The sequence below is a fragment of the Plectropomus leopardus genome, chromosome 2, assembly GCF_008729295.1.
Source record: "Plectropomus leopardus isolate mb chromosome 2, YSFRI_Pleo_2.0, whole genome shotgun sequence".
Lineage (NCBI taxonomy): Eukaryota > Metazoa > Chordata > Actinopteri > Perciformes > Serranidae > Plectropomus > Plectropomus leopardus.
The window spans coordinates 1,651,446-1,779,147 of record NC_056464.1 but is presented as its reverse complement, the minus strand read 5'-3'; the positions used below and the strand labels follow the sequence as shown (position 1 = coordinate 1,779,147).

General features: G+C 40.0%; 1 protein-coding gene across 2 annotated transcripts; it reads left to right on the top strand.

Moving 5' to 3' along the window:
• The first annotated feature begins 23,730 nt into the window (after window positions 1–23,730).
• epha8 (eph receptor A8) lies at window positions 23,731–109,402 on the top strand. 2 transcript variants are annotated; one of them, XM_042498269.1, is made up of 18 exons: window positions 23,731–23,781; window positions 26,143–26,286; window positions 27,897–28,046; window positions 35,727–36,042; window positions 75,233–75,388; window positions 75,601–76,014; window positions 79,273–79,397; window positions 82,817–82,979; window positions 90,246–90,342; window positions 92,661–92,728; window positions 93,023–93,148; window positions 94,908–95,093; window positions 95,555–95,616; window positions 96,382–96,591; window positions 102,814–102,963; window positions 103,052–103,242; window positions 104,148–104,306; window positions 108,582–109,402. In XM_042498269.1, the coding sequence occupies exons 1-18, from the start codon at window positions 23,746–23,748 to the stop codon at window positions 108,694–108,696; spliced, it is 2,868 nt and encodes a 955-aa protein (XP_042354203.1). In that variant the 5' UTR covers window positions 23,731–23,745; the 3' UTR covers window positions 108,697–109,402. The 2 variants fall into 2 exon arrangements, with proteins under 2 accessions (XP_042354203.1, XP_042354193.1); XM_042498259.1 differs by lacking the exon at window positions 104,148–104,306 and having other exon boundaries at window positions 23,742–23,781; window positions 90,246–90,378.
• The last annotated feature ends 18,300 nt before the right edge of the window (window positions 109,403–127,702 follow it).

Genomic DNA, 127,702 nt, shown 5'->3' with positions numbered 1-127,702 from the left:
TATGTGTGTGTGTGTATATATGTATATATATAATAATTGTGTAAGCTATTTTAATTATTTTGATTTGTTAAATTTATACCTTTTTGCATGTGTACTTTTACTTCCATTACATAAATTTCCCTGATATCANAGCACACATGCAACAAGGTGTATATATGTATATATATAATAATTGTGTAAGCTATTTTAATTATTTTGATTTGTTAAATTTATACCTTTTTGCATGTGTACTTTTACTTCCATTACATAAATTTCCCTGATATCACATTTACTTTGTTGAAGTTTATTTAACAGCAGGCCTGCATCACTTTCACTGTTGCAGAAATTCTTCTTTTTTCAGCCTTTTCTTGGTGCCATCTCCTCAGTTTTGGCCATGTGCCAGAGTCTTTGCACATGGCACAAAACCTGCCCTTATATAGAGTTTAGGAGGCATTACCTGTGCTAGCAGGTGACTTATGATCAGTGGGATTGGTCATTGAGCACACCTGATCAGAAGAGATTTGGATGGTTATGAACGTTTGGTACATCTGGAGATGACTTCTCTTATATTTTCTCTTAACAAAAAAATAAAGACCAACGTTCAAGAGAATGTTGGTGCATGAGGCCCAGTGTTCAATAAAAATATTGATAAGTGCAGCATTAATTTTGGCTGTACAAGAACAGGATCTCCTCATGGACTGTGTGCAGAGGAGGAATGACTGTAGCAGCCAAAAGCCTTATAACATTCCTATGGCATGTGAGTACTGACTTAAAAACCTTGACTTAACTTAAACACTATTTCCAGTGTGGCTGATAAACACAGTGCCTCACACTGTGGATTTGTGTGTGTGTGTGTGTGTGTGTGAGAACGAGTGAGAAAAACATTGCTGAGACCTCATGGGCTCTTTGATAAATGGATGTTTTGTCAGTTTCTAACTCTCTCACACTACCACGCTTACACGCTTATACACACACACATTCACACATACAGAACACATATAAGGTCATTTTTTTGCCACCCTGACACTTTACAGTATTATGAATGTGCCATGCTAGCAGCATCAGTTTTTCAGCTGCCCTCTTCTCCAGGGTGAGCCGCTCTTTGATGGTCTTAGGTCGAGAAAATGCAGCTGCAGTGAAAGGAAAAGATTTCTGTCGCCTGACGATCATGTCACATAGGGCTGTTATCGCCTGGTGCTCAGAGTGACTTGTGTATGTGTGGTCACACCACGTTTGATCCAAAGAGCAGCAAAGAAGTTTGGATTCTGCAATATCATGCCAAATCTATTGTTACATAAATACAGAAACCTGGCTCTGCTGTTATCCTGCGGGTTCAGTAATGTTATTTTTACATTGAGATGTTGCTCAGGAGGGGACACACATGTCATTGATTGCGAGCGAGGAAGGCAAAGGTGAGAGGGAGAATTAGATAGAGAGGTAGCCCACAGGGAATACAAGAGGAATAAGTGTCAAGTCCTCGCTGGAGGAAGATGGATTAAAATTGTCAGTGTATAGTTTCCTGAATGTAAAGTCATTTTCAGACAGAGGGACAGGGGTCGGTGACAGACATGTCCCCTGGCTCAGACAGCTGTTTTTTTTTTGTTTGTTTTTTCACTGTACTTCTTGCCACATGAATTATCTTTGCATTCAGGCATACTGTATAATGTCTTAAAATGTGTGTCTCTATATTGGCAATTTGATGCCAAGAACTGGTCTGTGTAATATGAAAGGAGTCAGTTTTTACATATTAATATACAAAGAGGGCGGCACGGTGGTGTCTTGGTTAACACTGTTGCCTCACAGCAAGAGGGTCCCTGTTTCGCACCCGGGTTGGAATGGGGTTCAGTCCATGGGCAGGGGCCCTTCTGTGCAGAGTTTGCATGTTCTCCCCGAGTCTGCGTGGGTTCTCTCCAGGGCTCTAAATTGCCTGTGAGCGTGTATGGTTGTCTGTCTATATGTTTCGGCCCTGCGATAGTCTGGCGACCTGTCCAGGGTGTACCCCGCCTTCCGCCCAATGACAGCTGGGATTGGCTCCAGCCCCCTGCGACCCTTACGAGGACAAGCAGTTACAGAAAATGACTGACTGACTGACTAATATACAAAGAATTATCATCAATAACTGCAGCTCTCTGGAGTGTTTAGCATCTTTCAGCTTTGGTTGTTTGAAGCAAAAATAAATTGGATTAGGGCTTGTCTTTCAGAATATGAAATTTTATCACCAAATTCAGATGACAAATACATTTTTCAGTGGTTCCCAACTGCTGGGCTATGGTCTAAAAGTGGGTCATGGGTCCGTTCTGACTGGACCCCAAGTGATGTGTCACATTTATAAAAAACACACTTTATTTTGAAGTACAATGAATTTCCAGCACAGAGCCTTTATTTCGAAGTGTTGTTTCTGTTTATTCTTCTCTAGTCTTATATTCAATATGTTTTATTTCTAAACTAATGACTAAGTAGAAATCTGGACCCTATGACTGGACCTGTTGGGAACCACTGCAAATTGAAGTCCATAAAGGCATGATGACAAACTGTGGACAGTTGTCTGCTACTACTCTCCCTCAATGTGTCCCCTGAAATAATGAATGAAAAACGTATCTTTATAGTAATCTAGACAGTAGGGTTTTTTCTGATATCAAATAAAATTTTGGATTTCAGAATATCAAAACTTCTAACAACCCACTGGCTTGCTGGGTGCAACAAATTTGTTCCAAGCATTGCACATCAAAATATAATGTTAAATGTCTAAACTTGTGTCAATAAGGACGTGCTACACATTATTAGCTCAGTAAGATTGTCTACAATTCAGGCATTTAGTTAAATTTACTGAAGGCATGAGCACCATCAGATTTACCAGCATGGTAAACAAGAGAGACAAGAGCAAAGTGATGACTCCCTTCCTCTGAAGTGGTCATAAAGTCAGAATGTATCCATTCCTCAATTATTTATATTCCTATAGTCCAAAAGGGTGCACTGATCAAAAGAATCACAATGAATTTTCATCAGATTAATCCAGTTTGTGAATTTTGCTGTGTGAAGTCCATTGCTAACTGTATGCAAACTTTGTTTATCAAACAGACTGCATTTCTTCCGACAGAAACAAAATAGCCCCTGGAGTACAGCATTCACTACCAGTTTAGGAGTCAAATGGGCTCTGTTTTTTGGCCACTGTGCTACAAAATTTATTTTAGGCATTGTGTGATGTGACATATTTTGTCTAATATTTTGAGTACAAAACAATACTGATATAATAGTAGACAGCTTAAAAACTCCTCTGTCCAGCAGTGTGTAAAACTCAAAGTGTGTTTCAGGGTCAATGTGACCAAAAATGAAGCTCTGGTGCAGTGTCAGCTGCTATCAACCTCAATTCCCGGCAGCTGTTTTTTGCATTGGTAGCATTGTATCATTCCAAGAGTATTTTTAGAACCAAAAAGTGCTAGCTGGGTGTGCAGTGGACTTCTGCATCTACATATTACACTCGAGGTACTGTCCTGTGTCGGCTGTCTAAAATTCTGTGATGCTGCTACCGTGATGTCAGCTCATCATGGTGGGATTATGCCGCATGTGGTTATGTTTAGACAACAAAAGCACATGGCAACCAACGCTGAGATGTCAACAAACGCACATGCTGGCACGGATTAGGGGGAAGGAGGCACATAGTAAGGTGTAGAAAAAAACATCACATTCAGATGGAAAGTGAACACTGTACTTCCATACAGTCCATGGTTTGTTGGACCCATCTATCACCCCTGTCCACCATATAGGGAACCTCACACTCCTTACATTACATCATTAAGGGTAGCGTGTCAACCTGGCGCTGTCCTGCTGCATATCATGCTACCGTGGCAGGTTTTGACCGGCCTTGCACCAGCGTATAATAACACCTGGACCACTTCTGTCCATTCTCGGTCTCAACTTACACCATCCAGCGGCACATCTTGCAGTCACGAAAGGTGGCTTTTTGGCGTCAGGATCTTATGCCGAAAGTACTGTCAAAGCGACAGTATTTGACGACTTTGTAATGAGAACTGGTTGTGTTAGGCGGACAGGAACATGAATGATTGCTAATGTTGCTTTGTGTCAGCAAAGTGTAAATGCTCCTAATATGTTTGCCATAACAGCTTTATATATCAAACCTGTGTACAGCTGCTGCAAATACAGTCAGAACACTAAATCTGTATGAGTCTGTGGCTTAAAATTGTTTTAAAGAAAAGTACTGTTTCATCCTGTCTGAGTGATATTTGCTGAAAACTACAGTGCCCAGCTGTTTTAGAAAACAGGAAGGTTAGCCTTCTCTAACAAGGATATGTGTTTAAAAATTTACAAATGGGCGTAGCAGCTGAGAGCCACGGGCAGGATAGAAGTGTCAGAAATGGACCAACACACTGTTGCTTTTAGTCTTTTCATTGGATTTGTTGACAATATGGAAAATAAGGGGGGGGCGGGGGGCAGAATGGAAGGAAGGGGATGGAGTGACAGAGAAAAAGGGGAGCAGAATTTTTATTTTTTTAGTAATGTAACAGAGGGATTAATATGTTTCCAGGAAAATGGCTGAAGCTTGTCAGCTTGTACTCAGTGGTGTGTGTACATGTGAGATTGTGTGTATGCGTATGTGTGTGGGTTAGGTCTTTATTAGCAACCTGACCTCCCCCTTCAAGCAAGTCTCGTTTAGATGACATCATGACAGGTCACGTCTTCAACTCAAGGGGCTTCTTTCCATCCAATTTATTCAGGCGATGGTTAGGACGCCCGTGGGCTGTCCCAGGAGCATCTTTCTCTGGTTTTCACTCTTACTCTCTTTTTTTTTCTCTCCCTCACACACACACACACACACACACACACTGTCTCTCACTTTCTCTCAGAGCTTGTCAGATAGAGCAGGAAGACTTCATTATCCTCCAGTCCGATCTATGTTGGCCATGACAGGTTCATCCACCGGCCACCCCACAATCGATACAGCTGACAGTACAGTGTGTGTGCGTATGTGTGTGTGTGTGTGTGTGTGTGTGTGTGTGTGTGTGTGTTTGATGATTAACGTGGGCCATGGCAGCCATGATGTGGATGAGCAAGTGATGAGCTAAAGTGTCAAAAGCCCACAGTGTGCTGCTATTACTAACTCTTTCTCCAACTCCCTGTTACTTTCTCTTCCTCTGTCACTAACACAAACCCAGATGCACACACACACACACACACACACACACACCTTATTTTGTATATTACTAGCTGTATCCTCTGACAGTGCTTTCCTAAAGATGAGTTTCACCTGATGGCTGAACAGAGCCAACCAGGGCCTGCAGGTGACATGCGGGTGAGCTACAGTGTAGAACAGCTGGGTGTCATTATAGTTTAAGTTTGAGGTTTTTCATTACATATCAGTTTATATTTAAAGAACTCTTAATCCCTGTTATACTATCTGATATTGAAATAGCAGATCTTTGTAGAATGTATTAACAATCACAACCTGAAGTGGATTAACACTCAAGATTACTGTTACTATTTCAAACGCACAATGAAATACATCATCAAACACCATTACTTTTACAGTTCTTTCAGCATATGATCCCAATGCCAAGAGCCATCTTTCATGTCTGCATGATACGCCCCTTGATGGCCTCAGCTGTGGCGTCTGCATGAAACACCAGAAAACGGCGTTAGGTTGAAACACTGCCGATAACAATTTAACATAGAGCGCACAAGGGCACCTATAGGCAAGCAGAAGGGGCAGCAGATGGGTCCAACAAATCCAGTTTTCATGGGGAAGTCTGGTTTTCGCTTCCCGTCTGCTAAACATTTTTTGAATCAAAGAATTCTTTGGATCAGGTGGAGAGCAAATTAGACAAAAAAGGAGGTATGACTTAAAATCAGTTTTAAAGGCCACAATAATGTATTGCTAAAATTGAAAAACAAGCAAAAGCAATTAAAACTTAAAGTACTTTAAAAACAGCCTTAAAATCTTTACAATTAAAAGGGAATTAAAATGCCAGAGAAAAGACAGGTTAAAAACTAACCTTTAATAATTTTACTATAAAATGTAATTTAAGTTTTTTTTTTTAAATTTTGAGCAGATTAAACTGTCACAGGTGAACATTGGACTTGTTACAGGGCCTCGCCAAGTGTCACTTCTCTCTACCGCTGTCCCCGAGGTTCTCCTTTAAACAGGAGGGGAGCAGCAGTAACATGTTCCAACACACAGGGCCTACTTTGTTCCTCCTTTACAGAAACTTTCAAGATTGGGCAGTTTGGGTACTCGCGTGCAAGGACAGGGCAGTTCTTTAGCCGGCTCATTCCTTCATGATGCTGGAGTACCGCTCCATTCTGCCGAGGCCTGCCCGTTACTCCTCATTGCTGCTCTTCACCATTCTGTGTCCTCTTTTTTCTGTCCTCACTTCTCCATCCTCGGTGCTGTGTATAATGTCTCTTCTCTCCTTGTCCCCTTACGCACCATTCATTGCTGTTGCTGCATCCTCACACTTCATCGGTTCAAAGAAAAGAGTCTTAACAAAAAGGCTAAAAGCTTCCTGGTGCAGATGTGTTGTTAATCAGTTCATGTCGGGCAACAGGAAGTAACACATTAAACAAGCATATGCCATTTCAAAGTTACAGCATGCAAATAAAACCAAATGCAGATTCAACACTATCTGTAAATCCATGCAATATAACATAACCATCCATCCATCCATCAGCAGTACACTTCTCCAGGTTTGATTACACACTTCCTTAACAAACCTTCATCTAGTCCCTTTTCTGTTGCTCTCCCAATGACCGCTGTGATGTAACTGGCCGTATGGGCTGCCATGAGACAGCGGCATGGCTGATATGGTGCAGCAACCTCTGCAGCTGCTCTGTGGAGCTCTCTCACTTTATAAACATGGCAGGTGAAGGCAAAGATGTGCTGCAGGTGCTGGATGGCTGGAGGGGCTTGATGTGGCATCTGTAGCAGAGAAGTGTGTGTGTGTGTGTGTGTATGCAGGCAGAGTGGTCGATGGAGATGGGCTGTCTTGAAAGGAAGCTGAAGCCAGCATGATCCAGGTTTGGATTTCCTGATGAGCGCCTCAGTCCTCAGAGGAGAAAGTGCCCAGGTGTCTGAATAAGAGATTTGAGGCAGACAGACCACCTCAGCCTGGACAGGGTTTGACAGACAGCTCTATTCTGCTGTCGGCTTTAACAGGCCCAGCGGGGATGATCTGCCTGGAATGAAATGATCAGAAATGGGCCTCAAGTGTGGAGTCATCTCCCTCCCCCCTGCAGCTCTTTGCAGACATGTAGTCCTGTGGGCTCTTGCTCCAGTTACAGTACCTGTAGGTTCCTAGCGACAACCTCTGAGGTTCAAAAATGAAGTCAATGCAGAAGCGCCAAAAAACGTCATTTCCTCTGATGACTCCAAAACAGAGTGAGTCCAGTTTGCTTTTATTTTGAACTTGTCAAAGAGCGCTGCTCTGTCAGTGCTTGTGGCATAAGAGCATAACGCCAAAAGCCACCTTCCGTGTCTGACTGGAACACAGCTGGACTGCATCAGATGACAACACACTCAGACAGAACCAGTGGTGTTGTTATCATATGCTGGTGGCCAGCCTGATGGCACTGGGCGCGTCCACATACAATACACATGGGCTCTCGTGTGCACATCAAACGCTAAAAGACAGCGTCAGGTAATAACACTGTCAGTAACAAAATGATATAAGGTGTGCAAGTGTGCTTATAAGGTGGACAGGCGGGGAGGTGGATGGATCCCACAAACAACTGACTTTCGTACGAGAGTTCAGAGTTGGGTTCCCATGTGGACAGTTCTTTTTCCTCCACCTTACCATGTGCCTCTTTTGCATTAAGTTAACCATCTGTGACTTTGAGGACGTGTAAGTACATTTCTTGCGACAACCTCTGAGGCTGAAAAATGAAGCCGATGCGGAATATATTGGCCACTTGAGGCTGGCTCCAAAACAGAGTTATTCCTCATAGACCCCCATGTTAAAATGTCCAACTTGACAGCAGAAATAAACAAGTTATACTGCAACATTTATGACAGTTTAATGGGGGTAAAGTTAAAAAAAAAAACAAAAAACAGTGCCTTGAGTGACAGGCAGTGAGTCAGATCCAGCGCTGGCTTCCTTATAGTTCTTACATTGTGTTTTAATATGGTCACTTCTGGCTCATAAGAACAAAATAGCAACAGCCAAAATGCCGAACTCAAGGCTTCAGAATTGCAGTCAGTGAAGGTGACGTTACCATAGCTACTCTCTTTATTTATACAGTCTATGGTAGGTTCCCATGTAGCTTCATTAGATTGAGGGTTATACTATAATAGCAGTGCAGAACCCGGACAGTTTATAATGTGGGACGATAGGGTCAGTCTATCTTGAATTCATCTTTACAAAAGGCAGCAGTTGCAAGCTTGTTTTATTTCTTTTAATTATTACATTTGGGAGACAAACTTGACAAATGTTGTGAATACTGTCTATGTCATTAATGGTGCAGCATATATAACAGTAATAACAACACAGTGGTGCCACACACATACTACACTTTTTATTTATTTTATTTTATACTTTTTTTAAATGCCTGGAAAAAAACAACTTTTATTCCTTTTTTTAACTTTTTGAACACAATTACACACACGCGCGCACACACACACACACACACACATGCGCACACACACACTCTCACTGTCCTGTAAAAATTGCATCTCTGAATAGATAGCAATTACAAGATCTCCCCCACTGATCCCAGACCAGTGCAATTAACACTCCTATTCCAGAAAGGTTATTGCTGTCAAAGAGCTCACCGACACACACACACGTACACACACGTACACACGCATGCATGCACACACACACACACACACACAAACGCACACACACACACACACACACACACACACAACCAGAAGCAAAGTTATTAAGTCAGTTGTGGTTGTGTGGCTGATAGTATGAGAGGCAGAAAGGTGTTGGGCAGAGCCTGATATTTTCGCTGAGTTAATATGCAGACCTGTTACTTCACATAGAGCCCAGCATTAAGCCTGGAAATGCCACCTCCAAACACACACACATCCACACACACACACATCATGTGTTACACAGCCATCACACCCCACCGACTCTCTCTATCTTCATCATCCTTTCTATTCCTCCATTTCTCACATTCTCTCTCTGTCTGTGAGTTCTAGAGTAACCTCCATTAAACATACTAATCTGAAATTAGATCTTTCAAAAAAGACACCAGTCCTCTGCTTTGTCTTTCTTTTAATGCCTCTCTTTGTAAAACATACGTGGTGACTGCAGCGTCTGCACCCTTCAATACATGAGAGAGGCAGCCAAAAAAAGTGGTAGTAATGGATTATGAGAAATTGGATTGTCCCATAATCGGATCATTACATGCTGAAGTCTTATTGGAGTGATTTCTTGTTAGATTAAACAGACATGTATGAGGAGAAGGGACATTTATTATTCCTTTAACATGAATGAATGAATATAAATCCTTTTCTCTGAGACTTTTATAAAAAGTGGTAACGCTATCAAATAATAATAAATCCCAAATATCGTCGGTAATCCTTAAACAGTGACAAGTCAAGTCAAGTCAAGTCAATTTTATTTATAGAGCCCATTATCACAAAACATGGTTTGCCTCAGTGGGCTGTACAGTTTACGACATCCCTCTGCCCTTAGACCCTCACATCACCCAAGGAAAAACTCCTGAAAAAGAACCCCTGTAACGGAGAAAAAAAGGAAGAAACCTCAGGAAGAGCGGTAGAGGATAATGAGGGATCCCTCTTCCTGGACGGACAGACGTGCAATAGATGTTGTTAATAACAAATGAAATACAATCATGGCAAAAAGGAAAGAGAAAGAGAGAGAGGAGGAGAGGAGGAGAGAGGGGGAGAGAGGCACAGCAATAATAGAAACAGATGCATGTCATATTACAATAACGATAGGTGTGAAATTATTAATTGCACTCTATGATGATGTTGAGTGGGTGATGATAAGAGTCTCATGCATATGTTGATAGGGAGTTGTCCAAAGGCAAGATCACAGCAACCAGGACCAGACCACAATCAGGGCGAGCGGGGGGCACAGTATCAGTATAGCCACAGCACGAGCACAACCAAAGGCAAGGTCACAGCATCAGCACAGCTATCACCACAGTCAGGCACAGTCAAGGTTACGGCCAGGATCCGGGAAAACTAGGAAACAAGGGAGCAGGAATGCTCCCGAGAGGCAACAAAAAATCACAACTCCACCTTTTGTTGTTACTGAACCTTTCAGCTGTATCACACTGTAATTATCAGAGGAGGGAGTTTGCTCTGTTGCCATGGAGATTCATCCATTGATTTAGAAGCTCAGTAGCTGTGATTATGTAACCCATGGCACTTCGCATGAAGTTTAGCATTAGAGTTCATTCTTTACCATAAAAATAGGGTTCAAGGCCTACTAAAATGTTCTCATGTAGACTTCCTCGTCTACATATTATGCTCCAGGTATCCTTCTTTATGTTCTTGGATGCTGCTACTGCAATGTCAACACACGCACCTAGTGGGGTGACGCCACACAGGGTTATGCTTAGGCAACAACAGCACATGGCAACCAACACCAGGACGTCAACAAAATGCTCATGCTGGTACCATGGTCAGGATTAGGGAAAGGAGAATCATGGTGAAGAGTATAAAAAAACATCACATTCAGACAGGAAGCAAACACAGGTCTCCTGCATGAAATTTCGGTGTCTGTGGGACCCATTCACCGGTCCTCCCCGCCCAAGAGGTGCTCTCAGGCTCCTTGTATTATGTTGTTACTGGCAGCATTTCAACATGTTGCATTTTATGCTGATGGGCCATGATGTTGTGCCTGCCATGTTGTCAAGTGACGTGTCTCCTGGAGCTTTGGAGGTGTAGGTGCAGGAAATGAAGACAATCACATGTTGCTTTCCAACTTGAACTCAGTGTATTCAGTCATCTTTAAAAGGTCAACTTATTTCTTTTAGACAGAAGTTTAACAAAACAAAAACAGGTATGTAAATCAAAAGTCCAGCTCACTGTCATCTCTGTAACAGAACTGAAAACCTCTGTTCTTCTCTTTCTGTCTCAGTCATTGTTTCTCCTCCACCTGTACTGTTTCCCCCTCCTCTTCAGCTCCCTCATTAGAGCAATCAGCTGATTTGTTAGAGCTGGGAAGCAATCAGTGTCCTGGCTGCCCTGCTGACTTACTGTGGATCTTGTAGCCTTTACTGGATGCCATGATGGTTTGTAGTCTTATAGTTTGCCACAACCACCAGAAGGGAATGTATCTTCCCTCAATGACTCTACCTCTCATGACGTCACAGCATATGATAACACAGCAACTGGCTCTGACAGCGTTCTCAGCTGATCCTGTCCTCCTGCATTTTATCAAAAGGCGGCTTTTGGGGTTGCAATCTTACGCCAAAAGCCCTGTCAAAGCAGCACTATTTTACAGGTTTAAAATGAGAACAGACTGTCCTAAGAACAGCATGTGAGAACAGCCTGATTACAAACTATTTAAAAAGGAACTTATACTAGTTTGCAAATACATTGTGAGAGAAAGGAGACGCCATTCGGATTCTGTTTTTGTCAACGTAATCAAAAAACATTAATAATTACACTATCAACAAATTCTGAAAATACTCACAGTTAATGTATCTCCAGGACATTCGTTATTGTCTACCATGGCAACCAAAGCAAGATTGACATTATTATGGCTCTGTTTAGGGAATTCACAGCACTTGAATATGGTTATTATAGTTATCTTTTATGTTTGTATATAATTCTGTACCTTTGCAGTTGTGTTCCTTGGTGCACTAGCTTTATAGGCCTTGTAATGGCTATCAGTATTTAAGTTGAATAATAGAATTTAATCTATATTAAATTTACCTTTGGGCACCGATTTTCAAAAGGGAAAATGATAGTAATTTAATTAACTCATTAAATACACAAAGATATTAGTTTGGAACTGTGATCAATAATTAAATTAACTACTACAACCAAAATTACCACATCAATAGCTACGTTGAGGGAGTTTCACTCATTGTTCACTCATGCACAGCATTTAAAAGACCAGCATGCCCCCCCAACCAAAAAAAAAAGAAAAAAAAAAGAAAGTTAAAAAAGAAATACATACATATCCCACTAAACTAAATAAGCTTAACTAAAAGAAATAAAAATGGAGTACACCTACAAATACATGTACACTGACAAAAGTCCCATTCTTGCATGAAAGAGTCTGTTGCATAGCGTGTTTATAAAGATGGACAACATGACAGCTTCCCCAAAGTGTAACTCTCCAGTGTGGATGGCCCCCGGTGTGTGTCTGCAGTATAGGTCATAAATCCTATCCCTCCATGTTAGTGAATAGGACATAGGCTGAACTAAAAACTCAAAGTACACGCCAAATACATTTTTCCCAAAGATGGTTTCTGACCCTGAAGGTAGTTCTCATCACCTTGATGTTTGCTTAAGTGATCATTTTTATGAGAAGTTCAGTTTTAATTAGCTATTCAGTTCTACAAAAAGTTTCCACCATGATCGCATTCAATGGGGTGACTTGGGATTGGTCGGACAGGTGTCTTGGCAGGAACTCCCCTACCACGGATATTGCTATTGCACAGACTTTGGCTCCAAATGTCATCACCAGCGCAATATGGCAATTGCCATATCTGGGATATTTTTACTTTACTTAAGCATAGCAGAGGTAAGTGGGGGCATGTCGCCCATCTTTATATACAATCTTTTGTCTAATGCATGTGCTGTGTGCAGACTCCATGGTGGAGGTCAGAGAGCCGTCTGTTTGGAAAAGAGAGGGAAGATATTGAACAACAACAATAGCTGGGATTTCGGTGATACGATGATGTCATGTATCATCAGTTACAGTAAACTTTTTTCTTTTGTACCTAAATTTATCCACACTTAAACTGCAGTTTGTTGCAACATACACTTTCAGTCTATATGCTAACATACAGATGTTAAATATTTATGGTTTTCAGAAAGTGTTTTTTGTGCAAAAACATAACCACACATCAACCAAATTGTGAAGCAGGAGCCCTCTGACCTACCATAAAACTTCAATTAATCGCTCAGTCTGTTTTTTGCTTCAACCACTGAACAGGCTTTTATTTCTGACAGGGATGGGATTTATTTTCTTTCTTACAAAACTGTTGCTCAGCAAAAATAAAAATCAATCAACTTGTTTATTTAAAACTCTTTGGTGCATCTCTTGTTTACTCTGCCTGTATTATTGTATTCTTTGGTGCTCATGGTTTCAGTTCAGGTTGCAATTGTGGAGAATCTTACCAAACTAGCCATGTGTGTAGTATGTCCATATTGACAAAAGTTGAAACATTTATATTTGTATGCTTTATCTAAGCAGCTAAATAAGCTCCAGTGGGTAGTCAACAACCAGATTTTAAAAATCCAAAGAACTTCTATGAAATGAACTGCATGGCAACCAGACCGGGCCTCTAATTGACTCTTTATTTGTAACAGAGTAAAAATATTTGAGATGGTTGGCGAAGCTCAAGTGGAGCTGTGAGAAATGGAGGATTGTGAGAAATCAAGTCTAGGGATGTAATTGCTTATTTTTTACAATAAAAGTTCAGTTTGTGTTTGTTGATGTTTTCAGATCTGTTCATTCAAATTTTGGTTGAGGACACTAAGTGCAAATGTTTTGGTGTCAAAATACTACTTTCCCAAACCCTTAAAATATTTTACTCTGTGAGCTTTGAGAATTGTGTGTTATCAATCTTTGACATCAGCTATATTTTTAACTTGCATGGAGGCTAAGCATTGAAGTGCTATGGATGCCATATTAGTCCAGTCCATATTAGTCTAAAAATCCCACAATGTCACCGTCAGGAACCAGACAGACAAACTTGGACCCACAGAGCAGACCAAACACAAATGGGTGCGAGTAAGTAGGTTTATTCCAAAGTAGGGTCGGTACATAAAAGGCAGTCAGAACAGGCGACAGTACAAAAACATGAGACGACAGAAAAATCCAATAACAGTCCAAAGTCAAAAAAACACAGAGCAGAGAATCAGGCTACGGTACAAAATAGTGAGCCAAAAAAGGTAACAAAGGACTAACTGGTCAAACACAAGGAAACAGATATGTAGAGAACACCGGAAAGTTGCACACAGAACGAGGCAGACAATCTGAAAAAGACACAATGGGGAAGACGGGTATAAATACACAAGGGAGGGGGAGACAACAAGACACAGGTGAAGACAATGAACAATCACACACACACACACAGGGAGTCAAGAAACCTCAAATCAAACACAAACAGGAAGTAGGGGAAAAACAGACACCAAAATAAAACAGGAAGTGACATACAACACAGACTAGGACCTGGCAGTCACAAACAACCGATTGAAGCAGTGGTAGACCAGCAACTCCTGTGTTCTGCTGGGTAAAATTACAGCTTTTGTCTAAGGAGTCTATTGGCTTTTGGTGTCTATGGAGTTTCCTCCCAGATGTACCCCCCCCACACACACACACACACACAAAAAAGGAAACTAAAGTTAAAAAACAAACAAATAAGGAAACAACCTGAAAAGATGTGCTTAAAGAGCAATACGAATTTTAAGTATATAATCATGCTGATCATTAATGTAGTTTTGTGGACATTTTCACATATTTTGCTGTTTTAAAATAATTTTTCTAATCAACTTATTGCTTGTGTCTTATGTCTTGCCAAGTTGCTATCTTTTATTGTTTTTACCCGATTTTTTTTTTAGAAAGAATTCAAACCTCTTCGCTCAGGTTATGAAGGTTTGAATACTCGTCTGAATGCAGCACAAGGAGAGCGATGTTGACCCAGGTTTCAAAGGGTTAACTGAATATTTCTACATATAAGTATATTACAGTCCAAGACACCAATGTTTTTATTAGTCTTTTTTAATATAAGTTTAAGAAGTTCTGTACACACCTGCACCACCCACATATACGTTAACAGTTGCCACATAGCGTATAAACTTCACCCTGCTCTGTCAATCATATATTATTGAATTTTACTATTTTAATTTTTTCATAAATGCCATCAAAACTAATCTGAAATGTAAGCCTGCAGGCAGTTTGAAGGTTATTTTGTCAGATTAGCTTTTTCAAGATGTGTCTATTGTAAATAATCATTATTATGTAAATGATTGATGTCAGTGTGAGGCTTCTGTAGGATCACACTAATAGCGGAGAATGAAGGTCATTAATAACAACAAACACAGTGTATCTTGTGGGTCATTTCTACCCGTTGGTTTCATTTTTCATTTAAAAAGTTGGTAAATGCAACAATAGCTTGTTTATTTGTGTAGTGTGAAAGGCCTTGGGTCCTATCTTGTTGGAAATGTAATGTGTACAGGATGTGAAAGTTGAGCGGGAAATATTTCTATCAGCACAGCAGACTCCCTGCAAGAGTGTGTGTTTACACCCGCAGCTGCCTTCAGCTTCCTCCCAAACAACAATGATGAATAGAGCCTTAAACAGGCAACTCCCTTTCTATTGTCCCTCACACCAGCAGCACATAATCATCTTTTCAGCCAGTTTTCTCTATATATTTGTTAATCAATCTTTAATTTGCTCTTTCATCTGTTTTGGCATCCATCTCTTTCATATCGTATATGTTATGAATAGACTGAAATTGATTTCATGCTACAGGGCCTCAGTCTTGTACTAGAGTAGACCCCAAGATACAGACGCAAGCTTAGAGAAGACTGCTTTAAAAAAAATTTAAAAAACACTTTGATTCTGCTTAACAACAGCTTCTCTGATCTTCAGGCAACTCAGATGGCAACTTCTTTGTCTAAGTGGAAACACTAAATGGGCTGAATAAAACAAAAGAGATGGAGATTAAAGAGAAAAAGGGAGTGTGGAGAATCAGAGAAATGAAGGAACATGGATCAGACATGCATTAATTGCCACAAAGAGTCAGAGGAGGCTGAGCCGCTTCACTGCTTGACCCCGCAGCGTCGCGATCAGAAACACAATTAGCAACAAATGAGAGGAAAATATCAGCAGGCTGGATTTACAGCTTTTGTCTTTGTTTGTACTTTATGTAATGAAGATTGTCATGCTATCAGTCATAATATCAGTTTACTGGAGGCATTGTGGGGGATCAGTGGACTGAGGTACAGATGAATCACACCATCACAGGTATTACAACAGCACAACACTGAGCTTATCATCCACTCTGTCCTGTCTATCTCCTCTCTTTACTGTAGTACCACTCCATACTGCCTTTTTAAAAACACTAACTAACAAATATGTCATGAAGACAGTAAATACGGAGTCCTGTCCACTCAGCGCTTACCTACACAGTTACACTTTTTCTGCCTGATTAGAACTCCTCTGAGGACTGTGTGGGTTTCTGTAACAAATTTGCTCAAATTTTAAGCTATAATTTTGAAATGTGGATAAAATACAATTGTGAGATGACTGTGTTTCCACTGAGTGATGTTCTGTGACTTCTCCTCTGGTGGTAACATTCCAAGAAGCATGGTGATGGATGTTCAAAACATTAGCAGCTTTATTTCTATTGTAGCCACCGCACTAGCTGTCATTATTTCCAATCCAAGGCCACGCTCTGGGAGGTGATATTCCATGATTTCACAGGGGGATTGTGGATTCAAAACTTCGAGATAATCCACTCATTTTTTGAAGATGTGATATGTGATGCAATAACAGCTCGTGTAGCTCCTGCTGCATCATGGGGGAGCCAGTTCCTACCGACAAGCGCATAGCCATAGCGTCATGTGACCTAGAAAAGTCTAACAAGTGTTTCCATTGCAGTTTTCAACCAGTCAATCAATCAAACTTTGTCTGTATAGCACTTTTCTTACAAAAATAATGTAGCACAAAGTGCTTTACATAAAAACAGATAAATAGAAAAAGAATACATGAACTGACACCCCAACCTACCCCTAATCCTACAATCCATGCTCAAGGTTAAAAATGTGTCATATAGAAGGACTCAGTAAAAAAAAAAAAAAACAGGTACTGATGAACTGATGAAACGCTCTATTTTGCGAAATATGGCCTTTTAGAATTGCTTGAAATACCACCTCATGGGAGCGCAAAACCTTGATTGTGATAAATGGCAGTTTTTTCGAAGGTGACGTATTTCTATTCGGTGTATTTAATATTTGCTATTTCAATTTGCACAATTTGAGGGTTAATGGAAACCCATATTGTGACTGATTTCTACTGGGAGGGTCAAATAACTTCATTATTCTTAAAGGTACATTAAGTTAACAATGCATTTCAACTTGAGCAGTGCTTTGAGCATTTATTCATAAGTTGCTTACTGCCTTCTTCCCATGTTTTTGAAAGAAATCAAGCCAATTTGCTCAATTTGCAAAGTTCAGTGTTTATAAATGAATGGGGTTTAGCGTTTTGTACATACTGTGTCCCCTCTCTAAATTCAGATATTTGCAGGTCCATGAATGCAGTGTAGATGGAACTTTTTTTCCTCAGCAGCAGTTTGTTACTTGCGGGATGAATATATATATATATATATATATATATGTATATGTATATGTATATGTATATATATGTGTATATGTATGTATATCGAACAAATCGATAGATATATAATATCTATTGATTCATTCATTAACCAGATTGATGGATGAGAGGAGCAGCTGTTTGTGAGTGAATACAAACTCTTAGACCCAGTAGAAGGAGCGGTTAAGCTTCACTTGCAATGTGCCTGCTTTGTGTGTGCTAACATAAATAACTGAACTGAGTATAAAATATATTCCAATAGTGCACCTTTAACAAACATCTAGCTCCAAAAACATGGAATCTATAAGTGGTGGCAGCTGTTTTAATTGTCACAGCCTGCAACAAATAAATGAATGTGAGGGAAATCCTTGGGTTTATATATGCTGAGATTTGAACAGTATAGAATCTGCCTTTTTTGTCTGAAATAATGGACAATTGTAGGTTTCATAACGAAATCAGAAACAGCTACTCAACTGTGCTGGAGAACAGTTGTGTCAAGTGTTGAAGTTTGATGGACTTGTGCCAAAGTTGAACAAAAATATAAGTTATCAGGGACAATTCAGGAGTGCTATGAGCCACACCTGAAACAGTGTGGACAGTGTGTTGCCTGAATTTAGATGAGAGATGATTTACACTTTCAGAGTTGATAGACATTATACATTCATATATCTGCAGTATATTTGCATTTTGTATGTATTTGCATTGTGTGTCATGTTATTGTGTGTGTGATTTCTTGTAATGACAGACCCAATGAGTTGACAGGCAGGAAACAGATGTGCAATTTACAGCCAATTAATTTCTCCATCTATCCCCTTTGTACTTACTCTCTCTTTCTGTCTGACATATCTGCGTGCACATACACACACACACACAGCATTGTCAGTCTGCCACTCTGTGAAGCACTGCGTTGCTGTTGTCGTCACGATAGAGAACTCTCTTATCACGCTCTCACAAGATAAGCATGCCCTGCTGCATCTCTCTGACTTCTTGTCTTCTTCTTCTCCCTCTTCTTCTCCCTGGCTGTCTGCTAAGGATGAGCAAAAAAGATTCCATTATTTACAAGACTAAACAACAAGCAGTCTCATCCAATCTCATCCCATCCCTGCTTGCCGTACAGCTCCCAACCTCCCGACAATCTGCCTTCAGCTGCTGTAATGTTTTCACTCCTGGAGAAAATTACAAATAGGAAAAATCTGAGATTTCCCAAGAAAAGACGAAAAAAAAGGAGAGGTTGATAGTGCAGTGATGGCAAGATGGGAATAATGAGGGCGATAGAGAGGTTATACACCCCACTAATTAGCTGAGGTCTTCGCAAGTTCAAGGACGGTTTCAATTTAGCTGATAAAGATGAGAGGATGAGGAGGGGAGGATAGGGTGGGATGGGTGAGACTTCCTACATCTTAATTATCCCAGTGGTTTTTGGCTGGTGGCGCCTCGGGGAGTGTGTCTGTGTGAGTATGTGTGTGTGTGTGTGTGTGTGTGTGTGTGTGTGTTTGAGGAGCAAGGGGAGAACAGGCTGAGTCGAGGCTGAGGAGAGGAGTTGGAGGGCTTCCATGCAAAGCCCAGTCTTCTTATCCAAGGCCGAGGTCAGCTGAGCACGGCCTAAAGCTTCCCAGGGTTGACACTTTCCCTTTCAATTACTCCACCACTTGCACAAGGATCCGTGGCCCAGGAGGATCATGGGTAACACTGGGGTTAAACACACAAGCTCGTCTTCATTTATACATGCATACAAATCATCCATGTCCACGCTTAAGTAAAATAATCAGTGCAGCATTTTGTTGTGGGTTGGTATTTATTGTGTCCATGATTGAAGAAAGCAGTAGTTTTGGATGTGATGAATACTAAGTTTCTATACGCAGCCCACCTTCCCCTGTATCTCCCCCTGCCGCAGGTCATCTGAAGGGGGTAGATTGGGAGAATTGCTTTTCTCTTGGTAGAGGAGGAGGAAGTCATATAGTTTGGCACTGAGTGACTCACTGGTTCTGTTTACATCCACTGAGATGTTCCTTTTTTCATTATTGCTTTTTTTATCCTGGAAATGAGCACCGTTGTGTTTCCTGCACAGACCTGCTTTACATTAACGCTTTTGGGTAAAATTCTAAGGGTGCCTCCTCAACATCTTAAATTCACAATTAAATTGTATCTTTGCTTTGTCTAAGGGGTCCTCAATGGATTTAGTTTTTCACTTCTATAAACTCTGGGATTTGCAAGAGACAAAAAAAAAAAAACCCAAACAAAAAACACAATGACCAAAATTTTCAATTTAAAACCTTAAACCCAAACTTAGAGTACACTGATAACATCATAGGGGTTCTTTTCTTAAGGAAGCTCCTCTAGAGCCACAGAAGACATTATTCTCTCACTGACTACACTTGATATATATGATATGATAAGTCAATCAATAGTAAATAAGATCTTCAATTTTCATTTTAGTATTTTATGTATATAGTATATTTTAATTAGGGCCAGAGCACTGAACGTGCGAGAACCCTAACCTTAGGAATATCCCCCCCGATGGAGTCTAGACACTGGTGGTGGGGTGAGGAGAGGGATGGCTGAAGGATGAGGATGATGGGAGGAGGAGCAGGACTGGCAGTGGATGTGCTGGAGACTGGAGCTGAATGAGGAGGAAGGACGTGTCCATTTGTCCTGAGGTGAAAACTGACAGCAGAAGAGAAGAGACCATTTTTAATTTTACAGCAGAAATATACTTGGCTTAGGGCAGTCATTGCCAAAGTCTGGCCTGGGGGCCAATTGTGGCCCTCAGACCAATTTTAAACAGCCCTCTGCTTGCCTTTCAAACTCCTTGAGCTCTGGCATGGGTCGGCCCTGTTTGTATGGTTACATTCACTCAATTGAGCCAGTCTCCTCCTGCTGGTCAGTGTCTTCTGTGAGAGTCTTTCATCAGCTTATTCTCAGTTTCCTGTCATCTGATATCTTATTGTCCTACCCTCTGAATGATCTCTCTTCACTTTCTGTCCTGATTCAACAGGAGTAGAGGGGAGATTAAGGTGCCCTCACAGTCCCGTCCCCCTGGAGTTTGGGTTAAGCTGTTTGCATGAACTTTTGACACCATGCAATTGAGTCTCCATGTTACCATGAATAAACCAGTTGACAGAATATCCTTATTTCCTCTATGACTGAGCTGTGGAGGGTTCTTCTAATACAGGAGCACCAAAGGATGATATTTTCCCCCTGACATCAAAATGCACCATGTCACTGCGCAACTGGATTTGCACTGACAATGAAAGGCATGAGCAGAGGGTGTAAAGTGTTTCAATGTGGCAGTGAGCTGCTCAGGAGGAAAGCAGGAAACTTTATGAGGTTGGATTGCAGCAGGGCTTAAAGGAAAATGACACTGTTTTTTAATGTGGTTCCTTTTCTGATGTTTTTGTCCATTATGACCTTTAGCCGTGACAGCATTCATTTCACAGGAATGGAAAGCATTGTGCAAGTTAAAGACTTGACTTGACAAGTCATCCTGAATGGAACATGAACATTTGTACCAAATGTCATTGCTATCAATCCAATAGTTGATGGCACGTTTTACTCAAAACCATGAATATAAACCTCATATCTGTTGACTGTCTAGCCTAAATTTCATAGTAATTTATCCAGTAGCTGTTGCGATGTTTTGGTCTGGAAAGTGGTGGACTGACTGACCAACATATTCCAACACATTCCCATTCCGAGACATCACATATTGCCGCTCTGCAGTTGAAAATGGTAAATGGTAAATGGACTGTACTTGTATAGTGCTTTTCTAGTATTATTGACCACTCAAAGTGCTTTCAGACTACATTGTCACATTCATCCATTCACACAAACATTTACACACTGGTGGCAGAGGCTGCCGTACACGGTGCCACCTGCTACTCAGTAATCATTCACACACATTCACACTCTGATGATGCGGTATCGGGAGCAATATGGGGTTCAGTATCTTGTCCAAGGATACTTCGACATGTTGACCGTAAGGAGCTGGGGATCAAACAGCTGACCTTACGATTGGAGGACCACCCGCTCTACCTCTAATCCACAGCCACCCGTCTACATATTACATTCTAGCACATAGTGGGATGATATTGCATGTGGTTTTGTTTAGGCAACAACATGGCAACCACACTGGGACATCGAAAAACACACATGCGGCCACAGATAGTTAGTATTAGGGGAAGGAGGCACATGGTAAGGTCACATTCAGATGGGAAGGAAACACCGGACTCCTGCATGAAAGTCTGGGGTTTGAGCACCCTCACACTCCTTTTATTACATTATTACCAGCTGCGTTTAAACCTGACACAGTCCTGTGGTGTATCATGCAGATGCGATAGGTTCTGTCCGGCCACGTTCTTGAGTGACGTCAGTATATCATGTACCATCTGGCCGTCTGCCAGCGTATGATAGCAACACAACTGGTTCTGTCAAGCTGCATTCCCAAGTGATACCTTCCAGCGGCGTTTCATGTGGACATATACATCATCATTTCAACTGACACCTCCCAGTGGCGTATCACAGTGCAGCGCCTGGATGGCTTTTTTTTTAACAGTGTCTGACGTGCAAATCACTGACCAAGCGGGGTTATTTGATGACTTCAGAATGAGAACAGGTTGGACCGACAGACTGACTTTGACATCTCCAAAGCCAAAGAACTAGCATGGATAAAAACTTCACCAGAAATCATCTTCAAAAGACATTTTTGGAACCTTTAACCCTAAGACACCTGGATTGATGTCCATTTTATTGTGCTGCATTCAGACACCATTTATTAGCATTTAAACCTCTGAAACCTGAGAAATGAAAACCCAAGGAAATTTGTTTGATTTCTGTCTAAAAACACAGAAAAAAACATGATGGACAACTTGGCAAGAAATGTCCGGCAAAAATTATTAAAAGGTGACAAGATAATGATAGAAAAATTGGCATATTGGCTACTCCAGTATGCCTGGAGTACTGGGTACCATATTTATATATATTTAAAATTATGTCACAGAAAAAAAGGGGAGAAAATTTAAATTATTCAATTTGTTTGTTTGTTTGTTTGCTTCTTTTTTGCCCTTATTTCCAATTTCTTGCTTATTTGTGGGCCATTTCATGTTGAGTTGCTCATCACCTTCTTCTTATGTTTTTGAAAGAAATCAAGCCATCTTAGGCAGGTTTCAAAGGGTTATACAATAATACAATAATAAACTTATTTAAACATTGATTTTATACCTTTACAGACACTGTTGCAAAACTGCAAATGTGTGTCTGGATACATAACACACTGAGGCATTCAAATAAATCTGAATGTTGAATATAATCCTCCTGTGCATCCTACATAATATGTGGGCATTTCCTGGGCTCCTTGTCTGCAGATGGAGGTCTTTATCTCCTCACAGAGGAGGAGCAGAACACATGGCTTCCTGTGGTTGAGCACTCTCTGGGTGCTGGGTGAACAGTAGTAGGTGCAGGGAGGTGTAACACACATTAACACATTTAGAAATACCAACACATTTCACTTCCTGTTCCTTCTCGTAATTCTATTATTGGCCGCTGGCGGTGTTCAGTAAACAATGTAAATCTAATCACATACATGAGGGGCATCTCATTAAAGGAAAATGTGTCTCGTTGGAATTACATTAAGTGAATTCCAAACCGCTGAAATGTAGAGCACATGATTGCATGTGTTAACTGTTGCTTGCCTGAACAGAATACATCAGCATATTAAAACCCAAAATGAATCCCAGCTCAACAGTGAGAATCTTAAATGCTGTTAGACAAAAATATGTGAGAAAATGACGGAGAAGCTGGATTTATGACCTCATGCAAAAACACCTATACAATTTGTTTTTGACTGTGAAAGTGTGCATCACTCCAACTCAGTCATATAGATAATGAGGTCTGAAATCATCTGAAAAACTTAAACCATACTGTTCATCTTCTGCGAGATTCAAATATAGCATACCATACATACACCTGCCACACCGTGTGTGTGTGTGTGTGTGTTTGTGTGTGTGTGTGTGTGTGTGTGTGTGTGTGTGTGTGACAGGAGTCATCACATGTTTCATTTGAAGTCAAAGCTAATAAACTTGTGATGTGCTCAGGGAGACTCGTAGGCACACATGCTCATGTGGGAAATCTCAACAGCGGCTGAACGATTTGTTGAATATGAATGTGAAAAATGTGGAGATGTGAGAACATGCGACTGACCTAAGAGTGTTTCCCTCTCTTTCTCTCTCTCTCCCACTCTTTCATTCTCTCTGCACAGTGGGATGCCATTAATGAGATGGACGAGTACTTCAGCCCTATCCACACGTACCAGGTATGTAATGTCCTAACTGTTTTTATTAGACTTAATTAAAAAAAGAACTTCAGTGGAATAGCTCACTTTGATCTTAGGCAAACTGGGCTTTTTCTCTTAGAGTAAATTAGGTTTGATTTTAAAACACAAACTTGTTAATTCATCTTCTATATTTGTTATATCATATGGTAATAATTTGCATTAAATAATACAAATTCAGATTATACGACAAGTCCTGCTGGTGTATGAAAGCTGAGACAACTTTAGTTTTTCAAGCTATTTATGAGCTTGCAGCATGTAGCTTTGAGAGGGTGATTTAGTTTCAGTAGGATAGTCTCAGTATAGTTCTATCACTTATGGTAGCCAGGTCATAAGTCCAGGTCCTCCCACCTGACCCCAAGGATATTTTATATCATTGCATACAACAGTTATGGCAAATACAAGACAAAAGGTAAATATTAACACCAAGATTACATAAAAAAGACAAAAAGACAGAAATATCAAGGTTGCATACAGTAACAACACTCAACTAAGACATTATTAAATACTTAAAAGTGCTCACATCTCTGATTTACTTCAGCCAACTGTTAACACCTCGGTTAAAAATCATAATATCTTGTGTTAATTTTATTTAGGTTGGTAGTGTGTTCCACATTTTAGAGCCTTATATTATTGAAAAGTAAATGGTAAAATATTGAAATATTGCACTGTAGGAAACTGCAAGTATATATATATTGTTCTTTACCTTATTTTATTGTGTTAGTTTTTAGCTCTAGTGTTTCCTCATCGGGGCCTGCCGGACTGGGAGTGGTCTCTGGTCCACCATTGGGGGTGCTGTACCGTGGACTGTTTCGGCCCGGGTGGCTAGAGGGCTCGGCATCTTGGTGCGGGCACTCCTGTCCGCCCGGGTTGGGATGGTCTCTGTGGCGGCGCCCCGGCGGTGCTGGACCGTGACCTCTCTCAGTGAGGTTGGCCCCCAAAGGTAGCTTCTCCCTCGCCACAGGTCTCAGTGCCTAGCCATGTCTCTCTAGCCATGTCTCTTTAGTAACAGCTGGTGTGTGCTGGTGTATGTGTGCGTGTGTGTGGGTGGGAGGGGGGGTGTTCGGGTGCCTTTGCGAATATGTGTGGGAATGTCTACATGAATGTGTGTGTTTTGTTGCATACGTATATGTGGGGGTGGGAGGGTCAGGCTGTCTGTATTTTTCTTGATTTTCTTTGATGTTTTTCATTTCTGTTATTGTTTTTAATCTCTGTTAGGCACTTTGTGTTACTCTTTGTATGAAAAGTGCCATACAAATAAATATTTGATTTGATTTGATTTGATATATATATATATATATATATATATATATATTACAATAATCCACTAGTTGCTTGTCAAAAATCCATATTTTATTATTGGAAATAATTTCCTACCCTTGACATTTGGACTGGTTGAACAGTATAAATTATGTGAAGTCCTTAAAGGGCATTCAAAAAAAAATCTGACATTTCATTGACCAAATGGTTAAGTGTTTATTTAATCATCACATTAATTGACAATGAAATCAATATTTTGTTGCAACCAAGTCCATGGGCCTTTTTTTTATTTCCCAACATGAGGTAATTAATACATTTAAAATAAGTTCAGTTTAAATTGTTTCAGTTGCAATAATCAAAGAAACCTAGAATCAGCCTGTAAAATAACCAATGAGAGGTGGTTTGCATAAACAGCCAAATATCTAAAACTAACAGAAGCACAGAGAGGCTAACTTCAGTGTCGCCAGTGGAAGCTCAGACCCTGACAGCAGCCAGCCTTGTACATATGTACCCATCTTAACAGAACAGGGCATGTTAGTAGTGTATTTCTAAAATCGGACACCATTACAGATGCAATGTGGAACGATCTACTGATAGCTAGTGATTTTCTCATAAATGAATATGTATTATAATTTTGAATAAAAACAACCCAAAACATTAAGATAGTGTAATACAGTGATTTCATTGAATTTAGCAGCCAGTCAAATGCTGACTGGAGTGTCAGTGTCAACCACCCACACTGCAGTTTACAGTGTGTGACACATGGCACAGTTTGGTTAGACATTAGCCTATTTATGGCACTTAACAGTAAACACTTCATTATTTGCAAGTAACATATTTTCAGCAGTCTACCATACTGAGTGCAGGTTCATCTCCAAGTCAGCTCATACTTCCTCACCAGAAAACATGTTAACTGTGGTGAAGAGCTCAGAGCAGAGAGAACAACAGAGCACCACACAGGAGTGAGGACATCTTCCAAAAACATAGAAGGGGAAAAAAGCCACACACAGCTCTTTTAAGACTATAATGTTTCTTTTTATTGATGGTGTATGTTGCTGCTAACTGTAACAATCTCCAAATCAGGTGTGTAACGTGATGAGCCCTAGCCAGAACAACTGGCTAAGGACGGGCTGGATCCCTCGAGAGGGAGCGAGGAGGATCTACATCGAGGTCAAGTTCACCCTGAGAGACTGCAACAGCATGCCTGGAGTATTGGGTACCTGCAAGGTGACAACACACACACACACACACAGAAAGGATGAGGGGAGCGTCTGGGGAGATCGAAGATGAAAATGTGAAGACAAAGCTGTAAAATAGAGCTGTTAACTGCAATCATGTAACTCATATTCTGTAGAGTATATTGTACGCTTTGTAAAATCACAATCTGAAATGAAGTATATTTAAACTCTTACACAATTCAAAGACTAAGTGGCCTTTAAACATAATTATGAAAGCACATTTTTTTTCTCTCAGGGACTTTTGTGACATTTGGGTAATTTGACATACTGCTCACTTTAATATGTGAAAAGAGCACTGGTCCCAAATAATCTGTGTCTGTGTCTGGTAGATATGGGCCGTGCATGCTAAGTTTATACTACTAACACTTTATCAAAGCACTGTAGTTTGTATACTTGGCACACATACTTACAACCATAAAAAAAATAATAATAATAAAGAAATGAGAACCCGTAGCTGCACTTAGACTGGGTGGCAAGTTCATTTTAATCATAGACTTTAAAAAATAATGGATGTAGCCATGTCAACCATTGGTTTGTGGACTCATATTTGAAGCCTTGACTTTAGCATTTTGGTCTTTGCCATTATTTATCTATGAGTACAACCAAACACTGAACAGGACTAAAACATTTCATTGACCTTTCATGAAGTGAAAACTCACAGCGACACTATGACTTACTTTCTTTGAATCTGGCGTGACACCATGGTTATGTTACCTTACCAACATCGTTGCCATGGTAACTAGTTGTCAACAAAAAGCACCTACCTGTCAGTCAAAGCGGGCTTAGGCTGAATTATGCATAACTTTTATCCTTAATGATATTTAAACAGGTGAGCTGTATTAAAACGTACACCTGTACAGTTGTCATGAACAGCAAAACTTTGCCCTAGAAGCTAATAATGTTTTCCCTGCTGTAAACATATTTTTTCTGTAAAGTTGAGCATTTTAACATAGAGGTATATGGGGATTTAATCTGTTTTGGAGCCAGCCTCAAGTGGCCATCAGAGGAACTGCAGTTTTTGGCACTTCAGTGTTGACATCACTTTTTAGCCCTGGATGTTGCTGCTCAGTTTCACTGACCAAATGTTGACCTGAAAGTGTCAGTCCTTCTTGGTTGCTTTAACACTTGTTTGTATATTGGGTGTACTAAGAATAAATTGGGTAATACCAGCCAGTCATATGATACCCCTGCTTTTGATTTCAGTGCAACATTGTGCCTCTATGGGGCGTGGTTCAGTGGATAGATGTTTTTTTTCTATACCTAACTATCCATGCCCTTGTTGCCTAATACTAAGCATGTGCTTTTGTTGACCTCCTGGCATTGGTTGCCATTTGCTTTTGTTGCCTGAACATAACCACATGCTTTTGTAGCATTATCCCAACATGTGCTTTTGTTGAAATCCAGCGTTGGTGGCGGCATCCCAGAACATAAACAGCAGATGCAGGATACCTAGAGTGTGATATGTAGAAATGGAAGTCCACTGAGAAAGGGGGGATATGTGAGAACTTGGGATGAGAACATGTTGGTAATATTGTATTACTCATTTTGTAACTCAAAAAACACACATACAATACTCATGGTACATTGTTTCTCCTACAGGAAACCTTCAACCTGTACTATTATGAGTCTGACAGAGCAGTGGGCTCGGCTGTACGGGAGAACCAGTTCATCAAGATTGACACCATCGCTGCTGACGAGAGCTTCACAGGGGTGGACCTGGGAGTCCGCAGACTTAAACTCAACACTGAGGTATGAGCAACAACACTAAACAACAGCACGAATACTGATTGATACAACAGGTAAATGTCAGCCCACGCTCTTTGAAGCAATAGCTCAATTTGGATTCTAAGTTTATTCCCATTCTCAGCACGTACACCTCTGCAGGAGTTCAAGACAAGTTGGAAACATCCACAGCTCCAGAGAGCCTCTTCCAGCCTTGTGACTCGCTGTGTTGAGCTCGATTCTGCAGATCTGTAACAGAAAGCAAACAGCAGGGCTCAGTTCAGTATCATGGGAAATATTTTGATATTGATAACAGCTTCAAATTTGATACAGAATAGTGGAGCTTCACCTTTATTGATACCTTACATTGTTACAAATATAAAGATATGAAGGAGAGGATTATTGATTTGGCACTGTCTTTATTTTTGCTACAAATTAATTTTGAGTAAGTTAGAGGAAACAAAAAAAACTTCTGTTAGGTTGTGGTTCTGTTGGCTCAGGGGCTTTACTGTTGACTCTAATCTCTTCCACTTTTTGTTCCTGCTGTGGCACCAGCATTTCAACCTGTTCTCATTTCATTTTCATCAAATATAGATGCTTTGTCATGCCCTTGGGCATATTCTATCCATGCCAAAGGCACCCTTTAGCATTAGAATTCCTGGGCTTTCAACTTACTCTAATGGAAACCCATCCCCAGCTGAGAGCAACTTACTTAGTATAAAGAACGAGAAAGTCTGCACAGGGTGGGAGGAAGGTGAAACAATTAAACAAAACAAGACTTTCATTCAATAATCAAATCAAATTGCGAATATGGTCATATTTGGAATAATAGAGGAAAATTGGTGTGCATGTAGCCATAGCCATTGTTGTTGTAAGCTGATTTTATATAATTTAGGTACAGTCATTGTGCACATGCTCATGTGACATAATTACATCATATTGCTTTACAATACCAACATTACCAACATACTTATTTGAACCCAAAACACAATCTTTTCTTCAAAACGTAACCTAGATGTTCTGTTGCCTTTACCTAACTGTGAGTGATTCACAACGTTAACAGGTTACAATGTGTTTCAGCTGTGTGTCACAAAGAGATGCTAGAGGTTGCCCTATTATCAGATGCCAAGGGGGCGTGGCAGGTCGTCATCTGACCTGATGATGAGAATGGGTTGAATGAACATTCTGACATTGCTACAAATATTGTCAAGTACACTGCCTCACAGTGGCTACTGTCTTCAGTAGTTCACCTGTTGAACATTTAACATGTTCTTGTCCCACATGCTCACATGTTGGTGCTTTGCAGTGGACTTCTACTTCTATATATTTCACTCGGGGTATCCTTTTGCATCTGCTATTTATGTTCTGGGATAAAAGTTACCATAATGACAACACAAGCACATGGTGGGATTAAGCAACATGTGGTTATGTTTAGGCAACACAAGCACATGGCAATCAACATCAAGACATCAACATATGCACATGCTGGCATGGATGGTAAGGATTAGGTCAGGGAGGCACATGTTTCAGAAAAAAACATAACGTTAGGCTGGGAAGCGAACACTGGTATTCTTGCCATATGGCGTCCCACAATCTCCTTACATTATGTCATTACTGCAGCATTTCAACATGACACCCTTCTGCCAAGTTTCATGCACACGCAGCAGGTTCCGTCCAGCCATGTTCTCAAGTGATGCTATGTGTATGAGTATCATGCGCATGCGGCGGGTGCTGTCTGGCTGTCTGTTGGCATATAATAAAACTGCAACTGGCATGTCCGGCCACATTCTCACCTGATGCCATTCAGTGGAGATTTTACGCCAAAAGCACTGTCAAAGCGGCAGTATTTTTCAAGTTCAGAATGAGAATCTGGTTTAGGTATAAAACTGTGTGAGTGTTTTACTGAATGAATTCTGAATAGGCAGAGAAATATTTTACTGCCACTAAAAGGAAAAAATAAAGCACTATGCCAAATGTATTCTTTGTTGTAGCTGCAGAACTTTTGTAGAACTGAAATGTTTTTAAATCACCATGCTTTTGTTTTCTGACTAAAGCTTATATGTATAAGGATAATGAGTCTATGATTCTATGATTCTATGATTATTTTTTCCCACTGTCAACAGAAAGGAGAAAGAACAAAAACAATGTGGTAGCCTGTCTATAAATGCTTTCTGACTTCCCGACCCTGTCTGCAGCTCTCAACCATCTAAAATGGCTACAAGGCTTCATTTTTGAAAAAAATCACTCAATAATTTCCTTAAACAGCTTGGTACTGTTGGTTTTGGCAGGCTTTTGCTCAAAAGGGGAAGAAAAACCGCGCTTTAGGGTGCATTACAGCAGCAGATGATCCATATTTGGTGTTCTGCTTGATGGTCAAGACAGCAGGACAGTTAATGTGTGATTGAGTCAAAATAAACTAAAGTGCGTGTTCATGGTAATGAGGGTGTTATCCAGTGTAATTGTGTGGATCACTGATGTGTTTTTAATAGTTCTGGACAACAGCGTAGCTCTATGGCACAGAGAAGGAAGATATATCAGGTTCCTTTTAGTTGGTTTTTAACTTTTCATGGGATTTGTCGGCAGTTCTAGGAACACAGAATATCACCAATCTCTTCCTTCAAAGCTGAATGTTTTTTAAAGTTGAATTAAGTTTTGTCTCTCTTGCTGACACACACAGACACCATGAAATATGGGAAAGTAATTTAGTTCATAAGAGGTTGTTGTGTTGGATCAAATTTGGTGAACATAATGTGAAACTGGACTCATTCCCCAAATGCTGTTGTGCTCTTTAAGCTTTCAAAACCCACACACACTCCAAAAAAGACTTTTCATTTGTTGAGCTGAACCTGAAAAGAGATGCAGAGTAGTGTGCAGGTTTTCTGGCTCAAACCTACATAGCTAAACTGGTGTTTAATACCCATTGGTAAATTAACAGCAACAGAGTTGCAATTCTAATTTTATCCCTTAGTTTTTCTGTTTGCATTTTTTTGTATCTTATTAATCCCCTAAGGGGAAATTCAATTTATTCACTCTTTTGTCATTTACATGTTGCATGCAGTTCACAGAGGCCTGCAATACACACACATACACAAACAGGACCAATAACAGCCCATTATCATTCCAAAGTCATCAAATACTGCCACTTTTGCAGTGATTTCAGCGTAAGATCCCAATGCCAAAAGCCACCTTTTGCAACTGTATGATATACACTGGGTGGCGTCAGCTGAGAACGCAGCTGGACAGTACAGTAAGTAAGTCGGTAAGGAGCATGAAGGTCCCTGAAATGTGTGAGAAAGGGGTGGTGGATGGGTCCAACAAAGCCCGGACAAGGAGTCCCGTGTTTGTTTCCCGTCTAAATGTGATGGGGTTTTTTTCTACACCTCACCATCTGCCCTTTTTGCCTAAACCTAACCATTTTTGCCTTTGGTGTATAATCCTAAGCACGTGCTTTTGCTGACATCCCGGCGTCGGTAGCTGCATCCTGGAACATCAACAGCAGACACAGAGGCATACCTAGAGTATAATATATAGGGGTGGAAATCTACTGACAAAGCAGCAATATGTGACGACTTGCATTAAATATAGAGATATTGGAGCGAGGGGGCTGCCCATGGACAGGCACCCCAAGCAATTAGGAATTTTGTGTAACTCAGCACTGCCCAGGAGCTAAACAGGCACCTCTTCATCTACCAGTTCAAACCCTGGACTGGCGACCCTTCCGTTCCCAAGCCAAGTCCCTATGGGCTGAGCTGCTGCCATCCAAATCAACACAGAAAATCCTGACCCAACCTAAAACCAAACACACAGTTTCAGCTGAAGATGTTCACACATAACCACGTCTCTTTCACACAACGGCATTCTGATAGAAAACCTACATATTAAACACTAGGGATGATGATTTTCAACAGTTTACTTTAATTATTATCATGCAACATATTTATCAATCTCCTGTGTTATCAATAAATAATATGATTATATTTTTTATCTTGAATGCTGACATTAACCTCTTCTTACCTTGCACATATTTTATAATTTGATTTGACATTCTTTTCTCCTCTGCTCCCTGCAAATAGATGATAGTCCTCACAGTTCACATAGGAACAAAAAAAAACTCTCAAGATTTAATTTAGTTTCTGACATATTATAAATTCACCTGTGTTGCATTGTTACTAGTAAATAGACATTAATATTCTTTTGCTTGATGACAGTGTGCGCCTTGAACTGAAAAACTTGAGCACACAGTGCAGGGAAGGAAAGTGGCTGAGGCAACTTAATTGACAACTGTTGATTGTGATTATACAACGTGCTTATTTTTGGAAATCAAATCAGACAGAAACATAAAAATCCCAACAATAGCCCAAAAAAGATTTGCTACACTCATAATTACATAATTACTATTTAATAAGCACACAGTGTTGATGTATCAGGAGCTTGATGAGTCAAAATCTTTGCAACTAAATGAGCACTAGTGATGCTGTTTCAGCATGTGGCGACTGCTCCTAACAAGACATTAAGACACACTTGAAGTGCACTCTCTGTATATCAGTACGCTCCTCCTGTTTACATTTAGGAGACATAAAAAATCCTGTGAAGTGTGACCAGCAGTATTCTGGTGTCAAAGTAAACATCACCAGAGACCGACTGTTTCTTTGCTGACTGCCACTTGTGGACTCTCATTAGAGGACTGGGAACAAGACAGACCTCGGAGTCTCAACAGATCTCACCTCAGCACCACTGTGGTGATACATTCAGAGGCCTTTCACAAGTATTTAACAGGATAGGTCAACCAAAAATGAAAATTCAGTCATTATGTACTCACTTTCATGCCGATGGAAAATTTAGGTGAAGTTTTATAGTCACTGCTGGAGGTTTACAGGGAAAAGGCATTGCACTCATCTCCCAAACAACAAATGGTGACCAGAATTCAAACGTTAAAAAAAATACATAACAAAACCACAAAATGTCTCCATTCTGCTCATCTGAAGTTATTCAAATGTTGAAGCCCTCAGTGTAGAGTTTAAAAAAAATGTCACTTGTGCCATGTTTCTATCCTTGTCTAAGCCTGGAGCTCCTAGTGTGGGAGCCACGTTCATGTAGTCCTTAGTGATTTGTTACACTACTATGTTTTTTCCCTCTACATCCCCCAAAAATTTGTAATTGTGTCCTTTCCCCTCAAAATTCTGACTTTGCATGTATGCCTCTGTGTGAATGTCAGAAGAAACTCTCGTTAGTGCCGCTAAGGTTAGATAGTTTGCAAAGGATTTTTTTTTTTTTACAGGGGGTGCTCTGTTGCCTGTGACCACTATTTTCCAAAGGATCTGTCTGAATCACAGCTACAGCTGTCCTCTGCCGCCACAGAGGGCTCACCCTTTGCAGGATGTATTTCATGGAGCTTCACTTTGTCATGCTGTTGGTCATAGCAGGTGTTTCAGGAGGTTTGAGGTTGTGTTTTTTGCAGTGGAAATATTCTTAGTACCACATGCACACACTTTACCTTTGACAATAGTGTTCTTGTCATCTTTCCTATCAACAAAAGTAATAGTAGTGAGAATCATATTCTGCTGATGAATGTACTCTTTTCTGTCTTCCGAGCTTGCTGCTTTGTGAAGTGTATGCACAGCATGACGATTATCAAAAATAATTTGGGGATGTGACTGAACAACACGTTCTCATCCTGAATCGTCACATGCTGCTTTCCAGTGGACTTCCACGTCTACATATTTTACTGTAGCTATCCCTCTGCTTCAGCTGCCGACATTCCAGGTTGCAGCTACCGTGAAAAAGCACATGGCAACCAGCACTGGTAAGTTAAAAAAAGCACATGCTGACATGGAGGATTTAGTTTAAAAGAGGCACATGGTCAGGTGCAGAAAAAAACATCACATTCAGATAGGAAGTGAACACCGGACTCCTGTATGAAATTCTGAGGTTTGTTGGGATTTGTTCCAACTGTGTTCTCAACTGATACCAACTTTTCACATATCATGCTGCCATGGCAGGTGCCATCTGGCCACATTCTAAGCTTACAACATCCAGCAGTGTGTCATGCAGAGGTAAAAGGTGGCTTTTGGCCTCAGGATCTCACGCTCAAAGCATTGGGATTAAATGTTGGATTTTTAATTAGCAGGGGGTTGACATCAAAAGTATGGTTGTTCCAGCTGTGTTTTGGAGTGTAACTGTAATATTATTATAGGAATAATGTTATTTAATCAGTTACACTTTTCGTTAATGGCGAAGTATTACTGTAACTTGTTTGTCATACTAGTATGGCATTACTGCCCAACAGTGGAGACAGCCACACCATTTCCTACTCTTATTTATGTGCCTTTTGGATGTTAATAGTTCTTGCTGCCTGTAAAAAAAAATATGTCCTTATATTTTCATATGCTTCCACAACAAACTTTTAAAATAATGTTTGGAATCAGTTCCTGTGTGTTAACAAGATAATCAGCTGTGATATGAAATGAAAAACAAGCACATAAAAATGTAAAAACATCCATGTTTCCAGGTTGTTGTTGGAAGTGAAGTGGTTGATTAATGACTGCTGCCAACAAACAACAGCAAACAGCAGTCCAGAGATTAAATTAAAGCTGCGCTGTTTGTTCAGGAAGCACTACAGCGACCACTGTTTGAGCCTTTGGTATGAAAAAGTGAGAGAACTTTCCAAACTCTCTGAAGTTGTTTAAGTAAGTTAGCAAAACACACAAACGTTTCATAAAAGTACATTTTTTATTTAATTGACACTAATTCTCAAGTGAAGTTGCCTTGAGCATCAGGGCAGTGATTCTCATTTTGTATAATGAGCAAGGACATTGCCTTTGTAAAACAACAACAACAACAACAATAATAATAATAATAATAATAATAATAATAATAATAATAATAACTTTATTTATATAGCACCTTTAAAAATAGTTCACAAAAAGCTTTGACAAACGAGGCAAAGCAGAAGCAAATAACAAAGAGAAACAATTAAAAAACAAAAATAACAACAACAACCCAAATCAATAACAGTAAATTCTGTAAAAAAAAAAACATTAGCTGTTAACACAAAATAATGATAAAAGAAATGAACACAATCAGGCAGAACAAAAGGAGAAACAATTAAAAGATAAATACAGACTAAAAAAGATTAAAATTAAAACAAACAAATTAAAATTCAAATAGACAATATCATATATATATATATATATATATATATATATATATATATATATATATATATATATATATATATATATATATATATATATATATTATATATATATATATATATATATATATATACCAGGCCCCCATCAATCATCACCTTACTATGACTAATCTGGTACATAAACACAGTTATCAAGATGTTTTACATAAAACTTTTACATAAAGCGTTGTTGCCTAAACCTACCATGTGCTTTTGTTGATGTCCTGGCGATGGTAGCGGCGTCGCGGAATGTCAACAGCAGACTTAGGGGAATGCTTAGAGCGTAAATTGTAGATGCGAAAGTCCACTGACAAAACGGCGATATGTGATGACTTGGGATGAGAGTGTGTTTAAGGTTCGCAACCCCCATATTGGAAACGCACTGACTTAGACAAACACACTCATATTAATGACATATGATACTTTATATCTATAGTTAAACACAGGTGACACAGTTACAGTCTCATAATGACCTAAATGACCTAAATTGTGAAATCCTTCTGTTCTTCTCCCAGGTGCGAGGCGTGGGCCCTCTGAGCAGACGAGGCTTCTACCTGGCCTTCCAGGACATCGGTGCCTGCATCGCCCTCACCTCTGTGCGGGTGTACTACAAACGCTGCGTGGGTGTGAGCCGGAACCTGGCCGTGTTCACTGACGTGGTGACGGGGGCAGACTCGTCCTCTCTGGTGGAGGTCAGGGGTCAATGTGTGGATCACGCAGAGGAGAGGGACACGCCTAAGATGTACTGCAGTGCTGAGGGCGAGTGGCTGGTACCCATCGGGAGGTGTGTGTGCTCCGCTGGATTTGAGGAACACAGAGACTCCTGTGTGGGTGAGTTGACTCGGCGCACTTTAATGCCTGACATGTTTGGTGCAGTTACTGGTGAGCACTGTCACTCTAATTGATGCTGGACATGGAACCACACCAACATAAGCAAACTCTGCTGTGGTTTGTTTCTAGTGAGAATGCAAAGAAGACCAATCACAGGACTGCAGATAGTACATGTGATTTAACTTGAATTTTGACCCTTGAAACCTCAATTGACAGCAGTTTTGTTATACAGACTTCAGATGCTGTTTAGAAATATTTAAAGCTTTAAAAATGTAAGCAAAGTGGTTTGATTTCTTTAAAAAACAGGGAAAAACATGCAGTCCACAACTTGTCATGAAATGTCATGCAAACTGCAAAAAAAAATGTGTAAAAAGGTGAAAAGAAAAAAAAGTCATTCACTAGAGAAAAATATCAACAAAACACTGTATATAATTATTATTTAAAATTGGTAAAAACATAATTTTTTGTATCATTTCTATTCATTATTTCTATTTTATTTTATGGTATTTTATTATATTTTGTCAGTTCATATCCTGTTGTTGTCTTGTTACTTTCCTTTCTTTCTTTCTTTCCTTCTTTCTTTTTTCCCTTCTTTCTTTTTTGTTTCTAATTTCAGGCAATATTCTTCTTCAAATTTTTTTTAAGATAATTGTTTTGGCATTTTAGCCTTTATAGGACAGAATGGTAGTGTGAAAGGGGGAGAGAGAGAGGGGAAGACATGCAGCAAAGGGCTGTAAGCCGGGATCAAACCCACAGCCACTCCAGCAAGGACATTGCCTTTATACATGGGGCACCTGCTCTATCCACTGAGCCACCAGATGCCCCATCCTTGCTAATTTTTGGGTCATTTCTTGTTAAGCTGCTCATTGCCTTCTTCCCATGCTTTTGAAAGAAATCAAGCCAATTTGCTCAGGTTCCAAAGGGTTAAAGAAGAAAAGAAATTAATGTTGAACACTGAATTAGGATGGAGAGATGAGGGTAACACTGGTCTGAGTCACACAGCACAGACTGTGGGTATAAGCCTGCTATTTCCAACACGTTTTTACTTTCAAATACGGCAGCTTGCTTCAGATTCCCACACTTCAAACTACGGCGCTCCTGGCCCCTCTCTAGGGCCAGTGTTGGACTCTCAGGGACAGCGTGTCATCTTCTCGGGAAACATACTGTTCAGCTTATTACATACAAAGTGTCTTTTCAAAAATAAACTTACAGGAAATGTAGGGTTCTTCACCAAAAATGCTTTAGGTTTCAGCAACAAAGCTACTTGAGGTGAAGGAAAAGATCATGAGTGTTGAACTAAGTATGTTTATTATGTTATTTAACTCCCTTGTTATCCTTGGGCTTAACTTGACCCCATCTAATGTTTAACGTCTCTGTGTAAATGGTAAACACATGTACACGTGGCATGTGGACGTGCCCAGTGCCGTCTGGCCATCCGGACGGGTTGGTCGCGGAAGGTGGCTGTTGGCGTCAGGCTGGTATGCTGAAAGCTCTCTGACAGAGCGGTGCTATTTGACGAGTTTGCATTGAGGATGGGCTGAAAAAGTCATATTTATGGTGTGAAAAGTAGACGACCTTTTAAAATCTCACAGCAGAATAAGAAGATTTAGAAACACAAAAATAACATTGCAAAATACTAAAAGTAGGCCAGGACTTAACTCACAGTCTACAGCTGTCCTGTCAGAAAAAGTGAAAGTCCTCCAAAAAGAATAAAAAAAATAAAAACTGAAGACTGTGTATATTATCTGACAATGCTCAGATTAATGTTTAGCCTAAAGTATCACTGACAGAAAACGAAGATGCTATTGACAAAAATAAATAAACAAATAAATAAATAAAAGGGGCCATTGTAGCTCATGGGACCAATTAGGTTTTTTTGTATCTGTTCAGAGAGTTGTGCATATCCCAATCATTGGTTTTCATTAAACTCCTCCTTAAGATGCAGTCATATAACAAAAAACAAACAAATTTACAACATTTTGGTAACAAATGTCCTGACAGGCATATTAGTTTGATTTTTTTTTCAAAAACATGAGGGGAAGGCAACACGCAACTTAACAACACGTGACCTAAAAAATAGCAAAACATTAGTAAAAAATTACAAGAAAATTGCCTAAAAATAACCCCCAAAAAGTAAAATACAAAACAAGACAATGACTTGACAAAGAAAACACATTTTTTTTCTGTAATTTAATCTGAAATACATAATTATAATGATTATGAATATAGTTCTCTTCTCCCTTTAAAACTATTTTTTTTTGATCATTTTCTTATTTACCTTTCACTAATTTCTTGAAATTCGTGAGAAATTTCTTGCCAAGTTGCTTATTGCCTTTTCCCCATGTTTCTGAGGGTTATATACTTGTGAAAGGCATCTGAACACAGCACAAGAAAACTGATGTGGAACCAAGTTTCAAAGGGTTAAAGTTGACACCTCTTGGTTCATATGTAATAGTCATGGACAAAGACTTACCGGTCCAGAAGTTGAGGGCAGTAATGATTCAATCTTTGCTTTGGTCCAAGATCAATATTTTCTGCTCGGTATGCTGGAAAAAAATTGTTCCTTTCAGTTCGATTGGTGCATTTTTGATCAGCTCTACTCCTCTCTCTCCTAGTTAGAAAATCATTTTCTCAACAAAATCATCTAAGCATCAGAGCTGGCCATTTATTTAAGTGTGTGAAGGTTTCCTCTGAGCTCAGAGTATCTGCAGAAATGTAAGGTTGTCACCTTTTTAGTGAATCAAAAAGTCTGTTTGAAGTCCTCGCTGTGGACCCTGTAAAAAGTTCAAGGTCTGGTCAGAAGCTCTTCTGAGGTCTAACACTTTTGTGGAGTAGGTAAATAGTGTGTGTGTGTGTGTGTGTGTGTGTGTGTGTGTGTGTGTGTGCTTGTGCCTGTGTATGTGGGTGGGTACCAGAGCTGAAGTTTGTGCTCATTCAGCTGCCGATGATGAATAATCAGTGAGACGTTTGAGACGCAAAGGCTCTTGATCCACTCTTGTTTTCCTTTTGTGAAAACACAGTCTGTTTGTTTTTGTCTTTTTTGATTTTTCATGGGGTTTTGATAGGTTGACCTCGTGCAGAGACCTGTGCATATTTTGGGTTGCCATGGGTTACAGTAATTAAAACCTATTAATCACAGAGCGATGGATAATTAAACGCTAAAAGCAGTTTGTCAGCTCAACGAGCCGAAGGAGACACGCAACACCAGTTTGCTTGCAACCCTCCTCCTCCTCCACTCAACACCTATACTGAAACACATACACTTTCTCTCTCTCTCTCACACACACACACACACACACAAATCTGTGATGTGTTTTACCACTCTGAGGCCAGTGGCAAACACTCTCTCGGTTCAACACAGTGAGAGCTTCTTGTCAAAATGTGTTTAAAAGCATTGTGTGTGTGTGTGTGTGTCCGGTTCAGAGGAACACTTACAGACTTTCTATAATTAGTTGCAGCCAATTAGCATCAGCAGAGCAATGCAAAACAGAGCCCCTAAAGAAAGCCGAGAAAAATCCCCTCCGGTCGCATTTTGTTTATGGAACTGATTTCATCCACATTTCAGTTCTGATTTGAATGTAACACACTGATGTAAGTTATCTGAGGTTATACAGATAGGATCTTTAAAGGGAAAAAAAGCATAAAAGCTCCTGAAAATAGAAATAATTTGCTTTATGATAATCCTTCGCTGGAGGTGATGCTTTTACCCCGTACTTTATTTACCATTACATTACGGCGGCTGGAGCAGAAAGTAATTTGCAGAGGAAGAGGGAGTAAAAAAAAAAGGAAGTGCTCTTCAATATATCCTCTGCTGACGTCGTGTCTCTTCTGGCACCAAACTGGGTCGTCGTGCTAATTCACCCTCGCCAAAGCCAGCCACAGTCACGCACACACGAGACCAGACAAGACACAGAGAGGAGGGGAGGGCACGAGATGGTGAAAGGAAGACGGCTTAAGTGGTGAAGGCTTGTATGTGTGTGTATGGAGTGTGTGTGTGTGTGTATGTGCGTGCGTGCGTGTGCCTGTGTGTGCGGATAGAGGGGGGAGAAAATCAGACATGAATGTGCATGAATATGTGTGTGTATATGAGCGTGCTTAAGTGGTTCTCCCCTGACAAAGGTGCAGAGCTTTGGCTGAGAGCACGACATGGTGTGTGTGTGTGTGTGTGTGTGTGTTCGTGTGTGTGTGTGAGCACAGGGTTGCGTGACATGCCGTTAAAAGTGTCACAAGGAAGGAAGCAATGAAAGAGAAAGGAAAAAAAGAGAGGAGGATAGAGGGAGAGACTCTGGTGGAGTGGTTGACTGGGCCCCTCGTCCACTTGAATTTACATCAAAACACTGAGTCCGTGTGTGTGTGTGCATACATGTGTGCAGGTGTGTACTGTATGTGTGTGTGTGTGTGTGTGTGTGTGTGTGTGTCTGTGTGTGTGCCTGTGTGTCTGTGTGTACACATGCCTCCCGGTGCCAGTGAAGAATGGACTAAAGTGCCCCATACAGTGAGAGCGATCGAGGACACACTGATATGAGACACACACACTTAGGCTGGTCACATCTACTCACCTCAGCCGGCCCACCCAAGCCTGACACACACAGAGGAGAGAGGGTTGGGTGCGTCCTCACACGTGTGGGTTAGTTCCCTTCTCTGCTCAGTCAGTGGACCACAGCCACTCTTCCTGCTCTGAGCTGCACTCTGCCTCTCCTGTTTTAATTTGATTTATGGTGGAGTTTGTGGGAAATAACATAATCCAGCATCCAGAACAGAAATTCATACACTTACTGCAACAATTACATTGAAACATCTGGAGTCATTCCTACATTGTCCCCCTCAAGTCTTATAGAAGGCTATCCCATATATACTCTGGCTCAGCTCCTCATTGAAGCTATGTGATGTTTACACCCAACACTCCATGCTTTGAATGCTCGACCACTCTGATAAATAGAAATATTTAGATATATAGTTTACCAGAATATAAAGTCCCTAAAATCTCAGTTTCATAGTTTAACTCTTTGGTGGACATCAGCTTTCTTGTGTTGTGTTCAGATGATTTTACAAGCATTGAAATCGCCCAAATGTAAGCAAATTAGCTTGATTTCTTTCTAGAAAAAATGGGAAATGGGCAATAAGAAACTTTGCAAGAAATGTTCAGCAAATTGCAAGAAATAATGGGAAAAGTGAAAGGAAATCAACTGAAAATTAACTACAAAGAGAGATAAAGAAAACATTTGAACATTCTGAAAAACTAGGGTAAAAAAAACAAGAAAATTGTTTTTATGATTATTAGAATTATGTATTTAAAATTAAGATACAGAAAAAAAATATTAATAATAATAGCTTTTTTTTTTTGAAGTTCAGGATGTTTTTTTGTGGGCACACACATTTTTATTTATTATTCTTATTCTTCCTTATTATTATTATTATTATTGTTATTATTATTATTTTTTTTAACTTTAAGGTTATTTTTTGCAGGCTTAACTTATTATTTATGTTTTGCTAACTGTTGAGGCATTTCTTGTAAGTTGCTTATTGCCTTCTTTCCATGTTTTAAAGTTAAATTAAGGCTGTTTGCTCCAATTTCAAGGGGTTAAATATTTCTCTGAAACATTATAATTTACATCAAACAAGCAACAATCAAAATTAAACTTCTGAAAAGAAAAGTCCTTGGTTGTTATTTATTTAAATTGTTTTTTTTAAAAAAAAAAAAAAAAAAAGGCAGATCATCATACGGTAGCTTTTAAGTGACAGTGGCCTAGGAACATCAACAAACAGCCTGTCATCTGCCATCTCATTTAATTTAAATATTGCTTATATATAGATTTTATTTCAAACTTGCAAAGTTAAATAGAAAAAAATAAAAATATAAGTAAGAAAAAACAACATCAAAATCTCCAACACACAGTTTAGAAAACAACAAAAGTATTTCATGTCTGAAAAGGAGTAGGAGGAAATAAATCCTCATCAAAGTCAACCCCTTTTTAAAATTTTATTTTTACAAAGATAAATGATCCATTGTCTGCCCCAGTATTCACCAATGCACACCTTGATCAAAACAAACAAAAATTAAACATTCAGGTCAAAACACGTTGTGTATACATATATATGTATATATATATATATATATGTATGTATACACAACAGGTTTACATTTGTTAAATGTTGTACATGTTTTCATTTCCATGCCACAGCTGTCCCATAACTTAACAATGATATTTTTTTATTAGGCCCCACTAAATGTTTCTTGAACAAACAAATTCCTCTCAAATCATGTAAACTTTCTTACATTTGAAACAACCTTAGGATATTATTAGGTAGTAGATAATTTGTAGCTCTATACATGATTTAAACCGTTTTGAAAGAAATCAGATGTTGGAATTTAACCCATTTACGTCATTATGCTATATTTAGTATGTTAAGTAAAAGTCCTATAGATATTTTTCTTTTAGAGATATAAATGTGAAATTTTCTGTGTTAAGAAGCAAGACATGGCTACACATGTTAACATCAAAGTGTTCAATATCTGAAATTTATCATGCCCTAATTGACAGACAAAGTTGAAAGACGAAAAAAAAATGACAAAAATAACTTCAGCACTAATTTTATATACTTAATATTACACATACACTGGAACAAATAACACATTTTTGAAATTAAAGTTGTTCTAAGTACAATGGTTCCAAAAATGTGATATACAGTAGGTCCTTATAGTTTTTGAGATACAGCCATTTCTGTAAAATACTATTTTTAGTATTTATTGCAGTTAAAACAGATTTTCCAATGTGTTGTTGGGGAGAAATTATGAGGAATATGGTTCTATGACTGTGGGTTCCCATGTATTCCTTTGGGGTTTATTACCCCATTAGAATACATAGGAACTACTGACCTTTGTTTGAAAACGCATCCAAAACAATAGGTTAGGAGTATCATATCTTAATATTTTTTCATACTCACATTGTCCAGACTCTTATAATACAGATTTAAGAAGAAAAAGGATAATCCATTAATGATGATTCAGTGTGACATTGTGCACGGTATAGAGGCATTTTATATCGTATTTCTGCGATATAACGAGATTATACTATTTTGGGGTTTTATATGGGAATTAAATATCTGTTTGACTCAGTCTTCCACCCCTACTTAATATCACTCACACACAGACACACATACACACACACACACACACACACACACACACACATACACACACACACGTGCAAACACACAAAGAATGAAACCCAAAGTCAGATGCTTGTTGGTCTTTGAAATGCAGCGGCAGGTGCAGCATCAGCTGTTAACATGTTAATCAGCTTAAAAACTGAATCTTTTTTGAAAATTTGTCTGAACTACAGTATCTTACAGCACCTCTCTGCATGTGCCTCTCATCAAGACTCACAGAGTCCAACAGAACTGGAACAAGTCGGATATGTATGCTGCATTTCAAAGACCAAAGATGTTTGTCAACAAGCGTCTGACTTTGGGTTTCATTTATGTTTGTGTGTTTGAGAAAGAGTGAGTGAGTCATATTAAGTAGGGGTGGAAGACTGAGAGTCTAAACATATTTTATTCCCATTTAAAACTCCACTTAAAACCCCCATAGAAATACATTATAAAATGCCACTATACTGTGCACAATGTCAAATTGGAGCAAGAAAAATCAATTAATTATCATTTTTCTTTTTAAATCTGTATTATTAGAGTCTGGACAATGTGTGTATGAAAAATTAGTAAGATCTGATACGCCTAACCTATTGTTTTGGGTGTGTTTTCATGGAAAATCAAAAAACAAGAAACCCCTTGTAACTTAGGAAAAACAAGCGCTGTAGCCTCATACTTTGTCAAATTTGAAAAATTCCAACTGATATGTTTTTAGGTCAGCTTGTACTTTAAATGCTTTGAAGGACATTTTGAAATTCCACTCAGGACATTAATGGGCTAAGTACTTTTAGCCTAATTGGTGCACTGACATACAGTGCATGACATTTCCAATCGAGCCCTGCACTTTAAACCAGTGAACAAACCCCAGGTAAAACATAAAAACAAACATACAAAAAAAAAAAAAAACATGTTCATGTGAGACACAATCAGTCAGGAGAAGAAGCTTATGGAGAAAATTGATTTTCAGAGCCATCATTCACATAAAGATGACAGCTCATCAAATTGTCACTTTGCTTTGAAAGTTAAAATAAAATTGTATCATTTAAATTATTTCATAATGATAAATAATCATATGAGTGAACAACTGATATTAATGCATGCATTGATTCCTTATTCTAATTTTGAAATAAATACATGACTGTAGATGTACCCACGGTCTTTACCAATAGGTATTTTTTCGCCATATAATCTTCAATTTAATAAGTGAAACAGGGCAGCATTGGGATATATCTTGGAATAGAAATCATTGTGTAAGGAATATTTTGATGAAACTGGTTGAAGTCATCTTACTGTACAGGCTTTTTTCTCTCCCATGGTGCTACAGTGGCCTGTCTGATATTTCCACGTTTATCATCACAGATTATTATGGCCTTCGGATTAGTTTGGTTCTTTTGTTAAGATAAAATAATGAGCAGAGCAAATAAGGAGATTTAGGCACTTGTTATGTCAGTTAGAACCAACTGTCCAGTTTTCTTTTTAATGCCTGAAAGATTTATCTCACAGTATTTTCACTATAGTATTTTTCTTTGCTTTTTTTAATTCAGTTTACTGTCATTTCATTGTTAGCATCATGTTGAGGCTCTGCAACAGACCCAAAATTATCTCATCAATAATAAGAATATTTGTCTGATATGGATATATGTCATGAAATGGCAAAAAAATGCAATTTAAACATGCAAAGAACAACTGTAACAGTCAACTATGGAGGTTATAGTTTCCTTGGAAACATTCATTAAGGATCAAAGATAAGATATCAACGAAAACATTTCTGGAAACATCATTTTTAGATCATATCCACAATCCACTGATCTGAGACTGCAGGGAAGCTCCTGTCGCTCTCTTTTAGCCATAAAATGATGCATGTGGTCAAACTCAGTGTGTGTGAGTGTGTTCATATGTGCTATCCTGGCAGGTGTTGTAATTTGTCACTTCTTATACTAAAGCAGATGACATTACAGGCTCTCCCAGTCACTGAGGGGTTGTGGGATTGTTCCGAGCCTCTCTGACTCTGCTGCAAGCAAACTCTCCTCCCTGTTAGCTGTTAGTCATAGAGGAGAGAAGGAAAAGGGTAGAAAGGAAAATAAAAAGCAGCATGAATAAACGGAGAGGTGTGAAACAAAAAATGAAAAAAAAAAAAAAAACAGAGACAGAGATTACGAAACAAAGTCAAATGAGAGATGTCAGGCATCACAAGAGAAAAGGTGTGACACTCCGACACATAATGTGATCCTTATCTGTCAACGCAGCACCGTGGAGAAATATCAGAGGGAGACAGCAGCAGGCGACGAGGAGGATTTAATATTCCTATATTATATATTTATTTCTTCACACACATAAATATACACACACACACAGGAGCTGAGGGCTTTGTCCTTTCTATGGTCTGTCAGCACCTCTGTCCTCTCTGCTGCCACTCCTCCTCACTTTTGGTGTTTTCTGCTTCAAACATATGATGATGTAGACACACACACGTACACTGTAAAGCCCTCTGAGGCAAACCATGTTTTGTGATAATGGGCTATATAAATAAAACTGACTTGACTTGACTTGACACACACACACACACACACATACACAAGTCATTGACAGTCCAGGGACAGAGCTGTGATGGCCATCTGTGACAGGGTGATGTCCCCATCGGCCCTGAAGCCCGTCAGGTCTCTCCAGGTGAAAACAGCTGACACTCAGCTGTGGAGTAGAGCTTGGACCAGTAGAATGGCTTCCATATTTGTTTGTTTCTTTATTTATTTATTCACTTTTATCAAAAACTAGATAAAGATCTCATTTAATGGAAATTTTGGAATGACTTTTACTGCACAGTTTATTCAATCTATTTTGCTGTTGGGTGTCTGTAAATTAAAATGTGAATTTTAAAATAGCTAACCCAAAACATCTCAACCAACCATCAATAAGTCCTTCAATTAAAAAAATAATCCAGAACCATTTCAATAAACAAATGATTGTTGTCATATTCAAAAATGTGGTTGGATTGGCTGCATTTATTTGTTTTCTGTAACTGTGTAAGAAATGTGAAAATTTAAAATGGGGCTGTTGATCACATGTAAGCATCACCAGCCCTCTAGGACATTTTGTCTTATAGACTAAACAATCAATTAAATAATAATTTAAAAAAAAAAATAGAAAGACTTGTACAGGCAGTGTGCTCATTTGAACCATAAAACAATGTAAACAGGTTAAATGTTCTAAAATGATTATTTCTTCCATGTGAAATGATGTATAGAAGTTAGAATTTAAAGCAACATAACTCAAAATTTATATTTATGTTTTATAATTTTTTTTGTGATTTGGTGCCCCTACCATTTAACATTGGTACACTACAAATTGCATCTGCAAAATGCAAATCCTTCATACTGTCCTGATGTCAGCCAGTGATCTGCTTTTACTGTTGAGGAGACAGCAACAACAATAACACATTCTCATTCTGAATCATCACATATCCTGTGTCTACATATTATGCTTCAGGTATCCTTCTGCATTTCCTGTATGTGCACAAAAGCACATGATGACCAACGTCAGTATGTCAGCAAAAGCACATCCTTAAGATTAGGCAACAGAGACATTGATAGCTAGAAATATGCAAAAGAGGCACATGGTAGTAAAAAAAAAAAAACCCAACACATTCACACAGGAAGCAAACATCCAACTCATCACACAGTTCCGCTCTGTCAGTGACCTTCTGTGTCTACTTATCGTGTGTTAGGTATCCTTCTGTGTCAACTGTTTATGGATGCTGTTACCGTCAAAAAATACGCATGGTGGGACGAATCAGCACCGTCCTTATGTTTAGACAACAGCACATGGCAACGCATGTGCACCATCACCATGGTTACATTTAAGCGACAAAGTCATGGATGGTTAGGTTTAGGCAAAAGAGACACATGGTAAGGTGTAGAAAAAAGCCCAAAAACATCACATCCACAGGGGAAGCAAACTCGCCCGCCCTATAAACACACTTGCTCTCCTTATATTAGCCTCCGTCGTTACCAGCATCATTGCTATCTGACGCTGTACTTCAGCATTTCAGAACCTCAGGAATTGAACCTAAAAATAACATAAAACTATGTTGTAAGTGTATTTTTTAAAAGAGACTGCATGTATTTAATGACTGGAAATGGTACATTTCCTGTGAATATGGAAGTTAATTTTGAAAGCACACTTAGCCTGTCATAGTCTGAAGCATAGGGCCACTGAACAAGGGTCAGTATTGGGAGTGAGAACATGTTGGTTAAATAGTTGGATATTAAGAGCTGAGAGCAGGTGATAGAAGATGTCACTCCGATTTCATGTAAGAAAAATGAGTGTCAGCTCTAACACTGTGAAGCATCATAAAACTTCCTGTACAGACTGCTGTATTCATAACTCATGTCATTTCAGTTACAGAGTTTATAGTGAAAATTAGATAATAAATCGAATTGTCTGGCATGTACTGAGCACTGTGTAGCTGTTTCGTCTTCTATCCCAATCTCACTATGATTTCCTCCAGGCTGCAAAGTTCCTAATGAAGATGCAGTTAAGTGATTTGGGGAACAGATGATGGTGAGAACTTCATTATTCCCCGGCTCACGACCACTTGAGTGGAACACGATATTCATAATTGCTGTCAGAATCAACTTGTGTCGGCCTGCTATCAAGAACGTATGAGGAGCTTAAATTGAAGCGGTCTTCTGAGAGGGAGAGACGGGGGAATACGAAGTGATCAAATTAGTTCCATCCTCCTGGCGGTTTGTAAACAACTGCTGATCAACAACATTGTTACTGTTCGGAGGCAAATGACACAGAGGAGCCAGAACACACCCACACTCACAGCCTCAGGGCAGGAAAGCTGCCTGGTGTGAGCACACACACACACACACACACACACACACACACACACACACACGACTTTACATCCAGTGATAGCAACTCACAAGACTGACCTCTTACACCATCTCACCAAATACTTGTTTCAGCATCATTTGAACTTGAGAAGGGTGGTCATTTTCCTCTTTACGGAAAATTTGGCACCATTTCTGATAGTTGTGATACCATCAGAGATGTGGGAAAGCCTTTACATCATTATGACTAAATCTGGCAGGAAAATAAACACAGCAATCTGATGATCAGACAGCCTCAGTACCTTTTTTTTTTTTTTACTTTTTTTTTCTGAGGATCACACAAAATGTATTTGGAAAACAAAACAAAACTGTAAAATTGTTAGCCAAACTGCTGGTAGTAAACATCTATTTCAAGCATCCAAAGTTTTAGTTTCTAAGTGATTTAGATCAATGCTTCCAAATCATCAGACCAGAAACTGGAGCTGTGCTACAAAATATTTGCGATCAAAGAAACAATATAATGGCCAAAAAAATGAAAAAAAATATATATAATTATAGGCTATTTTTACTATATTTAACTTCAGCATGCTAAACTAAAATAATTTATGTAATGTTAGTATATGTTGTAATTAGTTAAAGTGCGACTCTCCAAACCTATTTGCTGAAAAGTATGTTTTTGAAACAGCAAATATGTTTTTGAGGGAACTGTCATGCAGAGCATTAGCTTCAGTACTGTATTAACATAATAAAGAAATATTGTGAATTAGCATACCAGGCAAGTCGCAAAAATGTTCAAAATGTCCTGCGTGTATGAGCAAAATGTTCACTGACAACATCTCATTTGTTTTCCACCAAAATAGGCGGTCTTGAAATACACTATCCACTCATATTTACTACAGCATTATTATTTAATCATTAGCTTTTCCAACAATATTTAACTAAAATCACAATCTTTCCTGATCCTTATCCAAAGTGCCTTTGTTTCCTAAACCACAAAAGACAGGAGTCTGGACATGAAATGTGTTTCATTAACTTAAAGAAACATCTCTGAAAACCAAGGACATTAAATACTGATGCTTTGCCTCTCTGTGTCTCCTAGTGACACACTGGGCACCAGTTAACGTCGCTTTGTGACACACAGCTGAGACAAATTGGGCATCATTCACAAACATTGCGTAAGCACAAATCTGTGCTTAAACCTTGCGAAGAAGGGGTTTAGGAGAAATCCTGAAATGAATACATCTTACCTGATGGTATTTCTTACCTGAATTTTTCCATACGCTGCAAACAAATTTAGAACTGCCTCAGACCATGTGCACGAGCAAATGATAAGGGCCTGCTGTCTTAAAAAATGTAAACACACACAATTTAACTAAATGCAGACCATATTAAAGCCACATTAATTTAAAGAAAGGCTTTAATAGACTCAATCATTTCATCCTCATCAATTATTTACATAATTGAAATAATCTACAATAAAAGCTGAGTGTCCCAGTCCTACCATACAGGGGAGTATATGACAATTAAATCTATTAAATCTATCTATTAAATTTTATTATCAGGGGAAAAAATTGGATCTACCTCCAAGCAGGTGCTAATATATCATATTTATACAACAGTTAGTTCCGACCAAGCAATTTGATTGGTCAAGTGGCATTCCATGAGTGCTGATGTAGGAGAACAACATCACTGGGACTGTTAACTTTTAACTCTGCATGTATCACTCACTGAGTGAAAGTGGGATATGTTTATAGTACGGTGTAAGCATAGGTTCAAATAGCTAGTTGGCGCTGTTCACGTAGCTGTCAGTTGGTCAGGTTGAGGGAGGAGAGAAGAGAGAGAGAGAGAGCGTGGAGAAGGGGGGCGAGCAAGAAAGGATGGGAATTTTGAAGTGTGTCTTGAGCTGACTGTACGTGCATTGGAGTTACTAAAAGTTATGAGGAAAACCCAAAGGGGGGCAGCTGTGACGGATGGGTTTTGGTAAATCGCCATTCACTGGGAGTAAACCAGCTGTTACAGATGTTATAAGGATGTGCAGTGAGGCAGGGACACACTTGTCTGACACTATCCACAGCCTGAGAGGCATCGATACACACACGCTGTCTGATACGACATAACGGAGATCACAACAGTGAGCGGACACGCACTGCAGAGATGATCTGTCTGATCAAACTAACTCATCTAAATCTCACAAAGTGTCTGTTAACAGACTCTGATTTCACTGAAAACACAGAGATAAATGTTCATGATACTCAGCAGCTGCTCTGTGCATAACATGGAGACCGAGCTAACACAGATTAGCAAGCAGCGTGCAGGAAAATGTTTAACATACTTGATGACAGTGACGAATGGTTTATCAGCTGTTTCTGACTTCCGTTACATTCACAGACGCTCACTATCAGCCTGACACTGGTGTGTGTGACCTTAATACGTGTGCAGAAACAACTTCACCAGCCCCTCGGTAACACACCTCTGGACAAACAGATTTCATTGTATAGAGAAATGGGGGAAGTATGCTGATTGCAGACAGTAAACGTCATGATTTAGGTTAGAATAAGTATATTTGTTCTGTAGCCTGACATGAAGTACATATGTCATGAGAGTGATTGCCGTATGTGAATGGCCAAACGTTACATTAAAACTCTTGGTCTCATGACGAACGCAAATTGTGATCTCCTGGAAAGTCCTCTTTCTTTGATCAATACACCTCCCCTCTCTCCTGCCATTTGAGGACTTTTTCATTTTTCACATCAGTAGGCAACTTTTAATTATAGATATCACAAAACGATATTTTCAAAATGTCTATAAAGCACAATTGCTAGATGACTGTATTTCCATTGGGGGACTTCAGTCACGATAGATCGAAAACATTAGCAGCTTTATTTCTATTGCAGCCACCACACTAGTTGTTATTATTTACAATCCAAGGCCACATAGGCGTGTTATAGAGCCATAATGGAATGACAAGCCTCTTATACGTGGGAGCGGATAAGGGATTTCTGGGAGGTGATAGTCCACAATTTCACAGAGGAATTGTGGATTCAGAGTTATGTAATGCAATGACATCTCCTGTAGCTCCTGCTGCATCATGAGGGAGCCAGTCCCTACTGACAAGCACATAGCCATAGCACCATGTGACCTAGAAAAGACAAAAAAGTGTTTCCATTGTGGTTGTCTGAAAAAAAAAAAAAGTCTAATAGAAATACCACCTCATGTGAGCGTAAAAACGTTATTGCAATAAATGGGATTTTTTTTAAACTGACATTTCCATTGGGTATATTTTATATTCATAATCTCAATTTGCGCAATTTGAGGGTTAATGGAGACCCGTCTAGTTGCTCTTAGCATCAAGTACCACTGCAGATGGGTTTACATGGGAGTTAGTCACAAGCTGTGCGTTTCATAAAAATGCTACAGGGTAGCATTGGCATTGATATCATGCACCAAAGGGCTTGAAAAAGCATCAGTGTTGACAACACGGGAATAAGAGGCTGTCTCTGATCATAATCCAGGTATGATTATATTGTCAGGTAATTCTAAATTTAATGTGTACAAATATGTTAGCTACAAATTAAGAGCGAACAAAAGCTCCCGCCTGAAATGAAATTTGACTGTGGAAATGCAATAGTCAGGCTGAATGATTGAATGAAGTGGGCAAAAAATGGCAGTTTAATCTGATTACCAGGCTAACTAGCTTGCTAACATGAAACATGATAGACAAACACTCACAGATGTCATTTGGGCATAGCTGTGTGCTGGGATTTGGGAAGATGAATAGCGTTATAATGTCCAAGCATTTCAGCTACTGTACTTAGAGCGTAACCTTCATTTCCATGGCTGCCAGTGGAAGTTGACCCTGTCTGGCTGGGTTATTGGCATGTTCCCAGATTTTTAGCAATTTTGTTCAATACAATGTTATCATGAGCGATAGAATCATGACCAGAACTACAAAACTTCAACCCAAGTTGTAATTAGCTGGAATCATCTTTTAATAGATCAGACAAACACAGTACTGTGAGTGGCAGGGCATTACAAGTGGTTAATTGAAACATCTCAATAAGCTAAATTAGGATATTCAGCTCCATAATAACACTGGGTGGTAATAATGTTCACACTGTACACAAACACACACACACACACACACACAAACACACATCATGCAGCTCTCACCACAGAACGATGTCAGCCATACTAATGTGGCTAAACAAAAACTTTACAAAAGCACAAAACAACAGCTATCACAGCTGCCGCGGCCTCAAGCTGTGCAGGGGGAAACGACGCATTGGGAGCATGTGTGTTTATGCGCAAATGTGTGTGTGTGTGTGTGTGTGTGTGTGTGTGTGTGTGTGTGTGTGTGTGCGTGTGTGCATGTGCGCACATGCGTGTGTGTGTGTCGGAATGTGTGAGTCTCATTAAACGTGTAAGCAGTGTACATCTGTTTGTTAGAGTGTGAGAGCATCAGTGCTGAGGGATTTGTTGTTGACGTGCCAAGACTCATTAGTCTTTTTGTGTGTCTGGTTAGTCCTCATTGGTAGATGATCGAGGATTCTGATTGGTCAGAGTGGAGAGGGGGATTGAAGAGGGGGAGAGGAGGAGAGGAGAAGAAAGCCGGGAGGAGCTGAAAGGAGGAAGAAGGAGAAGACCACAAAAGTGCGAAGGAATTTAAAAAAGGAAAGGAAAGGAAGGAAGGTTAAAAAAAGTGCAGAGGACATGAGAAAGGGGTTAGAATAGAAAGAAAAGACAATGAGGAAATGATGAGAGGAAAGAGAAGAAGTGAGGAAAGGACAGCAAGGGAGAAAGGGATGAGGAGATGAAGGGACTTCAATAGAGGGGAAGATAGGTGAGGAGGAAGGGATGGGAGGAAGTACAGAGACAGGTAGGAGAGGAGAAAAGGACAAAGAAGAGGAGTGCAGAGGCAGAAATGATTATAGGGAGGAGAAAATGAAGGAGTGGATTGGAGAAAAGTAGAAAGGAAAAGAGGAGAAAATGGGGAAGGGCAAGAGAAGAGAGGAAAAGAAACAGTGGATGAGAAGAGACGGTATTATTAAACATTTTAATGCTGTTAAGCCATCATAACAGTGTGTATGTGTGTGTGTGTGTGTGTGTGTGTGTGTGTGTGTGTGTGTGTGTGTGCGTGTGTGTGTGTGTGCGTGTGTGTGCGTGTGAGCGAGAGGGAGAGCGAGCGATAACAGAATGAATCATATCTCAGCCAGACACAGCACCGTTGTGTCACTCAAACTTCCCTCCAATCTTTGTTGTGATTGGCCAGAGCTCTATCTCCACAGCAGGTGCAAAGGGCTACACATCAGTACACAAAGCAACTTTGCCGACACATACACACTCTCACACACACACACACACACACACACACACAGGCATACCCATGTTACCAGCTTCACAAAGACACACTCTCACAAACAAATCCTCTTATGTGCAGCCCATATGAACGCTTAATTCAGGAATGAAAACACACACACAAAAGGCGGAGAGCTGCCGGGTAAATTATTGATTGAGTGTGTGCCACACTTGGCCTGCAGTAGCCACCCATGTCCCAGTCCAGTGTCGAAGAGCTATTAGTGCTGACAGTAAAGAGACAGGCAACATGATAGCAGATCACTGAGAAGCTGGCAGCCTTCGTCTGAAGGGACTGCGGGACTTCTTCAAATGATTTTCTGCCCTGACTTCTTGTTGAGTTAAACTGATGTGCACACAGGGCGCTGTCATTTACTTCTGACTCTTACGGGGCTCCACTGAAGGGAACACAGTTTGGATAGACGTGGTTGGCTGGATGTATGTTAGTGTATGCGTGTGTCATGAATTGTAATGATGTTGGCATTTAAAATAGGGACCGGTTGTGACATCGTCAGAAGTGAGACTAAACATCACTCCTCCATCAACATCTCTTGATTTCTTGGAAGACTAAAACTAAGACTGTCACTAAAACATGGCTCTCATTTCTGAGACAAATGCTTTGTCTAGGAAATACTACACTTTGCTTTTAATAATACAAATTTGCCAAAATTAAACCTGACAATAAAGTTCATTGGTATTTATCTAATACTGAATCCTGGGCCCACAAAGCAAGATTGAGCTGTGGGCCCCTGGTGGCCGGAGACGTGAGAGGCCAAAGAACCATGTCAACTGGCAAGGTACAGTAATATTACCAGACTTCTCTTGCTGTGCAACAGTCAAAGTCTGCACAACCGCTGCACTAAACTGCAACAAGTAGCATGCACAGCTAATGTATCAGGGGACAATAACATTCTGCTGTTAACATCAGGCTGTAACATGCTACCTGCTAAACCTCTGTCCAGAAATAGGTTTATGATGAAAAAAGTATATATAAGTAACGTCTGCTAACATTACTGTACCTTGCCAGTTGACATGGTTCTTTGGCCTCTCACGTCTCCGGCCACCAGGGGCCCACAGCTCAATCTTGCTTTGTGGGCCCAGGATTCAGTATTAGATAAATAAGCAAGTCAGACTTGCAGTCACCGTTTTGTTAAGTTCTCACCAACATGCAAAGGCCTATCCAATATTTACTGTCAGGCAAGGCATCAGATGATTTTTCACTGCCAGTGCTAGGGAAGGGCTAGACCATATGTAGCAGTGCTGAGAAAATAGTTTCATGATTTCAGAGTCATATTACAGAGACAGAAAAATATGGCACACAGCACATTTGATAAATGGAGTTTTAATTGAACTTTGTAGAGAGTATTCAACAACAGGTGACAGTGCAAGGCGCATAGTTGCAAATTAGTAATGATAGTTGGGGCTATGATAGGCGCATAATACAAAATTACCCAACCACATAATAACATCCTTTTGCATATTTATAATAAATAAATTAATTAGTTCCTCACCAGCATTGTTTTACAGGACAATGCATCGGGTTGTGGTTCACTGCAATGGTCCATGCTGCATGCAAACAAAGGGCCTAGCCGAGATGTGCAACAATGAATGGTGAATTTAAGTGCTCCTTGGAAAATCCAAAATTTGAATTTGCCATTAGGAAGTCATTCTGACTCAGGTGTTAATGAACTTTTAAGACATAATGTGGAAACAACATTGCTGGATCCCAAAAAGATGTTGTTTGAATTTCTTATTTTTATGTGTATAATGTTTCAGATTTACATAGCTGTTGCTTTACAGTTAGGGACTGTTTTCCCCCTGTTTATTCTGAATGACAGGGCTGAATAGGGGCTACCCAGATCTGTGACATGACTATAGACCCCCCAGTCCGGTGTAGCCAGTTTCCTGTAGTTCGTGTAGTCTGTAGTACCAAGATGAGCTAACTGGTATTTTCCTTTTCTTTTCTTTTCTTTTTTCAACTTCCTTTATTGTACACACAATCTTTTACAAAAATGTATATGGATACATAGGAGCTAACTTATGTCTTTTTAGCTGGCTGGTGTGTGCTGTAGTGTTGTAATGCTGTACTCACTTCTGTCCAGACAACAGAAGTAACATCCTACAACTGTTGGCGACTTCAGTTTTTCACAATCACCCTAACAGGAGTTAAAAAAATTGTTTGTTGTTGGATAATATTCTCAGATGCATGTTAACACACATTTGTAGTACATACGGCAGCCAAACAATGTGTTATTGAGTGAAAACAAACTACACTGTGCATGTTCATGGTAATGGAGGAACATGTAACCCAGTGGAAAAGTGTGACTTAATGATGTTTCAATCATGTTTGGACAACAATAGAGCTCTATGAGGAATAAGATAAACCAAGTTCCAGCGGCAGTATTTGTTATTAAGTTCACAACATTGATGGTTTTGGCATTTTCATTAGATTTGTTGAGAAAAACAAACAAAAAGAAGACATGTAGAATATCAGCAGACTTTGGGCACATAGCAGACTACACAAGGCAGCTTTATATCGGTACAGTACTATCCGTCCAAAGGTTTGCTCTGTGTCAGTTTGAGTAATCAAATACAAATATTTTTTTAGGAATATGCACCATTTAAGAATATTAACTGAAACAAGAAGGATTTGGTTAAAACTGCAAGAGCAGTGGTACCACCCTTATCATTGCAGTCTATAGTTTAGCGGTACATATTTTAAAAAACAACGATCCATTTCGATATTAGAGCTAAACAATTACTAAACAATTTAGAAAGGTTTTGTAGTTTTAATGAAATGCTATTGCCTGAGATATTAGACATATTTGTAGCATTTTAGGTAATCCATAATTCAGAGTATTTCATAAATGGTTAAGCACCACTTTTAAGCAATATGCTACTGCTTTCTTTTATTTATGAAGTCTTGAAATCCTCTCTAAAAATCGAAACATTTCCTCCTGCAATCTTTCAATTGCAATTTTAAACAGAAATTAGAAACAGCCTACTACTGTATTATTCATATTGCACTGACAATATCATATTCCATGACATATACTTTGTCTGTTTCTGAACTTACACGGGGTGAGAATTTCAAGAAACAGTTAGCATTATAAAATGGCCCATTCTAATTCCAGATTCATTAATTACTGCCACTTTGACAGTGCTTTTGGCTTAGATCTCATTGCCAAAAGCCACCTTTTGTGTGCGCATGAAACACCACTGGACGGCTGAGAACACAGCCGGAAAGAACTGTTAGCATGGCATAAATGGTAAATGCACTGCACTTGTATAGCGCTTTTCTAGTCTTCTGACCACTTAAAATGCTTTCACACTACATGTCACATTCACACACACATTCACATACTGGTGGCTGAGGCTACTGTACAAGGTGCCACCTGCTACTCAGTAACCATTCACAATCACTCACAATCCAATGATGCAGCACTGGGAGCATTTCAAGGTTCAGTATCTTGCCTTAAGATACTTGGATATCTTCCCAATAGAGGACGACTCACAATATGAAACATGGCAGGATGCCATCAGGTTGAAACACTGCAGGTAACGACTTAATATAACGAGCGAGATGGCAGGCCGGAGGCGCTGGAGGGACAGGAGGGGTGGTTGGTGCGTTCCAAAAAACTTCCTGTTTGAATATGATGTTTTTTTTCTCCACGTTAAAATGTGCCTCCTTCACCTAATCCTGACCATCCATACCAGCATTTGCTTTTGTCAATGTTTCGGTGTTGCTTGCCATGTGCTTGTGTTGTCTTACCATGCACATTGTTGACATCACAATAGCGCCATTCTGGAATATAAAAAGTCAGTTTTCAGTTTTATTTATATAGCCCATTATCACAAAACATGGTTTGCCTCAGAGGGCTTTACAGTGTACGACATCCCTCTGCCCTTAGACCCTCACATCACCCAAGGAAAAACTCCCCAAAAAGAACCCCTGTAACGGGGAAAAAACCTCAGGAAGAGCGGTAGAGGATAGTGAGGGATCCCTCTTCCAGGACGGACAGACGAGCAATAGATGTCGTAAATAGCAAATGAAATACAATCATGGCAAAAAAAAAAAAAAGAGAAAGAGAGGGGGGGGGGGGCACAGAATAATAGAAACAGATGCATGTCATATTACAATAATGGTAGGTGTGAAATTAGTAATTGCTCTCTATGATGATGTTGATAGAGATGATAACAGTCTCATGCATATGTGAAAGGGAGTTGTCCAAAGGCAAGATCACAGCATCGGCGCAACCAGGACCAGACCACGATCAGGGCGAGCGGGGGGCACAGAATCAGTACAGCCACAGCACGAGCACAACCAAAGGCAGGGTCGCAGCATCAGCACAGCTATCACCACGGTCAGGCACAGTCAAGGTTACGGCCAGGATCCAGGGAAACTAGGAAACAAGGGAGCAGGAACGCTCCCGAGAGGCAACAGGATTAGCGTAGTGAAGTTCAACAGACCCAGGCTCTGTAATCGTGAGCCCCAGGTAGTGAGAGTACCACATGGCTATCACAGAGCTAAGCTAAGCTTGCACATGGCAATGCAGTTAACAGACATGCATGATTTCTGATGGCGGCATTGAGAGAAGGAAAGGAGCTCAGCGTATCAGAGGAAGTCCCCCGGCAGGTTAAACCTATGTCAGCCTAACTATGGGCTGGTCCAGGCAGCCTGAGCCAGCCCTAATTATAAGCTTTATCAAAGAGGAAGGTCTTAAGTCTACCCTTAAAAGTTGAAACGGTGTCTGCCTCCCTGACCGAAAATGGAAGATGGTTCCATAGGAGAGGAGCATGGTAGCTGAAGGCTCTGGTTCCTAACCTACTTTTGGAAATTTTGGGAACCACAAGTAACCCTGCGTTTTCAGAGCGCAGTGATCTTGAGGGTTGGTAAGGAACTATGAGCTGTGACAGATAGGATGGAGCCTGACCATTTAGAGCTTTGTAAGTAAGGAGGAGGATTTTAAATTCAATCCTGGATTTCACAGGGAGCCAGTGCAGAGAAGCTAAAACAGGAGAAATATGATCCCTTTTCTTGCTTCCCGTTAAAACACGAGCAGCAGCGTTCTGCACCAGTTGGAGCGACCTAAGAGATTTGTTGGGGCAACCAAATAATAGGGAATTACAGTAATCCAGCCTAGAAGTGACAAATGCATGTACTAATTTTTCATCTGTTTGGGACAGGATATGTCTAATTTTTGCGATGTTACGCAAGTGAAAGAAAGCCGTCCTTGAAGTTTGTTTTATATGGGAGGCAAAGGATAAATCCTGGTCAAATAAAACTCCGAGGTTCCTTACAGTTGTGCTAGAGGCCAAGGTAATGCCATCTAGAGAAATTAAATTGTTGGAAAAGGAGCTTCTGAGGTGTTTTGGGCCAAGAACAATAACTTCAGTTTTGTCTGAATTCAACATCAGGAAATTACGGCTCATCCAGGCTTTTACATCCTTAAGACATGTTTGAAGTCTAGATAGCTGATCAGTTTCATTTGGTTTCATAGATAGATATAATTGCGTATCATGAGCATAACAATGGAAATTTAAGGAATGTTTTCTAATTATGTTGCCTAGAGGAAGCATATATAAAGTGAAAAGGATTGGTCCAAGCACCGAACCTTGTGGCACTCCAAAGCAGACCTTTGTATGTGCGGAGGGTTGATCATTGATGTGAACAAATTGGGAACGATCTGATAAGTATGACTTAAACCAGGCTAGTGACGTTCCTTTAAGGCCAATTGAGGTTTCAAGTCTGTGCAGTAAGATTTGATGGTCAATGGTGTCAAATGCAGCACTGAGATCTAATAGGATTAAAACAGAGACCAGACCTGTGTCAGAAGCGATAAATAAGTCGTTATTAATTTTTACTAGTGCCGTCTCTGTGCTATGATGAACACTACAGCCTGACTGAAAGTCCTCGAATAAACTGTTGTCTCGGAGAAAGTCACAGAGCTGATGAGCAACCACTCTCTCAAGGATTTTAGAAATAAAGGGGAGATTAGATATCGGTCTATAGTTAGCTAAAATCTCAGGATCGAGAGTGGGCTTCTTAGAAGAGGTTTAATGACAGCTACTTTAAAAGACTGGGGTACATAACCTGTCAATAAAGACGCGTTGATTATATCTAATAAAAAGTTGTCTAATAAAGGTAAAACTTCCTTAAGGAGCTTAGTTGGGATGGGGTCTAGCAGGCATGTTTGATGGCTTAGATGCAGAAACCAAAGTATAGAGTTGATGAAGGTCAATGGGGGAGAAATGGTCTAGATAAATTTCGGGCCTTGCTGCCATAATCAGGCTATCTGAGTTCGGGGTCAGGTCAGTTGAGGGTAAGAGGTGATGGATTTTATCTCGAATAGTTATGATTTTATTATTAAAGAAATTCATAAAGTCGTCACTGCTTAGGGCCGAAGGAATACAGGGCTCTATAGAGCTGTGACTCTGAGTCAACCTGGCTACAGTGTTGAAAAGAAACCTGGGATTGTTTTTGTTTTCCTCAATTAGTGATGAATAATAGTTTGCCCTGGCATGGCGGAGGGCCTTCTTATAGACTTTAAGACTGTCCAGCCAGACTAAACGGGACTCTTCCAGTTTGGTCGAATGCCAATGTCTTTCAAATTTTTGCGATGTTTGTTTCAATTTACGAATCTGGAGGTTAAACCATGGGCTAATTTTTTTTTTGTTTCATTATTTTCTTCTTGAAGGGTGATCGCAGTGAGCCAGTAGCATTATCGATGAGACAGTCAATTTGGGAATGACTTAAGTTAGTAGTAGTGTGCTCAGGAGTTGTAAGACATGGTAATGATGTCAAAGCAGAGGGAATTAGTTTCTTAAATTTAGCCACTGCTGAATCAGATAGACATCTAGAAGAGTAGCTCTTACTGATAGGCTTGTAGTCAAGTAATAAAAAATTAAAAGTTATCAAATAATGGTCTGACACAGCAGGAATCTCAGGAAAGACTAATAAATCTGCAATATCAATGCCGTATGCAAGGACTAAATCGAGGGTGTGATTGTAGCGGTGGGTGGGTTTATGTACACACTGACTGAAGCCTATTGAATCCAAAAGTGTGGAGAAAGCAGAACTAAGGCTGTCACTATTAACATCCATGTGAATGTTAAAATCCCCTACGATAATAATTTTGTCTGATTTGAGCACTAAACTTGAAAAAGGATACCTAAAATGTAATATGTAGACACATTAGTTCACTCCAAAGCTGCATCATGTGAGAACTTGGGATGAGAACATGCTGAATAAAATCATACATTAGATTGCAGAATAGTCCTCGTGTTTTAGCCCTGTTTGTTACTGTGTCGTGGAAAATGGTATTAGTAGCTGTATATGGTAAGAGAATATTCCTAACAGTGATAGAGAAGACAAAAACAAGATGATGTTTCAGTCATACTTTGACCTCAACAAACAAAAGAAACAGTCAACAACAGTGAAAAAAGTTGTTGAACGGTTTGGATTGAGCGTCTTTTTGCCTTGGCCCTGCTCAGCTCTTGTGTTTACCCTCATGTGTTTGTTTTGTCATGGTGATCTGCATCCTTCAGTCATGAGAGGAATTTTTAGCATCCTGTGTGGATTTGTTTTTTATTTGAGAGCACAGAGAGACATCCCAAAACACGAGTTCCAAAGTCTGTACTTCCTAATCCAAATGTAGACACCCACATTGTTATGTGAGCTGCTTGATGAATCAGACAGGACTTTTACCTTGTTGTGAATGTTAAGTGTGTGTAGTTTTTATTTTCTATCCTTCTGAGACGGATATGTTGTGACTGGAGCTGCCTGGCAGAGCGGCTGTGACCATATTAGCACAGTGTGACTCCTGCCTCTGTGCAGCTCTCTCCCCGCATACTTTGTCCTTTTCAAATATATAAATAATCAAAAACAGTTGATTAATTTCCCCTCTGATGCATCGCAGCAACTGCTAATGTCAGAAAAAGAGAAAAGTTTAGCCTCCCTCCCCCGCTGCCTCTCCCCACGCCTTTCCCCTCTTGCTTCCATTTCCGACACAAACGCTTCACACTGTCTGATCTTCTCAATCTGCTGCTAATATGCCTTTCAGAATGCTCGTCTTTTCTGAGCTACCCTTCCCCTCGATCCCCTCCTCCCACCCCCTCCATCAGACACAGTTTAATGGTGACAGCCATTCAATCGGATAATTAACATCCGTTTAACGCTCATTAACCGGGATGTATTTGTCTCGTTTGATTTGTAATTACCAGGCCTTTTTCACAGGAAAACACTGCAGTAATGTTTCCTTTGTGATGGCTTCATTGATGGAATTGATTTGAACCCAGCAGGGAGGCCAACAGGGAGGCAGGGAGAGGCAGGAATGCATAGGGACTGAAGATACTGACGCCATACTTGCTATTTGGCTCAGTCTCTCTAATATCAGTGTTCAGGCAGACAGAAACTGACAACTAGAGAGGAATCCATTGCTAACTCTACTGTGAATACAACAACAGGCTTTATGATACATACAGATGTCTGTAGCTGTGACATCCAAACATGATCCACATGCAGTGTGCATCTAGAAAAAGTAGATTCCAAAATTAACAGACAAAAATTAAACATATTATAAACTCATTTTTTTTGGTTCGTGGCTTCTCTTTTGTTGTTCACAGATGTTTTGGTTTTTTTATTGAGTCAGTCAAATCATAACATCTTAACTTAATTGCATTAAACCTGCAGGATTTTTTGGCCACTTGGGGGCAGTGTAAAACATAAAAAATGACATATTACAATAATATGGCTAGCATGTTAGCAAACAACCCCAACCCTAACCCCATCTAGCAGACACAAAGCTAAATTAAGCTTTAAATTAAATTATATTTTTTATATATTACATATAAAATTATGTTGCAGAATTCTAATTTTATTCTTTTTTTATTTTTATTTTTTCACAAATCTTTACATAATTTGCGTGTACTCTCTACAAATATCCTGCAAATTTCTTCTTTTGTTGCTTATTGACTTCTTTCAATGTTATTGAAAGAAATTAAGCCATTTTGCTCAGGTTTCAAAGGTTTGATTCTATTTTTAGTTCTGTTTTGTTCTCCACCAATTCCAAGTATGTGTGTCATGGATGTTATTTCCCTGATGCTCCCAGAATGCTACAAGGCACAAGGCTGCAGTGACTGTCTGTGTTGTCTCCTGATTGCAACACAAACAAGCTGAGGCCATCCATCTGCCCCCCCCCCCCAAAAAAACCTTAACCAGCCCCATCCATCCTATCCCCAAGGTCATCGATCGCCATGCACCCAGACATAACACTGAGTAAATCAGGCTCACCTCAGATTGTAAACGCCACTCCTTGGTTTAAAGTGTGCTGTGGGTTAAAGCAGAGTGGCAATCCAGCTGTTAGTATGTGGACTCTTGTTGTAAGAGGAGGGACAATGTGGACGGTGAGTGTCCCATTTCCACAGCTGATCTCAGCGACATGTTCATCCATCACTCTGACAGCTTCAGCGGCTCGTTAGTGGCTTCATGTGCTCCTCAGGGAACCAGCTAAGGAGCCTTTAGCTAACTTTGTCACTGGATTTTGGAGTGCGCTCGATTCCTCACAAGGTCGATGCTACATCAGGTCTAGGACATATGGACTGGGTATGTTCTTGAAGCACATGTAGAACTTTTAGATCTGCTCTTGTTGACAGATAAGGTTAAATAAAGTAAACATCTGGGAAATGTGTTGTTCTTAAACTCAGTGTTAGGTAGGTTTTTAGATGAAGAAACTGTGGTATATAGCCAAGAAGTGAAAATGTTTCAAAGCATAAGCTTATAGCATCCATGAACAGACAAACTGGAATGAAACATCAGATATTGTCTAGATTGTATTTGACAAGCAAAACTGTAGTTCTCAAGTCATCTCTCGAGTCCTGTCTCAAGACATATTTCTATTAACTCAACATGGCCTAGTCTCACTGACTTTTTTCAATTATTAGAATTTCTTCACCTTCCCTGCCCAGTGTTTCTGGCTTTCATGGCAGATTGGAGAAGCTGCTTTACTGTCAGTTCCACACAGAGAGGCAAAACTTCTTTAATATTACATGGACTGCTCTGCACAATCAATACAGGCCAGAATCCCTTGGATTTATGTCTATCTCGGATGATTCTGCACCTCAAAATTTAGGATTCAGTGTCAACAGTCAGTGCAGGTGCAGGAGGAGTTTAACTTTTATTTTCCTTTAGAATGGCAGAGGGGATGTTTGGGTAGTGAGGTGGGTGGGCAGCATGCCAGCATATCATTATCATTCATGTTGAGATCCAGCTATCTGTTGTGTTTCACTGCAACCCAAGTTAGCCATTAGCTGCCTCTCTTAGCCAGCACAACCACTGCTGTAGAGAAAGAGTTTTTGCAAAATGCAAAATGCTTGAAAAAAATACTCCAGTGGCTGTATACACGCATGTAATGCAACACATACGTTTTCATTGCATTTGGTGTTACAGTGGAAGCCCCTACCCCCTCTTAAAAAATATTGGCTCCAGCGCCCCCCCCCCCCAACATCATCTGAACTGAACTGAACTAGGGGGGCAGTACAGCCCCCATTGAATAATGCTGACCTATAGCCTATAGCAGGGGTATTCAACTAAAATTCAAAGGGGTCCAGTTGCTAAATTTTTTTCCCAGCAAAGGTCCGCACCTCATACCTAAAATCAATATCACAATTAATTGAACATGTTTACCTCAATTACGACTAAAGAACGATTATTTTGATTTGTGTTTTTTCTTTTTTTGTGGTTTGTTTTTTGCCCTCATAGTTTACTGACACCGTTTCATTTGACAATGGTGTGTTGGAGTGTAATAAACATATGATTTATTATTATTTATTAAACTTTCCAGCATTATATGACAAAAGCTCAATTTTAAACAAACTTCAGGTAAATTTAAGCACATTGTGCTGATAATAGGCCAACCTCTCCTGACTGCAGGACTCTGACTTCAACTTCTGTGAAACGTCCGTGCTATTTGTTGCGGTACAGAGTACCATAAACGATAGGAGGACCCAAGAGCACACAGACAAGGGGTTAAATCATATAACAATGATTTTAATGTGCATAGGGAATGAATGAAGGGAATGGTTTTGAGGGAATGAATCCTGTGGCTGAGATGGTGGAGGAGTGGCTTGGAGGAATGGAGTGGCGAGGTGGGTGGTGAGGGCTGGAGAAGCTGGAGGGAATGGTGGGGCTGGCGAAGCGGCGCATATCTGTGCAGGTGAGCGACGAGGTTCCAAACACAAAGGCGGTGGGGGCTAGGCGAAGCATAGAAATACAATAAGCGCAAAAAATCTCAAAGTAGTAGTGGTCTCTAGAAGCACAGGAAAAAGTACTCATTAGAGTTGGCCAACATACCATGGATAAGGTGGAAAGACAATCTGGCACCAAACAGGAGAGAAGCCGTAGTATATATGCTGCAGAGGGTTGATCACTGATGAGGAGCAGGTGAGGAAGTGAGCCGTGAGCTCCAGCACCCGGAAGCCACGCCCAGCCCCTGAAACACAGCAGAACAAGGAAAAGACACACCAAGCACACAAACACACAGTAACAACCACTCCCAGACAGCACAAAACCACCACACTATTAATCATTTTATTCGGGGGGAAAAAAACTTTTTAGTAGGCCTACTTCTCCTAAAGCTGCCAACAGCCTGCCAAGATTCACAGTTAGAAAAAGGGCGAAAATAAGGTCATGTGCTTGTGGCCCCCAAAACATTAAATCTGCCCCTAGTAATAATAATGAGAGCTCAGTGCGAGGGGCTGGATGAGATACGGAGCGATGCATCCTGGTGTTTCTAAATAATTCCATCCAAAGTCTGATTAATCCTGAAACTAATAAAAATAGTCTGTAGAGCTCTAAAGAAGTCACTTTCCACCTCTGCAAATTTGGCTGTTTCAGACACTTTGGTGGTGTGAGGAGCGCTCTATTTGTCTGTCTCACTGTGCTGCTGTGGGACCATCAGCTGTTGGATCTGCAATAATGAAATGCTGTGGCTGTCAAACAGTCATTCCATAGTCATACAATAGTTGACATGAGATGACAACATGAGATATTGTACTAAGTGAGAATCTTAAATAATACAATTAATTAATGGCGATTAAGGGGTTTTACACATTTGTCAAATATTGATACTGTTGTCTAGTCAACACGTTCTTATTCAGGTTGTCATATTTTGACACTTTGCAGTGGACTTTTGTGTCTACATATTACGCTCCAGGTATCCATTGCTGTTGACTTTCTAGGATACTGCTACCTGGACCTCAACAAAAGCACATGGTAGGATTACACTACAAAAGCATGTGGTTTTGTTTACACAACACAACAGCACATGGCAACCAGCTCCAGGGTGTCATGCTGGCATGGATGATTAGGATTAGGCACATGGGTATATGCAGAAAAAAAAACATCACATTCAGACAGGGGGTGGCCTGGTTGTGAGGTGGTTCACATCATCGCCTCAGAGGTCCTCAGTTCAAAACCTGTTTGAGGGGGCCCTTTTCTGTGAAGTTTGCATGTTCTACTTGTGTCAACATTAATCTAAAATTGGCTGTAGGTGTGAATGTGAGCTTCAGTGGCTGTCTGTTTCTATGAGTCAGCCCTGCGATAGTCTGGCGACCTGTCAGTACAGTGAACACTGATGTACAGTGTAAGCTGGGATAGGCTCCAGGTGTGTCATGCAGACTTGACAGGTTCCATCTGGCTGCATTCTCAACTGACGTTGAGTCTGTGCATATCATTCTGCTGCATCAGGTCCCATCCAGGGGCACATAAAAAAAACATGAATGGTTCTGTCCAGCCACGTTATCAGCTGACACCGTCCAGCATGGTATCATACACTTTCAAGAGATGGCTTTTGATGTCTAGATCTTACGCCAAAAGCGATGCAAAAGTGGCAGAATCTAACAACTTTGGAATGAGAAAGCGCTGGCAGTAAGACTGGTTAATTACAAGTGCTGCAAACGTGAATTTTCCATCTGTCTTTGCCATTTATGGAGAGCTTACTTTCATAGTTTGCTTGTCTCACTGTGCAATAATTGTAATACTGTATACTCAATAGAATAGTTTTTTTTTCTGATTTGCAGTCACAATTTTAGAAATTAATAAAGGTCTCAGCCAAAATATATTGTTCTCGGTCACATTTTGAATATATCGAAATCCAAAAGGCTGTACTGAGTGATGGAAGTCATATAGTAGCTGACCCTTAACTCCACTATCAACTACAATGAGACAAATTACTCTTAAATGGACATTGTTTTTTGTGGGGTTTGCTTTGGACTTCACTCCCAGGCCACCTGACTTTAAAATCTCTCTGACTCTAAACTTGATCTGCTGCCTGGACTTGGACTTGTCTCTGATTAGACTTAAGTGGTCTTCACTAAAACTCTGGTGGTGAGTGATTTCAGTATCTCAAAAACATTTTAACAACAATTCCATTAATGGGGACAAAAGAAAAGCCAAAATCTTTCTGATTCACATCTCTATGTTCGCTTTAAGAGAGAAAGCTGACTGAGATTTTGTTTTTTACAAGTCAGCCTTGAGATAAGCAAAAGAAAATGGACTAAAACAAAAAGAAAAACTGAAAAAGCCATTATGAAACAGTAAATCGAGTCAAAAAAGCAGAGTACAGTTAATTGATGTGCATACCACTATCACAAGATGCTAATGCTTTCCGGCTAGTCAGCCTTCATTTTGGCACTGGTGATGGTTATGCATCTTTAATATTATTCATTCACTATTTTGACTCCTGCTTTATTGTCTTTTACCATTTTAGGGAACTTTTAACAACCACAGGAGAGAGGGAAACTGTGTTTAGTTTTTAATGAAGAAAGGCATTATTGTTTTGATTTTTATTGTAGATTTCTAGATTTACTAAAATGTATCCTTGAAGCAGAGCAGGCTCAGAGTCAGCACTGTACAACCACTGTGAGCTTTCCCCAGTCAACCCAGGCTGCACTTAAGACTCTGCCCCCCCCCCACTCTCCCCCACTCCTCCCTCAGTCTCCTCACGCGTGGGACAATGATGTGCTTTCTCCAGCTCCCCCTTTTTTCCAATGTATTTATTTACCCACTTATACAGGGAATAAATCAAGGTCAGTACACAATGCCGCACACGGCTATTAAGATTCATTGTAATGCAAATTCTCCTGTAGCAAGTGCACTGCATTGACAGGTACTGACATGCTGAGCAACACGCAAACAGCCACACATGAACACACACGCATGCAAAAACACACACATTAGCCAACTTACTGTTCTGTAAACAGTTTACTGAGTGGAGTGTGAACAAACAGAAAAGTATGAGCCCCTCACACCACATCTCCGTCTGTTTCATATCCATTTGAAAAGTTACACAGTAAAATTTAAACATCTCCCCTGTTAAGCATACCAATAATGTTAAACTCTATTCTGGGAAAAGAGCTTTTCCAAAAAACAGGGACTGTTAAACAGTTTTATGTTGATCTGTTGCATGTTAGAGAAAATTTATCTTTTGTTAAAACCTGGAACTTACCTCATAAGTTTTCAACATAGTGCTTCATATTGCAGAGTGGAAGCAGTGTGTGAGCATCGCTGAACCAGTTTTTTTTTTCCCCATGTTAATAAATTAGAGCAGCCACACTGCCTGCATCAGCAGCACTTGTCAGGCAGCGTGGCTGAGTCTCAGTCGCGTCACATCTAGAGAAACGGTGACTGCCCAATTTGTACCTCATGCTGCCCTCAGTTGTCAGCAGAAATAGACAGTGAAAATGGCGTTTTGATAATTATATTGACTCTATGCCACCTTTTACCTCAGTTAAAAAGTCTCTCTTTGCCACGGACATGAGGAAATAAAAAGATGTCTGTTTTACTCAAACTCTCCTGCTCTAATTTCAAAATAAGAGTACTCTGACAATGTTTCTGTAGAGGCATTTTATTTTTTAAATATTTGCAGAGCCCTATTGTTGACAATGCAGGAGCTGCAAGACTTTATAAATGAGTAGGATTTGTGCTCATGAATGTGGAAATACAGAACTCATAGTAGCAGGCTGGCCTGCAGAACAACAGCGCTGCCAGTGTGAACACAGCGAGCATGAAACATGCTGCAGTTCAGCGAGGTTGTCGTCACGCACTGCTCATGTATGCAATGTGAATCCGGTGTAATTCCTCTCTAACCGTCCGTTGTCCATCTCTGTAACACAAAGATGCACTGATTTTTGTAGACAGCAACTCCAGCTCTTAAATCAGGGGTTTAATTCACTGTAACATTAACTCATAGCACCCAGTTACCAGATTTGAAAAAAGTCTACACAAAACATAAATTTCTGCAGTCATAATGGAGAAAGAAAATTAGGCAAATTCACAAAAGAAATTAATTGACTGAACCGATTAATAAACTCGTCAATGAGACAAAGGTCACTGGATGAGTTTAAGGTAATGTGGTGAGTAACTGATCTAAAAATGGTGGTTTTGCGAGTGAAGTAACTCAGTTTTGACACAGGGCTCTCAACAAGACAGAGCTTTAATAGAAGTAGTTCTTTTGGAATGCAAACTTCTGAAGAAATTTGCATTTGATCTTTTCTTCTTCTAAAAACACTGGTTCCTACACCTCCTATTATGCACCTTTTCTTTCTTTATTCTGTTTTTTATAAGCTTTATTAACCCCAATAGCCATAAGGAACCACCCATACAGTCAACAAACAATGTACACAGTCACACACAAACAGTACACAACCAATACAAATGCACAATACAGCAAATGAATAACACCATGAAAAGGCATTTGAGAAATAATTGACAGCTGAGACCAAATCTAAAAGTGTGCATTCCAAAAATCTGACAGCTGCTATTAAAAACAATGAAAACACAGAAAAATGTGAATCACAGGCACACGAGGTGGCAGAGTCGCTGGCAAAGGGGCAGCGCCCCTCTACAAACACAGTTCTGGTATAGTTCTTGAAATATTTGAACATGCTGTTTGAACTGAATTTTGGAACGAACCTTGATATTAAATTGATATATGGAACAATACATTGACAATACATTCCACCACATTCCACCTCACCATTATATTCTTCTTACTATGTCTTTGAAACTTCATGAACCAGTTTTTGGGGTTTTTTTTTAATATTAGTTTTCTTGACTTTTTATGCCTTTAATTAGATAGGAGAGGTCAAGCGTGAAAGGGGGACAAAGAGAGAGGGGGGCGGTGTGCAGCAAAGGGCTGAGGCCGGAATCAAACCCATGGCCACTGCAGGGAGGACACAGCCTCTGTACATTGGGTGCCTGCTCTATCCACTGAGCCACCGGGCGCCACATGAACCAGGTTTTTACAGTAAAGCAGACTTTTTTGTCAAAAATGTGAAATCTCAATCCCAAAATGAGAAAACTGTTTCATCATCATCAGGGTTGTTTTCTCTTCTCACCGGCAGCTGTGGCTCAGAGGTAGAGCAGGTCATCCTCTGATCAATCTCCAGCTCCTCCAGGTAACATGTCGAAGTATCTTTGGGCAAGATACTGAACCTCAAATTGCTCCTAATGCTGTCTCATTGGAGTGTGAGTGCATATGAATGGTTACTGAGTAGCAGGTTGCACCATGTACGGTAGCCTGGACCACCATTGTGTGAATGTGTGTGTGTGTGTGTGAATGGGTGAATGTGACATGTAGTGTGAAAGCACTTTCAGCACTATACAAGTGCAGTCCATTTACAAGACATTTTACACTGTTTTTACAGGTTGACAACCTTTCAGGCCGAGTTAACTTATTTTACTGTGTGTAATTGAAACAGTGCCCCTTTGAATGTTCCCTTACCTTTCGGTAATATTTTGTAGTGTATTATTGTATCTGTGGTGAGAGGACTGTAAATGATCTACTGTAGCATGTTTTCCATCCTGGTCTCACTCCCAGCTCATCAGATACTGACTCGTGGGCATCTGCCCTCACTGTGAGAAACCAATGCAGAGAGGCACCCATTAGCTGCAGTATGAGACTCACCAGGCGGCAGCATTATTGATGCTCCAGGCAACCATAGTATAAAGAGTGAGAAGGTCTGCACATTGAGGGTGCGAGGCATGGTGGATGAGTCAAACACACACCAGATTTTAGATTGCTGTTTGTGTCCTGTGTGAAACTGAAAATCAACTGAGTCATTTTCATAACTACATAGTGCGCTAATATGTATAGCAATATGCTAGTGATGTATGTCACATGATGCATGTGATGTTGGTAACAAACTAATCATGTGCTTTTGTTGCCAAAACCTAACCTTGTAGTTTTGTCATCTGTAAAACAGAGTTTATTTTATTTTATAATATTATATTAAGTTCAATGTTTATTGAAATTCAGTTCCAACTAATTAAATTGATTTTAAAATACTTGATGCAATGTGATTATTCACGATAAACAATGCAAATTCCAATTATGTGATTCAAAATCAGTTTTTAATGCAATTTAAAGAGGAGCAAAATATAATGATTCAAATTCAATTAGTGGTGACACATATTTCTGCCTGTATTGCTGATCCTGCTCACCCATGGCTTAATTTTAATAAGATCTCCATGTTATTAATTGACAATAAATGCTTCAAAAATGAAACAAAAGGAAAGTATCTTATAAATATTTTTTTCTACACAGAGAACCAGATGAGCAGCACATCAGAAGTGAAGTGAAAGGTCATCACAGCTGGTCTTGACACAGACCGCCCTCTCTCTGCCTTTGCATATTCCCCTATGTGTTGATAAATTCATTTTGCTGGTGGTTTCTGTGGCCGCATCAGACACACTGTGTGTATGTGTTGTGTGTGTTTTGCATTATCATAACCTTTGCATGTGTGTGTGTGTAGAACTCCTGGTGAATCTGTCAGAGACTTCAAAGCGCTCGCCGCCTCTCTCCTTGATGAACGAGCTGTTCCGATGTTTATCGTGACCTGCTTTTCAACTCAGGGGCTTCACAAAAAACATCAAGGGATGGAGGGATTAATGGGATAAAAAGGAGGAAGAGAAAACAGTCTGGGATAAATATTGCAAATAGAAATAGTTTCAGGCTCCTGTGGGGGCCCTGACAGTGAAAGAGAAGAGCACAATTTCCACACTACATACTGTAGTGTGTGCGTTCCTATGTACAAATGTTAGCATCTGCTCCTTGTTTTACATCAGCAGCACTCGCACAGGTGCGTGTGAATTGCACATTTTGAGAGGTGAAGTAATATCTCACTTGATACAGCTCCTGGAAATTGAATGCAGACCAACTACAGGCTCAATATCCTTTAATGCCGTTCAAAGATGAAGACATTTACACTCATTTAACACTATTTTGTTCACAGCAGATACTAAAGCCTGAGCATGTGGTATTGTAGAGGGCTAGATGAGAGAATCTGGCCTCATAAAAAGGGCCGTTTGAAGATGTCCTTTACAAATGTAAAAATAATCTGCACCATATTTTTTTTTCTGAGTGTTTTTTTAATCACAACTGTTCACTGAACAAAAACAATTCCTCTCTTATTGAGAGTTAGTTTCACATATAGAAAAGCAAACATTGAGATAACTGCGGCCTCCCAACACATTCTCATCCTAACTCGTCATATGGTGCCGCTCTATCGGTGATTTTCTGCGCCTACCTACGACGTTTTAGGTATCCCTCTGTGTCAGCTGTTTACACTCCGGGATGCACACCGGGACACGCCCGGTGCCATCCGTCCATCCTCCAGAGTATAATAACAACTCAACCAGTTCTGTCCAAGTGCATTCTCATGTGACTGTCCAGCCATGTTCTGGTTGGACGCCAGTGGCTTTTGACGTCACGCTCATACACCGAAAGGCACTGATAGAGCAGACATATTTGACAAGTTGGGAGTGAGAGAGGACTGGGCCTCTGCACTCTCCACAACTGAGGTCTCAGTTTCACTCAACTAGAGTGAAGAAAATTTGTACCCATATTTTAAAATTCAAACCAAACAGCTGTAGGATTGTATAAATAGCCTTTATGTATGTATACAATGGGATGTGCAGTTGTTGGTTGTTGAACACTGTAGATCATATAAAGAACAGAATTTGCCTTTCAGATATGCTTTACCATGCAAAACAGGTCAAAACTGATCAGTCTGTCTCAGCCCGTGTGCTTTGATTTTATATCTGTTATTGTGGTGGCTGTTAGTAGTGTCACATTCCAAAGAAAAGCTCACTGCAGGAAGTCAACCTATTTATCTGTCTGTCTATCTGTCTATCAATCTATCGCATGAAGGTACAATTCCAGTGGAATGGGATCTGGTCAGCTTCTTCAGCCTGCCCACTTTTAGTCCTATTTGCCTCCTGTTACACTGTAGGCTGCTGCTTTATAACTGTCCATGATTCCATACTGGCTGCAGTGCATGACGGCTCTGGTAATCCATGGTTTCTGGTAAGAGTCAGGAAAGGTGTGAAACCAAAGGTGGCAAAACATTTGGCTAAAAAATGAGATATTCAGATGACCTACTGTTGACCATGTCTAAATTATTCTCTATCTCAAATTTTGTTTGCCTCAGTTTGCACTGAAGATTAGATTTTTTTTTCTTCTCCCCCACAACATTTAATAAAAAGACTGGCAACTGGAAATAAATTAATTTCTGCTTTGTTTCTTTTAATTTTGGAGGCAAACAATGCAGTGTTTAAATTCATCTACCCTGTTTTTCTGTCTTTTCCATTTTTATTTCTATTTCAATTTCATATGTCAGTCAGATCTTGCTTATGCATAATGTGGGATGACTTCCAGCTGCCGCAGACAGTAGGGTCTGACTGCTGCAGGTGGGAGGCCAGTGAGGGATGCAGGTGGATAGAGTAGCAACTTTGCCATTCAGTGGAAGTAGAACTTTCTTCACACACTGGGTCTCATTCATGAAATATTAGTAAATCTGTGAGTAGATTTGCATATTAAACACCTTGGTACTAAAAACCTACACTAGATTGATGAACGCTCGGATTTGATCGTAGGCACATGTGGACATTCCTGAATGCCAATCAATCAGACTTCAATGGAGCGCTCCCACTGAAACTTCTCACTGTTTGCCCAGGCATGAATCGGGGAAGGGTTCTCTCCATTTCTCGTTGATTTAACATTTATTTGTTTTATTTTATTTTATGTTATGAAACCATTGTAAATTTTCTTGTGCTTAAATCACACTTTGGAAGTAGTTTTAATGGACTGAATTGAGAGGGAAAGAAAGAGAAAGAAGGGGAGGGAAAATAAGAGAAAGAGAAAAGGGGGTCTACAAGGTGATTTGGTTGGCAGTGTTTGTTTCTGCTTCCCAGCTGTGAGAGGGATGTGCGTAACATGCAGCAAAGAGTGGTAATCATCTGCATGCTGCAACCCCATAGATCGCCGCGCGTACTAGATGCACTGACGGGTGTAGCCAGTTCTGCTAAACCTGTGATGCACGAGATGACAGACTAACAGAAGGAAGTGAAGAAGGAGAAGTGGTGAAACACACCTGCCCTTAGTTTGTAATAAAATGTTTTACATTAAAAAATATTTATTTTGGTTTTTTTTGTTATATAGACCCATTTTTACAGTACAAATTTGAGTTTGTAATCGGTCTTATGCCCAAAACAGAACATAACATAGCACAATATGACTTCACAACGTAATTTCTAATAACGACAAGCAATATTTATTTGCATTCCTTATTTACAACAGCAGTATTAGCAGTTGGAGGCAGCTGTAGATTTTAATAGTGCCTACAGAAATATCAGAGATACTAACATATTGATGAATGCTGAAATTCATGTAAATTTCCTTTTGCGAACAGTTTAAAGACAAATTCAAACTTCTCATGTTTCATGGATGAGCCTAATCTACAGCTTAAATAGTCCTGTTTTCACAAAAAAAAACTTCATGAGGGTAAAAACTACAGTGTGTTCCAGTGAACACACTGAAAATAAAATGGCTGTGAAGAACTCAGCTTATGAAATTTAACAGCATCATTAAAAATAGAATTACATTGCACATCCACGATGTGTGTATGTGTGCGCGTGCATCCGTGGTGAACATTTGTATGTGTACTTTCAGGTAAAAGTATGAAAACCTTTTCCTTCCTTTTCCTTTTTCCAAAAATGTCTCAGTCAGTAATGCAGAATACATTTTAACTATTCTCCTTGTTATAATTTCACTCATGTTGGTTATCCAATTTCATGGTTCTTTCAGCACCTTTGAAGTCTAAGCACCTAAAATGGCCCTCTATAAACTTAACAAGGAGAGGTTAGGAAAACACTGCATCTGTAAACTAACACTCAGCATTCTGGGAGAACATAAATTACCCTGTGAGGAAGAGCAAACACGAGCACGGTGGTGTCTGCTGCTGCTTTCTGTGTGTGTGCGAGGTTTACCCCTGCCCCATTTACCATTGCAGAAGCCTATTAACCGCCTGGAAAGAGAATATATTTATCAGAGCCCCCTCCATTATTAATCAGTGTAGAGTTAAAAGTGAATATGTATCAGAGGAACTGAATAAGGTTGAAACACGGTCTGGATTTTGAGGGTCTCACTGGGAGTATCAACAGTGCAGACCCTTTTCAGCCCAAATGTGAGCAGAAAGAAGTATGACTTTCATCTCCCCTGCTCCGCAGTCTCTACGGTTACAAGGCCTGTAATTATACATAGATTTGGAGGAGGGGGCGAGGAGGGGGTTATGTCCTAAAATGAATGCTGTGGAGAAGATGACACAGTTTTGAAGAAGTTGAAGCAGCGTTGATATGCACAGCTTGCTATAGGAGTGTGATTCATGCCTTTCTGGCTGCACTCTTTCAATTTTATCAGGGTCTGAGTGATTATGGGAGTGCAGAGCCCTTCCCTGCAAGCTCTCTGTTTACTCTATTTATTCTCTCTCTCTCTCTCTCTCTCTCTCTCTTTCTGCAGCCTGTGAGGTGGGTTTCTATAAGCCCGTGGCAGGCGATGGCCTGTGTGGTAAATGTCCTCAACACAGCCACTCAGAGACCAGAGCTGCCCTCTCCTGCCCCTGCGACTCCAACTACTATCGAGCTGCAGATGACCCGCCAGCAGCTCCATGCTCCCGTAAGCAAAAACACACAAGATCACCCAATTCCACAAGCAAGAGCACCTCCAAGGAGAGCAAACACATGTGCACACATTCGTCTGCACCCACAACACACAGAAACTATGGAATAATGTGCCAAACTTATCTGTGCCTCCAAAATCCCATTTACTTTTCTCGACAGTGATCAAACCTGTGAATGAACTCAAACCTCCATCTCTCTTTTCTCCAGGCCCTCCGTCTGCTCCAGTAAATGTCATCTCCTCAGTCAACGGGACGTCTGTGAATTTAGAGTGGGATCGGCCTCTGGATACCGGAGGTCGCAGCGACCTGCAGTACAGTGTGGTGTGTCAGAAATGCTCAGGAGGGCCCTGTGAGGACTGTGCATCCTCTCCGGGAAGCGCCAGTGGAGGGAAGTCAGGCGGAGGCATGAGTATTGGGGTTGGAGGGATGGTGGAGCGTATGGGTTCTGCAGCAGTTCGTTTCGTTCCCCGCCAGAACGGGCTGACGGAGCCCTGGGTGACGGTGCTCAACCTGGCGGCTCACACCAACTATTCCTTTCGCCTCCTGGCCATGAATGCTGTGACGCACCTGAGCAATGAGCCCTCACCGTATGCCCTGGTCAACATCACAACGAACCAGGCAGGTAGGGTTCAGAACATGCCATACAATGTCACACTGTGAAGCCTCTGGTCCATGACATATACAGGCCCTTTACTGAACAACCCATAAAAGAATCTCTCCTGACTTCTGCTTCTGTGTCAGCTCTTCCTGGAAATACAGCTACCCCAGAGAAAAAGTGTGCTGCTAACAGTAGTCTTCTCTTTGTCTCGTTGAAAATAAATCAACTTCTTAGTTTGAAGATGACTAAATTCTGATCTGTATATTGTATGATATCTTTCTATTGAGGGGGATATCTTTCCCAAGATCTACATCTATGGGCCATACTATACACTCAAAAGGACATTTATCAGGACACTTATTCCATTCTTGTGTATCCTACAACTGCATTTACGCACATGACAACATTTACATGTGAATTACATCTGAAAATGAGTCACCTTTAAATGATGTGTATCCAAACATAGAAATACATGGACTAGCACCAAAGACAAACAGGTTTCACAATTTCCGGTTGAGAGGAACTCTGGGTTACAGGTCATTGAATCCTGTAGAGGAAAAATTCTTGACCTTACACTTTAGAGCAGGGTTGCGTAGTAAAAGATAAATCCAGGATGGCTCAGATGGCTCAAGTTCATGCAATGCTACTGTGATGTCCTGAGTTCAAATCTGACCTTGAATCACTCGCTGTAAATCATTCAAAAGAAGAAAAATTTCAGAAAAACAAACTGAGCAGATAAACTTTGCACTGTTTCTGTCTCAGTTGCAGCCACATCATTTAGAGTGTGAAGCCTTGGCCCTTCATCACACGTCTTTCTCTTCTCCTCTTTCTGTCGCACTTTTACTGTCAAATTTAGCAAAAGTGCCAAAATAACAATCTTTGGAAGAAATGTGCTGTCTCAACGAGATTTTGTGCTGATAATGAAAAACACGATATGGCACATGCACTTTGTTTCCATAAGGACTGGTAGGAGTAGCTGCTGCTGTCAGCAAACAGTACTTATGTGCAACTCTGACACTTCTGCGCTCTGTACCGACTGTATGTACACAACAAATAGCACCAACTTTATCTCTATTGTGTCTGATGCTGCAGTAATCACTAGAAAAAAAAATGTCATTGATTGGATGACACTTAATGTAACCTGCACTTTGATTAACACTAAACTTTTAAAAGTTGAAAAAAAGTATTGTTTCTGTCATCAAACGCAATGATGTAGTAAAGTTCCCAAGCAGTGAGAGTACACTGGAACAGCATGACATAGCCAATAAATCAAAGGATTGATTCATAGTTCAGGGTGATTCAGGGGTTATGGTGTGGAAAGACTTCCAATGTGGCCTGCTATCTAAAACAGTACTTCCCATGATGACAGACAGAGTTTCTTATAGACCTCAGAGTAAACTAGAAAAGATGGGAGTTCACTGATACCAGCAAATAAAACTAATTGATTGTACAGACATGAGATTGACATGACATGTGTGATGTTGTCACCCTGCATACTGCACCAGCTTTAATTTAGACCATATTTAGCTTCATCTCTGTGATTCATTAAGCTGGCAGTGGCTTGTACAATCTCTGGAATTATTGCTTTGAAACATCAGTTAGCTTTCCAGATGGTTGAGGGCTCATGAAACTACAATTAAGCCTAAATGTTGCATAGGGCACTGTTTTTCAAAGTGGGGGCCACAACACCCTTTGGGGCTGCCAGGGGGCGCCAGGGGGGCTGCAGAAACTTTGAGGGAAAAAAATGCATATCAAAATCTGTGTTCTTTGACAACAATCTTTTAATTTTTATTTAAAAAATAACAATTGAATGAATAACAAAAGAGAAAAACTCTAAAAAAAAAAAAACATGTTTACTTTTCATATTGCTGTTGAAAATTGTTAAGACAGAAATGACAGAATGTTTATAACAGAAGAAAGACACACTGAATACAATGAACAAATAACAAAAGAAAAAAAAATACTTCTAAAAATGATCACTGTTAATATTACTGTTAAATATTGTTCTTATTAAACAAAAGAGAAAAAAATCTAAAAAAAAAATATGTTTACAGTTAATACTACTGTTGAATAAAATGACAAGAAATGTTTATAACAGAGGAAAGACTGATTATTATTAATAAAATGAGGAAAATATATCAAGCTGTATGTTTGATTTTTGATATTTGCCATAATAATGTACATGTAATAAATAAATTAAAAAAAATGCAGAAGGGGGTCCCTGCTGGAGGCTTATGCAATTTCAGGGTCCTTGGCATGGTAAAGTTTGGGAACCACTAGTGTAGGGAACCCCACAGACCATAATGTACAAAGTACTACAAGTAGAAACCAGTAGTTTAAAAATATTGCTATTGTCTCTGTTGACATTCTGCTAGACCACACTTTTGTGCCTTTTTATTTGTGATTTCACTGTATTTTCTGGTGTTTTCACAGTTCTGTAAGTTGTTTAATGTTCAAACAAGAGTTTCAGAGTACCCCAGGGTACACATGGAACAGCACTGAAGAGACTATCCTGAAGGGAAAAAATAAATAAATAAAACATTACAAAAAAGTATTGATCACTTGTTCAAATGCCTTAAAGGTTTCCTGGATAAGGACCTCCTGTGGCTGTGCAAATGATGGCTTCAGTGTCTAAAAAAGTCAAAAGTAGTAGCATTATAGTTGCTGAGAATGGTCTTAGGTAAGAGGTCAGTGGTGGGTTGCTCAGTGTACACACACAGGGGGCTGCTGTTTGAACCCCCATCCCTGCTGACAGTCAGCACTTGTTTTGTTTTTTTTGTTGTTATTTTTTTTACCATAACCGGAACCTTTCTGTAACCTTAACCAAGTTTTTATGCACCAGATATTAATCATAATTGTGGCCAATCATTTGGACTAGTTTGGAAGGAGCTGACAAACAATGCTGAACCTTGAAATTAGTAAACTGAAATGTAATCGTATAGTTTGGATTTGTTGGGACCATATGAATAAGGGATGTAGCTACAGTGCAGTTTTGAAGCTCTTTTTTTGGAGCTAGAAGTGACGATATTTGGATAAAAGAATGGAGTGTGGTATGGATCTGACTCACAAACTGTAGCAACGCCTCTCAGACAACCTGTCACTCAAGCAGCACCACTTAAAAATGCAAAACTTTAAGCCTTAATGAAATGTAATGGCGTGAGTTATTAGCACCTCCATAAAAGAACTTTTTTTGGTAATCTCATTACCTTGTTATACATGGTGATCACTGAGGAACTACATCTTGAACTGACGAGGCAGTAATCTCTCTTGTTTTTTGTGCAGCCCCGTCTGAAGTGTTAGCCATCCGCCAGGAGAACACCAGCCAGAACAGCGTGACGCTGCTGTGGCATGAACCCGACCAGCCAAACGGGGTCATCCTGGAGTACGACATCAAGTACTATGAGAAGGTACTTAACTCACTGCTGCATATGTACCTCTGAAGAAGTGCATTTAAAAATCACATAAGTCAAAAGCTGTAGTCGTTTGTTTTCGGCTTGTGTCAACAGATTGTGGGTATTTTCCAAAAACAGCGAACATGGAACTATTCAGGCAGTTTATGAAAGGCATAGAATGTGACACAGTCTGTGCCATACCTGAAGAACATAAGCTCTGTGTCTTCAAAGGGCCAAGACTAAACTGAGCCAAGATACGGTGAATGCAGAGGAGTGGTTAGATAGACTCTGGATAACTTAATCCCAGAAAAAGATCCTGCTGGCAGCTCAGCTAATTGAAAGGAAATGGGGGTCGAGAGAGGGAGCGCAAGAAGGAGGATGAGACGGTGTAGATTCCAACTTAGCGAAAGTGACAGTGACAGCAAGCGGCTGGCGGGCGCATAAGCCTCACAACAAGTTAATTGCTGTGAGTGTGTGTGTGAGTCAATGTGTACATGCAATGTGTGCTCGGGTTTAGTGGGTGTATGTGTGTGTGATGATATAAATCAGCTAATTGCAGAGAGAGCAGCCTGTGAAAAGGCAGTCTCATAGCCAAACAAGCAGGATGGTGTGGGGATTCCTGAAGGATTAGCTCGTCTCTTGTGCTGCTGTCTTAATCTGGCCTTGCTCAGGGGGTGAGACGCCTGTGGGGGGATTTCAAGTGGACAAGTCAGCAATGTGCTTTCTTAAGGTTTCTATATGACTGTACTAAACAACAATGAGTCACAGCGAGGGTGGCAGCTGCTGCTGCAGCACACCAGCTGAGGATGATAATTAAGACAAAAAAATACTTGTTTCTGCACCTCACACTTCTTCATAATTAGGCTCTTATCCTTTCTAAGGACGCATGAATGATTCACTGATTCTGCTGTTTGGATGCACCTTGCACCTCCTATTATTGTTGAACTCTTTTTACCTCCACAATTATAAAGTACCCCTCAATTAAGTTTGTAAAGATGCTGCAGCAGGCAGATGAAAACAAGCTGAGGATTACAATGAAGAAGATGACGATAATGAACTTTATTGTTAATCGAGACTTCCTTCAAAGCAACAAATGCATACCCTTTTTAATGAATATGTGCATAGAAAATAAAACATTGCATGGCAGATAGGAGTAATAAGCTTGAGAATCTACATTTGAACAAATGATGCATCAGAAATGAATTATCTGAGCATGAAAATAAGACAAACACTCCTCAAAGTATCTGTCATTTCTCTGGCTGATAGAAACAGATCAAAACATGTCTGAGGTAATTACCTGCCAATTACATCTGACTGGCAGACAAGCTTGTATTCATTTATGTAGCGGCTAACGGGACAGGAAATCTAGTGAGGGTACGCTCTTAAAAGCAGGGCAATGTATTAGTAAAGCTCTGTGTGAATGGCAGATCCAGCATGATCTGTCCTTCAACACCAGTTTTCAAAGCACTGATGTATTTTTGAAAAACCCCAGTGACTCATGTCAATGCATTTCTTGAAAATGTAGTTTAGTTTTTTTACTAATATCTTTTAACTAATAGCATTTTTTAAGTGGTGGTGACTAATAACACACATAGTCAATGGCCCTATGCCTCAAACTATTAGTGCGTCTACGTGGCCATGAATACCCTGTTTGGGATGAGGATTTTGGGGTTTGTTGTCTATGTATTTGAGCATGTAATCACTATCATCATATCATCATATGAGAAGTCCCAATATGCTAGCAATATGCTATGTAAGCAGAAAGCCCCCTGTGTCTTGTGGACAGAGGGGCATCACCAAACATTGTATTTAATGACCACAGAATGAGAAAATAAATATCTGTTGTCCTAATACACAAAGATTTTGGAATTTGGTAACTGAAAGCAAAATATTCATGTTTCCCTCCTTGATAAAAAAAAAGTAATATAAATCATGTTCAGAAAGCCACTATTTCCTGAAAAATTAGAAAATTATTAACATGCAGCAGCTCTCAAACTAAATTTTAAATGATCTAAAATTACATGCAGCTAAAGCCAAAGATTTATTCAAACCAAGAACAGATATAAAATAGAACATTGTGCCATTTTGAAGTTGCACACTGACTGCTTTATATGTTTTATTATTTATTGAGCTAATGGGTTTGATAACTCAAAGTAAACAGAGAAACGGTGGTGAGAATTATTATAAATAAAATTATGAGATGGTGATGGCTTTTTTGATTTTCTAGACAGCAAATGTCTGACAAACAGGAGTTAAACTTGGATTGGTGAGAAAGGGGAGCTCTTTTCTGAAGGGTGGGATGGATGGAGAGATGGCCAATTTCAAAAACTTAGACACATTGAATTCTAAGTCTACATGGCCAGATAACACGCAAGGGTGGTGAGAAAATGTTTGTAAGTTGGGAAAAGCAACCCTTTGAATGCACTGGATAAAGTTTTGCACTGTTTGCAAAAAGAACAAGTCAAACGTAATAAAATAACACCATTAATATTCATTCACATCTACCCAAGTATGCTGCCAAGGGCAGAACATTTCTTCTTTGTTTGTTTGAGTTAAAAGTATGGTTAAGAAACAACAAAATTCCTGTCCATGCATGCAGACTCATATATTTTGTTGATTATTGTCACAATTAGAGAGTTTGTGTTTATTGGAACCCTCATGCATTTAGCAGTGCAACCGCTGTAATTAATATAGCACAATATTGGGAAGTTATTCAGATATATATTGAGTTGTTAAATGATCAGTTAAGCATATTACATACTCTAATCTATAAAATAGAAATATGATGCAGAGCTTATGTTTACATGGGGAAACACATTGAACTCATAAGCTGACCAGCGAGGCAATTTCCCGAAACCTTATTTCTAAAGCCTCATTCCAACTGCACAAAAACTCACTGACACCCGCTAATATCAGTTTTTTTAATGAGAAGGGAAAGGGTACTATTGGCGTGAAATGACTCTGCATTAGACACAGGTATTTATCACGTCCAGCTCTGATCAGCAGTGATGGAAACACCACACCCCTGCGAATGCGCTCATTTCAGCTCCCAAAACAATGAAATGCAACGACTTGCTGTCTCTATACTGTCCGTCTACACCTAGTCAGCACTAAAGCATCGATCCAAATTAGTCTGCACTGAGTTTGAAAGAGACAGTGATTAAGTAAGAGATATAAGAGTAGTGACCACCGTTAAGTTTTTATTGACCTCTGTTCATGCTGTGTCTTATTGCAAAACACACGAAAAAAAAACTCACATACACACAAAAGGAATACTCTCCTGCTGCAGGGCTGTGTACACAACCCTGCTCTACTGGCAGTGGGAAAGGTGTCTTCAGCCTATTTATAGTGGTTTTACCTGTGTTTAAAAAAACCTGCGTGCATGCACTCATTTTGGTGGGAAATTGATATAAATGTGTCTGTTTCTGTTACAGGATAATGAAGCACAAAGTTACTCCACTCTGAAGTCAAAAAATACCAGTGCCCGAGTGTCAGGGCTGAAGCCAGGCACCAAGTATATCTTCCAGGTCCGAGCCAGAACGTCCGCAGGCTGCGGACGCTTCAGCCAGAATGTGGAGATCCAGACTGGGAAAGCAGGTGTGTGTGTGTGTGTGTGTGTGTGTGTGTGTGTGAGAGAGAGAGAGAGGGGGGGGGGGGGGGGGGTCTATAAGGAACAGTAAAACACATACTAGTTCATGATTTGTTGCCTAAAACCTGCTGCTCACCCTGAGCCACAGGGACCCTTTAGCAGTTGTGTATTGTGTAATACAGTGGAAGAAGTCCAGTAAGAACACAGTTTGTTGTGTTAAAAGACTTGGCACAGAAAGCTTCTCAAAGCCAGGCCAGACTGCACAGCAGGGTCCAGGGCTAAAGTGTCAGTGAGGCCGATAACCGCCTCAGTCCTTCCCTCTGTTCCATTGATCTGTGCTTTGTTAGAGGGTCACCCTGTCAGCAAAACTGCAGCCTATCCCAGCTACAAACAGCTGTACACAGTGAAGGGCTGGGGGTAGGAGTCTTCATGACTCGATCCACCTGAGGCTAGTACAACACTGAAAGTTAGGAATTACGAAAAAAAATCTTTTATTAGAACATTTTTTCTTTTCTAATAGGGGATTTGGCAGATAACGGGCAGAGCAGACTCTAGGTCTGCAAAGTTAAACCTCCTGCCTGGTTGGAGTCCCAGTGCTGTTTCATTGACTAATAGTCTCCCCTCATTCTGCTGCTCACTGGACCCAGACTTTCCTCCTCTTGATACTGATTCATTTTCAGACCCTGAAAACAAGAGGACCGCACACATTCCACTCCCCTACATGCTGAGTAATCAATAAGTCCTAAAGTTTATGAAAAGCCAACTGAGTAGCCTTTTTCACTGTGTTATTTTTCCGTAGTTGAGGTGTACCTTGTATTAGACTTCACATTAACCTACTTCAGAGTTAACTTTGGCCTGGCTTTAGAGATGACAATGTCAGCCAGGCCTTTACTTTAGTCCATACTGAAATATCTCTTCAAAACAGCTACAAGGAGTTTTTATCTGCCTATGAAACTGTCTCAATTTAATACAGATGCCTATATTTGAGAAAACAAAATATTTAAAGCAACATTTTGCAACTTTTAGTTGATTGAGTCCCATTTCCAAGTTGTCAAATACAGATTTGTTTGGTTGATGGTTGGACCGAAGCACCAACCCAAAAAGTTTCTATCTGACAAATTGGGAATGAAACACAAAACACACAAAAAACAATCAACTTAAATTTGCATAATTCGTCCTCATAAGAAGACTCAATATTTCTTTAAAATTATCCTCAATGCCATTCCCTGGGTCTATTTCTGCACCAAATTAGACAAAAAAAAAGTTTTGCAGTGAGAAGTATTTTTACCACTTAAAAGGAGGCAGTAGATTTTTCTATCGAGAATTTTATTGTTGACATTATATTTTATAGTTATGGCTGATCTTGGGGCATGATCAGCAAAGAGAAAAAGAAAGAGTAGATGTTAGTGGTCCCCAGATAAAGCCCAGTGATTTTGATGATCCTCTGACCTTTGCTTTAGAACCAACTGCATCAAGTAAAATTTGATCTCATCCACTGTTAAGATTAGCATTAATGTTTACAGACATTTCCAGAGGATGTGTCCTAATTATTTTGGTGATCCTCTGACTTTTCAATCAACTACACCATGAGGTTCACAATTTTGGTTTGTTGTGTCTCAGGTTGCATTCGAACCTGAGCTGTTTGGTCCACTTTAAACGGACTAGAGTCCGTTTCCTCTGATAGTCCGGTTTGTTTGGGGTGGTGTGAAAGCTCAGTCGAACTCTGGTGCGGACTAAACAAGCAAACTGGTCCTCTTGAAAACATAGGTCTCAGTCCACTTCCAAGTGAACTCTGGTGTGGTTTGTTTGTGGTGTGAATGAAAACGAACCACACGATTTTGTAACAGGAGAAATGTGATTTTTACAGGGTTTCTACAGCCAAACCAATAATTAATCCATCTGCTGATCACAAAATATTTCTGCAATCTTATAGTTGATCCTGACAAAGGCCAGTGCTGCCAGTACAGACACACGCAGGGCACAGCAGTGCGGGTGCGCTTTTATGTTATTATCAGTTATTAAAACAGTCAGACGCCTCTGCTGAGCAAAGTTTTTCAAAAGATAAGCTTATTAAAACAATAGGAAAATGAATGTCTAACTGGCCTCTCTGTCATCAGTGTCACTGCAGAACTAGCTCTGAAGCCGTCATATGATGACCTGATTAACAAGCTCCCAGCAGGTGATGCAGACGTGTGTCTCTGTTGAGCCTCCAGCAGCTGCTGAAAAATGTCTGTTTTATAGTTCTTCTGTAGTGGAACATATACGCAGAGTTTATAAAGTTTTGTGATTTGTCTTCTATAATGTATGAGCATAACTGTAACGTGTGAGCATAACAACAAATCAATTATGATAGCACACCCACATTGAATTCACATTGATAACATGATCGCAATCGTGCAGTCGAATAATAGCTGCCTAATAATGCTTACAATATTTTATAATTTATTTATGACCTCTTTGTGACACCACTCCATACACTGTCCATAACCGCTTGTCCTCGTAAGGGTGGCGGGGGCCTGGAACCTATCCCAGCTGTAATTGGGCAAGGTGGGGTACTACCCTGGATGGGTCACCTGACTATCGCACTCTCAGGCTCTCTCTCTAAAAGCATTAAATTACTGCATGAACTTCTGTCAGTCACATAATTTGATTTCCCCACGTGGGTCTTGATGATGCAGGATGACAAACGCAAAAACTGTCCAATCAACAGTCACCTGTCAGTCAGCAGAACCTCATGTTTACTCCTCTTGGTTTGTTTGGCAAAGTGTAGTGTGAATGCAAACCAAACCAACCTGAATTGCAATAATGTTGCAATTTCAACCCCCAAATTGAAACGAGTCCCGGACTATCAGTTGTGAAAATGACCTCAAAAAGTATTGGATTCACATCTTCCTTAGAATGAATTTAATTGTCTTTGGTGATCTTCTTACATTTTATCTAGTGTCACAATCTGGTAAATTTTCCATTACTCCAGTACTAGAGCTTAATGATTTGTTCTAAGGAGCATGCTAACACACAAAGCTAAAATGGTAACCATGGCAGATATCTGCTTAACATGCTGATGTTAACACTTACCTCAAAGCACTGTTATACCTGAGTACAAGCTCATGCAGATGGTGGCTATACACTCTTAGGGCCCTATTTAGACAATATATAGCACATGGTCTAAAGCCCATGGCACAAATGCATTTAGTCCATTTTGCAAGCTAAACAGCGGATAATCTGGGTGCCAGGTGTGGTGTATGGCACAGAGGGGTTGTATTTAGACTCTGAATTAGTCATGGGTGTGTTTTGGACGGAACATGAATTAACCAATCTGTGCGTCAGCTCCCATTCCCTCCAAAAGCCAGGTGTGCCAGGAACTGGTGGATTGCAATCTAAATGATGGATTTGGCGAATTCCAGATGAGAGAGGTGTTCTGCTGAAGAAACCCATCTGCTTGCAGAGGTAAAGCAGGCATGAGAGGACATGGCGGTGCAGGTTCAATCAATTTTTCGAAGCTCCAGAACAGCCTTACAATGCAGAAAAGTGTACAGTGATGTGAGGAGGAGGGGTGAACAAAGTTTACCGCTCAGTGTAAAAATCAAGCAGAAACGGAAGGGGCCAGCTGATCTCTTAGTGCGCGTGTTGCTGCTGGCATCTTAACTGGCATCAGCACACAGTTCAGCCTCATGCCTTCCGATGTCCTGTAATGTGCCCTCATTTAGGTCCAAGAGACATCCATGACGTATATCAATGCTGTGCAACACACAACATGCCACAAAGAATGCTCCGACTCAGGGATGTATTGTGATGTTCCACCTGACTTATCCCAACATCTGAGCTGCATGCGGGCTCATCTTGCTATCTGAATAATCCACCCTTTAAATAGCACGAAACAGACTGTGTTGCTGACTTAAGACCAGCTTTTATTTGGTCAATGGCACATTTTCTTACTGTTGCCTCAAAGTAGCAATCTGCCAACAATGTGCCTGACCACACCTCACTTTAACACTAACATGCCCAGGGGCGCACAGATGGATGCAAGTACATTTGTTATATAAAGGACATGTTACAACAACACTTTGCCAAGTCCTAAGGTCCAACACAGGCTGCCTTTATGGCTGCCACCATTTTCCTTTAAGTTGAGGGAGATTTGCCTGCCTTATGGATAATGGGCTCCTTGCTGGCCTTAAGAGGCCAGGTCCAAAGCCTGAGCCCTTGGGGAAAAGGAAAAGGGTCCTGTGGGCCTGGGACAGAAGGTCTCGGGGCATCTTTGAAGAAGGGGTGCAATTTCTGGGAACTAGATCATCTGGTGCCAAGTTAGGGCCGTCAGAATAAGGCTACCCTCTTCCACTTGGACTTTCAGTACGAGTGGGTGCAGGTGGATAAAGGGAGGGAAGGCATACACACTGATAGGCCATTGCATCAGTGCCCAAGGGAGGATTGTCTCTTCCTATAGAGAAGAAGAGGAGACACTAAGCTGTCTTGCTGGAGGCAAAGAGATCAGTTATGGCTGCACCAGAGTGATAGCAGATCTTGCTTATAACCTCTGGCTGCAGCTTCCATTTTCCCTGTAGGAGGCCCCCACTTCAGAGCTGATATGCTGCCAGGTTTGCCTAACCCAGCATGTGGTTTGTCCCTGGGGACATGAACTGTGGATATACCCAAACCCATATCGGGGCAGCTGTGGCACAGGGGCAAAGCGGAAGGACAACAGTTCGATCACCGGCTCCTCCCGACAATATGTTGAAGTATCCTTGGGCAAGATACTGAATCCTGAATTGCTCCCAATGGCGGGTCATTGGAGTTTGAGTGTGTGTGAATGATTACTGAGTAGCAGGTGGCACCTTGTATGGTAGCCTCAGCCACCAGTGTGTGAATGTGTGTGTGAATGGGTGAATGTGACAATGTAGTGTGAAAGCCCTTCGAGTGGTAAATAAGACCAGAAAAGCTCTATACAAGTACAGTTCAATTACCATAAGCAAACTTGCCCCCCCAAATATGTTTCTGCTACCGTACTGTCTGTTCTCAACAGCATATGGTCAGTTCCTCAGCTGTGGCGCAAAGGGCATGATAGATAGATAGATTGATAGGGTCCATGCACTGGCCGATAACACAGTTATCCTGGTGAATAACTGCCAGCATATAGAGCTGGCAGTTATAGAGCTATACACATCAGTGTGTCACTAAACTGTGGACAAAGGCAGTTCAGGAGGCAGTGCTGCTCTGGACACGTGTTCAGAAGAGCCAGGGGTACAAAATGCACTGTGGCTGCTATCAGCCTGAAGAGGAGGAACAATCTCCAGGTTACCCTGCCCCACAAACAGAACTGGGACAAGCAAGCCCCAAGGGCAGCCTGTCTTCCAAGAGTTAGGTTAAGAGTTCCTGCCCTTGCATCTAAACACATGTTTAAGAACCCTTTGGACTATAAGGGCTGGAGCTCTAATCCAGTCCACCACTTTCTTTGAGGCCTTCTTTGTCAGGAGAGTGGGGATCTCCTCAACCAGAACCCACCCCTGCGCTGAGAGTGTGTTATCACTGAAGGTTGTTGACCTTGTCAGTGGAGGTGAGTATAGAAACTGCAAACAATAACCCCAGAGTCATGATGGAAAGCACCTAGCATTCCAACCCAATTGTCTCCCAGGACAGGCGCTTTCCCCTTTGCAGTGGTGACAAGGACGGATGAGTTCACGCACCATCAGAACAGGGAGGCCCCGCAGGGTCCACCACGGGTAATCCTCTCTTGATCATGCAATGACCAGCAACTTCAGATGGTTATGCAAACTGTCTGAGTGCTTGATCCTCTAAATCAGTAAGCTTCAGTGCAGAAAAAGAGCATGACTGACTCTTTATCGACAAAATGTTAGGCTTTCCAGCCTTGCTTTGCTGGCATTTTGATACCCAATGCCTAAACGGCCAAGTAATTACCTGGTTATAGAGTGGAGATGGTTGCTCCTGCTCTTTTTCCTCATCTTCCTGCTTTGCCTCCACACACACCTGACCTTAAGGCAGGCCCTCACCATTTGAATCAAACCCTCGGATGTCAATTTTGCTTGGAATGACACATACATCCTACCAGGCGCTAGGTGCTAGGTAGTAGATGGGTTGTCCCTGTGTGAAAGTTTGCCTGCTTAAGATCTCCAACTTAGTCTGCTTTCATGAGAGACGACGGCTGTGGCATTAGAAGGTGCTGCTGTTGAAACACACAACCTACACTTTTGCGGTGTGTGGTGATCACAGTCGTGTCATGTGTAGTTTGGGCAACAGCTACAAACAGCATGATAAAAAAATGACTCAAGAAACATTCGAATTTGATTGTAACTTATTTTGTAACATACCAAAAGCTATAAAAACAAGGTATATCAGGCAGTTCTAGAGCAGTGTTAACTGTGGGAGGAGTAACCTCCTTTGGTGTGGACTTTGGGCTTTGTAACTTTGTACACCTTTAAGTGCACAAAAAAGCTACATAGCTAACACACTAAAGGGAAAAAAAAAACAAACAATAAAGCAAGGGTGTGGTCGTACCTCGGGTGGTAGAGTGGGTCGTTCATCGATCAGGAGGTTGATGGTTCAATCCCTTGCTCCTCCAGTTTTGAAGTATCCTCGGGCAACATACTGAACCCTAAATTACTCCTGATGACTGTTCCATCAATGTGTGAATAGACAGCCCATTTTCACTACAAAGTCATCACATACTGCTGCTAGTGATTTTGGCTTGTGTCCACATAATACGCTGCCGGACGGAGTCAGGTTGAAATGCTGCTAATAGCAGCGTAATATAGGAAACTGGACTAAAAAAGAAAGGTCCCTATAGGGTGGGCAGGAGGGGTGGTGGATGAGTCCAACAAATGGCAGACTGTCATGCAGGAGTCCGGTGTTTACTTCCTGTCTGAATAATATGTTTTTTCCTACACCTCACTATAAGTCTCTTTTGCCTGACCCAAACCAACCCGGAACGTCAACAGCAGACACAGACGGATGCCTAGAGCGCGATACATAGATGCAGAAGTCCACTGTAAAGTAGCAGTCTGTGATGACTTGGGATGAGAACTTGTTGGCAGGTCTGAGACAACATTCACTCTTTAAAAATAGACGAGATCATTACAGCAAAAATGTTGTTCTTTTCAATGAAGCTCCAAATTCTTGTTTACCTTGTTTGACCAAGAACACTCTACCTGCTGCCTGTGTTTGCCATGTGTGTCAGTGATTGTGTAAATTTAAACTGCAAAGTCTCAACTGCTGATGGCCCTTTTTTTTCTCAGCTAACACAGTGTGTTTATGTGTGTTTTCAGTTCCTCTGCGCTACAACACCATGACCATCATCTGGATCTGCATGGCCCTGGTGTCTGGCCTCGTCACCTTTCTGGCCATCATCATCTGCAGGAAACGGCAAGGCTACACTTTACCACACTACCCATCGCTGCTGTGTGTGGAACACTTTCTTACACTACTCTACCGTATCTCTCTTTGTGTAATGTTGTTTGTGATCAAAGTGCCCTGTGCACTGTATTTCTCCCTGCTTTTTCCATGTGTAGTATTGCCTGCAAGTATGACAGTAAAGTTGAAATCTTAGAGAAGCCCTCCTAAAAGAAAACCTAAAAATGTTTCCAAAAATGGGAAAGGATCTAATTTAAGCCTGTGTTTGAGAAGTTAAAACACCTTTAGTCGCCCTTGTCATGTTGTGATGTTTAAAATGACGGAGTGCATTAATAACCTGCATGCTTTTCTATCAGTAATAAGGACGATGAGTAGAGAGGAGTTTTGAATGCTATGCTTTAGCTTCTCTCATCTTCTCAACCCTCCCTGTCTTCTCAATGTCTTATTTAGTTAATTTCCTAACTCGTAATTTCCACCTCATAGTGGATTTAATTATGTTGATTCATGTCCAGTAGCTTGCAAGCCAAACGTTCCCACTTATCCCATCAGCCCCCCCACCCTTCCTCCCTTTTGATGTCTTCAGCTAACTGCATCGAATAATTAATTTCATTGCACTTAATTAATTCATACTTCAATGCATATTAAGTTTTTCATTTCCATTCTGTTTGAGGGGAAATAATATGTTGGAGGATTTAAAGATGTTATCTGGGCAAAATCATGTTGTCATGGCTGCAAAGTCCAGAAGATTTAAATATACTAAGATGAAGGATCACAAAGAATGTCTCCACTGATGGTGGAGTTTAGCATTTAAAACGCTCCTTTTTAATGAAAATGCTAAATACAGAGAGAGATGGACACAGGCCAACCTACAATTAAACTGATGGGAAAATACCAACAAGTCTTCATTACTGAAACCACAATGACAGTAACTGTTTACACAGGAAGTACAGCTGAATCCTAATGAAAAACACCTCACGGCACTGCAGATCAGACTTTGTTATGTAGTATTTCATACCTTATATTCATATTTAGATCGATATTTATTTTGAACATATAAAACAAACAAACAAACAGAAAAAGATTAAAATATAAACAAAATGTCAATAATTTAAAAAAAAGGATGATAACCAATGCAAAAAAACTCAATGAACAGATTCCCACTCATATTCAAAAATCAGCAACAAGAAATTGCATCTTACATGTTTGAAAAGGAGTAGGAGGAAGTGTAAACTTACTGACATTTCACCACTGTACATGATATGACTATATAAGGGAAATAAAACTGCACACTATTTGAATTCAACATTCTCTCAGTTATGAACACTGACGAGTCTTAATTGCTTTGTTAACTCATCAGAAAACACACTTTCAAACTCAACAGAAACAAAATAAAACTCACCCAAATCGTCTTAGTTAGTTAGTCCACTGCTCTAACAGTCACCAGCTTCATTTTGGTCCAAGTTAGATGAAAAAAACATGTTGTTGTGATGGGATATATGATGGTTAAAACAATCCAAGGTCAAGGTACATGTCTGTAGGGGTTATTTTGGCTCCAAAGGAACCAACTATGATGACATTTTTTGGTGGAAACATGGCTAAAAAGCACCCAAGACATTGTGGGGAGTCTGTGGCCAACAGTGCTCAGAAACTGACACACAGAGCTGTTTTTACACCACTGCCTTTCATAAAGGATATTTAAACTTCCCAAAACATAATGGAAGAAACCTGAACTATGTGTTGGGGAGTGATGATGCTACATGTAAGAGACTGAAGCTACTTTCACAGTAGTTTGTAGCCTACTAACTTCAACAATAAGTAATATTTTTGTTACCTGACTACTTCCACTGAAGATTCACTGGCCACAGTTTCAAGGAGCTTCCCCAGCAGTGCCCAAACCAAACGGCGCCGGGTGAGGGAACTTTGAAGAGGATACGGGAGCACAGTGCCAATCCATCCTGCTAGCTTGTCTCTATCTGTGGCTGTATGTGTGAACAAAGCGTTAAATCCTTCTGCCCTGCCAAAACACTTTGAAGGATTGGTTCCACTTTGTGGCCAGTGGAAAACCTAATTAACAGGGAGAACAGGTTGACTGGTTGTTCCTTATAAATAACTAAGTATCGCTAAGTGATGAATAGCTCTGCTGAAGTTAATAATTCATTATGAACAATTATTGATTCATTAATTATGAGCTGTGGTTAGAGTTTGATAGTACAAATGTTTTGCTATTGTCCTGTATTCATCCCACTGTATGTTTATGTGTGTGTGCCTGTGTGTGTGCTTGGATGACTGTGTGTGTATTTGTCCTGTATGTATGTGTGTGGTTTGTATAGACACTGTGGCTACAGTAAAGCCTTCCAGGACTCTGATGAGGAGAAGATGCATTACCAGAACGGACACGGTATGTTTGGCCCATTCCTCAATTATAACCAATATGTATCGATTAGATTGCATCCCCATGTAATAAAGTTTATCCTCAGAGCAAACAATTTTCATCACGCACTGAGGAGCACACAGGCCTTATTCCCTGCATGCTGTTTATTCTCCCTCCCTGTCTCTCTCTCTCTGTTTCTTTCTGCGAGTCTATTCTTCTCTTTCATCAAGTTTTCCCTTCACACACCAGTGACAGGGGCTCAGATGTGATGTTGCTCTCATTCTCCGATATGTGACCAAATGCTAATGTTGTTTATCTTAGTGTCATTCCCCGACGCAAGGTTCTATATCGACCCGCACACATACGAGGACCCCTGCCAGGCGGTCCACGAGTTTGCCCGAGAAATTGAAGCTTCCAGGATCAAAATAGAGAAAATCATTGGCTCAGGTAAAACCATGAACTTGTGTGCACTCACACACTCAAGCAGAGACACACACACAAACACACACACATACACACACACACATACACAGTGAGAATCGTTGGCTGGGCTAACTTAAAATCATTGGCCAGTGTAAAGGCTGTGGTGTGCAGCAGAGAGGAGGATGGCAGAGCGGAATCAGAGCGTTGCCTGGGACTGTCAATCACAGCTCCTCAGACAGGCAGGGAATACTAACACTGCGTCAGCTCTACAATACACTGCGCTACATACGACTGCTGCAGACACACAGACAAGTTTAAAATATAGAATTAAGGCAATTAAGACAAATAGCAGCAATCACTCTTTAAGTTATTTTAAGTTAAAGATAAGAGTGAATGAGAATGAATAAATCTACCTTGTACCTTGAAAGACTGATGGCTTATAAACTTCTTTCCAGCTTTGCACATATACAGACTGTTAACATATATGTGCAATATAAGTAGATTTGTTTCTCTTTTCTAACTTTTCTAGCAAATTGGTTTAAGACATATTTAAAATTAAACCTGCAAGCAGCAATGATCAGGCCCTTGCTTTGTGCTAGTCGAGGGTTCTGGTAGGTGCTGTGTGGGTGCTGGAATGACCTATTTCGAAATTTGTACCGCTTCCTGTGCCCACCATGTGGTACTGGAGAACAACTGAATCTTATATTATTTTGCTGTATATCAGTTTTAGACTACACCATGTACATTTCATGTAAATCAAATGATAATTATCTACCAAGGCTTACTTCCTTTTACCAGTAGGTGTCTCTGAGACTATGACAGCTAAGTGACATGTTGATGTCTTCAGGCCAGGAGTCTAATCAAACATGAAATTTGGGGCTGATCGGTCAGTGTAAAGTCAAGTTACAGCTACTTCCTGTTTTAGCAAAGAATGTGTTACCATGGCAACAGAATTCAATGAAAACTTACAATCTTTACAAGGAGGCATTATCAAGGTGTAAAGGCTTTTCTTACCACATTTGAGATGGACGTGGTCAACCTGCAAGGAGATATCAAAGAACATTTAATTTCTTGTTGCCAGTAGGAGGGGCTATAACTAAAATCAAATACATTTTAAAAATATATACATCTGGATTTCATTAGGCAGGGACCCTTATCAAGTGTATGACGTTTGGGGCAAGTCACACAGTGTGACGAAACTAAGGCTTTAATAGCTTTTCATATTGAAGATCTTTAGATGGTACAGAAAAAAATAGATGCCAATCAAAGTAAATGTCTAGGAGGTGTTTAAAAAGTTGCCCCTGTGAATGGCCAAAAAATGCACATTAAACTTGAAATGGCTGACTTTCTGTTGGGTTTAGGGTATGGCTCAACAAGACTTTTTTGTACCTCCTTGCACGTTACATATGCTTCCCAATTTCCATGCATCTAGATTAAATTTTCTGGGGGTGCTACTTCATAGAAATATTGTAGGGGTGGAGCTTATCATAGGACCTATATAAGATGTGAATTTTTACCAGTTTTGATGAGTGTGCAACATTTAGTGAGTTTTCGAGGACCTATAGCCCCTTCAAAATGCGATTTATTGGGTAAACTCAAGAAAAGAATAACATTCTTTCATTTTCAATATGGTCCTGGCACCATTTTGTGCTCGAGTCCTAATTATTGCTAAAGAGGTTGAGGGGGCCTGCAGCTTGGCACAGAACATGTTGAATACAGTGGAATAGATTAAATGTTGTATTTATTTTAAAATAAATTGCAATTATTCTTGTGTATGTGTTAGGGGAGTTTGGAGAGGTGTGTTATGGACGTATGAGACTCCCAGGTAAAAGAGACATCCCAGTGGCCCTGAAGACCTTGAAGGCAGGATACACAGAGAAGCAGAAGAGGGACTTCCTGGCTGAGGCGTCTATCATGGCCCAGTTCGACCACCCCAACGTCATTCGCCTGGAAGGGGTGGTAACCCAGAGTAAGCTAACACTGACACTCTAGTGTTAAATTGTGTTCAGGATTGTTGAGTGGGAAGTCATAGCTATGACAGATAATCTGGAATGTTAATGAGCATGATAATTAATAGTAAAAATATATTCTTAGTAGGGATGCACCGACATAATGGCACTGCCATCAACCTATCGGCTAATAAGATGAAATTCACGAGTGGCAGTGGCCAATTTTTGTTTTTGATCTGTCAGAAAAACATAAATAGGGCATATGTCTTTTAATTAAGATAAGATAAGGATTATCTTATCTTCACTAAAAGGCTTATACCCTATTTAAAATATATTTATGTAGAGATGTCTAGTTATCACATGCAGCACATACAGTTAATCAATTCTGACCATGCATGTAAATAAGTACAGGTAGAATATATCCTGTAGATATACAGTTGAGCAAAATATGAGTCCTGAAGCTTCCTGTTTGTTCCCTCAGGCAAACCAGTGATGATCATCACAGAGTACATGGAGAACGGCTCTCTGGACTCCTTCCTCAGGGTTGGTATTGAAGCTTTGGGTTCAACAGCACTGATACAGTGGAGGTTACTGTCTGCTTGTAGTTTGGTGTCAGTGTTAGGTATTTTCAGGGTTGTCTGCTAAGGAGTAAGTGGATATGTTTTCCGTCTCTGATGGGCTCTGACACTATTACTGCTCATTGTCTAGTGAAAACAATGTATCAATAAGTTTTTATCTTCCATCAACTTAAAAAAAACTTTAACTGAAGCTTGGTGCATGATTAATGCTATTAAATTTCAAAAGGATTAATGAGCCTCTATGAGGCTGAGGGATTTTCTCAACACATCAAGTTAAATGTTTTTCTTCAATCTATGTGAAAATGTAAAACCGTCAAGATCTGTGATACATGTTTTTACAAGAGAGCAAAGTCATTTCATCTCATATCACCTGACTATCAGAGACTGTTGGAAGGAGAAAGGCAGGTTTAGAGCAGAAAATGTGAACATTTTCTTCAAGAAGATAGAAGTTGACGTTGACGAAGTTTTAACATTGTGTTACGTCGACAATGTCAAACAGCTCCAGTATTTGCTTATATGAATATACTGTAGATTATTACTTAAAAGCAAATCCCTGTCATGTTTTGTTCTCTTATCTTTTCTCTTTTCTCTATCTTGATTGAAATCTCTTCTATTATCATTCTGCTCATCTTCTCTGCTGCTACTATACCATCACATATTTTGATGTGCCATTACAACTCTTTCTCCCTACCTCCTCCGGTCTGATCCCCCCACCCCCGGCTTCCTGCAGAGACATGATGGCCAGTTCACCATCATCCAGCTGGTGGGGTTGCTGCGTGGCATTGCGGCCGGTATGACCTACCTGTCTGACCTGGGTTACATCCACAGAGACCTGGCTGCCCGCAACATCTTGGTCAACAGCAACCTGGTGTGTAAGGTGTCTGACTTCGGCCTGTCCCGAGTGCTGGAGGACGACCCTGACGCTGCATACACCACCAGTGTGAGTTTTCACATTGAGGCAAGCATTACTGCAGCACAAACACACATTCAAACACACACACAGTTCTTTGCTCAAAATGGTCAGTGTCAGGGAGCTGTGATCACTGTAGGGGACTGAGAAAAACAGCTACAATTTAAAATATGTATCACCTATTTCACTTAGTGAGTAGTAAACATTAAGTTTAATTTGCGGCTTTGTTTAATATACTGGACCACTTTTGTTGTATAACCTACAATGACAATAAAGGTCTATCTATCTGTTTAGAATGACAAATCAAAATGAGTTCCATACAGCAAGGAAGCCTTTTACAGGTTTGTACAGGTACTCCAGTGATAAGTAATGCACATCCAAGTCAAATGACTTATAAGGGACAATAAAAATTGGTGTAATAAAAGAATATATCTGGAATTTCAACCCCTGGTGTTGATGATGCTCCTATAATACAAAAAATACCAGTCAGTGGGCCTCATGCAGCAATATTTGCTTTGATTTCTCTTAATTTTCTGGTAACAAAAATTATAAGAGAGGTCACCTCCAGATGCTACAAAGGCTCTTTACCATCCAAATCTACTACCCTTATATATAGTGCCCTTAAACACTATATAAGAGCAGGTTCTGTACCGCGTGCAAAGACTCTGGCACATGGCCAAGACCGTAGACATGACAACAAAAAGGGCTGTAGGAAGAAAAAGAACTATTCATCTGTTAAATTGACAAAGGCCTACTGTTAAATGATCTCAAAGTAATTTCAGTGATTTCAGGGAAATGTATTGAAGTACTTGATGTAAAAAGTATGCATGCAATATGTTTAAATGTATTTGATAAAACAAAATAATTAAAATATTTAAAAGGAAAAGCAGTAGGTCCTCATACATACAGTATATATGAGAAGCTGGAACAGTAAAATGTTTTTGCATTAAAGTGACCTACACAATGAAAGAAAATAATACCAATTCATTTTATAACTAATTAAGTAATTGTTTCAGCTGCACTTTTATACTTTCATATTTAAATTTTGTGTGCAAACATCTCAATTTCTAAAGTAGTTATCTAATAATAGAAGCGAAGCACAAAGTACAATATATCCCTCTGAAGTGTTGTGGAATGAAGCATAGAGACACTTTGTAACTGAACCTGCAGGCATCACCAGGCATGCTGGCAGCCTTGAGCAGCAAAGGTTTAAAATTTTTAACCTCAAAGTCAACAACGTCTTTAAGATCATGTCAATAAAGCTTAGGTAACTAAAAATGTGCTTTATCTGTATCTTTTTTATCATTCTTATAAATGTTTTAAGAGGACAGTTCCACTTTCAAAGGGTTACTTTTCAACCAGTTTTGTATCAAAACAATGTGGATAGTATGTGTAGATGAAGTGTGCTAAACTTCCCTCTATCTAACCAGAGCCAAGATACCTCCGCTCCCTCTACGGCAAAACTACAGGCTCTCAAACTACTTACAAACTTTTGTTATTATCCCCCTCCCTTCCTCCCACCGCCACGAACACAAAGAAACACACAGACTCCCCACCTCACTCTGTTTTTCAAACCTTGATCAAATGGTAAAACTGGACAGTGCTGATCAAATATAAAGATTGTCACTGAACTGCCAATATCTCACCTAAAATGTTTCGAGAAACATATTTCAGTGCCCTGTAAAGCTCTAATAGTGAGAGTTTGTGATCAGGAAGTGGGCGCTACACTGCACAGTGAAAACAGAGGCTGAAAAAGTGGAGCTCAAACCATGGACCTATTATAAATTTGGATACAGCCTTAGGGGCAGGGCCTCATTCATTCCTATGAGAGCTGCTCAGTGGCGCATGAAGCAAAGAAAGCTCTTTTTCCGGGTTTAGAAAAGTATAAAATAGCTGGATCTACTGGCCCATAGAGCATGCGTAGTAGTGATTAACGGCAGCGGAACGCAGCCGAGTGTACCCAAGCATTGACTCCGACTCGCTGGCTCGCTCACACAGATGACACAGTGCTCGAAGCGAATAGCTCTCCTTCACACCTCGTAGTAGCTTAGCTTATTAGCAACAGCAGCTAATCAACAGTATAACGTCAGCGGTGTTGTGTCAGTTTTAATATTTATTTGATAATCAGATAATGGTATATTTATCTTTCTATACACACACACACACACATACACACACACACACAAATATACATACAACTTATCAGAGAATCATATTGTAATCACGACCGGAAAAATGAAATTAACAGAATCCAAGTGTTGTGCCCACAAAAATGTAATAAAAGGTCGTGCCTTGTAACATTGCCATGTGTATTATTAAACAGCTCAACTTTAAGTAAATACTATGTTCAATACCGTTTAGTAACTGTCACTAGTGCTCCCCGCTGTTCACTGATATATGAATACAGACCGTAGACTGTATATACAGTCCATTATACAGACACGGTAAGACGTCCATATTACAGGCTTTACAGCCAACAGCGATGGTACAAATGATAAATTACGATTAAAAAATGATGAATTACAGCAAAAATATCAATTACTACAGCCAGCATGGAGTCACGTTGTGTCAGGGACTCCAAGAGTTACATGCGCGTGCTCACGGTAGAGTCCCGCGGTTCCGATGCACGTTCATTTTATGTCTGGAGAAATACCTCTTTATTCGGAAAATGGCACATTGTAAGTCTTTAGGACTTAATGTTTTGGTAATGGCTATTTAAAAATTTGTTCTCAAAAGTTAATGTGTCTCAAAAAATGTATCCAGTGATTTAAGGACATCTCCTTCCCAGTGTTAGGCAAATGGGGAAAAGTCTGTCTGGGCTCGTGTGCATCACTTGACGGTGTAATTCCACTTTCGGCCACTATGTAATTTTTGCATCAGAGCGTGGCGCACTTCCTGTGGGCTTGGCTCAAACAGTAAAACTAAGCAGTACTGATCAAATATAAACCATGACTCTGTCTCTGACTTGCCTGTTTCTGACCTCAGATGTTTGCAGAAACATGTTTAGCTTACTCTTTAACTGTAGTATAAGATCGTTTGTTACTAGCAGGCTGCCATTTTGTCAAGCAGACGAGTTTGCATTTTTTCACCTACCAGTGGGAGCATTTGGTCAGGTGCAGTGCAGTGCATTCTGGTAGCTGTTGGTTTTCTACCACTTTTGTAAAAAAAAAACTTCTTTCCAGCAGTGAAATACTTAATTAAATCTGGGAAGGAAAACAGTATCAAGACAAACCTAAAATTTGACAAATACACCACTGCAAAGCAATACAAACACAATCAAAGTGCCATGAGAATGAGAGCAAAGTAATTCATCTTTGTTATTGCTCCAGCAGAGAGCAGTGTAGTATTTAGCCTGGAGCCTGCTTAGGACAAATGTATTGAGTCTCAACTTAAAAAAAGGTCGAGCTCCTTCCAGGGTCTGATGCCATCAGCTCACAGATGAAATCAGCCTTTGACACATTTGTCTGTTCCACTCTGTTAAAGCACAGCAATCAGATTACAGACAGGGTGATTATGTGCAGCATCACTCCTTCTGACGACATTCTGAAGGGGAAAATGATGTAAATGTAAATTATATTAGAGCCACTATAGCATCATTACAGCACATCTGAAATGAATGTGTGATAACGGGTGAAGATTAATACAGATTACATTAAGTTAAGTGATAAAAAGCTGCCTATTCTATGGAATCTGGCAGCAAAGTCACTTTGAAGGACCTGTAAGTATTGAGTTCATAAGTTAAGGCTGCAGAACTGCTGGTTCTAAGGTTTAGTAGGACATCAAGTGTCTATAACGGGCTATGTTTGGAGAGTAACCCTCAAATGTTTAAAGTATTGTATCCATTTGTCAACCTAATTACTAGGTAACTATTTCATTTGCAAGTCTATTCTTGGCCTGCAGCACACACAGGCTCTGTTTAGTCACATAACCAATAAGTGTGACATTACACTTTATACTCATAAACATTTAGTCAGGGGTACAGGGGTAGTCAGGAGAATACTGTTGTATAAATTGCAGGTAGTACTTTACTAATCTCCATTTTATGTCACTGATCAGATCAGATGGTAATGTCGTACTTTTATTTAACCCGCTAACTTTATTTTCCTACGAGTTGATTAAGATTCTACACATGAAATATAACAACTAATATGATACACTCTTACAGTATAAAAAGCAGTTCAATTCTGTGTGCACTGTAAAAAAAAAAGCTGTAAAAGTGCAGCAAACTTTTAGTAATGTGCAGTTTTTCAAAATACAGCAAAACACTATAAATGTTGATGCTTTGATGCCAATTTTACACTCTAAACCTCAAATTCTACTACAGAATACTGTCATAAATTTAACAGTAATATACTGTTAAAGTGATTTACGGCATTGACGCTGTCAAATTAAGGTAGGATTCTGGTAACAACATGCCATTCAACAAATCTGTAACAAATTACTGTTGAAGTATGGCAAAATTTAACAGCAATGTACCTTTTTTTCATAATACAGTAAAACCTTGAACATGTTTATGCTTTTTTGAGCCAATATTACACAATAACCTCAAAACTACTGTAGAAAACTGTAGTAATTTACAATGAAACAGTAAAATACTTTTGAAGTAATTTACTGTATTGACATTATATCTACATATTTGTATGCATGATCTTAGCAGCTAACTAAAGTTGTCTCTAGCAGGTAGCCAACAACCCAGATTTATACATCCAAAGAATAAACAGCATAGTAACCAGACCGAGCCTCTAATTGAGACAGGCCTTTACTCAAAATGTGTCTCCACACCGGCCTAGTGAAAGGGACTGGGCATTTAATTGGGACTGGGCTGATATTATTATTATGCATGATAAAATTAAAATACTGAATGAATGATATTGTGTTGTGCAAATTGACTATATGACTGGGACCTTTCTGCACTTATTTAACTTTTATTTTTTGTCATTTCAACTACCTTGCAGATAATATGTTTGTTCCTTCACTTGTATTTCCAGACTTTGGTTTTACTATTTTTAACTTAACTGTCAAAAAGACCAGAATAAGCCAAGACACTGAATTGCTCCATCAAATATATTACACACAGTTGTTTGAGCTATTGCTAAAATATAAAAATTTAAAAAAAGAAAAAAGAAAAAAAAAAGAAAAAATTAAAAAATTAAAATAAAAATTAGTGTGGCATTAAGTTAAGGTTACGAATACAGCTTCCACGACTGCATTAACCTGATCAAACAGAAGATTTTTAGACAAACAGATAAAATCCCATTTTGATATTACGTGTTTTTGACCACACCTGGCTGTTGATGAGCAGTTGCCATCTTAAGCCTGCATCTCAGCTACGTGCTGAGGCTGAAGAATAGCATGCATTTTGTAACCATCACCACCTGCATTTAAATGAGATCAACATTAATCATGAAGAAAAAATGTAATGCCTGCACACTTACTCCATGCCACACAAGTTTAGTGAAGACAGCATTGTGAACCTACTGATGAGGACTGAGACATTGTCAAAACATTTTGACCTGATGAAGATCCAAGTAGGATCATTGTCTTCATTAGACTTGTGTGGCATGGAGCGAGTGTGCAGGTGTTATTTTTCTCCTCTTGTAAGCTGTTTTTTATAGCCTTGCATCTACGCAATGGCATATAATCAGCCTCTCTCAACTTGTTAAAGGTCCACATTAATCTGCATTTTTCTTATTGTCAACAAATCCAGGAAAAGAACAAAATCAACTGTTAACAATGCATCTTACTGTCTGTAACACTCAGCTCCAAGCCCCTTTTTTCTTACTGAAAACTTTAGAAAGAAATATATAGTTCTATAAAAAGGCTCATTAATTTCCTAAAACAGCTGGTCACTGTCGTGTTTGGCAAACTTTACTCAAACAGGAGAAAGAAGTGCATGAGTTGGGAACTGTTTTACACTGAGGAATTTTAGCACTTTCTTGAGGTCATTTTCTTGTTTGCCTGGTTTGTTTTTTACTTTACTTTTCTTTTTTTCCTTTTTTTTTCTATTGCATATATTCTGGTAACATTTCACTACTTTCTTGCAAATGTTTAGGTTATTTCTTGTTATGTTCCTCGTTGCCCTCTTCCCATGTTTTTGAAAGAAATCAAGCCAACGTGCGTATGGTTTAGCAAATTAAAACTTTGTAATCTTGTAACACTAACGGAGAGTTTGATTCTCTAACTTTCAGATGTCTACTAATTCTGCATTGGTAAGTCTGACATGTGGGTCACACTTCTTTATGCTCTGGACAGGGCGGGAAAATTCCAATCCGCTGGACAGCCCCCGAGGCCATTGCCTACAGGAAGTTCTCCTCCTCCAGTGACGTGTGGAGCTACGGAGTGGTCATGTGGGAGGTGATGTCCTACGGAGAGCGACCATACTGGAACCTCACCAACAGAGATGTGAGCACTATTTGTTAACCAGCAGACTTTTAATGTGTTTCAGTAGCAGAAGCTGTGATCTCATCCACGTTTTGCTGTTCGTGTGCAGGTGATCAAATCTGTGGAGGAGGGCTACAGGCTGCCTGCTCCTATGGGCTGCCCGGCTCCTCTACACACACTCATGCTGGACTGCTGGCAGAAGGATCGCAACGAGAGGCCACGCTTCTGCCAGATAGTCACTGTTCTTGACAAGCTAATCCGCAACCCAGAGAACCTGAAGTCTATGGACACGCTCTGCAGGTGGGTGGGCTGCTGAATGCGTCCGTGTTTGCAGTGTATGCATGGGTGCATTGTGTCACATGCCGAAGAGTCTTTTGATTTAATTTGGCCAGACAGTTCGCCAACATTTAATCAAATATTGGTTCATGTGATTAGTGGATTAAACTGCAAATCAAAGCAAGACACCATCTGTGCTGGGCTGAGGAGATGATCTCCTGGACAATATACAGTGACAGACTGTTAGGCTGCTAAGTAACTGTCCTGGTGTAGGAGGCAGAGTAAATCCAATCTCATCCCGCTGCTTTCAAACACGAGCGCGGTGGGATAAAGTTGCAGCCTGAAGTTTCCCTCAAAGTTCTCTGGCAAATGAAGCGAGCGGTCGTGTTCGTTTTCCAATAAACTCATCTCTGATAGACGTAATGTGCGTTAAGTAAAATCCTTGCTGTGATATTGACATTGATTCACAGTGGATCTGGGAGCAAGTTTGAGAGGACACCTGGGCCGGAGCTGGACCCGTGTAAATTGCTCAGTTCAGATCCCAGGTCCGATGCAGTCAGTGATGCATGGCACTGTGCATCTGTATGTCTGTGTGTGTGTGTGTGTGGGGCGAGGGGGGGGGTGCTAGAGGAAGAGGCAGAGGAGACGGAGGAGTGTTCAGGATTTCTCCCTGTATTAATCTACCCAAAGCAGCCATCCTGCAACCACAGCTGCCACCTCTTCTCTATCATTTTAACTGCTATTGATTTTCTGCCTCAGTTACTAGCGCATTTCAAAGCTGCCCTTTCCCCCCGGTCGCTCTGTCTCTTGTTCACTTTTTGCCTCTTTTCTCATTTTCGGACTCCCTCCAACTAATCCTTTTGTCTTCCCATTCATCTTCCTCTCTCTGTCTGTCTGTCTATGGTCATCTGTCTCTCTCTGGGACACAGTTTAAACAGTCCTCCGCTGATGGAGAGAGCTATCCCCGACTTCAGTAGCTGTAACTCTGTAAATGAGTGGCTGGACACCATAAAGATGGGCCGCTACAAGGACCACTTTGCAGCGGGGGGCTATCAAACTCTGGGACATGTCATAAGCATGAACCAAGGGTAAGTACTGAGCATGATGGAGAAGTGATGGTGAGCTGTGAGCTCTCAGCAGTAGATAGGTGCTAGGCTCCACCAGCCCACGTATGTAGCTCAAAGACCCTGTAGAGAGAAGATGTTTTCTCACCTGCCCTGTTTGGTTCGGTTAAAACAAACTCAGGTTCGTTTTTGCAGTAAGTACGGTTTGTTTGGGCTGTTTTTTTTTTATTTGAAAGCTGTCGATCAAATCGTAGTGGGGACCAAACATCTGGACTGAGACCAATTGAAAGGGGGAGTCTCAGACCGCTTTCAAACGGACTCTGGTGCGGTTTATTTATGGTGTGACAGAGAACAAACCAACCAATGGATTTTATGACAGCAGATATGTGATTTTAGTATCATTTCAACAGCTAAACCAATAATAAATCCATCTGCTGATCATGAAATCTGTCCCAGATCTCATACTTGATCCTGATAAAGGACAGCACCACTGCTGCGGACATGGGTATCAGCGCAGCAGCAGCATGGGAACGCTTTTACGTTTTTGTTCCAGTCAGTTGCCTCTGCTAGGTCAAGTCTTTAGAAAACTCATTAAAACAAACCTGTGTTCAGTATTGGGACGGGATTGTCTAAATGGTCCTGATGTCATCAGTATCTCTGCAGAACTCTCTCTGAAGCTGTCATATAAAGACCTGATTAACAAGCTGACAGCAGGTGATGCAGACGTGTGTCTCTGTTGAGCCTCCAGCAGCTGCTGAAAAATGCCTGTTCTATAGTTCTTCTGTAGTGGAACATATATAAGCAAAGTTGTCTTCTGTATATGTGAACTGACTAATAATGCTTACAATCAGTTATTTCTCTGTGAGCTCTTTGTGACACCAAAGAACATAAATACACACTATGAAAGCATTTAAGTGCTGCAAGAACTTCTGCCAGTCCCTTAATTTGATTTCCTCACGTGTCCTAATGATGCAGGAGGACAAATACCAAAACTGTCCAATCAACAACCTATCTGTCAGTCTTGGTTCATTTCTAAAAGTCTGTGAACAGGTGCTGAACCTGAACAAAATTACAACAAAGTATCTTTCCCCCCTGGTTCAGACCAAATGAACCCAACAACAGGTGTGACAGCAACCTGAGAAATCACCTCACTGAGGGCTTAAACTGAAGTAAGTTGTAGCCTCAGCACACTTGAAACATTTTAAAACTGCTTAAAGTAAATCTCAGAAAGTCGGTGTGACCGCTGCTGCATCACTCATTTTTTTTGTTAATCACCACCTCCACAGTTCCATTTAATGAGCTTCTTCCCCTTAGCAAACACAACACATCCGCCTACAGCACCCTTATGTCTGAGCCACAGGTCAGGATCTTATATTTCAATCAGCCCTCAAGTCTGTCATTCACAGCTATCATCACACACTGTATGACCAAATCTCTCCATAATGCTCTTGCACCAAATCAGAGTTGTGTCTCAAACTGAAGCTGATATCCAGATAAAGGCAGAGTCTCACATGCTACTGAATAATACACTGCCAGTAGCCACGTTTTATAAGGAGTGCCCTAATAGGTTGGGCAGTTGGGAGGTGGATGGGTCCCACAAACAACTGACCTTCATGCAGGAGTCCATGGTTTTCTTCCCTTGTGGATGTGTTTTTTATACACCTTACCATGTGCCTCTTTTGCCTAATCCTAACCATCATGACAGTCCACGCTGTTGTCTAAACACAAGGACTGTGCTGCTTCATCCCACCATGTGCATTTGTTGACATCACAGTAACAGCATTCCAGAGTGTAAACAGCTGACGCAGAAGGATACCTCAGATGAGTTGTGGTGAAAATTTGTTGCCATGTCTCGACCAACCTACCTGCTTGATGCCAATACAGCCATTAGCAGATCATTGTCATCTCTTACTGAGAACTGCAGGCGTCAAGCGAAAAAATAGGCGACACAGCTGTGCCTGAGCCTCGCTGCACATAGTGGCAGTGTGGGTCAGGCATGAAATAGTGTTTTTAACAGAAGTACAGATCTCATATGTTTAATAACTCGAATCTACTGTGCAGATTTTTTAATCGGTGTTGATCTACTAAGCTCAGCAGCTCCTGCAGCTATATGTATTACACATTAAAAGGCTCATCAGATAAGGCCAAGCATCACTCTCTGCAGGGTGCAGTACAGGGCTTCGCTGAGTGAAGGCGGAGTGAAACATCTGACCAGGAGCTTTGGCGACTCGACTCAGAGTCAGGTCAGGGTCTGCAGAGCATGCTGGAGGCTCCACATCCACATCTCTCACGCTCCCTCTGGTTCTCCAACATGTTCCACTGGCCCTTGCTTGAATCAACTGCCTTGCTCCATCTCTCAGCCACGCAATGGCCTCCAGCAGGCCCTACTGACCCAGGCTATGCTCTGCTCCAGAGAACCACATGGAGGGTGGGAGGGCAGTGGGGTTCATGCTAATAGCCCTCTGTCAGTTTCCCTCACACAGACCCATGAAAAAGCAAGTCAAGAAAAGCAGTGAGCTCCATAGTAACACAAAAATTCATCACATTCAGTGCCACATATTGCACGTTTCCAAGCTACGAAATACATGGCATTTTCCCCCTATTTCCTCCTGTTTTCCCTGCTCTTTCCTCCCTGCATCACATTTCTCCTGATTAAGAGCCCTCGAGGGGTTGTAATCTCCACGTCTGCCCCAATATACCAAAGAGGGAAATCTGACGGAACATCCAACAGCAGCTGGTTAGAGAATTAATACTGAAAATGCACAAAAATAGTTATTGTTTTGTTTTTATGAAATGTGCCTGAATACAGACTCTGTACCAGGTGTGTGCGCATTTGGATACTAGAGTGCGGCTCGGGCCGCACATTCCAAAAAAAAAAAGTGGGCCTCATAAAAACAAATAACACACCTGACTGATCACACAGCTGATGGATAGATCCATCAGAGCAGATTGACGGACAGCCCAGCGCAGTGACAGACCTCTCATCCAGCTGCTCTGTGCTGCTTTTATTGTTATCAGGGGCGGATTTAATGATTTTGGGGCCTGGTGCCCCAGCCCAACAGCCTTGTTTTGATTTCACCCATTCTCTAACTGGGAATGATGATGGGCTGAAACTGGAAAACTGTGGTTCTGAAAGTTATATTGCACAACTTAAAGGCGGCCTTGGACAATTTGTTGCATGTCATTTCCTATTTTCACTCTGAACACTTGCTGTCTATGTGTCCACTAGCAACCTAACCTCATACAGTGATTCACACAATATCCTTGAAAGATTCAAGCACAAACTCTAAGGTTTGGGTTAACCCTATCAACAGATGTTATGTTCTTAATGTTAAGTTATAGAGGTTTGGGAAAAGTACTTTTTTGTGAACCATCCACCACTGCAATCTGCCACCTAAATGGACCACTGAATTCATAAGTTCCATTAGTGTATTGGTCACATAATCGCCAACCTTCCAAAATACACGATGCATAAATTACTGGTTCATCATCACAGTGTATATATATGATTTTTAGTGTATCACTTTCTGTAGGAAAATTTACCCACAGTGCATGAGAACAGCCTAAAACTTAAAGTTGTTTAAATGTGCAATAACTGCAGCATGATGGTGCAAGAGGGTTCTGCCGGTGAGCTGAGGTGCTTCTGTGTGGTCTTTGCATGTTCTCCCCATGTCAGCGTGTTTTTTTTTTTTTTCCTGGTTCTCTGACTTCCTCCCACAGTCCAAAGACATGCAGGTTAATTGGTTCATGCAACTCCTGCATGAAAGCTACATACTTTCATGCAGGAGTCTGATGTTTGCTTCTTGTCTGAGTGTGATGTTTATTTTTCTACACCGTCAATGTCCCGGCGTTTGTTGCCATGTGCTTTTGTTGCCTGAACATAACCACGAGCAGTGTTGACATCATGGTAGCAGCATGCTGGAATGTTAAGAGCAGACAGAAGTATACCTTGAGTGTAATATGCAGACACAGAAGTCCACTGCAAAGCAGCAATATGTGACAACTTGAGGTGAGAACATATTGGCTCTTGCCTTGACCCTTAAAAGGATGAGCTGTTACAGATAATGAACGTATGAAAACTTCAATAACTGATTTTTTTGGGTCACTTGGGAGCAATGCAAATGGTTTCTGAACACACCGATATATTATCACTGAGATGGCAAACGTATTAGCAAAGAGTTGTTATAAGCAGCTATGTAGAATTTAGTTTATTTATTTATTTTATTTTCTGCCATCATGGGTAAATACATTTCAGACTTTGTGTGTTTCTCTTTGCATGTGTGTGTGTGTGGCGTGCAGGGACATCCAGAGGCTCGGAGTGACGCTGATGGGCCACCAGAAGAAGATCATGACCAGCGTGCAGTTGATGAGGGCGCAGGTCCTCAACAAGAGTGTGCCATCTGTGCACGTATAACTCCTACACTGAGGTTTCTCTCTGCTGAAATCTAGAAACCCAGGCTTCTGAGGTCTAGAGGACTCCGTGGGATTGAAGATGATCTGATGAATGGGAGAATAAGATATGTGGGAACTTTACAAGACTTTTCCTTAAGAGACTGAAGAACAAAATGTGAAAGGGTTTAACTATGGAGCAAGTAAACATGACTTCTTTGGGACAAGTCCGACCTTTCATTTTTTTTTTCCTATCCAATTGCATTTTCTGAGTTAAATGTCTTGTTTTATAAATGGAAAGACTGCCTTAATTACCACAAATTGTTTTAAGTTTATTGTCTACAAAGAGAAAATAATTTATCAATCATGAATTTATCAGAGAAATATGATTTCCTGAAGCGGGCAATAGTAAATGGAGTGATGTAGATGTTGGGGGGAGGACGGGGGGGTGTTCTCAGATGACACTCGCTGCCTCTCCTCCAGTAACAGCTTGGGGAGAACGAGGCCCCGAATGAGGCTCGAGACAGCACAAGTGGAGAAAAGTGAAATAGTGCTCACCCAAGTTGCCAGATCGTCTCCACAGTGGAGAAAACCTATTTCACCCTAGGCTATTAATACCAACAACAGGCACATTTCTCCGCCGTCTAACCTTGATGAATGACCCCAGGAGAGGCCTCGAGCCCTCTGCCCAGTTTGAAGCTGCGTGGCGCACAACTACTGTACTTGGAAGATGTGTATGATTCAGTTACAGTGCACTTTATTCTACAAGCTCTCTGTGTTGTAGAGGCTTTGCAGTTGTGTCACCAAACTCCTCTCAGCCACAACCGGAGTCACAATGTTGGTCTGAAAAATATTTATGTCAAATATTACATAAATAATGAGGTAGTATACAGTGTAAAACCCAAGAAGAAAAAGAGATATCTAACAGACATTAGTGTAGTAAGTTGCTCCATCATGAGATTTCTTTCACAAATTTCTTCTGTGATAATAAACTAAGAATATATTTAAATTACATGAAAAATGTGTTTAAATATGCATACAGAGTAATATTGGCCATTTGTGTGATAAATGCTGCACCTGATGCATTTTCAGTATATTTTGGGATCTTTTGTTATACATCTTATTTTAGATTTAATCTAAATGCACTTCTGTTTTAAAATGCATTTCAAATCAGATTTAAATCTGTAGAACATGTACTTTAAATGCACTTAAAGTGTTGAAAATGTGTTTCTGTTGTGTGTGTGAAAGGTTATTCCTGACCATAGGAATAGCAATTTGATAAATTCATTTAATCAAAGGTTCACTTATTCCCACTTAGCATATACTGTACACTGTAGGACTATTTGTCATCAAGTTCCATATATCTGAGCAAACTTTACTTTACAGGTAAAGAACATGATGTACGGTTGAAATCCAAGATAATTTAGACACAGCTCATAAGTGGACCCTTACTTAAGACTATTTAAGAATATTTTGTTGACAATTTTCAGTTCTATTTTTTACCTAGTTTAACTATAGTACTCAAAGTGATAGAAAAAAAGAAGGAAACTATTTTTAAAAAAATTTAATTTTGAAGATCCCATATATTGAAAATATATTTGATATGTATGATGGCCAAACTTAACATCAGTTCACACTTGCTTCTGTCTTCATTTGTTGGTACAGTAGCTGTCAGCACAGCCGAGTTGACAGGAGAAAATGCTGACATTATGTATTTCTGCAAACCATGAATACATTACATTTTCTTATTTCATACATATAATATCAGTAGGCACGTTTCCATTAATCCTAAAATTGTGCAAACTGAAATTGGGAATATAAATAAGACTAATGGAAACACGTCAATTTTGAAAAGAACATTTATCGCAAATACATTTTTACGCTCGCATGAGGAAGTATTTCAGGCAATTCAAAAAAGCCATATTTCGCAAAACTGCAATGGAAACACTTTTTTGGCTTTTCGAGGTCACATAATGCTATGGCTATGTGCTCAGACTCATGTCAGTAGGAACTGACTACCTCATGATGCAGCAGGAGCTACAAGAGGTGTTATTGCATCACATAACTCTTCAAAAGTTGAGCGGCTCATTCGGAAGTTTTGAATACACAATTCCTCTTTGAAATCTTAGACTATCAGCTCCTAGAAATCCCTCATACGTGGTTGCTTCCACATATAAAGGGCTCACCTTTCCATTATGCAATAGAAATAAAGCTGCTAATGTTTTGAACATCCATCACCATGCTTCTTGGAATGTTATCACCAGAGGAGAAGTCACAGAACATCACTAAGGGGAAATGTCATCTCAAAATTATGTTTTATCAACATAAGGAAAACATTGATTTCGTTCAAATTTGCAATGGAAACCTGCTTAATGTTTCTCAAGGGACATAATATATGAAGTGACTGTCATCAGGAGGTGGAGAGATGGTGGATCGTGAGACACCTACACTGTTACAAATAGAATAGAATAGAATAGAAATACTTTTTTTTTTTTTTTTTTTTTTTTGGAGTGAAACAACAGTTTACATAAACGGTAGGCTGCTGTATAATTTTAAGACATAATACATTATTATTCATTTTACCAAAACCTCACATTCTACTAATAAATACTGTAATAAATGTAATGGTAATAATACACAGTTAAAGTAATTACACTGCTGATGCCACATAATAAAAGTATTGGTGGAAGCATGCTGGAAACTGCAGCTGCCAGTTGTTTACCATATTTTCATGGGAACATTTGTTACAGTGTAGGTGAGACGTCTGCCAAGCTGCAGACCACTGTGAGCTTTTCTAGCAGCTCCCCCAGTATTTGGTATTTTCAGCCAAAAACTGATATTTTTTTAACCATAAACAAGTGTTTTTTGTGCCTAAACTTAGCCACACATTAACCACAGCCTTGTTGAAACCTAAGGTTTTACATATGTGCTACATTATAACATGCAAATGTAATGTATATGTGGTTTGCGGAAACATACAATGCCAACATTTATTCTGGCGATTGAGCTGGGCAGCAAACTCACATTAGCAAATCAGCTGGTATTAATGCTAACTGATGACTAGATGCTAACTGTGGCTCCTATCCATTATCTAGTATGTAAGCTAGGTGTACAACAGAAGAGTGCTAGTTAGCTGAGCACATGTTGATCTGCTGCTAAAATATGGAAATGTAATCTTATTCAGATGTTTGTGAAAGAAGGCAGCACAAAATATCAGTCTGCTGAGTTCTGCTTCGGTGCTAATCAGCGCCTGTCTGTAGTGATGGTTGAAGGCCTACAGCCAGGCTCTAATGTTGGCTTAATCAGTTATTTAACGGTTGTTAAAGTGTGACAGTGGTTCATGAATTCATATCAAAGTTTATTCTAAAGTAGCCCATGACTGCCAAACCTGCAAAATTGTGTACAGATTTTTATAATTCCTCAAAATTCCCTTGAATGTTAATCCTTGAAAATTCCCTAAATATTAACCCAATATAAATATGTTATACATCTTTTAGCCTTCAAACACCATTAGACAAATTAGGGCGCACTGTAAAAGTTCTCTTTACCTCCAGGAAATCCAGGAACCCGATGTAAGTAAGTAAATGTAACTATTAGTCTTAATTCATGTTTACTTCATATCTAGTTGTTAAAGTTAAGTTAAATTTTATTAATTAAAATTTAGCTTTATTTACTTCATTTTGTGTAGTTGTTGCAACTTAAAAATGACAAGTTTAATTAAATCAATCTATCTACGTTTTAGGATCTTCAGTAAACCAAGTTTATTGTGTTACATATCTGTACTCTGCTGGTCGCAAACTAGTCAATCCTATTTATATTTTTTATTTATTTATTTATTTTATATGTTAACACATCAGAACCAAAATCCTCTTAGTCATGATCAAGTTCAGTCAGACTAACTTGGTTTTACTGAGGTCGCTAACAGTTAGCACAAGGTCATTTCATTTGTCATTTTTAAATTGCAATAGCTTCACAAAATTAAGTAAATACAGCTATATTTTAAGTAAACTTAAAAAATAGATTAAGTAAACAAATTAAAATAACAGTTATATTAACTTTCCCTTAATCAAGGCATTAGTTCCCAAGCTTATTTGAAGTAAGATCAACTCATATTGTTACAGTGTGGATCGTTCACTGTACCCAGCTTGTCATGGGGTAATGTTTTGCTGGGCCCTCTTATTCTCTTGCCATTTATGAACAAAATGAGACAGAAGCTTTCGAGCTTTCAACTAGTGGATATTCTGTCGACACAAGCTGTTTTCAGTGCAATAATTCTGAACCTGAGAGAATATATCTGAACACATTTTTTTTGTGAATGTGAGGAATATAGTACACATAAACCACACAGACTGTAAAATAAAGTGTTACTTCTGATTAAATGTGATGGCAATGTTTGCCTCCATGTTGATGGAAAGGTGAAGAACAACATGTAAGTAGAATGTTTATATCTAAACGCTCTCAAAAGTACATAATCAGCCCTAATCTATACCCCCCTCTGTGCCATCAAGAGAATGTCTTTTCTTGTGCACCTCGGTAGGTTTTCCTCTAGATGATTGATGTCAGTTTTTATTAGAGAAGAACCTCATGATATTTCTTGAATATGTATTATAGTGGCATTTCACTACTGGGTTCAAAGGATTTCTTTTCTCTTTAGGATGCTTTTGAAGACACTGGACTTGAGCTGAAATCCCATATTTTATAAAGTTAGGATATGTTTTTGCTAGATGAATTGATTTCTAATGTATACAGCAAGTTCAGTCACTGGAAGGAAGAAAAAAGAAAACAACCGGATTTATTCACATTTCATTATTTATTCATCCTCATTTGTTTTCCAAATAATACAACTCTGAGAGGTTTTATTACAGTCAATGAATCATCCTTGTTGCTAATGATAAATCATAAATGTGCAAACTGTCCATAAATACACAATAAAGGAACGTTTGTCTGTGTGTGACTGCAACAGTGATTTTGCGACTGTTTCTAAAACAATAGAGCTGATTTCCACTTGCTTTGAATTCTAAATGTTTTCACACTCTAAGCCTCATGGGAGCTATAGTTGTTGAATGCAAACAAAATAACAATTGTTTTGTTTTTAAGCTGCATTAATAATGGATTAAAAGACTACATGTTGTGTGTAAGGTGTCGCTCAGGGTGACAAACCCACAGAGAAATATTATCTGGCTTCCTACATGCACAGAGCTATTTAGCATCATTTAGTTCATTGTTGACTTCTTGATAAAATACCTTTAAATCAACACTGCACGCAGCTGATCGCAGAAAAAAAGTGACTACCCATAACAGAGCATCTAACATAAAGCAGTAAACAAGCTAGAGTAATTATTTCCTAATGAACCTATATTTGTGTGCACTTTCTTATTCCAAACTCATAAAATACTGCCACACTGACAGTGTTTTCGGTCTATGATCCCAATGCCAAAAGGTACCTTTCATGTGTGCATGACACACCCCTGGACAACATCAGTTGAGAATGTGGCTGGACAGAACCAATTTTGCTGTTATTATAAGCTGCTAGACAGCTGGACGACCACACAGCACCTGCTACAACAGCCTGATACATGGACTGGTGGTGTACCACCAGAACCTGTTGCGCCACAGAAAGGCGTCAGGTTGCTGCAAGTAACTACACTGCAAAAACTGTGATCAGGGTTAATTAATATTTACTAAATAAATAAGAGTATACTATACATAATAAAAAAGACTGTGTACAGTTTGGAATCACACTGAGCTGAATTCACTAATTTTTAATCATTTATTAAGTCAGTTTTACTCAGCTTTTTCTAAAATAAAATCAGCTGAGAACCACTGAGTAGAATTTAATTATATTTATCAGGAAAGTCAAAAGTGCAGAAAATTGATAAATTTTACTCATTGGGACGTCCTAATTTTTACCTCCTACAATCCCGCCCATTTCATCACACCGACATGAAGTCTGCCACACGTCATGGACTACCGTTTGCTTTAAGGTAAGACCTGTTTAATTGTTCTTAGTTAACAAACAATTCAAGTGTCTATAGCAGTTAACATTGTTTTGTGTTACTGCAAATTACGAAACATGCCAACTTTACTGCACTGTAAGTCAAAATGAAGTTATAGTGTTAGTGATTGGAAGTCAGCCTACATCGTCTTTCGACTAAACGCATCGCAACGATTGAAAAAGTAATCTCACTGTCAAAATTTAATGTTACTTTCCAAAGTGTAACGTAATACTGTAATATAAGGTCCGTAAAATACAAGCTAATCTTTTATTTAATTAAGTTTCCTGGCCTCAGCCGAAGCCCCCCCCCCCCCCCCCCCCCTAACAAGCTAGCTAGCACGCGCCGACACCATGATGGTGGAACAAACGTTTCTCTCAACGGTGAGTAATCAACTTAGGAGTTTCGTATAAAGTTACTGCATTTAGTTTTCACAATTAAATTGTACTAACATTTTTACTCAAGTAGCATGTTAAAGGCAGAATACTTATCAGCTTTTGTACCGTTACACATTTCGGAAGAAAAAAGTCGTTTTTGTGTCATTACATTTTGAAACACAGTGCGCTGTTTCGTCTTTCTTTTTTTGAATTTGGCGTTATTTTCACTGAACGCCTGTTAATGTATTTTGAGCACAACGGCAGGCTAATCCCAAATTCACTCTCACCGAGCCTCTCCATTAACGTTACGTCAGTTACATTCAGATGGCACAAACAGCCTTCCTCGATTTTTTTTCCCTCAGTTTTCTCGGAGTAACGTTATGCTTTCAAACTGGTTGCAGCTCACACGGACAGATGAACAGTTACATTCAGTTACACAGTTACACCGATTGGCGTTTGTGAATGCTGGCTTGAGATCAGTACATGTAACGCTTGGTACGGACTCTGAGCTGCCAGAGAGAGGCTTTGTTGGTCCGTCTGTTTGCGACCACACATTTAACACTGTACATTATGTTAATATGCCACGCTAAATGCTACGCGAAGTCTCCTTTTCCCCACTAACGTTATAGAAGGCATACTGCCAACAGCAGAGTAAATCACTCAGTTAGGCATTGGACATTCTTATAGAATGATGAGAACAAAATAAATACTAGAAAAAGAGACCATATCCACATGGAAAAATTACCAAAATACATTTCGTTTTATGAATAATTTGCTCTATAATGTGTCATTCACTGATAGCCTTCCTTAGGTGAAAGTGAAGAAAGGAACACACACTTGTAGGTTTACGAGACAACTTATGATGAAACAGCACATCTTTTGATTATATTAAACATTTCTTTGTTAGGGTTATTCTTAGCCTCATTATTATTATCATCCTCTTAAGGTAAAGGATCTACAAAGGTTATTAAGCTTCAACAATTATTTCATGCCACTCTTTTTATGATTAGCTATGTTTTTATTTTTCATGGAAGTAAGTCTATTGTAAGGGTGTCTAACTAGTCTTTCAGAGGCTACTGGGTTATTTTAGTTATTTTAGCATGTGTTAGCGAATGTAGAGTAAGATATTCATCAATACAATGCCAGCAAGAAATTATGTAGTAATGGATTGATTTCATTTCAGAAATTTCATTTACAAATATTTACAACTGTAACTCTGTTCAGCCCATTATCGGGTGATTGAATTGTTTTGATTTGTTGGTGAACTGATTCGATCATTTTCAATTTACCTGGTGTGAAAATATGTGTTTATGTACGTTTTTAAGTTTTGTCAACAGTGACATAAATAGAGTGCATTACAAGCAACGGCTATGACAAACTCCAGATTTTCTTGTCCAAACAGTTGGAAGCAATTTGGGAAATAGGACCTTCTCCTCTGGCTGCACTGTCTGATATGCACAATGTTCTTTCTGTTACAGGATGCTGATGAAGACAGTGTGTCACAGGACCTTGCTGTTCAAAGTCTGAAGATCTACAACATCAAAGCTAACACGGCAGAGGATCCAGACAACATCGGTATCGTGGTGGATGGCATGAAAGTTCTAACTGGTCTGGGTAACTTTCCAAGGGCTTGCTCCCTGCTCGTTGGTTTGGCGTATGCTGTGAATCTTGCCTATCCAAAGGAGCTCAGATGTGTATGTTGCACTTGTGGAGTGCTGGATAAACATGTTTTTAAAAGTTGCACAAATAAATGTTTATCTGCTGCTGTTTTATGCATTGTAATCTGTTGATGTTTCTTGATGCCTCAGTTTACTTAAGTTTGGTCAGGATATTTGATAAATTAGACACAGAAAAATTATGGCAACAAAGTGACATTCAATATTATTGAATAGATTTAAAGACAAATTAAAACTTAAAATGAAACAATTATTTTAGGTACAGATAAATAAGAACAAGAGTGTAAATGTGTTGAATTAAGCAACAATGTGCTAGAATATGAGTTGATATAATTTATTTCATTTACTTCATCCAAATAATTTCTATGCAGGTATTTAGTAAATGTAAATCAATTTCACCCATATAATTGATAAATATAAGTCAGTTTTGCCTAGATTATCAGTAAATATGAATCAATTTCCCCCAGCTATTAAGTAAATCTAAATTACTTTTGCTCAGATACTTAGTAAATATAAATCAGCTTTCCTTGTGAAATTGGCTAGGATTTACTAAATATTTTTTGGCGATGTAACTCATCATTTGGCATGCTATTACTAAATCCAACTCATTTCAACTGTTGCTTTTATTGACATGTACTTAATTTTTTTTGTTTGAGTTAAGTTAATGTATTCAATACTTTTTAATCAAATTGTAGAACTTAAAATCTATTCAATTATATTATGTGTCACTTTGTTGCCACAATTTTTTTAAGTAACCATTGGTCATATTTTTCTCAGTGTATGTAATATAAGGAGGGCAGGTGGAGGGGAGGATGAGTCCCACAAACCCTGGATTGCAGACACAGTTTGTTACCAAGAACATAATATGTAGCTGTGGAAGTCCACTGCAACACAGCAACGTGTGATGACTTGGGAAAAAATGTGTTGATGCTGCATAGAAATAAATAATAATGTTGCTCCATGTCTGCTGGAGCCAACTTATTCTCATAGACTGTTGTCATTGCAAACTTGTCAAATAGTGCCGCTCTGTCAGTGCTTTCGGCATACAAGTGTGACGCCAAAAGCTTCATTCCATGTCCACGTGCAACGCAACCTGACAATGCTGTCAGACAAAACCGGTTGTGTGCGCATGAAACGCTGAAGGGTATCGGTAGGTAATAACACTGCAAGTAACCACATAATATAAGGAGCACAGGTGCACTTATAGGGTGGGTGGGAAGGTGGAGGTTGGTCCTTCAAACATCAGACTTCCATACAGAAGTTTGGAGTTCATTTTCTGTGTGTGTGTGTGTGTGTGTGTTTTCAACACCTTACCATGTGCCTCCATTGCCTAATCCTAACCATCGTGATAGACTGTGCCGTGCACTTGTTGACATCACAGTAAAGGGCAGCGTCACCCCACCACATGCATTTGTTGGAAGCACTGTAACTGCGTCCCTGATTGTAAACAGCTGACACCCAAGGATACCTAAAACATCATAGGTTGACGCAGATGGTCCCGACAGAGCAGCACCATGAGACAATTTTGGAGCGAGAATGTGATAAAAACAATCCCAGGTTTCTTCCGTAGCTAGGCTGACTCAGAGTCACATAGAGCCCTGTATTCCTTTGGCCCTCAGCAGTAATGACTTTATGAGTTTCTTTAATGAGAAAATTATAACTATTCGAGATAAAACCCATCACCTCTTGCCCTTAACTGACCTTACCTCCTATACAGGTGGTTTGGATAAGGCAACATGGCCTGGAATTTATTCTCTAATTTTATTTCCGCATCAAAGCCATCAACATGCCTGGTAGACCCCATCCCAACTAGGCTACGTAAGGAAGTTTTGCCCTTATTAGACAATTCTTTATTAAATATAATCAATGTGTCTTTATTTACGGGGTATGTTCCACAGTCTTTTAAAGTAGCTGTCATTAAACCTCTTCTAAAGAAGCCCACTCTCGATCCAGAGGTTTTAGCAAACTATAGACTGATATCTAATCTCCCCTTTATTTCTAAAATCTTTGAGAAAGTGGTTGCTCATCAACTTTGTGACTTTCTCCCGGATAAACGTTTATACAAGGACTTTCAGTATGGTTTCAGAGTTCATCATAGTACAGAGATGGCACAAGTAAAAATTACTAAGGACTTACTGATAGCCTCTGATAGAGGACTGGACTCACTCTGTAAATTTCCATTGTTATGATGCTGATATGCAGCTGTATCTAACTGTTAAACCAGATGAAACTTATCAGTTATCTAGACATGTCTTAAGGACATAAAAGTCTGAATGAGCCGTAATTTCTTGATGTCAAATTCAGACAAAACTGAAGTTATTGTTCTTGGCCCCAAACACCTAAGAAACTCAATTTTTAAGGATGTAATTTCTCTAGATGGTATTACCTTGGCCTCTAGCACAACTGTAAGGAACCTTGGAATTTTATTCAATCGAGATTTATCTTTTGCCTCCCATATAAAACAAACTTCTAGGACTGGTTTCTTTCACTTGCATAACATCACAAAAATTAGACTTATCCTTTCCCAAACAGATGCCGAAAAATTAGTACATGCATTTGTTACTTCTAGGCTGGATTACTGTAACTCCCCATTATTCGGTTGCCCCAACAAATCTCTTAGGTCTCAGAACACTGCTGCACGGGTTTTAACTGGAACCAAGACAAGGAACCATATTTCTCCTGTTTTAGCTTTTTAACACTGGCTCCCTGTAAAATCCAGGATTAAATTTAAAATCCTCCTCCTTACTTACAAAGCTCTAAATGGTCAGGCTCCATCCTATCTTTTGCAACTCATAGTTGCCTACCAACCGTCAAGATTACTGCGCTCTGAAAATGCAGGGTTACATGTGGTTCCCAAAGTTTCTAGAAGTAGGATGGGAGACAGAACCTTCTGTTACCTTCTGCTCCTCTTTGGTGGAACCATCATCCAGTTTTGATCAGGGAGGCAGACACTGTGTTCAGTTGAAAGGTTAGACTTAAGACCTCCCTCTTTGATAAAGCTTATAATTAGGGCTGGCTCAGGTTGCCTGGACCAGCCCCTAGTTGGGCTGACATAGGTTAATCTGTTTGGGGACTATGATACACTGAGCTCTGTTTTCCTTCTCTTGTTCCCTCCATCTGAAAACGCTCGTGTGTTGACTGCATTACACTAACTCTGTTGCCTCTCTGGAGCATTGGTGCTCCCTTGTATCCTAGTTTTCCTGGATCCTGCCTGCAATCTTGGCTGTGCCTGATCGTGGAGATAGCTGTGCTGGTGCTGTGACCCTGCCTTTGGTCGTGCCGATGCTGTGGCTGCACCGATACTGTACCCTCGGCTCACCGTCATTGTGGTCTTGGTTTTGCCATTGCTGTGGTCCTGTCTGAAGCTACACCTGTTTATGTGCCTGAGGCAACCTTCTACTGCCATTATTATGAGCCACGCCTCCACTATCAATATACACATGGGATTCTTATCAACACCCCCAATATTATCAAGCCTACCTATCATTGTTGTAATATGTCATGCGTCTGTTTCCATTATTGCTGTGCATCTCTCCCCCTCTCTCTTTCTCTTTCCTTTTTGTCATAGTTGTAATTCAACTGTTATTTAAGACATCTCTTGCATATCTGTTTGTCCTGGAAGAGGGATCCCTCATCATCCTCTGCCACTCTTCCTGAGGTTTCTTCCTTTTTTTGCCCCGTTACAGGGTTTCTTTTTCGGTAGTGTTTCCTTAGGTGATATGAGGGTCTAAGGGCAGAGGGATGTCGTATGCTGTAAAGCCCTCTGTGGCAAACCATGTTTTGTGATAATGGGCTTTATAAGTTAAATTGACTTGACTTGACTTGACTTGATATCCCACAAAATTACCAGCACAACAGTTTGTATAATTATCATACATAATAAGTGGCCAATAAGTGACAATACATCCTTAGTGTAGAGTTATGTAATTAACATAAAGTTAGGATAGCTCTGGGCTATAAAAGTCATTGTGGTTAGGTTTAGGAAAAGGAACATGGTGATGATGCACCCTAAAGAGATTTAAAGCTTACTCAAAGTCCACACGCTTCCAAACACGTCTCCATGAGAAGGTCCTGATGGAAAGTCCAGAGTTTAGTGATTGATCCACCACAGCCACATGTCCTGTTGCTGCTGGGGACCGCTGCCTTGTTTACTCTCATTGGCATATTGCTCATGTGATTGTAGCCTTTCAAAATACGTGTACTAATTTGGGTGCATTAATTTTTTTGCTCGGAAACATACAAATTGTTTGTTAGAACAGCCTGACTGGATCATCAACAGGAGAGTTCATTGCTCAGCCATAACAACTTTATGAGGTGATGAGTTATTTGGTTTTTTTTTTGTTTAGTTTCTCTGCTGATAAAAGGGTCAAACAAATAGGGTTATACAAGAAATGCTAACTTTACTATCCAGGAGATTTTTTCCTTAGTCGCTGTGAGGGTCTAAGGAACGAGGGATGTCCTATGCTGTAAAGCCTTCTGAGGCAAATAGTGATTTGTGATAATGGCTTTTATGTCAGGGTTCCTGGACATGACTCCAGGTTTTCCTTGTGTCCCTCTCTCTGTCTCCCTCATGTTTCCACCTCCCCTGTGTGTCTGTGTGATGTGGCCGTGGCTTTCCCTCACCTGGCTCCTGAGTCAATCTCCACCCGTGTCTTCAATCAGCTCATTAGCATGCTGGTGGCCATTTCACTGACAATGTAGAATATTGATAGAGAATACAATTTTTTTGGGCCATGTCATGTTAAGTTGCTTGTTACCATCCCCCATGCTTATGAGAGAAATCAAACCAATTTGCAAATTGCTTTGATTTCTTTCAAAAACAAAGAGGCAATGAGCAACTTGAGACAAAATTACCCAGAACAATTACAACAATTACTTGAAGCAAGGAAATGACCTAAAAAAAGACTAAAAATTATAGTAATTCTGTAAAATAATAATATTAATATATAATTATGACAATAACAAACACATAGTTCTCTGGATATTAAAAAAATAAATAAATCTACTAATTTTATGCAGTTTGTTGGTCATTTTTGGCCAAATGACTCAAGCTTTCAAGGGTTGATCTATATTTACTTTTATATTTATATATTTTAACTACTTAATACTCACCTTACTAAATACTTGTGATAGACTTCTGAATGTAGCACAATAAAAGTGAGGTTGATCCAGGTTTTGGAGGGTTAGGAATATCTGGTGCATCTGGACTTGATTTCTCCTAACAGAAAATTCGAAGATGACATAAGAGAAATTAATGAGAATCCTGCTGAGGCTCAATGTGTGAGACTTGTAGGTGCTAAATTGCAGGCAACTGGATTTGCTTGAGTTTCTTTAAGATGGTTTACCTCTCATCCAACATCCCATCTAACTAAAGTGCAACATCTTCAAGAAACTTATGCATGCTATGCAAGACATTATGGTATTTTTTTATTTTTTATTATTTTGGCAACCATAAATTTAACATTTAAGAACTTTTGTTTATTAACAGTAAATTACTATGAAAAAAAACAAATATAATGTCATCTGAGAATTACAAGGTTCACTCTGACATTTTTGTCAAACTTGAGTTGCTGATAAATTTGTATTCTTAACATTATGTAAGGTGTTACATACACCTTTTGAATTGTTGTTTAGAAAACAAAAATGTTCATATCATTTATGCAATTTGAAATGCAAAATTTTTAAGCACATTATACAACAGTTAGTTCCCACCAAGCAATTTGATTGGTCGAGAGGCATTCCAAGAGTGCTGTTGGAGGAGTATAATATCAATGGGACTGTTAACCTTTAACTCTGCATGTAGAGAGAGAGAGAGAGAGAGAGAGAGAGAGAGAGGAGTGGGGGGCGAGCAAGAAAGGACGGGAATTTTGAAGTGTGTCTTGAACCGACTGTAGATGCACTGAAGTTACTAAAAGTTATGAGGAAGCCCAGAAGGGGGCAGCTGTGACAGAGGGTTTTGGGAAAAGTTTGTTCGCTGGGAGTAAACCAGCTGTTACAGATGTTACAAGGATGTGCAGCGAGGCAGGGACAAATCCACAGCCTGAGAGACACCAACACACACACACACGCTGTCTGATACGAGACTCGGAGATCACGGCAGTGATCTGTCTGATCAAACTAACTCATCCGAATCTCACAAAGTGTCTGTTAACGGACTCTGATTTCACGGAAGACACATATAAATGTTTATGATACTCAGCTGCTGCTCTGTGCATATCATGAAGACCGAGCTAACAAAGATTGGCAAGCAGCGTGCAGGAAAATGTTTATGTGTTGCTAGGCAACAGCTGTCAGATCCAGCGATTGCGGAACTATTTGTGTCAGCAGAGCCAAAAAAATCATTAATTGAACAAACAAATCATAATCTGTTGTCGATTGTCACTATTAACATATAAAAGACGCTTGTAGAACTGTTGTATTAACAATATCACGCTCGAGGTCGTGTATACGACCTACGACCGAATCACAGCCGTGATGATATACCAGCACAACATCAATCCCTCTCCTGTGATATTGCTTAAATATCTCAAACCACTCAGAATGCAGATAAAACCTTAAAATTCTGGGGTGGCAATATTGTAAACCTGTTTACAGTAATGTGCTTTAATAATAACGGCTATAATCAATTCTCATCTCTTGTTTATGGTAAACTGTTTTGAAAACAACAGGTATACTGTAATTACTATCAATGTCAGTGAAAAACATTGTACAGCTCTATTACATTTAATTACAAAGTACAGTCAGAATGTGATGTGTGAAGCAAGATCTTGTTTTAAGTGTCTGCAGGACTTTGGCACTCGATATGTTCAGGCCTGAGATTACAGCTATGCCCAGAAGTCAGCTGTGAATAAATAATATGTGTTTACCACAAAACTACTTGAGAGCCTTGAAAAAAACTGTGTTCACCTCCTGATGCACTCCTCCTCCCTGCATGGGGTTTTTCTGTGGATCCATCTTGACAAACATGAAAGACATCAGCATGTAGTCCTGAATGCGTCTGACAGCCCTCTGAGAGAGATTTGCTTGAAGAGCGGTGCATCATTTAAGCAATCACCTCATATGGTCCATAGATCATTTGTAATGAATATTTTCCCTGTTCAGAGAGGCCAGAGCTCAAGAAAATTCATCTAGGACTCATCTCTGACAGACACCAGCGTCAGTGCTCGCTCTGCTTGGTCACATACTAGAAGCATATTTATATTCACCCCAAGGTGTTTGATGTGAACTTTGCGGCACCATAACGCTCACTCTGCAATACTCAGGTTGAAAACAATTGACTTTGACTTCCTTAATGCTCAGTGCTGAGTTTTTGAGTAAATTGCTTTTTTTTCTGTGGGAATGAATCCTGACCCAGCTCGGAAACATCATTTGGAGCTCAGCCTGAATAGGGAATGTGCCTGATGAATCTGTGTCTCAGTAATTGTCCTTTCCTTCACCTTAGGAGGGCTGTTAGGAGATAATCCTCTCCATGGTGAAACAAGACCTAACACAACATCATTAATCTCATTACTAAGGCCGTGTTGCTTTGTTGCCACCAAGTCCCATGCCCAATTATCAGCCGCAGCCCCGTCCCCATGACGACGGCGAGTCCCGCCCATCGCTAATGACCATCTACACTGTCCCCTGATTGACTCCTCAGAAAGCGGCCGGTGATAGTACTTTGTATCTGCAATCAGGCTCCCTCTGAGTCTCTGCTGTGTCCGTGTCCTCGCGTCCCCCGGATGTCCTGTGGTTGACTGCAAATGGAGAACAAAGCTGATCACAACAAGCGTGGCTCTGGCGTTTCTTATCGCCTCACAGCAGGTCCACACCATGAGGGAGCAGCAGACAATGCACATGGATTTAAACCCTCAAGTATTTATTGTCAAGTTTGCTTCTATCGTAAAGTAGAAACAATAAAAATTCATTAACAAGCTCTCAAATCTGTGTAAATCTCTGCACAGTCATAATGAAGTCTTTGTGAACAACCTTGGGACAATGCATGTGTGCAGCTCACAGTGTTGTAATTCCACCAGTATATTTCATCAAGGAAACAATCGGTGGGAGCTAAGTGAGGACTGGGGACTGCCTCATCAGTTCACTCTGTCTGCCACCCTCAGTAGTTTGAGTTTTCTTCTTTATTATTTCTTTTTGCTGCCATGTGGGGACTCCTTCAAAATCACACAAACTCTCTCAACTTTCCTATTTTAAAACACACTTTTTTGACAGAATTGGAAAAAGGTGTGTGAATTCATCACTTCAAAATGTGATTAATACGCTATAAGAGGAAAGGAACAGCCTGTATTCAGAGCAACCTGTGGAATAAGCCTAAAGCTGTGAGTTCAGTGTGAGGCCAGCCTGCCTTTTAACAAAAGAGCAGTGACAGGGACGCATTCAAACAACCTGATGACGGGTTGAAAACCTCCTTAAGGAAATAAATGACTTGTGCCAGAAAAATAAAATAGCACCTGATCAGTTGTTAGCCCGGGGTCACTTACCTGCATTTTAGTTACTGTTTGCTTTCTGCACATGCACAAAAAATCTGGTGTCTGTAATTAAAAATCCTGGTTTCCCCAACTAGATTTCTCCATAAGGTGGCCCAATTCATACTTCAGCCCGCTCTCGTTCTGAAGTTGACAAATATTGCCACTTCTGCAGTGATTTTTGTGTAAGATCCAGCCGCCAAAAGCCATCCAGCAAAGTCAGCTGAGAAGTGTTAAGGCATTGTAATATCCCACAGAAGGGCCAAACGCCACCTGTGGTGGCAACATAATGATACGCGAACGGGCAGTATCAGTTGATGATGCAGCCTGATGGAACCTGTCGTGTCTGCATGACATGCCGCTGGATGGCGGTTGGTTGAAACGTTGCCGGTACGTAGTATAAGGAGCATAAAGGTCCCCTTAGAGCAGACGGGAATGGCATTGATTGAGTCCCACAAACCCCAAACTTACACCCAGAGTTCGGGGTTGCTCCCCTTGTGAATTCAATGGGTTTTTTTTCCTACATCTTGCCATGTGCCCTTTATGCCAAAATCCAGCGTGCCTTGGTTGCAAAATGAAAATCAAAAACATGTGACGACTTGGCATGAGAACATGTTGCATTGTCATGTATAATCAGGTTTCTCATCAGGTTACTGCAAGTAAGCAGGCAAGATCATTATGTGTAGCAATACAAGTTTTTTTGTTTGTTTTTAGGCTGTCTAAATCTCAAAGCCCATTCTCCGCCCGCAGCATAAGGACTCTTCTTCCTTTCTCTCTCCTCTTGCACCATGCACAACATCAGGAAAAGTTGTGTGGAGTTCTGGACTGAATGCAGCAGACCACAGGAGGATCTCCACCAATGGCATACACCAAGCAGCCAGTCAGACCAGAGGGGAGAAACGAAAATGAAATTGCCGGACAAAGAGAGAGAGACGAGAGCCGGCATCAGGGCAAGGCTGACCCGCCTTGGACCGGATGGAATCTTCATAGAAGCTGATTTTAATCAACTCATCCTTCAACTCCAAAGATGTAGCACGACGAAGGACAATACAATGAATATGATAATAATAATTAATAAAAATCAAAAATAAAATACAAATAAATAGTTATTTGGACATTTTTCTCATTTTTTTTAGTAACATCTTCTTATATTTTTTTCTTTTTCTTTTAAAACTAATTTTCAGGTCATTTCATTTTTCTAATTTCTTGCACTTTGTGCATGTTTTCGAAAGATGTAAAACCACAGCACTAGAAAACTGATTTTGTTCCAGGTTTCAAAGGGTTAATGTCTATTTTGAAAAACTTAAAAGGCCTTAATTCTTCTTCCCTTAAATTCACAGAGGATTTCAAAGACCCATGGGAAGCCTGCAGATAGATAATAAATAGACTCTCTAAATTAGACCCTCATAGATGCATAGAAGTATGGAGGTGCTCTCAGCAGAGAGCAGATGTGTGCTGGGCAGCTGCTGAGCTGATCACAGCCATGCTAGACAATTCTTGGAATTCCAGCAGATGCGACACAGCACGTTTCAGAAGATATGATTAATAATGAGGATAAATGTATTCTTAATCACCAAAACACAGCTACCATGTTATTCAGAACTGGACAATAAATGGTATTTGCTTTGTCTGTAGGATACAGAATAACAACAGGGAGAAAATAACATTACACACAATCACAACAGACAAAGAAAGAAACATTTTAAGTACACAGCACAAATATTAAGGAAAAACAGCTGAGTCAACAAAACCTGTAAATCTATATAATGGAGCAGGCAAAATGCTTAACCACACCTGCAACCACAGAGCTTGTCAGCCTATTGGTGTGCATTATGTGTAAATATAGGTGTGGTTTGATCTTTCCAAACATTTGACTTGACGAAGATCAAACCAGGATCGTCTTTAATAAACTTGTGTGGCATGGAGTAAGTGTGCAGGTTTACCTTTTTTTCCCTAATAAAACAAGTTTTTCAATAAGGTCCTTGTGCATAAAAGTCGTACATGTGCACACAACATATGTGGCTGCTTGGTCCAGCAGTTTCTGAGATGTGTTGCAGACAGACAGACAGACACATGAACACACACACACACACACACAACCAAGTGCATGATCCCCTGCAGGCCTGCGCCTGTTGGAGATAATATTTACTTTGATTCATTTTTCTCTGATATGTAAATGATTCGTTTGAGTGTATAGATCTGTGTCACCTGTTCTCTTTTGGGAAAGTAAAACATGTTGGATAAAGTGGGATACACTGCAGTTTATTTTCAGTTGGATTATATTTGTGTAAAAAAAGCACTTTCCTTTCACCTGGAGCACTTTTATTTTGGGATGAGTGAGAGTGAGAGAAGGTCTGTAATCTGCTGCAGTTTGAAAGAAAAGTGGTTTTGTCAGTGTTAAGTGAAGATACAAAATTCAAACACAGAGAATTAGAAACTGTTTAACTTTTGTTAAAGAATTTAGATGTAATTTTCTTTTTTCTTCTAATTTAAAACAAAACCATTGATTCTGATTTTGAAAGT

Bases quoted from the DNA above. Each gene is read 5' to 3' on its own strand.
- epha8 (XM_042498269.1), top strand. From the start codon at position 23,746: ATGGACGAGTACTTCAGCCCTATCCACACGTACCAG. The intron at 36,043-75,232 runs GTGAGTTGACTC...CTCTTTCTGCAG, and splicing joins ACACAGAGACTCCTGTGTGG to CCTGTGAGGTGGGTTTCTAT. The intron at 90,343-92,660 runs GCAAGGCTACAC...TGGTTTGTATAG, and splicing joins ATCATCATCTGCAGGAAACG to ACACTGTGGCTACAGTAAAG.